This window comes from Muscardinus avellanarius (assembly GCF_963383645.1).
Source record: "Muscardinus avellanarius genome assembly, chromosome: 1".
NCBI lineage: Eukaryota > Metazoa > Chordata > Mammalia > Rodentia > Gliridae > Muscardinus > Muscardinus avellanarius.
Window position 1 is genome coordinate 184,011,711 of NC_137786.1, and position 144,179 is coordinate 184,155,889.

The following is a 144,179-nucleotide window of genomic DNA, read 5'->3' on the forward strand; positions in this document are numbered from 1 at the left end:
GCCCCCCAGTTCTGCAGGCAGGGCCCAGCCGCCTCCTGCCCCCACCTGGCCATTGAGCCCTGATGCCGGTAATGAGCATCTCCCGCTCAGAGGAGGCCGCCTGGCAGCCTGGCCTTGTTCTCATTGTCCCGCTCCAGCCCAAATGCACCAGGCCCAGGCCTCCATCGCGATCAATGGGCCGAGGATGTGCTGACGCGGCACTTTCATCCTTTCTCAAGGCCGGTGTTTGAACTTCTCCGAGCAAGCGGCCTTCCCAAACGGGCTTGTCTTCTAAGAAGGCAGCCAATCTCCTTTCCCTTGCTTCCTAAGCAGGCTGATCCTGAGAGTTATTGAGGCACAAAAAAGGAGACGTTCAAAGGCAAATCTAAATTACCGTCCTCTTCAAACTGGGGAAAGTCTTATTAAGTCGCCTGCGTGTGAATCCCGGCCTATTTCTGTCTGCGGACCTTTCTTCCTTTGTGCCACATAAATGGACACATCTTATTGATTTTCTTTCAACCTGGATCACCTCCATGGCTGTGAATATGGGCGGACAGGCGCCGATCCTTCCTTCCCCGTGGGGCTGAGGAAGAATAGGGTGCCCGGCTCTGCACCCTCCTCACCACCTGCCCCGTGTCTCTTCCCACAGGACTCCATGGAGCTGCCCTCAAGCCAGCACTTTCCTCAGGGAGCCTGGGGAGGCCACTGTAGCCTGTGAGGAGGTTTCAGGGCCAGTGGAGCCCTGGGGCTTTAAGGCAGCCTGTAGCTTCCTGGGGCTGCAGCTGCAGAAGCTGAGAAACAGCACCTCGCCTCCCCCTGGCCTCTCACCTGTGTCTACTGCCATCTCATTCTATGCGACTCTCCTGCTCCCCGACCCTCACCAGCCTTTTGGTATACTCCTGGGAGAAATATACCACAGGCACTCCTACCTCGGGGACTTAAGTATTTGTTTCTAGACCCAGAAAACTCTTCCCCCAGACATCCTCTGGCCCATTCTCTCTCCTCCAAGTCTCCACTCAAATGTCAGCTTCTCCAGCCACCCCCATTTAAAATCACATCCCATGTCCCTGGACTCCCTAATCTTGCCCACCTTACTCTTTTGAACAGCGCTTATCACAGCTGACATACTGTGTCTTTTCCTTGCGCGTGCTGGTCGTGTCTCCTTCCCTTGCTAAAAGCTCAACTCCATGTCAGCAGGGATTTGTGCCCCTTTGGTCATCAAAGTGTCACCAGTACTTACTGAGTGTTCAAAATATAGAGGTGCTCATCAATAAGCGATTGTCCACTGCATGGACCTCCAAGGCAGGCCACCTTCTGCGGTCCTGACACCAGCCTCCAGAGGGCGCCACACAGGATGCCCAGACTGGACCTCAGACTCCCAGAAAAAAAGTCCAGACCCTTTCCTGTGCTTTGGCCTGGACACTCACTTTCCCCTCATTGTTGCTAGAACAGATGGCTTCTATGCCCAAGGCAATGTATCTGATCCTACCAGCTCCTTCCTGCCAAGGACGGACCCATTGTGATGGAGTTTTACACCATCAGACCCAGCTGGCCAAGATGATATCATATAAATGTTCTGATCCCTCAGCTGCCCTCCACAAGCCACTCTTAAGGATGGCTCCAGGGCTGCCACCTGCATCTATTATTATACCCTTAGGCAGGACAAGTAGGTACCAGAGTTACTGTATAAACTACCAGTTGGACAATGGGAACCTTGCTCCCCCAGTGACTCTTTCCATCTCCTGACCTCAGTTTCCCCACCTGAAACATGGAAGGGGTGACCCACACTTTCCTTTGTAGGTCTGACAGCTGCCGACCTTTTCATGTTTCTGTCTCTCACTGGGTTGAGTCATCTTTGATGGACAGGACCATGTCTGATTTTTCTCCTTAACCAGCCCAAGGCTGGTTCTCCATGGGTGTTTGTTGACTGAATGGATGAATGAATAAAAAAACGAACCCACAAGTGAGCAACCCATAAAAGAATGGCCTTTAGCCGGAGCACCAGTGTGCTGGTCCCAGCCGAGAAAGCCCATGCATCTGCCTGCTAGAGAGAAGCAGACAGACAGATGGAAGCCGGGCTTGAGAATTCTTTGGGGGAAAGGAGCTCATTTCCAAACGGGAGGCTATAGGCTGTGGGAAGACAAAAAAAAATTCTCAAAATTAAGCCAAAGGAGGGGTTTGGGGAGCGATGGGGCTCCGAGGGATTTATTAATGCACGCCTCCGAGTGATTCTTCCTGCTGCAATCCAGCCACTGGGTTAGCACCGACTTCCAAATTATATTTAATTGGACAATTATTCAAACTGAAAAACCTGCACAGGAAACGAAGGCGGTCCTTAATAAACACCTTGTCTCCTCACCCCCAAACAGGAAAGTCGTTTACTGACCCAAGAGGCACAATTTTGTCTTTGGTAAATTTATTTTGAAGTAATTGCCGACTCCAGGAGTAACCATTCTTCAAAGAGAAACTTGGCTCTAGCCAGCAGAATAATAAATTGTTCCCTGACCCGTGTGAAGCCTAATCCCATTAGAAGGATGTGCGTTTAGAGGGTGGTGAACAGCGGGTGCAGGAGAGCCCTGCCTGCTTTTGACAGGTGGAAGTCTCCGGGGCAGACCAGGGCACCTCCACCTGGACCAGCCAGGCTTTCAAGACCTGCTGCAAGGTCTGCGGCAGGGATGGGAGGGAGGTCATCGCCTGGGCCACGGTTGGTCTTCATGTCCTGGAGAGAGAACCCGTGCTTCCTCTGCCACCGGGACAAGAGTGCAGGCCAGCCCCAGAGGACCTCTCCGCCTGGCCATCTCCCCGCCAAGACTGCTGCCTCCCCCGCCGGCACCAGGTTAGTCCTCATTTCCACCCTCCCAGTCCCTGCCTGGCTCCTGGGCTGACCACCTTCTCTCTGCTCCTGGTGAAGTTGTATAGAACTGGACAGCATGGGACAGGAGCGCCCTACACGCAGAAGGCACGCCCGCACAGCCAGCACCTTGTGGAGCCGCAGAGGGCCTTGGGGAACTAGCTTTAATGAATAGAAGTGTGTTTATAAATAGCATCTCCATATGCAAACGAGCACCCCCAACAGCCTGGAAACCGGCTGGTCTCTGATGGCTGCCTTTTTAAGCAAACGCAATTTATAAAAGTTGGGTCTTTTTTTCCCCCCCATTTTCAAGAGAAGAAATGAAGGGACTTCCTTTGATTGACAAAAGGGATTCCCACATGGTTTTCTTTAAGATCGAGTTACTGTTCTTCCAGGTACAATAGGACTCAGTGGAACCAGGCATGGTGGCGCACGCTTGTAACCCCAGCATTTGGGAGGCTGAGACAGGAGGATTGCAGTTCGAGGACAGCCTCAGCTACTTAGTGAGGCCTTTTGCAACTCAGTGAGACCGTTTCAAAATACAGAATAAAAAGTAGGGCTGGGGTAGTAGAATGCCCTTGGGTTTCATCCCCAGTACTGAAAAAAACCAATAGGACTCAATGTTTCCAAATCCATGTTTGGCTTCAATGGTCTGTACCAGGGCAGGGACCTTTGCTCCACGTGCACAGTACCAGCCTTGGGATGATGTGAGATAATTATACTTGACATGAATGAAGGAACTGGGCAGGCCAGGTGCCCTCTTCAGCTGCTCGCAGCCCGTCTTCAGAGCCCCCGCAGAGCTCAGTGGACACCAGGGTTGGGAAGCCTCTTGAGGTCTGAGCGTTTATCCTCAACCCTTTTCCCCCCATTGGAAAACTCGAAGCCCCGAGACTGTGTAACTTGCCCCACCTACCAAGCAGGTCAGAAGCAGAAGCAAGGCTAGAATCTGGGTCTCCAAGTTCCCAGGACAGGGCCAGCTCCCAGTATTGGCCTGGCCCTCTCTGAGTGGGAGCACATTCCAAAGGCTCCTGGTGGTGAGCAGGCCCTCAGAGAGCACCTTTGATTAGACACTCCCGTTTTTAGTCAGGAAAACTGAGACTCCAGAGTTGGGTCTTGCCCCGAGTCAGACTCTGCAGGGCTTGTTTCCCAGACTCCCAGGCATCGCCACGCAGGGTAGGAGCTAGGGCTAGGCTCCCTCACCATCTCTGGTCCTCTTAGAGGTCCCAGGTCTTGGGCCCTTTTATCTGGCACTTGCCTCTGCCCACATTTTTAGAGGACAGGGATCTGGTGGGGTGGGGAGGGTGCCTCTGCTGGGTGCTCATTCCTGGGCCATTTTACTGTCCCCATTCACCGCAGGCAGCTCCCAGACAACCTAAGGGGGCCTTTCCCACACCACTCCGAGTGTTCTTCTAAAACTCTCTTTGCTCTTGCCCTGGGCTCCTGGATCAACTCTCTGCATGTCTAGAGTCACATCCCACCCATTGGCTTCTTCCAGGACTCAGTGATGGTGGCCTCATGTGCTATGGGAGAAGAAATGCAATTGAACAACATCCCTACATGGTCCTGCTCCACCTAGAAACAAGCCAAAGACAACAGTCGGGAGAATCAGAGGCATTTCACTCAAGGATGGATGCAGGGAGACCACGTCCAGAGAGGGCTGTGTGGGGAAGGAGTTTAGCAGGCAGGGGTTCAAGTGGGTCCTGAAGTCAGACCCCTCTGTAACTCTTCCCCTTCCTTTAACCACTGCTATGACTTTGAAAGACACCCCCCCTTTCAGATCGTTTTCTTGTCTGGAAAATGGAATGATCAATAAAGCCGACACTGTCAAGTTGTAGGAAATGTACATGGTGGTGCACGCCTGTATCCCAGTACTTGGGAGGCTGAGACAGGAGGATCACAGGTTCAAAGACAGCTTCAGCAACATAGTGAGACTCTCAGCAACCTAGTGAGACTCTGCTTTGAAACAAAAAATTAAGAAAGGGATGGAGGTCTAGCTGAAAGGTAGAATGCCCCAGGCTCAACTCTAGTACTTAAAAAAAAAAAAAAAGTCAGGTGATAATGAGCGCTAGCATCTGTTCCCCCTTAATGTTTGCTGTATGCCAAGCACTATTCTAAGCACTATGTCCACACACTTATTTAATCTGCACTACAGGCCTATCAGGAAAGACTGGTTCCTCGTTTAACAAGAGGAAAACAAGACACAGAGAAGTTACGTTACTTGCTCAAGGTCACACAGGTAGGAGAGACCTTCTCCTAATAGATATCACAGGCCTAGCGCACATAAGCGCTTGGTAAGTATTACTATGGCTGTTATGAAGACCTGGCTTTCCCTGTACCAGCCCAAGGAGCAGAAGGAGGGCAGCCCCGGGTGATCCAGAGGGCAAGGTGCGTGTGTCTGGGGGAGTGTGATGGGCAGGGGCAGGAGTTGCCACCAGTGCGTCCAGTGGGAGTCTCGGGCCTGCCTCCATCAAACATGTGTGTCCAGTGTCCAGTGACTAACACAAGAACTAAGACATTTACTGGAGAAAGGACTTGAACTTAGACCCCGATCATTTCCTGTGGGCTCTGGGAGGCTGGCAGAAAGCAGAGACGTGACTCAGGTGAGTGCTCTCCTGGAGGGCCAGCCTTGAAAGTGCAGAGCCCCAAGGGGAACATGGGGCTGTGGCCCTGCACCCAGCCACCCTGGGAGCAGTGTGTGCGGTGCCCTGGGGGAGAAAACCATCACAGGTACATGGACACCTTGGGGGCCAAGCCGTTGGGCTGCGGGACCACTGGGCACCGTGTGGAAGGGGACCTCTCCTCTCACTTTGCAGTGGGCTGGCCATGGAGGTGGCAGCCTGGCACTGTGAGCTCTGAGGTGACTATTGCAGTGGCTACAGTAGGGTTCTGGCTTGGTCAGCTGTTCCTGTGAGCACAAAATCATGTATGAAACTGCCAGAAATCCCCAAAAAACACTTGGAAAAGGAAAGTCTGTGGAGACCTGAACTTCCAGGGAAGATCCAGGTGTTTTTAAGGCCCAAGACATGAGTCACATAAGAAACCTTGCTGGGTTCAGAGAGTATAACAGAAATCAAACACTCTGAAAAGGGGACGAGTCCCCATCTCTGGGATGAGCAAGTAGGAGCTGAGTCACCCTGCCAGGGGTGCTGCTGAGGGGCTTCCTGTCCAGGCCGGAGAGCTGGGAAATGAGCTTTCCTGCTTCATCTTTTCTTCCATTTTCATTGCTTTCTCTTCTCTTTCTCTCTCTCTCTCTCTCTCTCAGTCCTCACATACCCAGGTACACCACACTCCCATAAAATGCTCTTCTCTCCTGGACAATCATTATTCACACATGGTTTGGTGTCATGGTCCATACGTAGGAAAGAGAAGCAGTGACAATAGCTAACACTTGCATGGGGCTCTGTGAGCTCGCAATGTTGCAGGTTCTGACCTATTCAAACTCACAGGTAAGCCAGTGTTGTCCCCAATTAACAATTTAACAGACAGGCTGAGCAAAGCACTCAGCATCACTGCTAGGAAGTGGTGGCGCCGGGATCAGACCCAGGGGGCCGGCCCCAGGTCCCCACACTTAATCCCCATTCTAGGCTGCCTCCCCCCTACAGGATAACACACCTGTGGGTCCTTCACGGCTGAACTGAAAAGTCCAGAGTTCTGGGTGGAGCCCAGAAGGGGGCCACTCAGGGGGCCCAAAGCATCCTGCTGTCCTGGCTGGGTGGCCTCGTGTTGGACACGACCTTTGGCCTCTGCAGACATGTGTAGGAAGCCACTCAGAATGGGCTGAGCTGGGGGTCTTGATGAGGACAGTGAAGAAAGCCAGTGGCACAATGGGGCAGGGGAATGCACCAGGCTAGAGCAGTTGGGGCCAGCTCTCCAGAGGACTGGCTGAGGCATGGTGCATGCCTGGGGCAAAGGGGGAAAGAAGGAGAGAGACTGGGGCCTGTGCACCCAGAAGGTGTCCTCCCCATCACAGCTAGAGGGCTACGTTCATTCCTGGCTCCCAGCTCCTGCCTCCCCAAGGCTGGGTGGGCCTCGCGGCTAGCCTGTCTGTGCTGCTCCCCTCTCCACTCCATGGTCACTCCTCTCCAGGCTGATCATGCCTTGACCGTGGTCTCAGCCTTCTGGAAGCCTCTTGGCCCTGCCCATCTGCCTGGCCTCATCTGCTCCAGTTAGCTCCCACCACTCCCCATTCCCCCAGAGGGCAACCTAATTACAACTCTGGCTCCACCCTCAGCTCCGAATGCCCTTCTACTCCCTCCTCCACAGCAAATCATGCTCATCCTTCAAAGCCCCAATCCACAGCTCTGCCTCTCCCCTGCCTCAGACCCTCAGGTTGGATCTGACAGTCCCCAGGCAGCTCGAAGGAGTCAGGAGGGCTGTGTCCAGGCTGACGCAGGGGATCCTCCAGGGAGAAGTGAGCTTCATCACGCAGAAGGATCTTTCTGCAAGAGGCGGGACAGGGTGAGGCTGGAGGCAGGGGGATCAAGTGGACAATGAAGATGGGCAGCAGACAGACGACGGAGACATCTCCTGGGAAAGTGGCAGTGGGGATGGAGAGAAATGGCGCCTCCAGATGTAATTAGGAGGTAACCGTTAATTACAGTTTCTGAGCTCCAAGTGATAACTGTGTGCCGGCGTTTGCTCTTCATGCTTTAGATCCATTAACCCCAATTCCTTGCAGGAATCCTTCAAGAGAGGTTCTATCTGCCACATCCTGGAGAAAATCTGAAGGTACCCTCAAACTACTTACTAGGGGAGGATTTTCATCATGGACTATTTGCTCAGATATGCCCAGATTAAGAAGAACAATGGAGATCAGTGTGGTACCTTAGAGCTAGAAAGAGTGAGGAGCCATTATTACCCCCGGCCCAAAAAGGAGATGGGAAAGCTACCAGAATCCAGGGAGAAAGTCAGAGTGGTGTCACACAGAAGGTGAGACACAGTGATCCCATGGAGACCCTGCTGGGTGGGGAGCTGGGAAGAGCAACAGTGACAGGAGGGCTGTGGCTCCATCACCCTCTATGGCACAGGCAGGCTGGGGAAGGTTTGTCCTGAAAGGCCCAGCACCTGGTCACAGCCAGAGGGCTGGGGACAGACTGTGGGGCTACGTGTGGGAGGTCAAGGTGACACACGACCAGGCGGTGTTCTGGGTGGAGTCTGTTACAGCTTGGATCTGTGTTGAGAGCATGTCTCCAACACAGCAAGGTTCAGAGGTGGGCATGGTTGGAGGAGATGGGTCACTGGCAGTGTGACTTTGTAGACTAGATCTGTCCCTGGATGCTTAATGTCTGTCTGTCTGTCGTCTGTCTGTCTGTGTCTGTCTGTCTGTCTGTCTGTCTGTCTGTCTGTGTCTGTCTGTCTGTCTGTCTGTCTGTCTGTGTCTGTCTGTCTGTCTGTCTGTGTCTGTCTGTCTGTCTGTCTGTGTCTGTCTGTCTGTCTGTCTGTCTGCCTATGTCTGTCTGTCTGTCTGTCTGTCTGTCTGTGTCTGTCTGTCTGTCTGTCTGCCTATGTCTGTCTGTCTGTCTGTCTGTCTGTGTCTGTCTGTCTGTCTGTCTGTCTGTCTGTCTGTGTCTGTCTGTCTGTCTGTCTGCCTCTGTCTGTCTGTCTGTCTGTCTGTGTCTGTCTGTCTGTCTGTCTGTCTGTCTGTCTGTCTGCCTCTCTCTCCTTCCCAGCTACCATGAGTTGAGCAACTTTTCTCCATCATGCCCTGCTGCCATATTGTTTCTTCCTTGGAACAGACCAACCATGGGCTGCACCTCGGAAACCATCATGAGCCAAATGAATCTTTCCTCCTCTAACTTGGTCCTGTCAGGTATTTTGGTCACAACCACCAAGAGTTGACCAACATGAAATCCCAAAGAAAAGAAGGCAGAACATCGGGGAGAAAAATCTCTGTGTCTACCCTGAGGCTCACCTGGCCCTTGCTGGTTCTGTGACCCTGAGGGACTGTCTCCTCTTACTCCTGGTCTCTTTATTTCTAGAACAAAGGATTTCTCAGCTACATGAAAGGGCTTCCTTTTGTCTCACTCACCCCCACCCTAGCTCTCCTCTTTCTTGCTGCCACAACTCTGGGCCAGGCACATGACTCCTTGGATCCCCATCCTTTCTGGAGGGCAGCATATGGGGAATGTGAACTATTCACAGTCAGTAAGTGACAGGCAGGCCTACACTCTGGAGTCAGACCAACTGAGTTTGGCTGGCATAAAATTGCTATTTGTGTGTGTGTGTGTGTGTGGTACTGGGGTTCCTGGAAACCCTTCTATCTCCAGGCTACACTCCCAGACCTATTTTTATACTTTTTTATTTGGAAACAGGATCTCTTAAGCCAGCGTGGCTGCGTGATCCTCCTGTCTCCACCTCCCAAGCTCAGGGATTACAAGCGTGTGTCACCACGCCCAGCTAAAATTGAAAAATTTTATACATTCAGTTGTGCAAAAAAAAAAAATCATTGAGCTTTTTTTTTTTTAATTCATCTTGTTCTTGAGCTTGTGTGTTCATAGCGGACTGGGGAAGGAGTCAAGGATGTATTTTAACGTACCAATTAAAGATAGCTCAGCCTTTTCCAGTTGAGAACTGTCTCTTTCAGGTTAACTCAGCATGTTGTGCATAAACACGCAGTCTTTTAGGAGTCCAGCTCTCCTTAAGTACTCCTCTCTCCTTTTTTCAGTATGGCTAGCCTATCCCTGCCTCTCCCGGAGGCCAGGGAAAAGCATCGGGCCTGTCCGCTGCCCTTTGGCCTTCACTGACCTCAGACAGTGTCACCAGGTGGCTCCTGGTGACAGGAGCCACAGAGTCCTGGAGGCCCACCCAAGCCCTGGGCATGAAGTCTGTATCAGTCACGAATGAGCCACATTATGCTGCGATGGCAAATGCCCCCCACACCTCAGTGACATGCCACAAAGGTTGACTTCTTGCTGGCGTTTTATGTCAGCACCAGTCAGCTGAGGACTCCTGCATTTAATCACCATCTTCACTCCAGGCTCCAGGCGGATGAAGAAGCTCCAGCCTGGGGCATTGCTAGTGACCAGGGCAGAGAGGAGGAACTGCTATGGAGGGTTTTCTGACAACGGTTTAAAATGCTCCACCCCGGAAGTGGCACATTTATTTCTGCTCACCACGCTTTTGCTGAAGCTTATCGTGTGGCCTCACCGTGAAGCCAGAAGCCGTGCCAGGAAGAGGAGAGAAATCATAATTAGTACTTGACAAACAGCACTAATGTTCTGCGGCTTCCAGTACCTGACCTAATCCCAGACCCCTTTGAATCCACATCACTCTCCCCAGAAAGCCCTTGAGGCCTGGGCATGCTGTGCCTGAGTGGGAGGAGGCCGTTAGGCCCCTTTCCCACCACGTCTAAGCACTGCCTGGGGGTGCATCCTGCCCAAGTGCCGGGGAGCTTCATGAGGAGCCGGCCTGGCTCCCTCAGCAGTAGGGCCTGACCCCATCTAAACGACAGACTCCACCTCCCCTGTGCTTCGGCACCAGCAGTCAGGTCCATGCAGATGGAGCTTGCCTCCTTCCTGTCCTACTTCCTCTGCCTAGCTTCTGTCCTCCATGCTTCCTACGCTAAGACCCAAGCCCACCAGGCCCATGTGAAAGGAGGATCAGGAACTTAGAGGACCTTTCCTCTCTCGCCTAAGCCTGACGTGTGATGTGACTGTCCCACCGGGACACAGACATTCTGTTTGGGAGTCAGTCTGCACGTTGAGTCCACCTCTGCATTCTCGCTCAACCCTGAATACCCCTCAAACAGCGGGTGCCTCTGGCCAAGTGAACCGGATGAGCACCAGGGCACTTAAGAAACAGGAGAAAGCCGTGCAACATCCTTTAACACTATCGTCCCTTTATCCTGGGTTGGAATTCCACCAGGCATGTGGCCTTGAGCAAGCTGCCTGTCCCAGCATCCCAGGGCCTCCACTGACCCAGCCTGGGTCCAGGCCGGCTCACTGCCGGCCCTGGAGTGCCCTCAACCTGCCCAGCAGCTCTTTCTTGGAATTTATTTCCACCTGGTGTTCTCTGGCTAGTCACACTGCTGCTCCGGTCTACTTCTCCATGTGTGACCCTGGGCACGTTGGTTGACTTTGCCAAACCTCAATTTCTTCATCTGTAAATGGGGAGCAGTAACAGCCTCTGTCTCATAGGATTGTTATATTAAGTTGCTGGGGGTCTCACTAGGTTGCTGAGGCCGGCTCACTTTTAATGTCCCCACCCTGCGACCTGGGTCCTGACTCATGCCCACATCCATCTGAGCCTATGAGTGTCCAGGGCCTTGGCTCTACCTGCTCCTGGTGGGCACCCTGTGGCCAGCAGCCTGAGTCTCCCCTGAGCGGTGGGTGCTCTGAACATCTCTAGCTGTCCTGCTTGGGTGATGGATGACCCGGTGTTATCAGCATCACGGGAGGGAGTCACCAATTTCCCTGCCTGTCACTTCACCATAATTTCTAAAGCACGGGAAGCTGATTCCATCTCTCGACACCATTTGACTCCGTCTCTGTCCCTCGGGCTTCCTCAGGGGAGCCAGGCCCCAGCAGGGATGGCCCGGGAGTGTGATTCTTTTACAGATAAGGACATGCACTCACTGCTGGTCTCGTGGACGGGGGTCCTGGATGTCACACTGGGTCCACTGGGCCAGCCTCAGCATGCTGTCCTGAATCGCCTTGGGGTCTTGCTGCCACCATGAAAACCTCCACCGCCCTTGAGCTAAAGGGGTGACTGCCACCAGGCTCCCTGCCCTGGCTATGTCCGCAGCCCCTCTGGAAGAGGACAGGCATCCTAAGAGGTGCTCAGGGACCAAGGACTGAGAGCTGCCTGAACAGGCAGGAAGGAGAATAGCAGCATGGGCCTGCTGTGGCCTCTGTCCCAGCACTGTCCCTGTGTGCCCCAACACATGACCTACTGCTGTCAGAAGAGCCCAGGGCAACGGGCAAAGCTGGTGGACAGTGGTTGTATGACCCCCTTCTAGAACTGGGCATTGTATGGGGAAAACATGCTTTAGACACAGGCCTGCCCATTAGAGGGAGGGAAGATGCTGTGGCCGCAGGCTGGCAGAATCACAGCTCCACGCTCCACCCCAGGAAACTGAAATGGCCCAGGCCTCTCCTCCTCAGAAGACTGGACCAAGTGACCACGCTCTGGGGTTTCAGCCCTGAGCGCAGATGTAGAACTTGTCTGGGTTCCTCTGCCTGTGGTGCTGCCCAGAGGTGGCAGGTCCAAGGCACAGGGTGGGTGTTAGACTCCCAGCAACCCTAGGTCCTTCATGGCCTCAGAACAGGTGCTCCTTGGGCCTTTTATCTGGGGAGGCCAGGGGCTCAGGGCTGGCAGAATGCGGAGGGAAGTAGGGGAGTCGGTGGGAAGATTTCATCTTAACCTAAGAAACAACTTCTAACTACCACAGCATCCAATTTAAAAGAAAACCTAACAAGAAGACATCCCATCAACTCTCTGATTGTTTGTGGGCTTTGAAGACTGCCTGTAAAACCTCCTCGGTAATTAAGTAGAATGACTCCATTTTGCCACATAAGTATGGTTATTGCTCCTGGGTGGCTGCAATTAATATAAAAGCAGATTAAGGAAGCCATCATCAAGGCCTAATGAGTTTTTAAATATTAATTAATATGTTAATAACCATTCTAGGTTCAGGGTGAGGTTTTTGTGCTATGAGAGATTATTTCAGCCAAGGACCCAGGAAGGCCAGCACCCTGCCCCGCACATGCACACCGCTCCCCTCCCGGCGGGGCTCCCGAGGGAGCACGAGCGAGCGGGATGAAATCAGAGCCCTGTTTTATTACCAGCTGTGTGGATGCCCGGTGTCCCTTGCTTTTAGCAGATGGACTGGAGCGTGTGAACATGGGGCTGGATCTCCAGGTCCTTGCTCGGGGATCTCTCCCCGAAATCTAAATGTGACCTCAGCACCTCCAGGTAGACCTAGAGGAAAAAGAGAACCCCCAGGCAAGGTTCTGGGGCTCCCTTCTCCCAGAAGAGATGACAGAACCTCCAGAGAACAAGGGCCATAGCAGCCTGAGCAGTGACAGAAAAAGCCCTGACATCTGAATCTCGCATCTTCTTTCTCCAAGTCCCCAGAGAGACACTGGCAGCCAGGGTGAAATCCTTCCCACAGGCTAATCCATGTCCCGAGTTCTCCTTCCCCATTGTGTTTTGGCTGCCTCGGGGAGAAGGGTCTTCCTCAGAGGAGGCTTGGGGGGCCAGGGTACCTCTTTATCCTAGCAGCCTGGATGGAATTCTTGTGGAGTCGTTTTCAAGGTTGATTGAACTAGTTCAGACTCTGATCTGTGCAGCTTTTCTTAAAACTCCAGAATAAAAGCTGCAGCCCCAAACCCAGGCCATTGGAACCAAATGTGACCTCCACAAGCAGTGACCCTCCTGCTACAGCAGCCAAGGGCTTCAGACCAGCGGCACGGCCCTGGGCCGGAGAGCAAAAAACAAGGTAGAGTCTCTGGACTCCACATCTGTGTGGCACTCAGCAATCAGTTTACCCTTCTGCAAAATGGGAATGACAGTATGGTCCTGGTTGCCTGTCAAGGTTGTACAGATGAACGGAGAGGAAGCCCTTTTGCAAACTGATGAGTGAGATGCCCCAAGGACCAGTGGTATTGGTGAGGAAAGTCCCAGCAAATCCATACAGAGCTCCTCCAGGAATCTCCCACCCTGCCTGCGCCTCCACCCTCACCCTCATCCCTCCCCACCCTTGGTCTCCCAGATAAGAAGGGCACCTGTAACTGGGTCTGAACTCACACGCTCATACCCAGAGTGAAGAGCCCAATTTCTTAGCAGACCAACACTCCAGAACACACAACTGTGAAAGCTTGCCCAAGGGCATGCCCCTGGGACAACCACGGTGCTCAGCGCCACCCAGGTCTGGCGTAGGTCCTGGCCTGGCATCCCTGGGAGGAGGCTAGGGCACTCGCTCCCAGCAATCTGCCCATGGGCATGAAGTCTAGAAGACTGTGAACATGGAGCGGTCACCTTCCATCCAGATGGTTCCAAACTTGCAGGAACAAAGGACTGAGCCCCTTCTCACGGAGCAGCAACTGAGGCCAGGAAAATCAAGGGGAGCCCTGCAGAGCAAACCCCACATCAATTAGGCCTGATTAGCAGGGAGGGGGCCAGGTGGGCTGCTGGCTGGGTGCCGGCCCCTCTGCAGCTGAAGTTTCCCCCATAATTGCAAGCCCAGCCAGGCAGGGCAAGGCATGTACTTCATGCTGAGAGGAGCCAGCCAGGCACAGCCTGAATGCTTCTTTCTGCTCTCTTCTTGCAGGAAAAGGAGCAAAGCTGCTGGGGCTCCTGGGAAAAGGGAAGTAGGAGGGGGATGGCATGCTTGAGCCCCCCGCCACACACACACACACACTAATTGCAGCTTCTGAGGCTTGAATGGGAGGCAGGTGCGAGGGGTGGGGCTTTTCCCACCAGCTTTCCCACGGAACCCCTTCCTGTCCCTTGCTGCTCCCTGCCTAGGAGTTAGTGCTCCAAACCCTGAGGATGCTGGGGAGAAGATCCCTGAGAGTTTGGGACCCCATACTGGGCAGACCACCTGCGTTCAGTGTGGGTTGGCTGATAACCTCAGAGATTAACCCCTCTACACGTGACTACTGTGCGTGGAAACGGGGCTGGTGTGCCTGAGGAAGCAAATTTGTAATTTTATTTAATTCATTTAAATAGCCACATGGGGTCAGTGGCTGCAGGACTGGACAGCAGAGCAGAGGAGGAAGTGAGGGAAATGCTGCCCGAATTTCCCCTGGGAGCCAGCTCTGTTGGCGGAGCTCCTGAGGAATGGTAAAACTGTCCTCTGACTCAGTCCTCTCCACCCTCCAAGACAGGGAGGAGGCAGGGGGAGGGGTGGGTGACACCAAGGTGCGCCAAAGTGATCCTGCACTGGGGAGGGAGGATGGAGGTTTTCCTGAGAGGTGCATGGATTCTAGACTTTAAGGGGACCTGTGTGCAAAGGGTAGACGGCCAACCGGGGAGGCAGATTTGGAGCAGGAGAGTCCTTGGGAGTCAATGCATCCTCTCCAGGGTCCAAAACTTTAGGTGACACAGCAGGGGGATTGTGCAGTGAACCTGCTGGCAAGAGTACTAAACTTTCCCTCTGCATTTTCCTGATGGCCCCAGCCCAGGTGTCTGGGAAGCCTGAGTTACCTCATCTCCACTGGCTCCAGGAATGACGGGCACCAGCTGTCAGGTGGCTGGACCAAGCCCCACTCTTCTGGGCACTGGTGGCTGTCAGCGAAGGTCCAAGGCCCTTGGTGGAACTGCGTGTGCCCAGCTCGACTCTCCATGCCAGGCAAGCATGGTGGAGCTGAGCCTGGCCCCAGGTCAGCCCGAGGCAGAGGAAGCTGCCAGAGAGGGTGGGGCTCACACCACTGGATTGCACTAAACAAAATAAAGGTAAGACCTCACCCCTGGAGTATGGGTTCAGACCCAGCTGCTCACATAATCTTGCCGCCCGCCTCCTTCTCCTCCTCCTCCTCTACCGCAGGGCTGTCATCAGACTCATTGGCTCCCAAGTTCTGAAATGAACTCTGCTCCAAGTAATTATAGCTCTTCAAGTTTCCCGTCCTCTGTTTAAAGAATTCGTCCTCTCGCCCTCAATGCCCCATCAGCTCCCTAATTAGCAGCGCGCTGCGCGATTACACATTCTCCGCAGTTCGCTGGGTCCGGCCCCCCTAATGAGTGTTTGTGGACAGCTGGGAGCCCGCCCGGCGGCCCCGCAAGCCAGGAGTCAGGGCCCAGGAGTGTGAGCTGTCAGCACCGTGATGGGGCTGGAGCTGGTCGCAGCCCCGCGGGCCTCCAGGAGGAAAGGCCTTGAAATATAAATGAAGATGAATATTCATATTTGGTTCAATAAGTGCCAACTATTAATATACATGTCTGTCGGGAAGAGGAGGCAGCGCGGAGCCAATTGTGCCGGGCATAATTGGGCTCCTAATTCACAATTAGCCTCGAGCTCTAGGCCTCTGCACAGCTAGAACCCAGGCTCAAGACTGTGGGTGGGGCAGGGGCTAGCCACAGGGAAGGCCCTGATCACCCCAGGGAGCTTCTGCCCTGGAGCCCTCCCCACATGGAGAAGGCTGGGGAAAGAAGCCTACAGTCCCTCTCCAAGAAGCCTGCAGGAATTATATAGCAAATTGCAGCCTTCGGGTGGAGCCTCCCAGGCACATCTGAGCCATGTGCACTGCTCCTGAAAGCTGGGGGCTCTACATGGAGTGTTAGCTCAGAGGAGCCCAGGCCCATTCTCTAACCAGACCCTACACTGGACAGTGTCTACAGATCCATGGGACCTGAAGCCAGAATGTGCTAGGTACTGGGCTCAGTCTGTCTGTTGGCCACTCTAAAGTCTAGTTCCTAAGGCCTAGCCCTGTGGCCAGAGACACCTGCTCCCTACTCCTGTCCCTACCTCAGGCTCTTGGCATTACTGAGCTTCTCTTCCTAGTTCTGGCTCAAAAGCACCTTTTTTTTGGTTCCCCAGACTCTGCCCACCTGCCCTCCATTGTGACACAGCTGCCACCAGGCCTCTCCAACCACTACAAATCCTGGGCTGCTGCAAGTGGCCACAATGCCAGGCTGAGCACCACCCTCTCCTGAAACAACAGGAAAACACACTAGAAGACACCAGGGTTTGGAATCTAGGGTATTCTCAGTCCAGGGTGAGGTTGTGCCTGAGCCCTGGGAATCAGCCAGGACCCCACTCTGCTCACACCTGAAGAAGCTATTGACCCTTTGGGCCAATAGCCCAATCCTGTCTCCAGCACTGGTGGGTGGTGCATGAGGTGACTGCTGGGCCAGCCCAGATCTGCTCCCACCTGGATCAAAGTCAGGGTCAGGGTCAGGGGCCAAGCTCTGCTCTGCCCTCCAGCCAAGATCCAACCAGTGAGGTTCCTAATGGCCAGGGGGGTGGGATAGGAAATGGGCACTCAGGATACTGGATGGGGGAGTCTGAAAGGTACCTCCAATGCATGTCCACAGGGTGAGAGAATAGATTTCAAGGCTTTCCAGATACGCTTTTGCCCAAGCAACAACCGGGAATAGACTGGAAGTGGGAGCTGACAAGGCCCTGGGAGAGGCCTCCACAGAAGGCCAGAGTGATCAGGGCTGAGGACACGGCATCCTCCTAGTGACTTGTGAGGTAGATGCTGTTATCATCTCAGTCTCACAGATGAGAGACTGAGGCACAGGGAGCAGACAAGGAGGAAGGCTGAGCACAGGGAAGGCACTTCACTGGCCTGATATCACTGGCCTGATATTCCAGGTCTGCAAAAGATGTGCCTTGGGGGGCTTGCAGGAAAGAAAGTGGCCTCTTGTCGCAGGCAGGAAGAGAAAGTTTCAGATGGTATTTTTTTCCTCTTCCTCTTTTTTCCTTTTTCTTTCCCTCATTTTATAAAAAATTTCATCCCAAAACCATTAGATGAGGTTAAGCAAGGTCAATGTTTGCACCAGAGCCCAGGGGAGGCTACAGTAGCCCAGAGCCTGAACTGGAAAAAAAAAGTTTTAGTCATATTTTTTGTTGCTGTGACCAGAATACCTGACAAGAATAAGTTAGAGAAGGAAGGATCTATTCAGACTCTTGGGTTCAGAGGCTCAGTTCATTGTCAGCCTGCTCCAAGGCCGAGACATCATGGTGACAGGGGATGGAAGAGGGAAGCCGCTCAACTTGTGGCAGCTGGAAACAGAGAGAGCAGGAGAGGAGGGGGTCAAGGAAAGGACAGATGCAGCCTTTAAGGCCAGGCCCCCGGTGGCCGTGCCCCACCTCTGAACGTTCTTGCACTAGGGACCATGCTTTCAACACATGAGCTTTTGGAGGGATATTTCAAACCCAAACCCTAACAAGGGGTATCCTTACCACAGCATGCCAGAGCAGAGGGGGTGAGGAGCAAGCCCATGTGGGAAGGCAGTGTAGCGCTGGAGGAGGCTGGTAACACATGGGCAGATGATCCAAAAAGTACATATTGAGGCTAATGGGATCCAGGCTTCTTACTAAACGACAAGGAATTACCAAAAGGGAACTATTAGGTTTTCATCACTGTGACAAAATATCTGAGAAAATCAAGTTATAGGAGGAAAGAAAGATTTATTTTGGCTCCTAGATTTAGAGGTTTCAGCCCATGGTCACTTGGATCCATTGATTCCGGGCCTGTGGTGTTGCAGATTATCATGGCAGGGAGGACTGATAACCTTGTGGCAGACAGAAGGCAGAAAAAAGAAAGGGACAGGGGCAAGACCTAGTCCCCAAGGATATGCCCCAAGGACCCACTGCCTTCAAGGGGGTCACACCTCCTACAGTATCCACCACGTCCTAACAATCCCTTCAGCTCAAAATCCCTCAATGGCGGAATCCACTGGTGAGGTCAGGGCTCTCCCGGCCTGTCCACTCACCTCTCAACAGTGTTGCACCAGGACCATGCCTTCAACTGAGCCTCTGGGGGACAGGCCAGATCCAAACCACAACAGGAAGGGAAAACACTAGCAGGAACTCTGGAGTAGAATTGGGCATCACTGTGAACTCGTGGCTTTTAATACACAGACCACCTCTGACTTATCATCTTTTGGCTTTATAGTGCTACATTTAGTAGAAATCTTATTTTGAGTTTTGATCTTTATTTCTGGCTGGTGATATGCAATACAGTACTCTCTGCAGCCAGGCTGGGCACTGCCCGGGGCCTGCAGCTCCTAGTCAGCCCAGAGATCAGTGGGGTGAACAACCAGCAGTATTACTACATTAGGTTACTACATTAGGTTACTACATTAGGTGTGTTGAATGCATCTTCAGTCTATGATATTTTCAACCTAGGAAACTTATGAATTTATCAGTATGTAACCCCATCAAAAGTTGAGAAGCACTTATACATGTAGACTAGATAGGTGGATGATAGATAGGTGACGGAAAAAAATACAATGATCCCCAGATTGATGGATCTATATTGACGTTTTCTTTCTTTCTTCTTTCTTTCTTTCGTTCCTTCTTTCTTTCTTTCCTTCTTTCTTTCTTTCTTTTCTCCCTCCCTCCCTCCCTCCCTCCCTCCCTCCCTCCCTCCTTTCTTTCTTTCTTTCTTCCTTCCTTTCTTTCTTTCTTTCTTTCTGCAGGCCTGGGAGTGGAACCAAGGGGCATTTGATCTCCAAGTTACACCCCCTGCCCTCTTTATTTGAAACCAGGTCTCACTGAGTTGCAGAGGGCCTCACTAAGTAGCTGAGGCTGCCCAAGAACCGCAATCCTCCAGTCTCAGCCTCCCAAATGCTGGGATTACAAGTGTGCGCCACCATGCCCGGCTTTATATTGACATTTTCTTAGCATAGCCTACTTACTGAGAGGACCTGGGAGCAGCAATACCCCAACAGCAAAAAGCATACCTTGCACCCTCATCTTGGTTTCTAATTATACTCATCCATTAATATAAACCAGGGCTTCTCAGAGAAATGGCTGATCCCAGGGCTGGGGCAGGAAGGTCGATGAGTCCAGTATACCTTATTGTCCCCAGAGCAAGCATGTACACCAAGGACGATGGGAGCATATCAAAGGGACACAGATGCCAGCCTGAAGGGGTTCCCACTGGCCAAGTCTGGCGCATTTGAACATCAAAATAAATAATGATAGCAGTAGTTTATAACCTACTAAAAAAAGGAAAGCATGAATCCACACTGACATGAATGAATAAATTGAAAATTTAATGAGGAATGGAATATTTACATAGACTCCAAGACCTCCTCACATAGTTATTAATTACCAAGGAAGAAAAGTAATTTTACAGTGGAGAAGCCTGGCAGACAGGACCTTAGTCATATGATCAAAACTGCACTAATGGCCTGGGATGTAGCTCAGAGGTAGAGTGCTGGCCTAGCATGTACTGGCCAAGTCCCTAGTCATATACCTGCCTGAATGCAGCCTGAACCGACTCTTGAGAAACATTAGACAAACCCAAAATGAGGGTCATTCTACCAAATAACTGGCTTGTCAAAAAGATCAGGGAAGATAAAGGAACCATCCCATTTTGAAGGAGAATAAAGAAACATGACAGACATGTAATAAAACAACAGCAAAGCAGGATCCTTTTTTGGGGGGGGGGGTTACTGGGGCTTGAACCCAGGGGTATTCTACCTCTGAGTTACACTCTAGTCCTATTTTATTTTTTATTTTCAAACAGGGTCTCACTAAGTTGCTGAGGCCGGCCTTGATCCTCCTTTCTCAGCCTCCCAAGTACTGAGATTACCGCCATGTCCGGCTCACAGGATCCTTTTGCTGTAAGGGATATTGTTGGAACTGGTGAAACTTGAGTAAAGTCTAAAGACTAAATGGCAGTTACATACCAATACTAATTAGTGGATTTTGCTGGCTGCATTGAACGAGGATGTAGTGAAGGACCTATACTGAAGCATAGGGTGGGTTGGGGAGCATCTTGTAGCCATCTTACTTTCAGATGACTCAGAGGGAGAAAATAGTTATATGTACTGAACTTCCCTGTAAAGCGGTGGTTATTTCAAAGTAAATTTTAGAAGGATAGGGTTGGGCAGGGGGCCAGCCTGGGACTGAGCTGTCAGCTGGCTGCATCTCATGGAGCAGGGGTTCCTCTTCCAGACTCACTCCTGGAGCTGTGTTTGCGGGAGCGTACATGTCCCTGCTCTACTGAAGTCTCTGTGTTCCTGATGCTGCCAGCCTGAGTTTCTCCCAGCTTCTGCCCGCACTCCACATCATGTGGCTCTGTCTTTAGGTCAGCAACAGCATGGCAAACCCTCTCATGCTTTCAGTCCTCCTGCCTTTCTTTCTGCAGCCAACCAGAGAAGGTGCTCTGCTTTTAAAGCACTCACTGGAAGGGCTCAAGCCAAGGATCTCTGTATCTGCAGGTTAGCTGATGGAGGATGGGGGTTTCAGTACATCTACAAAATCCCTCCACAGCAGTACCCAGGTTACTGTTTCACTGAATAAGTAAGGGTCATCTGTAGAACGGGGTGGGAGGATCTGTAGACTTCTGCTTATTAGTTCACCCACACGTGGCTGAGCCCAACATCTGTGGATGGGAAAATGTAGGCCTCCCCAGGGGCCAGGGAAGGAAAGTTACTGACACATTGTCTTATCCACCGCAGAACATCCTGGATCACCTGGAGAGCCACTCATCTGTCCACCAGGCAGTGCACCTGGGCAGGACTTGAGGGAAGAGGAAGGCACCGCCCTTCTTCCCAGCATGGTGTCGGAGCCCAGCAGGCCCTAAAGACTCTCCTGAGCCTACTGCTCGGCTCCCTGTCCTGTCACTACAAGCACTTCTCCAGCCTTCTTTTCACCTCACCATGGGTCCCTCCTGGGAAGCCACCAGTTCATGCCTGACCAGACCCCTCCCTGCTCCCAGATGCCCCAAGACAGTCACCCACTCTGGGTGGGAAGTTGAGGCCAGGCCCTTCCTCCGGGCCTTGCCATCTTCCCAGCATCCTCTTCGCTCTGCCTTCCCCGCCCTCTTTCCGGCTCTCACCCCCGTGTCTCCTCCAGTAGCGCTATGGGGCCCTTCTCTCCTATCCCTATCCCAAGTCCTCCAATCCTTCAAGGCCTGGATGTCGGCTCTTTTCCTTCAGGGAGTCGCTCCAGACTTCCCGGGTCCATAGGCCTGGTCTCCTTTCTGCTCCGGGGCTGGGTGGAACTCCTCTTTCAGGTGGCAGGACCCCTGGCCGTGGTCGCACCATGGAGATAGGGAGTGTTTCAAGGGGAGGAGCGAGTGGGCAATGCGAAGTGCCGATGTGCCCCACATCACTGTGGGACACGTCATCCCGCATGGCCAGCGGGAGCAGGTGTCCGTGCCAGCACCCACGTGCACCATCCCCCCTCTCAGGTGCCTGCTGTGGCCACTCACTGACTCCTCTACACTCAGGGACACTCCCCCAGGATGGTTGGGCCTTGGGCTGCTCCGTCGCCCTGTGGGTGGCATCCTTTGGAGCAGGTATGTCCTTCCTTGGGGCTAGGGAGCTGGACTTGGTTTGAGTGGAGCAGTCACTGGCTTTGACGGTTCTTGGCAGCAGGGCTTTGACAGCGAGGGCCAGGCCGAGAGGCTGAGGGGCTCAGAACAAGGTCACACCTCGGCGACTGAAAGCCAGTCTGGTTTCTTCCATCAAGTTTTTCACTAGAAAAATAGTGTGCCCATTTCTCTGTAATACACCTCTGGGCTTTTTTATTATGACTTCATTTCCCCTTGTAATATTGGAACGTCTCTATAATTGTAAAAGTGTAATAGAATCTAATAGAATTTCATTTGGCGCCCGGAATGCTCCGTGCCATGGCCGCTCATTCGGAGTGAAATAATGATGTCTAATGCCCACACACGGCTCCCCGTGACCTTATTCAATCTTGGGGCTGATCGGGAAATATATTGATTCAATTATACACTGATGACAAATGAAGTCAAAGAAAGAGGAAAAAAAGGTCAGCATATATTTGAAAATGTAAATCTTAGCAATGTCTTTGGGGTTCGCCAAAAAAAAAAAAAAAGTCATTTCAAAATGCCATTTGTGGCTAATAGTGTGGAGTTCCAGACTCCATCAGGGACTCCATCAGGGAGATGGGTCAGATGGCCAAGAATGCATTAATGGGGTATCGCTTCCCTAGAACTGGGATCAGGCCTAAATCCAACCCAAGACGCTCCTGCCCGTATGACCTTGCCCCAAAGCTGTTCCCACCGACTGCTTCTTCTTCCTTCTTCCCTTCTTCTTCCTGGGAGAGGTAAGGAGACAGGGTGGCATAAACTGCTGACCACATGCGGATAGAGCAGGAGTGCTCCAGTGAGCCTGGGCTCCAGGGTGGCTGGGGCATCCTCAGTAGAAGCCCAGCAGGTTACTTGCTAGGTGAGACTAGGTAAAAGGTCACCCTTAGAAGCCAGGTATAGGAGACCAAGGAGCAGCCAGAGAGAAAGAAGGAAAACCAGGAAAGCTGGATGACAAAGTCATAGGAGGAAAGATTTTGTTGAAGAAGGAAAAGGCCAGCCACTTAAAATAATAATAATAATAATAAATAAATTTTTAAAAAGTGATTGGACTGAGAAAGTAGCTCAGTGGTAGAGCACTTGCCTAGATAGAGTGTGTGAGGCCCTGCGTTTGATCCTGAGCACGCATATGTGTATTTGTATGTGTATATCAAGAAAGGGAAAGAAATCTCTTACATACCGTACATAAATCTTGAAGTTGTGTGTGTGGGGGGGTGTTATTGAGGGTTGGCCCAGAGGGCTTTTTGTGTGTGTGTGGTACTGCGGATAGAAGCTAAGGGCATTCTACATCAGCCCTATTTTTTTTTTATTATTCTTTATTTTGAATAAAGTCTCACTGAGTTGCAAAGGGCCTCAATAAGTAGCTGAGGCTGTCCTCGAACCCCGATCCTCCTATCTCAGCCTCCCAACCCAGGGACCTTCTACTACTGGGCTATACTCCAGCTCTTTTTATTTTTTTTATTTTGAAACAGGGCCTTGCTAAGTTGCTGAGGGTCTCACAGAGTTGCTGAGCCTGGCCTTGAACCCATAGTCCTTCTGTCTCAGCTTCCCAAGTACTGGCATTATAGGCCTGTGCCCCCTTACTTGGCTGGATTTATTTTATTTTTTTCCAAATTCAAAATTGCCTGAAACCACCACTCAAATCAAGACCTAGAATATATCAGTACCCTAACAGCCTTCCCCAGGAATACTCCTCCTTAAGCCCCCACCTCTCTCAAGGTAACCACATCTGACTTCTACCCCCTAGAAAAGTTTTGTTCAATTTTGAACTTACAAGGACTCACATTTTGGCATCTGCGTGGTGTCGGTGAGACTCATTCCTGCCGTTGCGTGCAGCAGCCATCCCACCTTTGCGCCACGGTGAGCGGGACTGTGCACATTGAAATCAGAGATCTTAATGCTCAGTGTGGGAAACTAGTATTGCTTTGTGACCTTTAAACGCTTTTATCAAAACATGAAAACTCTTAGTTATAAATGACCCGGGCATGGTGGAGCATGCTTGTAATCCCACTATTTGGGAGCCTAAGACAAGAGGATCACAGGTTCGTGGCCAGCCTCAGCAATTTAGTGAGACTCTCATCAACCTAGCAAGACCCTGTTTCAAAATAAAAATAAAATAGGACTAGGGATATAGTTCAGAGATAGAATTCCCCTGGGTTTAATCTGCAGTACCACAAAAATAATCTCTGTGTGTGTGTGTGTGTGTGTGTGTGTGTGTGTGTGTGTGGTTACTGGGGATCAAACCAAGGATGCTCTATCACCGAGCCACATCCCTTTTCAATTTTTTTTTTTTAATTTTGAGACAAGCTCTCCTTAAGTTACTGTGCACTGGTCTCAAACATGTGATCCTCCTGCCTCAGCCTCAACCAGCCCCTGAGATTACAGGTGTGCACCACTGTGCCTGGCTGTATAATGAAATTTAAAAATTGTATAATTCACACTCCTTTACTACATTGCAATTTAAGACATCAGAAACAAAAGGAATGTACACATTTATTTCCTTGTACTAAACTTATGGAGCCATTTGCACATACTTGCTGGGCAGCATCTTTCTGTGCCTGGCAAAATGTCATGGTGCTTGCATTTGCAATGATGGTGGGAAACATCTCCAGAAGTGGCTTAGTGGGAAGTCTTTGTGAGTGTCACATTCTCAAGGACATCCTTTGTGCTGCAACTTCATCTAGTCACTAAGTGCCTTCGGTGCACATCTACAGTCGAACGGCAGCCACATCAACATTCCCAGGGCCTGCCGGGCGTGGTGGCGCACGCTTGTAATCCCCGCGCTTGGGAGGCAGAGACAGGAGGGTCGCATAGGTTTGAAGCCAGCAGCACCAGCTTAAGAGACCCTGTTTCAAAAAAAACCCACATTGGATGTGAATTCTGCTTCCAGCATTACTGGTTTTCATTTCTTCATGACCCTTTTTATCTCTGTAACAAAGTCCTTCTTTTGATTAATGACTTTTGTGAAATGTCCCATGAGTTTCTAACTCGGAGACCAGGAGGCAACACAACTATACTCTTTGCTGTCTGTGTGTGAAATGAACAGATGCCTAGTGTCCAGCCACCAACAGACTTCGAAAGAGGAGAAATGATTGGTAACAGCTCATGATGAACAACTCAGCTGCTATTTACATAGTAACCTATAGACTGAAGAGCTAGTGGGGAAGTTTGTGCTTTATACCATTACTTACATTTAATACACACCGTGGTGACTGAAACTTGAACACTCTGCTGGGAGGCTGGTATCATCATCACCACCACCACCACCACCACCACCACCATCATCATCATCATCATCATCATTTGTGGTACTGGGGATTGACCCAGGGGCATTCTATCTCAGAGCTATACCCCCAGCCCTACTTTATTTTTTATTTTGGAATAGGGTCTCCCTAAGTTGCTGAGGGCCTTGCCAAGTTGCTGAAGTTGGCCTTGAAGCTGCAATCCTCTTGCCTTAACCTCCCAAGTATGGAAATTACAGGTGTGCACCTTCATGCCTGTTGAGACTGGTATTATTTAACTAAACCATGGTAACTAAGATTTGTGCCTATTGGAGGCACAGGGAGGTTCTCAGACTGCTGTATAGTATTCCATTGTATGAATTCACGATTTCTTTATCCCTTCTGTTGAGGGATATTGGGGCTGTTTCCAGCTTGGCTCTGCTATGAACAGTCTTGCACCTGTCTATGCCAACACAGGCATTCATTTCTTCTGGCTGAAGAGCTCTCCACTTGGGTTTACTAGTTAATTGACTCCAGGCATACCTTTACCCTCACAGAGCAGAGGGTGTGTCTGAGCCACACATATGAAGAGAGAGGATTCATAAGTATGATGGGACTAAGATGTGAAGACAGGCCACAGGGATCACCTGGTTTGGCCCTCCTCCGCCAGACCCATTTCGTAAATAGGAAGCATATTCTAGACCAAGGGAGACTTGCATAAGATCCCACACAAAGTCAGACCTTGGGCCCCTGAGCCAAGAGTGCCCTCAATGGCTGCTGCTTCCAGCTATGGGGCTGGAGCTAACCTCATTCTTGGGACCCTGGGGCTTACCCTCTTTCTCCCCAAGAGCAAGTACCTCCCTCACCAGGTGAGGGTAGAGGCCAAATCAGGTGTGCAGGCGATGGAACCCACTCCTCTCCTGGACACCCCGGAAGCTTTCAGCAGAAGTTCAGCTCAGCCCGGCTGCCCCCATTTAGTTCTCATAATTAGCTGACAGCTCATTAGCAGCTCATTAGAAGCCCTGGAAATGCAGTGACAGTAACAAATTCAGTGCAGCCAGGCAGTGTGGGGGTGTCCCCAGGGGCCTGACCCAGGGCGGGGTTTGGGGTGCGTGTGTGTGTGTGTGTGTGTGTGTGTGTGTGTGTGTGTATGTGTGTGTGTGTGCTGGGAATGAGCTCACCCCCTATGCCCACTCCAGATATTCAGTCTTAATCCTAATCCAATTCCTTGGACCCCATGCAAATGTCCTGTCCCCACCCCACCTGCCTGCTGCCACTTCTAACCAGGCTTCTGGAAAGGGGTCCTATAGCCTCTCGAGAGCTTGAGAGCCCAGACTGGCTGTTGTCATGTGCCCGGCCACGCCTGTAAGGTCCTTCCACCCAGTTATTCCTGGCCCCCTAACACTCCTGCCTATTCATCCCTCCAGCTTTGGTCTCAGCTCCTCCGTCCATCTGTCTGCCTCTGTCTACCATGCATCTATCATCCAACTGGTACCCACTTTTTGTCTGTGAGGCTAAGTCTGCAGTAGCTACAAGATCAGTTGGACAAAGCCTATCTGCAAAGAGCTTGTGGCACAATAGGGAAGCAGGCGATTCCCATTCCCTGTGACAGTTTGGGATGCATTCGATGGTGCAGATGCAGCCAATGAGGAAGCCCAGCGAGGCCATCAGGGTGGCCATGGCTGCTTCCGGGAGAAGATGGTGTCTTGCAGGGGATGCAGAGCTTGCTTCTCTTTCTGCATGACCTTCTTGCTGCAGCCAGACTCTCTGCTCCCCACAGCCAAGCCCCTCAACTCACAGGCTTGGTCCGACAGAAGGTCCCAGACCCGGGACAGATTGGGAAGGGAGCCAGCTCCAGGGAGTGGCTTCCCTCAAGACAGAAGAGGAAGTGGGGGTCCAGTGGGAGGTGCTGAGTCCTGGCAGGGAGGCCAGGTGGCCCAAGCCCCAGCAGGCAGGTAACCAAGAGCAAGTGGTTAATCTCCCTGGACCCTTTGCACTCTGTGCATTGCCCAGAAGCCTGCAAGGTGAGGCTTGCCACTGTCTGCAGTCTGTGTGAAGGAACAGGGGCTCCTGATATGGCCACCAAAGGTCAGGGTTCTGTGGGGGAAGCCTGGACCCAGTCCCGAGCTCCCAGCCCTGCCTCAGGGCAGCCATACATCTGCCACAGGGATCGATGGGAAGTCATTATCATTGCCACATGTTAATGACACCAATTAATTCCCCATCTGTGGGTCCAAGGCAGCCTTCAGCACTCAAGGTGAAAGGGAGGGGACTGGCTCAGGGTGAGTTTTCCCTGGGGACAACAGGGATGACAGTTACAGTCCTGTGTGCATGGCTGTGAGAGTGAGCCCTGCATTTGAGGTGTGCTCTGTGTGTGTGTGTGTGTGCATGCATATGTATTCATTATCCTGCATGCATGTGTGTGCAAAGTGTCATGTATGCTTACACATGCACATTCTGTGTATGCCTACATTGTGTGTATGTTTATGTGTACAAAACAAATTTTGTACATATGTGAACAAAGTACTGTATGTGTGGCCTAGCTGCGTACAAAGTATGTGTATAAATTATTCCTCTGTCAGGTTTGTTCACAATGTAGGGTTTAAATCTGTGTGCACTGTGTGTGCTGAGGTGAACCCAATGTCTGTGAATCCTGAGGACACAAAGTATTTGTACCTCGCCTGGGCATACACTCTATGTCCACGTGCATCATTATACAGGTTCGTACAAGCCTAAGTTGACGTGTTCACTAATACATTGTGTCCTAATCATGAGGTATGGCGGTGTGGAACCAGGCTCTCCTTTCAGCCTCTTTCAGGACTGGAATTCTGCCCTGAGCTCAGATTCTAAAGATAGACCTCCTTGAAATGCAACATGAGCCTTCATCTGGGTTTCAAAGGATGAATAGGAGTTCACAAAACAAATGGTGTCGTGGAGAAGGGAAGGAAATTCCAGGCTAACGATGCTGCTCCAGCAAAATAACAAATAATACTTCCAGGGCACTTTAACACCCAGGCAATGTTCTAAGTGTGTCACAGATTCATGTAATCTTCAGAGATTAGCAGGTGCCAACAAGTTGACGGGTACTATCATGATTCCCATTCTACAGGTGCACAAACTGAGCTGTAGCTTGACCAAAGACACATAATCTGGAAAGGGCTGCAATCAGGTTTGGAGAGACAGACACATCCAGGCACACCTTCATGCAGACAGTGGAACACACACACATGTTTGCACCCACGCCAGGGCTGTCTTCAGGTGTCCTCGCCTACCCAGAGGGACCTAGACCAGGCCCCTAGCTCAAGGCTAAGTCCTGTGGGGCAGTGGGGAGGTGGGCAGTGAGCACGAGATGCGGGGTTCCTGGGGCATCTCCAGCTTGCAAAAGTCCTCTAAAGCCAAGGTACAGAGGCGGCGTCCTCCCTGCCCATCACATCCAGATGAGTGGACCCATCTGTAGACCTCAGCTCAGTGGGGGAAGAATGCTATCCATGTGCCTCCACCAAGCCTGGGAAATGGGAGACCCCAAATCCCTGCCCAGACCTCGTGTGACCCTTGCCTCCTCCAGGGCAGAAGTTCAGAACAAAGAAGCTTAAAGCGGCTACCTGGCCTACACCACGCTGCCTCTTGCCCAGGGAGGCTCCCTGAGGGCCAGGCTGTCCCTGGCCTGTGCCCTCAAGGTCACGCTGTGCCCTGGCTGCCCCCTCACCCCCAGGAGGCCCAGGACTGGCAGGCGGCCCGGCCTGTCGGTGCCAGAACGCCTGGCCCGCTGCCTCCCCCGGGCTCTGGCTCGTCTTAATTAACAGAACGCCATTGTGAATACTAAAGGAGAAATTAGCACATGCCAGTCATTTCCGGGTGTTTATAGATTTCTCAATCCATCTTTAATTAACCCCTCTAGTTCTGAAGCCCTGCCCAAGCAGCCAGGTTTCTGCCTCCTGTTGGATGGGAGCCTGGCCCTGCCCTCAAGGGCCAGTCTGGTCAGTCTTGTTTCTCTGTTTACAAGTGGCTTCTCATTCACCTTTAGGGTCAGAGAAAATTCCCACGCCCCCAGTCAGAAACCCAGCCAGCCCAAGAGATGAGAGGTACCGCCTCGCCTCTCTTCAGCGCCGCCTCCAGGGATTGATGGCAAGAAGCTGGTCACCCAAGGAGGAGTGTGCAGGGGAGCTGGCATACAGCTGTCATCACAGCCGCGGTCCTCACCAGCTGCCTCTGCTACTGGGCAGCCACAGACCAACAGAGACACGGTTTTATATGGGCCCATATGGGAAAATGGTCTTTCCGCACTGTTTTGGCAAAACTGTAGGTTATTAAATGCAATTACAATATAGCATTTAAATAAAATTACATTCACTGAGACAGAAAGAAAAGACAAGAGATGCATGTTTTGAGGTTGCCAAAATATTATCTTTTGGTAGTGAACTCTTGGATGATTTTGTTAAACTTTCTTTTAGTTTTTTAGTTTTTTGCTTTTGAGTTTTTACTCGTGTGTGTGTGCGCATGCGTGCACGCACGTGTGTATATGCTTATTTATTCATTTATAATAAAAAAAAATCTGGGTGAGGTGTGCTAATTAGCTCCAGAATCAGGGGGAGGGGCTGAGGGGAACTTCAGACAGACCTAAGGGGGGGGGGTGACACTGCACTTTAATTTGTGTGGAAAGCAAGATTATTTGCCGTAAGGGAAGGTAAAGGACCCTGAGGAGAGAGGGAGCCAAAGAGAGAGAGCTGGGCTGGAGTTTAGGACCTGAGCTCTCTTCACGGTGATTTCTTTCTCTCTCTTTCTTTTTCTTTTTCTTTTTTTTCTTTTTTTTTTTTTTTGCGGTACTGGGATGGAACCCAGGGGCACTCTACCTCTGAGCTGCACCCCCAGCCCTATATTTTATTCTTTATTTTGAAACAGGGTCTCACTGAATTGCAAAGGGCCTCACTAAGTAGCTGAGGCTGTGCGCAGACAGTGATCTTCCTTGTCTCAGCCTCCCAAATGCTGGGATTACAAGTGAGCGCCACCATGCCTCGGTCTTCTTTCTTTTTCTTCTTTCCTTCTTTCCTTTCTTTCCTTCTCTCTTTTGTTTTCTTTCTTTCTTTTTCTTTTCTTTTCTTTTCCTTTCTTTTCTTTTCTTTCTTTCTTCTTTCTCTAAGGATTGAGGCCCAGGAAATTTCCAAGCTATATCCCAGCCCAGCCCTTTTTAGTTTTTTATTTTGAAATAGGATCTCTAGGTTGCTGAGAGTCTTGGTAGGTTAGTGAGGTTGGTCTCAAACCTGAGATCCTCCTGTCTTAGCCTCCCAAGTAGTAGGATTACAGGTACGTGCCACCATGCCTGTCTGACTTTGATTTCTTAACTTGTAAAACTCAGAATCCCCAGTGCTTGGGAGCACCTGGGAGACTGGAGCCCGGCAAGGCCTCAGGACCTGGGAAGCCACAGCCATGGGCTGGACATATGAGGACACATGAGGGTCCAGCTTCCAGTGTCTCATTGGCCTTAGAGACCAGAGATGCTGGGCCTCTAACCCCAGCAGCCAGCGGAAGCTGCAGTGGCTCACTCCCTTCATGGGCTCCTATTTCCTTCATTGAGAACCCAATTGGGAAGCAGGTGTCTGTTCTCTGCACTTCTGATGTAGACCAGTTAGTTTCAAATGCAGCCAGCCCCTTCCAGTGCTCCAGCTGCAGCTGTGGGCAGGGAGAACAGAAGAAACTCCCCCTGCTGGGCACAACTGTGCACACCTGTAATCCCTGCAACTCTGGAGGCTGAGGCAGGAGGATCTTAAATTCAAGGCCAGCCTGGGCAATTTAGCAAGAGCCTGCCTCAAAATGAAAAGAAAAGGGTTTGGGCATAGTTCAGTGGTAGAGCGCCCCTGGGTCCAATTCCTAGTGCTACAAAGAGAAGATGGAGGCAGAGAAGCCAGGGACGCTGCTCTGACCCAGGAGGCCGGAGGCACTGACATCTCCATGACGAGGGTCCTGCCCCGAGGCCTTGGCAGAACATGGCTCAGTAAATACCTCGATTGTACCGTGGCCCCCTGAATGTGGGGCAGAGCATCTCCGTGGCGTGGCTCTAAACCACTGTAGGAACTTGTTACTCAGGCCAGCTGCACAGGGAGGTTTGCCGGGTGAGTGATCCCAGCAGCTGCAGAGTCGGACCCTCCCTCCCCCAGGCCCTGCAGGGTGGATGCACACTGGGGAGCAAGCATCTGCACCCGCTGGCCTGGCAGGGGCCCCTCATACCCGCAGCCTTGGCTGGGACAACTGGGTTCCAGGCCACACGTTTGGTTGGTTCTTCATCCTCCCAGGGAGACTGACTGTGGGGCCACAAGGCCTCAGGAGACTTAAGATCAGACCCCCATGTGTCCCGTCCACAGCACTCCAGTGGCCAGAGCAAGTCACAAGCTAGCCCCGACAAACACAGAGGCTGTGGTGGGGACCAGTTCTGGATGGGAGGGGTGGCAAAGTCACACACCGTGGTGGGGGTGGAAACCCCAGGGAGAGAGCTTCCCAGGTGGCTCTGGGATCCACTGACCTCCATACCTCCCAGGAAGCCCTGGGCTAAAGGCAGCGTGGGAGCTCAAGGAAGAGGGCAGGAGTGGTGTGAGGCCAGGTTGGGTCCAGGCTGGGAAGAATCTACTGCAAGAAAGGTAGAACAACAGTGGGAGGAGGCCTGGACGCAGGGAGCTCAGCAGCATCACCAGCTGACGCTGGCTGTGCTGCCCTGGGACAGACACAGACAAATGCAGGCTCTCTTCACAGGGGGACTAGTCCTAGTGGCTGAGGCCTGGACTGCAGGTGGAGGGGCTCGAGCCCCAGAAGACCAGCACTGGCCTTGAGAGAGAGAGATCCGACTGAGCTGGAGAGATCTGAGCTGGGACCTTGGGGGCTGCGGTTCTCAAAGTGCAGCCTGTGGCTGCAGCTCTGGGGGCCAGGAGGCTTCCCCTGCCTCGCCTCTCCTGTCTGAGGCTGCAGGCTTTCCCGCGCTCTTAGCCACGGTTGCATGCCAGTTCTTCCCTGTCTTCCTTCATCTCAGGCCTCCTTACCTGCAGCCAGCTCTGTGAGCAGTGGAGGGGTTGTCAGCTGAGGCCCTGCTGCTTCCAGACTGTCCAGCAGACTAGGGGAGTGGAGAGCTCTGGTTGGCCTCTGGGCCCTCGGCTGACTTTCAGGTGCTCTCTCCGCCTCTGGGCTTCCTCACCTGACCTCGGGTCCTCCTGAGCCCACCCAGGAGCCAATCAAAGCCCATCACCCCCTCCCCTGTTCTACCCCCAAGCCTCTTGTTGCCAGACACTTGGAGTTGGAGGTGGGGAGATTGATAGAGGTGGGGATTGTGTTCCTCTGCTCAGCGACCATGGACAAAAATGTCATGAATTAGATGGCTTAAATAACAGACATTAAATTTCTCAGCTCTGGAGGCTGGACATTGAGTTTGAAGGTCCACAAGGGTTGGTTTCTGGAGAGGACTCTTGTACCTATTTGCATCAGGCGGCCTTGTACCCACAAGCATAGGAGCAAGTCTGCATTTTCTTCTTATAAGAAAATGACACCATGGCCTCACCTTAGGATCTCAACCTTAATCACGTCTGTAAAGGTCCTACCTCCAGATATAGTTCATTGGGGGTTGGGGATTCAACATAGGAATTTTAGGAAGGACACAAATATTCAGTCCAAAGCAGGGATCTTGACACCTTGCAAATGGAGGATTTCCACCATCTCTTGATTTCTTTCCCAGAACAGCGACACATTCCACCCCATCCCTCCCCACCCCATCCCAGTCCTTCCTCCCTCCACCAGGCTTTAGTCCTATCAGGCATCTCAGGGATATTTGGCAAGCAAGCATGCTTCCATTCCTAGGAGAAAGTTTTAAAAGTAACATTTTCTCCATCGTGGAACATGGAGAGGTTTACTGATGTCTTCCCAGAGGCTGTGGAAGATGGCAATCCAGAACCCTCCAGAGCCTGGCAGCCCTCGTGCTATAGACCTCCCAGTAAATGTACATTTGCAGAGTTTAAGGAGACGCTGTCCTGAGTGGCTGTGGTTAAATTAGCTTCTATTCTGCTTTTTAACTACGGACTATTATCAATTCAGCTTCATCATTACCGGTATCAGTTGACACTGTAATGTGTAGTACAGTTATTTGCACAACGGGGCCTCAGGGTATTATTTTCCAGCTATAAGCATCAGAGGCAGGCACTCCTGTCTGGTCATGCCTGAAGCAGGGACACCCCACGGCTGCCTCCAAGATGTACCTACAAAAATGCCTCTTATTATCTCCTTTTGGACTCTGCGTTTTGAAAGATTTTCCCACTGTAAAACCTCAGCCATGGGCATGGCCTGCTTCGCCTCACCACAGGCAGATATGTCTTTACATTATGCTCCTTATAGTAGGAAATGGCCTGAAGGTCCTTTTACTTTGGGGTCTGGATAGGAAGCAGACCTGCTGCATCTCAAGATTATTGGGGAGCTTCAGAGACCCAGGGGTGGGGACAGAAAAACCTGAGTGATGTCTGAGGGTAACTCCCCCCATATCCCATAGGCACTCAATTCCTTATATCCCCCCACCTCGCAGAACTCCCTTACCACCCACATCCACTTCACTCCACAAGGCCAGTCCTCTTAAGAGACGCCCTGTGGTGAGGGACAGAAGGACCTGAGAGCACAGGACACTGCGACACACCTTGTTGGGTGGACACCTCGGATTCAGGCCTGGCTCTCATGCTTTGGACACATGGCTCATCAGAACCCACAGAGTAGCCTGGGAAGCAGAAGCCTTGGAAGTGAAAGTGAGGGACAAGGACATCAGAAGCAACACTTGGGCTTGAGGGTCACATCTGAGCCTCTGCTGCCATGGAAGAGATGCCAGTGAACAAGGACATGTGTGAGCTCTCCTGGGGATGCTCAGGATGTTTGGATGGAGCTCAGAATCTTCCCTGAAAAGACTCTGATTCCTGCTGGTAATGTAGGCGGAAGGCTCAGGGCCACTTGATCCAGGCATAGACATAATGCCTGAGGACAGAGAGGCAGGATGCCCAGGACACACCGACACAGGCGACAGCCATACTTATGCCAGAGATCCTGGGCAGGTCTGAGTCTGCCAGGCCTCTCTTCTGTTCCTTACTGCCCCTCCAGCAGCAGCCAGGCCACTAATGTGTTCTCTGGCAAGCAGGCCTGTGATTCGGACTGTACCTTCTTCCCTTTCCATATATCTTAGAGCATAATTAGCAAGACAGACACTTAAGGAAAATGAGTCTGTCTTCCCTGGTAATCTCGGGGCTCTATGACTCAGATCCAACCCAGGGGCATCAACATACTCTGTCACTTCCAGAGGCATCCTGCTGCAAAAGGACTCTTTAGTGGCCACTGGGAGTCAGCCACAAGGACATTGATAGAAAAAAGAAAGCATGCTTCAGGGATTAAAGCCTGTCCTAGCAAACCCAAGCCAGGCTGCCCCGAATCCTCATTAACAGGAACACAGGGCTGCAGGTTGGAGGCGTAGCATCCTGAACGCTGGGGTTCAGCCACACTTGGAAAGAGAGCCAAGCCAGGTGCGGTGGTGCACGCCTATAATCCCAGTACCTGGGAGTCTGAGAAAGGGGGAGCCCAGGTTCAAGGTCAGCCTCTGCAACTTAGTGAAACCCCCTGCTTAAAAATAAAAATAAAATCATTCTGCGGGTATAGCTCAGGTATAGAATGTCCCTGAGTTCAACCCCCAATACCTCAAAAAATAAAAATAAAAAATAAAACAGATGAACTGCACTAGAGGGTCTAGAGAATGTCTGAGGAGCCCAAGAGCAGCGGAGATGTTTGGACTGGAGGCCGCTCAGGGCTGTGGGGATCACCTTCAACCTGGAAGGGCCATTACACAGCAGCAGGGGCGGCCTTCATGTGGTTCTGGAGGACCCAGGGAGGAAATGTCAGGTAATATGAAGAACTTTTCTGGTGCCTGTGTGTTTCCAGAGTGTAATTCATCTTCCCTGGGAGGCAAGGAACCCCCGTTCCCAGAGGCATGTCATGGAGGTGGCAGTTCACTGGGGGAGGCTGTGGTGGGAGGGGGAGGCTGAATGAATGGTTCAATCAGTCCATGATCCTGCAAATTGGGGTTTGGGAAAAGTATGTGGCCCACTCTCTTCTGATTTATTGCTGAGGGGAGGCTATGGAATTGTCATTTAGCTACTGTGGGCTTGTTACCTGTCACTATTCTGAGTGGATTCATCAATGTTGAATGTTGGCCACGTCTCCCAGAGGTGTTTCTCCAAGTGGCATTCTGTGCCCTCCCCCACCCCACGCTCCTCTTTGTTCTTGCCAAAGAAGAATCACTGCCTTGCCCCGGGCTCTGTGACGCCACGCGGCATACAGAAGCCCCGCAAAAGGTTTCACTCTGGACTCTGGGTCTCTCCTCACACCCTCGCCCCAGCCCTCTTTTCTTCTCTCCTTTCTGTCCACCTCGATCCACTGCAGGCTTTAAATCCATCTAGGGCAGCCAGCTCCACTTTGAGGTCTGACAGCATCTCAAGCTGGTCTCTGATAGGAACCACATCAGAGTCTTCATTTCACTGCCAACCACCGACTCCGTTTCTCCAGCATGTAACACCACCATCTATCTGGTCACTGAAGCCAAAAGTCATTCCTCTCTCACCCTGATTTCCTTCACCCCTCACATCCAGTCCATCATTGGATCCCATCGATTCCATCCCTAATACACACATCTTTCATATTGACCCATTTCTCTCTATCTTCTCTGCCACCCCTCATTCCATGTCCCCTAACCAATCTCCCTGCTCTCCTTCTTGCTCTTCTTTGAGTCATTCCTCACACAGAAGACACATAGCCAGATGTCATTCCCCAGCTGAGAACCTGTCAACAGCTTCCCAGTGCATTAGAATAGACGTGGCCCCAAGGTCATGGTCCTGCCTCTTCCCCAACCCCATCTTCCTGGCCTTTCGGCCAAGTCCTGGAATCCATCGACTCCATTCCCCCTTCCTCCTGCCTAGGACATTCTTCCCATGGTTGACTTCTCTTCAGTTTTCAAGTTTCCTCAGAAAGGCTCTCCAGGTGGAGTCCTGCCCTGCTATTCTCCATCGTAGCACTCTATTAGTTTTCTTAGTTCTAATTGCAATACACTTATTTTACATACTTGGATATAGATACCATCCTCTGCCCCTGTTCCAAGACTATGAGCTCTTTATGAGCAGCCACCCTGTAGGTCGTTCTTACGTCATTTTATGTCCAGCGCCTGGCACATGGTGGATGGTGAATAGCTGTTTCCTGAATGAGCAACAATCTCGCAATCTAGTTCTACTTGGAGAACATCATTTGTGTTGCTCTGAGGTCTTCACCCTGGGCTCCCAGGGTCCCGCTAACATGTCTGGGATGGCACCGGGCACCAGGGAGGCAAGGTATCTGACTGCATTGGTGGCACTGTAGTAACCCTTTTTATTTTCCCAAGGTTCCACGCTGCCAATCGTGTGCTGTTGCTCAAAGTAAGGCCCGCGGGCAGGAGCCCACACACACACACACTCCTGCTGGGGGCGGCTCCCAGTAATTTAGGTAAATGTGGAGAACTGACATAGCGGGAACAGAGTCGAGTTGATTATGCCTGTGACTGAGGCAGGCAGACACAAAGATGCAGGATGGCCGCTGAACATGGCCTTCCTTTGAAGAACAAAAGCAAAGAAAATTGGCTCACCGATGAGAATTAAGTGATAACAATACCCTGAACAGAAATCAAAATCAGTTCAAGGCCAGTTCACTCTGAAAAATACAGAAATCTGAAGAGTAAAACTGAACTGTGTGAGACCTTTGAATAGCAGGGATTTGCTTTCAACGCTTCTGTGAAGTGATTGCGGTGCTTTCAGTTGAAGCGGAGGCAAAGCCCAGGGAGATGTCCTGTCTTCAGGCTGCCTGTGCTTCTGTCCCAGGCACCACGGGTCCCCCAAACCTCTCCATGACCCTTCAGCAGCCCAGGACGAAGGGCCTCTTGGTTGTTATTTCTTTGGCTCCCAAAGCCAAGGTTGGCATTTAAGACCTTAACACACCTTTCGTGTTCATTTCAGATTTCAGACTGAATTTCTAGGGCCTAGGTTCCAACTCCCTGCACCTCCCCCTCCAGCCCTACAACCACCCAGGCGCAGCATGTTTCAGGAGGATCCCTTTCAGTTTGGTTCTTATTGCTTTCCTATAATTTAGTAGGAACCTGGCAACCAGAGACAAACTGTCCTGGGTCAAGAACAATGCAGAGCTGACGAGGGAAGGAGCTGGGTCACTGGGGTGCAGTAGATGATAGATGGGGAGGGAGAGCATTCAAGGAAGAGATGATTTATAAAGGGGTTGAAAGAGTTTAGGGAAACCTTCTCAAGAAAACACGGTACCCCAGGACAACAGTGCCTGGTCTTGGCCTCTTAAAGCGGTAAGAGGTGCCGGAAGGAGCTTGGTTCTTAAGAGGAGGGTGTGGCAAACACCCAAAGCCTGGTGAGGAGTCACTGGGACCAGCATCTGGACCTTGCTCTCTCACCCTCAACCTCGGGTCTGTGCCTCCATCAACAGAATCCTAACCAATCCAGGAGCCAGGGAAGCCTGATAATGCAGTCCCTGAAGATGAGCCTCTGGGCAGGGGAGGCAGAGCGGATCTGGAGGGGCAGATGGATAATATCCAGCCCAGGGTCATTTCCCAGAGGCCACAGCTTCTTGGTCTCCAGCCAAGTGCAGCCATTATAGGACACAACTTCCCTGGCCAATTTCAAAGCCCTGCTTACTGCTGGGAATGCATGTTTGAACAAAGCCTTTATTCTCTATTCCAACAGCAGGGCTGGAATTTAAAAAGCTTCATTTTCAAGACTGGCTGCTTTTGATCTGTCTAACCTGGAACTTACATTTCAGAGTCAAATAGAATTATTTAAACAAAGCATTTCTGTGATAAGCACAAAATGTTTTTATTTCTTCTCCTCCCTCTCCCTGCCCTGCCCGCACCCTGTAACATTCCTACTCAAAACGGGAGGATGGTTCCATGGCCAACTCTTCAAATCCCAGTCTCTGCTTCCGTCTGCCCAGTTTTCTACCCTGCTTCCTCAGGCTGACTTGAGTTTTGCTTGTGTATAGACCATGGAGGGAGTGGATTCTGCTTCCGACTGGCCTGGAGGACATACTACCCAGGACAGTGTTTCCCTCCCTGGCGTCTGCTGCCGGCTGCCAGCTGCCAGCTGCCCTTTAGTTAGTACCGTTCATTCCCCCCTCGCTCTCACCATCCCCAGCCATTTTCCTTTCTTCTCTGATACCACCTTCTGTTCTCCTCTGCTAAACTTGTCCCCAGCTCCAAGACTGCGTTCCTTTTTTTTAATATTCCTCCTGCCTTGACTGATCTGCTGTTCGAGCTGGAGTGTTGATTGGTGTTTGCATGCTTTGACCATAACAAGTGCTCTGCACCGTAGAGACAAAGCGTGTCCCTCTGGGCCACAGCGAAGCCCAGCTCTCCACGCCATGAAGCACAGGTGTCGAGATTGACACTGATGTCCTGAAGGAGGCCTCAGTCCCCCAAAGCCAATCTGTAACAGAAGAGCTACCAAGGAAGTGAATGGAGAAAGTGAGGCCGGACATCAGAGGTCTATCAGCTGGAAAACAAAGCTCAGATATGGCCTTGTTGAAGTGTGTTCCATACAAATAAACAGAAATAATATGGAACCTCTTACTAGAAAGGGTGAGATAAATTTCTCTCTGAGTGCGTCTTATGATAGGGAGGAGGGCTGATCTTGCCTGGTGTGGGGTGGAAAAAGGTATAGCTACTTTAAAATGGCATGACTTCACCTTGAGCGAGTGGGTTAGCTCTGAAGCTTTGCTCAAGATTACTGAACAGATCACTAATCTGGGACCAAGAGAAATGTGGATAGTACTTGACATAACCATAGATTCTTTAATCTCCAAAGATAATATCACTGCAAAAGTTTAAGAATTTTGAATATTCCCTTTGCAGGCCCAGGGCCTGGGCAAGACCAAAGCCACTGCCTTGGATGGCTTTCTGCAAGGTGACCAGCAGCATCAGGCCCTGGTCCCTGCTTCCCTGCCACGGGCCACAGAACTGCAGCTCTCCTCCGTTTTTAAAATAAAATGCAATTATAGTAAACATGTTTGGCTGATGAAGATACTAAGACAATTCCCTTGATGAAGATACTAAGAAAAAGCCCTTCAGCCAGGGTAACATGTGCCAATGTTATCTTTGACAGGTTCAGAATCACTACAGGGTCTTTTCAGTAAATTGCAAGAGGCACATGCAATTTCTTTAGCCACTAAGCGGACTTATACACCACTAGTACTTGCTTAGCTGGCCAAGGATGGATCACTTTGAAGTCCTAACTGACAATCCCGTGGAGGTTTCGAATGAAATTAGGATATTACATTATAAAGAGAAAAAAATGCAAATCATTTCTTTAAAATTTGTTTGGGAAAGCCTGGCATGGTGGTTCATACTTGTAATCCCAGTACTTGAAATTACAGGTTTGTGGCCAGCCTCAGCAGCTTAGTGAGGCCCTTCTCAATTTAGTGAGACCCTGTTTCTAGATTAAAAAAAAATGAAATAGGAGCCAGGCATGGTGGCACACGCTTGTAATCCCCGTGCTTGGGAGGCGAAGACAGTAGGATCGCGCAGGTTCGAAGCCAGCCGCGCTGGCTTAAGAGACCCTGTTTCCAAATAAAAAAGTATAAAAAATAGATCTGGGAGTGTAGCGTGGAGATAGAAGGGTTTCCAAGAACCCCAGTACCATACACACAAACAAATGAAATAGGGCTGTGGGTATAGTTCAGAGGTAGAATGCCCCTGGGTTCAATCCCAATGCCCCCAAAAATAAAATAATCAAATTTGTTTGGGAAGCCAAGAGAAGCATTTTTCACCCATTTATTCAAGCATTTAACCTCTGATAGTAAAATTATTTGCCTAGGTGGAAAGGAGATACCTATAATACTAAGAAGATGTATTTTTCCTCTATCCAGCCTCATATCCTTCCCCAAGATGTGTGCCTGAACATTGCAGCAGTGAGCCAACCATCATGTAAGGGCTTCAAGGAACTTTTCGTGTTTACCTCTGGTTGACATAAAAATTAACATGCATAGATAACATTTGGATTTTATTGATTCAATCAATACATTGGGAATTTAGCAGCAAGTCAATGGAAAACAATTACAAAATTTCCTATTTTCCTATGTTTAAAATAAGTTATCCTAAGTAATCTATGGTAACCTAACTGCCTATGGCAAGTTTATTAGTCATTTTCTAACAAAGTCTTCTAGTGCAAAGTGCACATAATTATTCGGAACCTCCATTACCATATTTGGCCTCCTGTCTTTCCCCTATAAATATTTGTACCTAAATATAAGAATCTGAAGTAAAACTGAGCAAGCGTTCTCATAGCCGTGCTCTGAGGGCATGGCCCCCCAGCCCTCGCACACGTCCTGAGTTGATTTCAGCCTCAGCCTGCCATCAGGCTTGTTGGTGGCTGTCCTTTAATGCCCCGTGCAGTCTATGCTGCTTTGGAGATAACTAGCTTCAATTTAACCTGGTGCAGACACGTGGCAGGGCTCAGCGGAGCTAAAAGGCTAAAAGCTTGGTAGAGTATTGTCCTTTTCCTTCCCATCCCCTCCCTTCAGCACTAGAAAGAGCAGTTTGTTTCTGTGCTGTTCAGCACTGGAGGAAACCTTAGAGTTTTTTCTTGGTTCGAAATAGGGTAGTGGACTTAGCAGTGGACTTGGATGCTACAGCTCCTGGGCTTGACGTCATGGGGTTTTTCTCTAGTTCTCCCTTGAATTCACCTGACTGGACTTTGCACGTGTCACAGTCATCTCCATCTGCCTTCTTACTGGTTGTAGGTGATTGTGATTTCTTCTCATAGACAACAGACTACAAATAAAAGAAAAGGCCTGGATTAATATTCAGACACAGAAAAGTGAACATCCATTCAAAGACTCCAGGGACTACGCTACTGTCCAGAATACGCTGGAACATTCTCCACACTCGGGACACAAACTATTCACACTGTAAAAGTATCATTCGACTTCTCCCACCCCCCAAAAAAGCTCATTTGAAGCAAGCTGATTTATTTAATGTGTGGTGTGGAGCAAACAGGGCTCGATTTCAAAACTTCTGCTACACAAGATGACATGTAAATCCCAGTAACATTTGTGCAGTAAAGTCCACTTGGACAAAAGTGCACTCTGCTCATTCAGTCTTTCCCGATTTCCAGAGAGGCTTAGACTTCCGTAGGGGAGCCCTGACAAGTCCCTAGTGACGGCTCTCTCTCACCTGGAACAAAGTTGCTGCATCCCTCTCGTTCTCTCTGTCCTCCATTCTTCCAGAGACCGACTCCTATTCCTACTCATGCCACTCGGGAGGAGTCTCCATTCCTCACCGGTATGGATGCAGGGGAGATAATATTCGAGTGACGTTTACTTCAAGGAGTGCTTATGAGTCTGAACTGAAGGGTGGCATGAGTTTCAAAGCATGAAGCCAGCAGAGGTATTTAACAGGTGACTCTTCCCACAGTAGAGGAAACAGTCTCGAATCCTGCTGTCGTGAAGGAAGCAGGCTCCACTTTGAACTTAGGTTCACTTTTTTTTTTTTTTTTTCAGGTCTGGGAATGAAACCCAGAGGCATTCAACCTCCAAGCTACACACCCTGCCCAATTTTTTTTTTCTTTATTTTGAAACAGGGTCTCACTGAGTTGCAAAGGACCTCAGTAAGTAGCTGAGGCTGTCCATGAACCACGATCCTCCGGTCTCAGCCTCCTGAATGCTGGGATTAAAAGCGTGCACTACCACGCCTGGCTTTAGGTTCACTTTTAAAGTGATTGTTTTTCATTAAATGAAGTTGAACACAGAGTTCTGAAAGTGCAGAAAATGTCCTAGGAGACCCACAAGGCATGGGAGTATAGACACAGCTAGCTCACACCTCCACAGAACCCTCTGAGAAATGGCTCATGAGTTTAATATTCTGGTTAACTGAAAGTCAGTGGACACTTGGATTAATAATTAGGCTAATGATTTTCAAAGAATGTGAAAAGATTACACAGAACACAGAACAAAATAGCCTGGTGTTTTTTTGATCACTCATGACCATGGTTGATACACAGGGGTGGACAGCAAAACTTCAGGTCATCAACATTATTTGATAGCTATATGTCAAGAAGAGAAGATCTACCTGATGTCTGTTTATTGTAAACAGTCTTCAAATGTGTGCCTCTTCAGAATATCACTCACGTCTGATTTTATAGTGGTGCATGCTAATTCTTGAGCAGGCAATACTGAAAAGGCATTTTTTCCCTTGGAAAATTAATATGTATACATTTTATGTATACATTTTTTTTGGTAGTACTGGGGTTCCTGGAAGTCCTTCTACCTCCGGGCTACACTCCCAGACCTACTTTATACTTTTTTTAAATTTGGAAACAGGGTCTCCTAAGCCAGCGCACGCGGCTGGCTTCGAACCTGCGCAATCCTCCTGTCTCTGCCTCCCAAGCGCGGGGATTACAAGCGTGCGCCACCACGCCCGGTCCTTATGTATACATTTGGATACATAGAGGAATTTTACTCTACATTCCCCCCCACAAGGAAACTCTTGAGTTGCTCCTGTGTATTTTTTTTTAATTGGTGCATTGTAGTCATATATCACTGTGTATTCTTTTAAAAAGTAGAAAATGTTTAAGATTCTTTAGCATTCACTAATATAGGTTGAAACTTCCTGCTGAAACTCTGTTTGTCAGTAGGCTGAGGATACAACACCCTGATGTTCTGGTATCTGGCTAAGGACAACTTGCTTCCTTTTGCATGGTAAGTTCTGGTCACTAAGACATGAAACCTATTTCAAAATTTTAATTCATAAAGTGTAATTAACTTCACATACAAATACCATTAAAAGGCAATATAAGTGTAAACCTCTTTTGACATTTCTACTCACATTCTGAGTTATTATCCAAATAGTTGAGAAAAAATGCTTTTCAACATGTCTACTACAACTAGGGTTCTACAAAATGGGAATAGAGCCTCCGCCATTTTCCTTTTAATGAGCTCATTTAGATCTAGCTTTGTGTTTCCATTCTTCTTCACTATTCCATTTGTTAATGTACTCCAGTCCTTAAAGTAAACTAACAGGTGCTAGTCAACAGAAAGAAATTCTCAGAGTCTCTATGGGCAGTGATGTAGTCCCCCAAAGCAAAACTGTATAGGCTCTGATATTTTATCCTTGAATATAATATCTTAATATAATTATCAGAATTTTCTGGAAAAGTGAAAAGAAAAAGGAGTATAGAAATATGATTTCTTTCTCACTATGTAGCAAGATGAAAAATTAAATTCTTCCACCACATTTATTATCTGTAAGTATACTGATTTAAAATTATGTAGTACATGCCCATGACTTAAAATTCACAATGTTCTAAATCTCCTCCTTGTCCTTTTATAATCTCTGTTCTGTCCCAGCCAAAAACAACCAACATTGTCAACTTACAATATATACTTCTAGAGAGATTCTATGCATCTTCAAACAAGTATGCACAACCAAATGGAACTGGTTCTTTGTCATTTCCATTGGCTGCAGGTCAAAGAGTCTAATAATAGCAACATCATAAGGTTCAATTTAATCCAAGATTTCTTTTTCCCTTTTTACATAATAGTAGCCCACTATAAACACTCTTTAATACTGTGTGTGTGTGTGTGTTTGTGTGTGTGTGTGTCTGTCTTACTGGCGATTGAGCCCAGGGGCATTCTACCTCTGAGCTGCACCCTCAACCCTATTTTATTCTTTATTTTGAAACAGGGTCTCACTAAGTTGCAGAGGGTCTCACTAAGTTCCTGAGGCTAGCCGCAAACCTCCAATTGTCCTGTCTCAGCCTGCGCTACCACACTTGGCATACCTTGATCTTTTTAAACTAATGATTATCTTGAAAATTGTCCCATGTCAATTCATAGAGTATTCATCCTTTTTTCTGGCTGGGCAGTAGTTCTTTTGTTTAGATGCACCTGATTGACTTAGCCGGTCCCTTCACAATGAACATCAGGTTGCTTCCAATCTTTTACTAGCACAAATAAGGCTGCTGTGAATAGTCTTGAACTTGTGCCACTTTGCACATGCATCACTACATCTACTAGGATATATATTTTAGAAGTCTAATTCTTGGGTCAAAAGGCATATATGGATTGGCCAGGTATGGTAGCTTATACCTGTAATCCTAGTGCTTTGGAGACTGAGACAGGAGGATTGCAGGTTCCAGGCCAGTCTCAGAAACTTAGTGAGTCTCTGTTTCAAAATAATAATAATAAAATAGGGCTAGGGATGTGGCCCAGGGGTAGAATGCCCATGGGTTCTATCCCCAGTACCAAAAACAAAGGTACATAGATTTATAATTTTGAAAAATACCATACAGTTGTACCAACTAATACTCTCACTCTCAGCATATAAAATTGCCTGTTTTCTTATTTCTTTGTCAACTTGGTGTTCAATATATATTAGAATAGATATAAATAATTATATTTTTAATTAAGCCTCAAAACTGTCCTAAACTAGCTACATCAAAACAACACACATTATGTGTTTCTTCACTCCCTGGGAAGATTAGATATGCTTACCTTTACAAAAATATTTACTACAAATGCTTAGAAGTTTCTATGTACATGGGTTTAGCATGTAAAAGTGTGTGTGTGTAAGCCGGGTGTGGTGGCACACCCTTGTAATCCCAGCACTTGGGAGGCTGAGACAGGAGGATCGCACAGTTTCGAAGCCAGCCTCAGTTACTTAGTGAGGCTCTCAGCAACTTAGTGAGACCCTGATTCCAAATAAAGTATAAAATAGGTCTGAAAGTGTAACCTGGAAGTAGAAAAGCCCCTGGGTTCCACCTACAGTACCACACACACATGAAAAGTGTGTGTGTGTGTGTGTGTGTGTGTGTGTGTGTGTGTGTGTGTGTGTGTGAATTCCTCTGCTCATTTGCAGTTGCATTCAGTTTAGGATGCCATTGTTTAGGAAGCAGAATAATTTTTCTAAATAGTTTTTCTAATGAGTCTGAGACCCCATTCAAGTACCCTTTGGTGACACCATTCTCCGATGCTAGCAGAGCAGAGCACAGACACAGAATGGCCACCATGGTGCCTCCCAGGTCAAGCTGGAGTTTTCTTCACAAACAGCCAAGTCTCTCATCTCCTTGGAGCATAAATGCCCAAGGCCAATTCCTGCTTCCAGGCTTTTTGCAGGACTGAACAGATCTTACTTTTTCAGGGATTTTTCTTTCTCACTAGGGTAGAGGCGATCTGAGCTTGGGGTCTCTTCTTTTCTTTTCTCCTAGCTGGTGGGATTCCTCAGGGGTCTGTGTGGCCACTGATGCAATCTTCCAGTTTTGAAAGTAATAGGATAGAGAAATGAAAAGCAAAATTGCTAAGGCTATGAGACCTTACAGGTCATGAAAGACAAATAGAAGGAGAGGCGCTCCTATCAGACTGTACTAAGGGAGAGAAAGATGACAAAGGAATTTCAGTATTCGCTTCCAGGTGAAAGATGCTAAATAGTCATCAGGAGACCGCTGGCCATCTATTGTCAGGCCATGAGAAGATCTAAAAATCACTGCAGACTCTGTTTGAAGACACTGCATCTCAAGCACCATTGCCCAGAAAGCAAGACAACCTCACTGTCCTCAGAAAGCATCACAGACATCAAGGGAAAGGTTCTTCAGCCTTACATTAAATCATAATGGATTCATCCCTGAAACACTGTGACCTGCCTGAAAAGTTACAAAGAGACTAAAGAAGATTCACAGGCAGGCTACTAATATGATTATGGGGGGAGGACTTTCTTTATAAGAGAGTTCTTCAGTCTAAAATGACAAAGAAAAAAAAAGACTATAACACACATACACACAAAAAATGCACATAACCCAAATCTATCAAACGAAGCAGGGGTAGGTTCAGCACTGTGCAGCTAGAGATCAGCTCTGAGTGCTATGGTCAATCGGGATGGTCACTCCAGAACAGCCTTCCAGCTGTTATCCATCTTTGACAAACTCTTACCATGTGGGACAGGTGAAGAAGAGCCAGTCCTACTGAAGACAGAATGATAGAAAAGATGGCCTTACAAGGTTCCCTCCGGTTTCACTTTTTTGTAATTCAGTACCCTTGGCCTGATTTCTTTGGCTCATATTATTAATCTTGAATAGGGGTTCCATGTGTGCAAGAGAAGATATGTAACAAGAAATTGGGCTAAATATACATAATTCATTACTCTCTTGCGCAACTTTAACCTGATGAACTTATCTGGTGATAATGGATGCAAAACCGGTAAGCTCTAGGCATATCCTTGCAGGTTAATACCAGTGCACGATTACTAGAAACTGTTACCATTTCTCTGAATTTTGAGTAAAATACATGCTATTTAAGTAAAGTGGTTTATCACCATAGCAACCATTTCTAGAGTCACACATTCAAATTATAGGCCTGCACAAAGTCCAAATGACAAAATTCTAGTACAAGTTTTCTGCTATAGTTTTGCTTGCAGTGGTCACCCACCGTATCTCATGTTCCTGTGGGTTTCAAGAGAAAAACAGAAGTGGAAGAGAAGCCAGGGGGAGAGAAATCACCTTCCCAATGAAAATCTAGGTCTTGTATGGAGTTAACGAAAATAAAATCTAACTTTCAAATTAAAGAAAGATGTAAATCTTTCTTTTCTTTTTAACTAGGACATAACTTATATACAGTAGAATGAATATAAAAAATCTCAAGTATACAGTTTGAGGAGTGTTTAAATATACTTTTATTGTACATTGTAATTATACATCATAATGAGGTTTAGAAGTTTTGACAAATACATAAACCTGTATAACCAGCATCATAATCAAGAAAATCTCCTTGTGTTATACCCCACTCAGTCTTCTTATTCTGGGGCCATAACTGTTCTGATTTCTCTAAAGATAACCTAATTTGTCTCTTCTAAAATTTCACACAAAAATATTTCACAAATATTTCTCACAAATATAACATGTCATCTTTTGTATTTGACTTCTTTTGCTTAACATTTTAGTTGAAATATGTATAGGTTCTTAGGCTATTATAAAATCTTTGAGATTCATTTATGTATTGGCAATTTTTTCTTGCCAAGTAGTACTCCACTATATGGATATACCACAATTTGTTTATTCATTCTTCTGTTATTGAGTATTTGAGTTGCTTCTAATTTTAAGCTGTTTACATATAAAGCTACTATAAATAGATCCTCCATAATCTATAAATTTATAAATCTTTCTGTAAATTTAGAATTTCTGGGTAAATGGCAATGAATATTTGACTTTATTTTTTATAATATTGGGAATGGAACCCAGGAGCATTCTACCTTCAAGATACACCCCCAGTCCTATTTTATTCTTTTATTTTGAAACAGGGTCTCACTAAGTTGTGGAGGGCCTCACTAAGTTGCTGAGGCTGGCCACAAACCTGCTATCCTCCTGTCTCAGCTTCCCAACTACCAGATGACAAGTGTGTGTCACCACAACTGGCTAATATTTAACTTTATAAGTAACTTCCAACTTGTATTTTGAAAGGACTATACCATTTTTCATTCCTCCCAGAAATGTAGGAAATTTTCACTTGTTCCATATTCTTGCCACCATTTGGACTTGCCATAATTTTAGCTATTCTAGGAAGTATGTAGTAATAATTCATTGTGCCCTTAATTTATGTTTTCCTGATGACCAATCATGGGGAGCATCTTTTAATATGCTTATTGACCATTTGTATATCTTCCTATCTGAAGTGACTTTTCAGGATTTATGACTATCTTAAAAATCAAGTTACCTTATTATTGACTGGTAGGGACTGTCTTTATATTCTGGATACAAATCCTTTGTCAGATATATTTATTGCAAATATTTTCTCTCTGAATCTTGCTCATTTTTTTCATATGTTTTTGGTGAGCAAATATGTTTTATTTTTATGAAGCCTTCATGAAGTTTTAAAGGGTATTTTCCGTGTTCAAAGAAATTTTTAACTACCACTCGATGGAAAATGGTCTCCTGCTGGGTGTGGTGGTGCACGCTTGTAATCCCCGCACTTGGGAGGCGGAGACAGGAGGATGGCGTAAGTTTGAAGCTAGCCTCTTTGGCTTAAGAGACCCTGTTTCCAGCCGGGCATGGTAGTGCACGCTTGTAATCCCTGTGCTTGGGAGGCTGAAACAGGAGGATTGCACAGTTTTGAAGCCAGCCTCAGCTACTTAGTGAGGCTCTCAGCAACTTAGTGAGACCCTGTTTCCAAATAAAATACAAAATGGCTCTGGGAGTATAGACCGGAGGTAGAAAGCCTCTGGGTTCCACCCCCATTACCATCGAGAGAGAGAGAGAGAGAGAGAGAGAGAGAGAGAGAGAGAGAGAGACCTCCTGTTTCCAAATAAAAATACAAAAGTAGGTCTGGGAATGTAGCCTGGAGGTAGAAGGGTTTCCAGGAACCCCAAGTCCACCAAAAAAAAAAAAAAAAAAGTAAAAAAAAGAAAATGGTCTCCTGTGTTTCTCCTAGAAGTTTTATAGTTTAGTTTTTAGATTTATGTTTACCTATCTCAAGTTAATTTTGTGTGCAGTTTTACAAAGAGATCCACATGTATTTTTCCCATATAGATATCTTATTGTTCTAGCACTAGTTATTGAGAAGACCATCTTTTCTCCATTAAAATCTTTTGAAGTTGCCGGGCATGGTGGCGCACGCTTGTAATCCCTGTGCTTGGGAGGCTGAGACAGGAGGCTCGCACAGGTTCGAAGCCAGCCTCAGGTACTTAGTGAGGCTCTCAGCAACTTAGTGAGACCCTGTTTCCAAATAAAATATAAAATAGGTCTGGGAGTATAGCCCAGAGGTAGAAAGCCTCTGGGTTCCACCTCCAGTACCACCAAAAAATAAAATAAAATAAAATAAAATAAAATAAAATAAAAATAAAAAATCTTTTGAAGTCTCAGTCAAAAATCAACTGATAGAGAAAGGGGGAGTAGGGAGAGAACCAAGTACTGTGTGAATGTATGGCACTATCATTATAAACTGCATTATGATGTGAGACTATAATGCACCAATAAAGTATTAAAAATCAAATAATCATACATGTTTGGGTCTATTTCTAGACTCTCAATTTTGTTCCATTTATCTGTTTATCTTTACACAAATACACTATATTTACTATTGTATCCATATATAGTAAATATTGAAATCAGGACAGGTAAGTCCTAAAACTATACTTTTCAGGTTAGTTTGGTTGTTATAGGTCTTACATATTTCCAAATAAATTTTAGAATCATCTTATTAACTTCTTTCTCCTTCTTTCTTAGGTGTTACTAGAGATTGAATCTAGGGGTGTTCTACCACTGATTTATACCCCTATCTTTCCTTCCTTCCTTCCTTCCTTCTTTCCTCCCTCCCTTCCTTCCTTCTTTTGAAACAGGGTTTCACTAAATTACTGTAAGCTGGCCTAAAACCTACGATTCTCTTGTCTCCACCTTCCAACTACTGGGATTAGAGGTGTGTATCATTTCACCTGGATCATCTTGTCAATTTCAACCAGAAAAGCAAGTATTATAGATTTCACTTGACAATGTATAAATTATAAATCAGTTTGGGTAAAATTGACATCTTAATAGCACCTACTATTCCAATCCATGAAAATAGTATATCTTTCAATATATTTCAGTTTTCTTCAGTTTTTCTCAACAACATTTTATAGGTTTGGGTATAAATATTTTGCATCTATTTTGTGATGACATTACAAATGGTATTTAAATTTTTGTTTTCCAGTTGTTTGTTGTTAGTATATAAAAATATCATTGATTTTATACATATCTTGCATCCTACAACATCCTTATTCACTTTTTGTAGATTCCTTGGTATTTTATACATATGTTATACATATGCCATCATGTTATCTTTAAAGAAAGTTTTATTCTTCCTTATAATCTATATAATTTTATTTCTTTATTTGCCTTGTTGCATTGGCTAGAACTATTAGTACAATGTTCAAAAGAATAGCCAAAGAAGTTCTCAGCAACAAAAACCATGCAGGAGGAATCACAATACCTGACTTTAACTATACTACAAACCCATGGTAATAAAAACAGCATGGCACTGGCACAAGAACAGATATATAGACCAATGGAGCAGAATAGAAGACTCAGAAACAAGTCCACACACTTAGAGCCAATTGATTTTTGACAAAGGGGCCAAAAACATACATTGGAAAAAAGATAACCTGCTCAACAAATGGTATTGGTAAAACTGGTTAACCATATGCACAAAAATGGAAATAAATCCCACTTTCTCACTGTGCAGAAGAGTCAATTCAAGATGGTCAAAGACTTGGAAATTAGATCAGAGACCTTAAGGCTACTTGAAGAGGGCATTGGTCCAACACTGCAACACATAGGCACAGATAAAAACTTTCCCAACAAGACCGCAAAGATACAACTAACAAAAGGCGAATCCATACATGGGATTGCATGAAACTGAAGAGCTTCTGTACAGCATAGGAAACTGTCAAGAACCTCAACCAAGAGCCAACAGAATGGGAGAAGATTTTGCCAGCTACTCCTTTGATAGGGGACTAATATCTAGAATATACAGAGAACTGTATGTTCTATGCATGCGTATCTATGTTCATAGCCACACAATTAACCATTGCCAAACTATGGAACCAGCCAAGATGTCCATCAACAGATGAATGGATTACAAAACTGTGGGATATGTACACAATGGAATTTTACTCAGCCATATAGAAAAACACAATTACATCATTTACAGGGAAATGGATGGAACTGGAGGACATTATGCTAAGTGAGATTAGTCAGTCACAAAAAAGAAGAAATTGGATGTTTTCCCTAATATGCAAAAGCTAGGAAGAAATGGGAAACAGGAGGAACTCTAGATGAAGAAGGAGATTCTATAGATGAGCAAATGAGGCAACTTAACTGAGTAGATGGGGGAGGGGAAGAGGGAAACTCTCTAAAGCACATGATGTACTTAAACATATCAAAGTCAATCACTAAACCAAGCATGGAAAGGAGGGATGGGGAGGAAAAGGGGTGGGGACTGGGTAAGGACTAATTGGGTGATGTGTGCATGTATGTCTCCACCATCTTGTATCCCATTAAGATGTATGACTACAATGCACCAATAAAAAATTTAAAAAATAAAAAACAAAGCAAGAAGGCAAAATAACCCTGTTGAACCAGAATTCAACAAACAGAGAACATACCTTTCAACATTTAAGGCAAAATAGAGATAATTTAAATAAAATAAAACTGAGAAAATTTATTACCATCATACATGCAGAACAAGAAATGCAAAGGAATGCATCAGGCTGAAGGGAAATGACACCAGATGGAGAGGGAAAGAAGAGCATCACAGATGGTATATATCTGGATAGATGGTAGAGACAAATTCTTCTCTTAATTTTTTGAAAAATATATGACAGTTTAAAGCAACCATTATAACATTTTGTAGGTTAATTTAAAATTTATGTAGAGTTTATTATTATATAGGTATAATACATATAACAACTATAGCATAAAGGCAGGGTAAGAGATGAAGGGACCCAAATTAATACATTTGGAACCGAAACATCATTTGTTATAACCCAACCCAATTAATTATCTCCCCACTAAGGAAGGTTATGCAGAGTATAGTCAAAGAGCTATACGCCCTAAGGGGAGCTGGGCAAAAGGATTCACTAACATCCCTTCAACTATGGGAGTCTGGCTAAGCTGGTGGTGAAACCCTCACTTTGTACTGGAAGCTCCTGTGTGTCAACAGAATTAGTGACAAAAGGTTCCTTCAGAACAAAAGCTTTGTTGTTCACGAGAGCCTCTGAATCTGAACCAGCAACGAGCATTACAAACAGCATTAGATCAAACAACAGGTCGTGATTCATATTTGTACCTGTATTAGTCACTAGTACAGCAGTTACTCAACTGTGTTTGGAAGATTCCCAAGATCAGACCTGGGTGAGATACTTCACCAGGAGGACTCACAAGATCATCATTTATTACAGTGAAAAGATGCAAAACACAGCCAGTGAAAAGAAAAGGCACTTGGGGCCAAGTCTGGGTGAACCACGCACAAGCTTCCAAGTGTTCTCTCCCAGCCACTCAGGATGCACTTAATTTTCCTACCATTGAGTTGTAACAATATGTGTGAAATGTTGTCTACCAGGGAAGCTTGTTAAATACTCAACATCCAGAGTTCTTATTAAGAGTTAGTCATGTAGGCAGCCACTGCCTAGTGCATATCAAAAGCCACACACCCAGAAGGAAAGCAGGCATTCACTGCCTAAACCATATTGTTTGCACAAGTAGTTTAGACACAATGGTAGCAACTGCCTGAAATCCAAGTTCCTAGATGCCAGCCAAGAGCTAACTTTCAAATAGGCCTTTTAAAAAATAACAGTTTGGACTGGGGATGCAACTCAGTGGTAGAATGCTTGACTAGTATGTTTGAGGCTCTGGGTTCAATCTCAAAACTGGAAAAAGAAGGAAAAAAGGTTAATATTTAGGTCCACTGTGTTAACTCTTTTCTGCACAACGACATGACTAACAACTGTAAAAAAAAATCAGTATAATAACAATATTTTTCTCAGTAAGCCCCAGGACTTGGCCTTTCTAGGCTAAACTTTAGATTTTTGATTGAGTTCATGCCTATTCCAAAAATATAATTCAGGGACGTGTGGCTCTCTGCAGGCACATTGTTCTCATTGGGGGCGGCAGACATTCGAGGGAGCAAGCTCAATCATGCAAACACTTTGAAGGTCTCTGCAGACATCACACCCCTTAACATTCTATCAGCCGAGTAAGTCACACAACCAGACCAACACCAGTGGGGTGAGAGAAGAGCTTTCCTTTGTTTAGAAGAAGGGACCCCAAAGACAGAAGGAAAGGGCACAAATGTACAAATCCTGTTCAAGAGGGATTAAAGAACTGAGGCTAACCTGATCTATCCAGCACCCTAGGACGTTCACAAAATTCAGGGGGCAAATGAGGTTAAAAACACAACTTGTTCACCTTTGAAAATAATATTTCTTAGTATGTTTATTACTTTATTCCCACATCTATACCCAAAGGAGACTGATGCAGTCCAGGAGAGGGTATATAATTTTAGTAATATCTATGCAAATTTTTAAAAAAATTTTAAGGTGTATTTTTTATTGGTGCACTATAGTCTCACATCATAGTGTGGATCATGTTGACAATGGCATATATTCACACAGTACTTGGTGCCCCCCTCCCTGCTTCTGCTTTTCCCTCCATCCCAATACTGAGTGTCCAGGTTAACAATGTTATATTCACATATATAAACTTATTCGAATGTAGCTTTTCCATTAATTAACCTCAGCCTTCTTCTTCTCCTACCTTTCCTTTCTGGCTTTGCTAAGGTTTCCTCTCCATTACCTGGAATCCCTCTGGTATCCCCAATGCTCCCTAGCTTGAACATATTAGAGAAAACACATGTCCCTCCTCTTTTTGTGTTTGGCTGATCTCACTTAACATAATGTTCTCCATTTCTTTCCATCTTCTTGAGAATGACATGATTTTGTTCTTCTTTATAGCTGAGTAAAATTCCATCATGTGTATTTCCCATAATTTTGCAATCCATTCATCTGTTGATGGAGACCTAGGTTGGTTCCATATTTTGGCTATTGTGAATTGTGCTGCTATGAACATGGGTATGCATATGTTACTGTAGTTCTCTGATTTCAACCCCTTTGAAAAGATACCTAGGAGTCGTATGGCCAGATAATATGGTGGATCCAGTTCCGGTTTTCTAAATAATCTTCACACTTGATCTCCATAGCAGTTGAAATAGTTTGCACAGTGTAAAAGAGTTCTTATTTCCCCACATCCTCGCCAGCATTTGCTATTTGACTTCTTTATGTTTGCCACTCTGACTGGAGTTAGATGGAATCTCAGCATAGTTTTGATTTGCATCTCCCTGATGGCTAGTGATGTTGAACATCTTTTCATGTATCTATTGGCCATTTGTATCTCTTCTTTTGTGAAGTGTCTATTCAATTCAGTTGCCCATTTCTTAATTGGGTTGTTTGTTTTGCTAGTGTAGAGTCGTTTGAGCTCTTTGTATATTCTGGATATTAGCCCCCTATCAGAGTGGTAGCTGGTAAAGATCTTCTCCCATTCTGTAGGCTTTCTCTTTAGGGTCTTGATGGTTTCCTTTGATGAGCAGAAACTTCTTAGTTTGATGCCATTATACTTGCTAATTCTTGTTTTAATTTCCTGCACTTTGGAGGTCTTGTTGAGGAAGTTACTACCTTTGCCTATATGTTGGAGTGTTGAGTCTATACTATCCTCTAATACCTTCATAGTCCCTGGTCTGATTTCCAGGTCTTTGATCCATCCTGAGTTGATTCCTGTGCATGGTGAGAGGTAAAGATTTTGTTCCATCTTTCTATGAATGGATAGCCAGTTCTCCCAGCACCTTTTGTTGAAAAGGCTGTCTTTTCTCCAGCGTATGAGTTTGGCCCCTTTGTCAAAGATCAATTGACTATAAGTGTGTGGGTTTGTTTCTGTATCTTCTATTCTGTTCCATTGGTCTATGTGCCTGTTATTGTGCCAGTACCATGCTGTTTTAACTACTATTGCTCTGTAGTATAATTTGAAGTCAGGGATTGTGATGACTCCTTCAAGATTCTTATTGCTGAGAATTGCTTTGGTTATTCTGGGTCATGTATATTCTTTTATTACATAATAATAAAGAAAATAGCTAACATTACTAAAGTACTTACCATGTGCCAAGAATGTTACATGTCTGATTTTATTTAGCTAGCACTTAGTTGATGACATTATCAATCCTATTTCACAAATGAGAAAATAGAGGCCTAGAAACTTGCCTGTAAATCAAACTTGTAAATGACAAAGCCAAGATTTGATTCCAGGCAGCTAAGATCCAGAGCCTGTGCTTTTAATCATGGTGATATTTTAAGTTCTGTACTTGGGCACATATGCCATATTGTAAAGTTCCAATATTGAAATATAAAAGTATACCAAAATTGTGAGGCCATCAGATTTTCGCATTATAACTGATTCTTGTGGACTCAAAAGGCTAACATTTAGTTTTTTAGGAAAAGCTAATTTTTATCCTACTCAACTAAAATACCAAGAAAGCTTGAGTTTTTCCTCATTAAAACACTGCCAACATATCATAGTTCAATTGTTTGATTTACATGTTAAATTTAAATATTTCTTATCTTTGAAAAAATGCTGTATGAATACATTTATCAAAATAAATTTTCAAAGTTTCTAAGCCACTTTGCCTCTCTACTTCTTAGCCTAAAGTATCTGCTACATGTACTATCTTCTACCATATTATAAAGGTCATGTTTTCAATGACACAAAAAAAATCACAAAAGAAAATAATCACAGAACCTTCCAATTTCATTAAACAAGTTCATTCAAGACTGCATTCAGTAAATAATTTGACAATGAAGAGGTTTTTCCATTATGAAGCAAAAATTCTGTCATGCAAACATCATTCTATCTCATCCGGAAATTTTAGACCCTCCCTCTATGGTCATGGGGAGGTGCACTTTAATTGCAGATATTTATTTCTCTTTGGTTGTCTTCAGAGCTTATGAATAATGCAAATATGGTGCTGTATACTGGGAATCACTAAGGGGCTGATGTTGTAAGGCACACTACTGCAATGAGCGTGGTCTGCCAGAGTCTCATCCCGAGATGAGCAAATGCTGCCGGAGAAGTGGAAGTCAGTCTCTCTCATAGAGGCAGTTAAACCCATTTTAGGGAAGCTACAGCATTGCTCACAACAACACAAAACCTTATCTCTATGTCTTCAGTATGTAAGAAACAAGATACACATGAATTCCTTTGGTTTTTGCTCATCTGGGGAAGTCTTTATCTCTCCCTTCATTTATAAAAGACAGCTTTGCCAGGTATAGTATACTTGGTTGGCAATTCTGTTGTTCTTTTCCTTCAGCACTTTGAATATATCATCCTACTTTCTCTTGGCCTCAGGGGTTTTCCCAAGAAATCTGCTATTCATCATAGTATATGAAATTTATTTCTTCTCTCTTGGTGCTGTTGCTCTTAGAATTTGTCCTTGCCTTTGCTTGAACCAGGGGCATTCTGGCTCTGAGATACACCTTCAGTCCTATTTTATTTTATTTTGAAACAGAGTCTCACTAAGTTGTGGAGGGCTTTGCCAAGGTGCTGAAGCTGGCTGTCAACCTGTGATCCTCCTGTGCCTGCCTCCCAGGATTACAGGTATGCGCCACAACGCCTAGCTCTTGTCTTTAATTTTTGGTAGTTTGATTATTATGTGTCATGGGGAACCCTCCTTTGGGTTGTATTTCATTGGAGACATCTGCACTTTCTGTACTTGGACATTGACTTCTTTCTTAGACAAGGGGAATTTTCATCCAATATTTCTTTTTTAAGTAAAATATTTAATTTAATGACAAAAGATTTTTGTTTTCTCTTACATGGAATGAGGAATCCATTGTTATTTGGCACAGTGAAATGACATGAATTTTATTTTTTTATTTTTTATTGGTGCATTGTAGTCATACATCATAATGGGATAAAAGACTTATGGAGACATACATATGCACATCATCCAATTAGCCCATAACCAGTCCCCTCCCTATCCCTCCTTCCCATGCTTGGCTTAGTGATTGACTTTGATTTGTTTAAGTACATCATGTGCTTTAGAGAGTTTCCTTCTTCCCCCTCCCATCCCCTCAGTTAGGTCACCTTATTTGCTCCTCTAGGATCTCCTTCTTCATCTAGAGTTCATCCTGATACCCATTTCTCCCTAGCTTTCTCATATCAGGGAAAGCATCCAATTTCTTCTCTTTCGTGACTGACTAGTCTCAGAAGTATTTCTTCAAATATGCTTTCTGGCCCTATTTCCCCTTCACTTTCTTTAATTTCTTATTGTGCAAGGTTAGGTCCCATAATTCCTGCAAGTTTCTTCACTTTTTCTCCTCCTTGGATAATTTCAAGTGTTCAGCTGTCAAGCTCATTGATGCTTCAGCTTGTAATTTTTCAGTTCAACCACTGTATTAATAATCCATAGGAAGGGACTTCCGGGAAGATGGTGACAGAGAAAAGTGGCATTTATGAATCCTGCTAACAATTGATCTCTATTGCCACAAAATCACTGCCTTTCATAGCCAGAAAACACCATTAACAGAGAAATAAAAACTGTAAATACAAGGGACAGAGAAAAAGAGGGCTGGAAGAACAACCAGACACCAGAAAGAAACCAGTCCTCAGTGCCGCGGCCAGAGCCATGGCACAAAGCCGCGCCAGCGCCATCTTCCCTCGAAGCACCAGGCTTCAGAGAAAAGGGGAACTCAGAACGGAACTCAAAACCAGAGAGGAGATACGCCGGCCTCATGGCCGAGGACGAAGCAGCAGCGCCATACTGCCGGCAGCAGTGGCGAGTTCACCAGACGGCTCCAGATCAGCACACTCAACAACCCAGCAGGCTCCAGAGAGGAGGGGTAGACAGCAAGCTGAGGTGAGCACCTGCAGACCAGCCGGGTGTAATTCAGCAGTTCTTTCGGTGCAAGGAGCGTCTAAAGCTCCCAGGGGCCAGGCTCAGCAGACCCTGCAGGGACTCAGAGCAGAGCTCAAAACCAAAGAAGAAATACACCAGCCTCACAGCCGAGGGTGTGGCAGCAGCACCATATTGCCAGTGGTGGCAGCAGCAAGTTCACCAAGTTCGCAACAGCTACACATCAATGCACTCAACAACCGTGAGTCAAATTGCAGCCCCTAGAGGAGAAATCCCAACACTGCACCCCCAGGGACTTGCGCAGCTTTGATAATCTCCCTGGGTCGGAGATTTTTGCAGTCCAACCCAGTGGGGGAGTGGCAGTGGCAGAGATATCACACCATAGTCGCAGTCCCTGCGGGAGAACGCCGAGCCAGGCATCTCCCATAGTCCCAAGCAGCCTCGATTGACTCCCTGGGTCTGAGACTTTGCGATACAACCCAGTAAAGGAGTAGTGGTGACTGAGATGCCACAGACTCGAGATCCAGAGCACCTTAAGTGAAGACATAGTGACCTAGGGAGGAACCCAGAGAGAGCACAAACTTCTAAAATCATGGGAAAAAGGAATAACAATGGAGCAATGGATGCCCACAACCCCACAACATCAGAACCTGATAAAACAGAAATTCAGAGATCTCTAGAAGATCAAATCAGGAAAATATCTGTAGAAATAATAGAGGACCTTCGAAAAGAATTCAGAGAATCTAAAAGAGATAAAGGATGCAATCATTGAAGCAAAGGCCTCAATTCAAAGTATAAACAACTGATTAGACTATATGGAGAATAGAATCTCACTCCTAGAAGATGATCACTCCAAAAATGAATGCATAGTTTCTAATTTAGAAAAAAATTTCTGACAGCAGGAATTTGACATTGAAGAAATATGGGCCCATTTTAAGAGAGCTAACCTAAGAATAATTTGAATAGAGGAGGAAAAAGAAGGTGAAACCAAAGGGATCAATAATATCTTAAAGGAAGTAATAGCAGAAAATTTTCCAAACATAGAGCAAGAGATCGATACACAAGTCCAGGAAACTTATAGAACTCCCTTTAGACAGGATCGGAGAAGAGGATCCCCATGCCACATAATTGTCAAAATGACCTATGTGGAAGCCAAGCAGAGAATCTTAAAGGCAACAAAAACAAAGGGCCAAGTGACATTCAGAGGCAAACTAATTAGAATCACTCCAGACTTCCCAAACCAAGTCATGAAAGCCAGAAGGGCATGGAGTTAACATATTCCAAACTCCGAAAGAAAACAACTTCCAGCCAAAAGTTTCCTACCCAGCAAAACTTTCTATCAAATTAGATGGGGAAATAAGAAGCTTCCATGACAAACAGGAACTGAAGGAATTTATGTCTTCAAAACCAGCATTAGAGAAAATACTTAAGGAGATTAACTGCAAAGAAGAAATAGGTAATACACGCCAGAACCAAAGAAACAAGATTTCCTGTCCAGCAGACAAGTAAGCAAGAAGAATAAACAGTATCTCAAACAGAAATAAAATCTTAACATGTTAGGAATTAAAAATTATCTCTCTATAATCACACTGAATGTAAACGGCCTCAACTCCCCAATAAAAAGACATAAAGTGGCAAAGTGGATTAAAACCAGAATCCATCCATCTGCTGCTTACAAGAAACACACCTTACAAGTAAAGATAGGAACAAACTCAAGGTAAAGGGCTGAAGCAAGGTAATCCATGCTAATGGAACTCGAAGACAAGTAGGAGTAGCAATTATGATATCAGACAAGTTAGACTTCAAACCCAAACATATTAGAAGAGACAAAGAAGGTCATACTTTACTGGTAAAAAGAATAATCCAGCCAGAAGAAATAACAATAATCAACATCTATGCCCCAAACATAGGTGCATCTACTTTCATAAATCAAACTCTTTGTGACATGAAGTCACACATAAATCCCAATACAATAATACTGGGAGACTTCAACACACCTCTCACAACACTAGAACGATCTTCCAGACAAAGGGTCAGTAAAGATGCCTCAGAACTAAAGAACACCATTAACCAAATGGACCTGTTGGACACATATAGAATATTTCACCCAACTACAATGGAGTTTACATTTTTCTCAGTTGCTCACGGAACCTTCTCCAAAATAGATCACATCCTGGGACACAAAATGAGCACTAGCAAATTTAAAAAATGTTACATACTTCCCTGTGTCATTTCAGACCACAATGGAATGAAACTAGAAATCAACTATAAGAAGACCCAGAGAAACAACATAAACATGTGGAGACTGAACACCACACTTCTGAATGAAGAATGGGTCATAGAAGATGTAAGAGGTGAAATCAAGAAATTTCTAGAAACATATGAAAATAAAGATACAACATATCAAAACCTCTGGGACACTTTGAAGGCAGTATTAAGAGGAAAATTTATAGCACTGAGTGCTCACATAAGAAAAACAGAAAATCTTCAAATAAATAACCTAACCTAATGATACACCTCAAAGCAGGAACAATTGAACCCCAAACCCAGCAGAAGACAGGAAATTATTAAAATTAGAGCAGAAATTAATGAAATAGAGAATAAAAAACAATACAGAAAATCTACAAAACCAAAAGCTGGTTTCTTGAAAAAATTAACAAAATTGATAAACCACTAGCCAACCTAACTAAAAAAAAAGAGAGAATCAACCCAAATTATGAAGATAAGAGATGGAAAAAGGAGACATTACTACTGACAGTGTAGAAATCCAGAGGATTATCAGAAACTACTTTGAAAAACTATACTCCAACAAAATGGAAAATCTGGAGGAAATCAACAACTTCCTAGATAAATACAACCTTCCTAAACTGAGTCAAGAAGATATAGAACACTTAAACCAACCAATAACAATTAAAGAGATTGAAACAGCATTAAAGAGTTTACCATCAAAGAAAAGCCCAGGACCAGATGGTTTCCCAAGTGAATTCTTATAAAACCTTTATAGAAGAGTTAACCCAATACTCCTCAAACTATTTCGTGAAATAGAAAAAACCGGGACTCTCCCAAATTCATTCTATGAAGCCAACATCACACTAATGCCCAAACCAAATAAAGACAGTTCAAGGAAGAAAAACTACGGGCCTATATCTCTGATGAACTTGGATGCAAAACTATTAAACAAAATACTAGCGAGACACATTGAAAACCACATCAAGAAAATTATAAAGCATGACCGGGTAGGGTTCATCCCAGGGATGCAAGGCTGGTTCAACATACAAAAATCAATCCATGTAATTCACCATATAAACAGAATCAAAGACAAAAATCACATGATCATTTCAATAGACGCTTAAAAATCATTCGATAAAATTCAACATCCATTTATAATAAAAACACTGCAGAGGATTGGAATAGAAGGAACATATCGCAACATTATTAAGGCAATCTACAATAAGCCCACTGCCAACATCATATTAAATGGGGAAAAACTTCAAGAATTCCCCCTAAAAACAGGAACGAGACAAGGATGTCCATCATCAACACTTCTCTTCAATATAGTACTAGAGACTCTAGCCAGAACAATAAGGCAAGAAAAGGAAATCAAAGGAGTACAAATAGGAAAAGAAGAACTTAAGCTTTCACTATTTGCAGATGACATGATACTATATTTAGAAAACCCAACAAACTCAACCAAAAGGCTTATAGAACTGATCAACAAATTCAGCAAGGTATCTGGATACAAAATCAATCTTAAAAAATCAGAATCTTTCCCGTACACCAACCATAAATCCACTGAAAAAGAAATTCAGAAAACACTTCCACTCAGGATCTCCCACAAAAAAATACTTAGGAATAAACTTAACCAAGGAGGTGAAAGATCTCTACAAAGAAAATTATAAAACACTGAAAAAAGAAATTGAAGAAAATCTTAGAAGATGGAAGGATCTTCCATGTTCATGGATTGGCAGAATAAATATCATTAAAATGGCCATCCTAGCCGGGCGTGGTGACGCACTCTTATAATCCCTGTGCTTGGGAGGCAGAGACAGGAGGATTGTGCAGGTTCGAAGCCAGCCGTGCTGGCTTAAGAGACCCTGTTTCCAAATTAAAAAGTATAAAAAATAGGTCTGGGAGTGTAGCCTGGAGGTAGAAGGGCTTTTGGAACCCCAGTACCAAAAAAAAAAAAAAAAGGCCATTCTCCCATTAATCTACCAAGATCATTCCTCACAGACATAGAAAAATCAGTCCTTAAATTTATCTGGAAAAAAAAAAAGCCCAGAATAGCCAAGGTAGTTCTCAGCAACAAAAACCATGCAGGAGGAATCACAATACCTGACTTTAAACTATACTACAAAGCCATTGTAATAAAAACAGCATGGTACTGGCAAAAAACCAGATACATAGACCAATGAAGCAGAATAGAAGACCCAGAAACAAGTCCACACACTTTAAACCAATTGATTTTTGACAAAGGGGCCAAAAACATACACTGAAAAAAAGATAGCCTCTTCAACAAATGGTGTTGGCAAAACTGGTTAACCATATGTAGAAAACTGGAAATTAATCCCACTTCCTCACCCTGTACAAAAGTCAATTCAAGATGGATCAAAGACTTGGAAATAAAACCAGAGACCTTGAAACTCCTTAAAGAGGGCATAGGTCCAACACTGCAACACATAGGCACAGATAAACACTTTCTCAACAAGACCCCAAAGGCACAACAAATTAAAAGGAGAATCAATACATGGGATTGCATGAAACTGAAGAGCTTCTGTTCAGCAAAGGAAACTATCAAGAACCTCAATCGAGAGCCAACAGAATGGGAGAAGATTCTTGCCACCTACCCCTCTGATAGAGGACTAATATCTAGAATATATAGAGAACTCAAGAAACTCAACACTAAGTAAACAAAGCATCCAATAACAAAATGGGCAAACAAACTAAATTGACACTTCACAAAAGAAGACATTCAAATGGCCAATAAATGCATGAAAAAATGCTCAACATCACTGGCAATCAGAGAGATGCAAATCAAAACTACCCTGAGATTTCACCTAACTCCAACTAGAATGGCAATCATTCAAAACACAAACAACAACAGATGCTGGCAAGGATGTGGAGAAGTGGGAACTCTAAAACATTGTTGGTGAGACTGCAAATTAGTGCAACCACTTTGGAAAACAGTATAGAGAATCCTCAGAAGAATGGGAACAAATCTACCATTTGATCCAGCAATAGCACTTCTGGGTATCTACCCAAAAGAAAAGAAACCAAACTACCAAACTAATGCATGTGTATCTATGTTCATAGCTGCACAATTCACCATAGCCAAACTATGGAACCAGCCAAGATGTCCATCAACAGATGGATGGATCACAAAACTGTGGGATATGTACACAATGGAATTTTACTCAGCCATTTAAAAAAAACTCAATTACATCATTTTCAGGGAAATGGATGGAACTGGAGGACATTATGCTAAGTGAGATTAGTCAGTCACAAAAAATAAGAAATCAGATGCTTTCCCTAATATGTGAGAGTTAGGGAGAAATGGGTCATAGGAGAAACTCTAGATGAAAAAGGAAATCCTATAGAGAAACAAACAAGGCAACCTAAAGGAGGAGAAAGGAGGAGGGAAGAGGAAAATCTCTAAAACACACAATGTACTTAAACATACTGAAGTCAACCACTAAGTCAAGCAAGGGAAGGAGGGACGGGGAGGGAATGGGGTGGGAATTGGGTAGGGGTTAAAGCAGTGATGTGTACATGTATGTACACACAAGTTCTTTACCCCAATATGATGTATGAATATAATGCACCAATGAAAAAAAATGTTAAAGAAAAAAAATAATCCTCCAGATTATTTTTTCTTTTTTTTTTTTTTTGCAGTACTAGGGATTGAACCAAATGGCATTCTACCTCCAAGTTATATTTTATTTATTTATTTAATTTTATTTTTGGTACTAGGACTGAAACCAGGGGCATTCTATCTCTAAGCTATAGCCCCAGCCCTATTTATTTATTTATTTGTTTGTTTGTTTGTTTGTTTATTTAGTTTTGAAATGGTCTCACTAGGTTGCTAAAGGTCTCGCTAACTTGCTGAGGCTGGTCTCAAAGCTGCAATCCTCCTGCCTCAGCCTCTCAAGTTCTAGTATTATAGATGTGTGCCACCATGCCCAGCCTATTTTTTTTATTTTGAAACAGGGTCTCGTTAAGTTGTGGAGGGTCTCACCAGTTGCTGAGACTGGCCTCAAATCCAAGATCCTCCTGTCTCAGCCTCCCAGATACTAGAATTATAGGTGTGTACCACAATGTCCAGCTAATCTGGAGGATTCTTAAAAATTGTTTCTCTTTCTTTTCCAAACTTCTCATTTTGTTTTTATATTTTTTCAATTTTCATTTAATGTTTTATTTGTATATTCTCGGAGCCTACTTAAGCTTGCTGTTGTTATTGCTGTTGTTTTGTGTGTGTGGAGGGGGTACTGGGAATTGAACCCAGAAGCATTCTACCTCTGAGCTATACCCTCAGCCTTATTCTATTTATTTACTTTTAATTTTTTGAAGCAGGGTCTCACTAAGTTGTTGAGGGCCTCACTAAATTGCAGAGGCTATCCTCAAACCAACATCCTCCTATCTCAGCCTCCCAAGCACTGAGATTACAGGCATGTGTCACCACTACACCTGGCTCTCACTGAAATTTTTAAGAGTATATTCTTTTGTGTGTGTGTGTGGTACTTGGGTTCCTGGAAACCCTTCTACCTCAGGGTTACACGTTTTAATTTGGTACAGGGTCTCTTAAACCAGCGAGGCTGGCTTCGAACCAGTGCGATCCTCCTGTCTCCACCTCCCAAGCGCAGGGATTACAAGCGTGCGCCACCACACCTGGCAAGAGTATATTCTGAATTCTTTTTCTGATATTTCATGGGCCTTCCTTTCATAGGGGTCCACTGTTGAAATTTTGGAGATTCTCTTGGAGGTATGATTGTCTGGGTCTTTGTAATCCTGTGTCCTTATATTGGTTCTACTCATTTACAGGGCAACTGCCTCCTCTGCCTTCTGCAGGTACTTTGGAAGTGCTAGACCTTCACTGTTTAGACCAGCCTCTGTTTTGGGCCAGACCAGCTAGCAAAGCCTCAGGCCCAAGGAGCTTGCTTTCAGGCTCTCTAGGTCTCTGGGCTGCTGGCTCTGGCTCTGCATTCAGACGTGGCAGCAGGCGTTGTTCTCCTATCGGGAAAGACCACTGGTTGTGCAGTAAGTATAATCAGGATGAGCTTCTGGGTGGGCACTACAATGGTTGCTAATCCAGCTGGGCCACAGAGTGTGCTTCTAGGCACTGTGGTGTTCTTGTTCCTTCCTGGACAGATCTGTGAGTCCTAGAAGTGCTGTTTAAATTCACAAGTACGGTCAAACCAGTGCTAATTAAAAACAGTGGTTGTAATTAGCAGCTTTAGCAGTGTCCCTTCCTGGATGAGGTCTGGAGGTGTCTTTGCAGACACAGAAAGCTCTACTTAGTCTCCCAGCAGTGGCAAAACTAGTCTCTGGTGGTTATTTGCAGCTTTAGTCTCAGTCCACTCTGGGCAGGATCTAGAGGTGATATTTGTGGCCACAGGAAATATTGTTTAGACTCCCAGGAGGGCTGCTAGTTTTAGAAATTCGCCAGGGGTCTTCTCCCTCCCTGGGTAGCCTTGGATTACAGAGTAAGGCTATACGTGGAGGTTGGCCACTTAGGATTCAAGCACCTCCACCCCTTCTGGGAAACCAGAATGGTTTTGCCAGTGGGTTACCCTGTGACCTGGCATCTTTGACCGAGTACCACCACTGGCAGGTACACTGTGATTTTGCTAAGAATGGTGCACTGGTCTCTGTGGACTTTTGCCTATTTCTTTGTTTCTATCTGGCCCAGGGCGGTCTAGCTGTTCAATTTCCCTCTAAGTTCCCATGAGTTGAGAACAGAGTGGGCTTCCTAAAAAGTGTTCCAGGAAGCTGTGTTGGCTTTCCTTGTTCTTTGCCCCTGTGGACGCTGGGGGCCCCAGGGTTTCTTCTCTGTGAGGCGCTGTGCCTCCTTGGGAGGAGGTGAGGGTGGTCCAAATGAGACTATTTTTCTTACTCTATCAATGTAGATTTGTATTCAGTTCTATGAACACACAGGTGGCAGTCTTATTCTCATGCTTTGGGGCTTTCTGGGGTAGCCGCTCCCTGATCTGTCAGTGTGGAGTGGGAAGCAGAGGCTGACCTTGGTGACAAGGTCACCTTGATGTCACCTTGATGTCACCTTGGTGACATTCCTCATTTCAGAGGTTTTATTTATATATTTATTTTGTGGTACTGGGGGTGGAACCCAGGGGCTTTTCTACCTCCAGGCTATAATTCCAGACCTATTTTATACTTTATTGGAAACAGGGTCTCACTAAGTTGCTGAGAGCCTCACTCAGTAGCTGAGGCTGGCTTCAAACCTGTGCGATCCTCCTGTCTCAGTCTCCCAAGTGCAGGGATTACAAGTGTGCACCACCACACCTGGCTTATTTCAGGGGTTTTATACTCCAGTACTTATTGTTAATAAAGATTTGAAAGAACAGAAGTAATTTCCTAACATAAACCTGACTTTGCTACAATTAACAAAATAAAAAAGTTGTTTATAAAAATTCATATAAAACAATATGTTTATATGCATGAGAAGTCTGTTTCTTTTAAGGGGCAACATTTTTTTAGAAAAATTTCCTAACAATGAAAGTATTCCTCCTAAGACAGCACAGTCAAAATTTAGGGATGGAAGAATTCCTTAGGAAACATTGAAGGCAAACTCCTGCGACCTTGCAGCAATTCCTGCCACAGCCTTGATAATAAGCAGCATTCTAATTTGCTTGAATATCTTCCAGGAAGATGGCGACCGAGAAAAGCGGGGCTTAAGAGCCCCACTAACAACCAATCTCCATTACCACAAAATCAGCGCCTTTGATAGCCAGAAAACACCATCACCAGAGAAACAAAAAAATCACCAGGCTCCAGAGAGAAAGTGGACTGAGAACAGAGCTCAGAGCCACAGAGGAGATACACCGCCCTCACACCCGAGGACGCGGCAGCAGCGCCATATTGCCGGCGGCGGCAGCGAGTTCACCGGATGGCTACAGCAAGTGAGGTGAGCCGCTGCAGAACAGCCAGGCGGGATTTTTCAGTGCAGGGAGCATCTAAAGCTCCCACACGCTGCAGGGACTCAGAGTGGAACTCAAAACCAAGAAGAAATAAGCCAGCCTCATGGCCGAGGGCGTAGCAGCGGCGCCATATTGCCACCGGCGGCGGCAGCAGCGAATTCACCGAGTCCAGTACAGCTACATCTGCGAACTCAAGAACAGTGAGTCAAATTGCAGGCCCTAGAGGAAAATCCCAGTACTGTACTCCCTGGGACTTGACCCAGTGGGGGAGTGGCGGTGGCAGAGATATCACACCATAGGAGAACGTGCAACCTGGCACCCGCCATAGTTTAAAGCAGCCTCTATTGACTCCCTGGGTCGGAGACTCTGTGATACAACCCAGTAAAGGAGTAGTGGGGTCTGAGAAACTACTGACTCGAGATCCAGAGCACCTTAAGTGAAGTCATAGTGACCCAAGGGAAGAACCCAGAGAAGGCAAAAACTTCTGAAATCATGGGAAAGAGGAATAACACTGGAGCAATGAATGCCCACAACCCCACAACATCAGAACCCGATAAAACAGAAAATCAGAGATTTCTAGAAGATCAAATCAGGAAAATAACTGTAGAAATAATAGAGGTGCTTCGAAAAGAACTCAGAGAGAGCCCAAAAGAGATAAAGGATGCAATTAATGAAGTAAAGGCCTCAATTCAAAGCACGAACAACCGATTAGACCACATGGAGAACAGAATCTCGCTCTTAGAAGATGATCATTCCAAAAATGAACGCATAGTTTCTAATCTAGAAAAAAATATCCGACAGCAGGAATCTGACATTGAAGAAATATGGGCCCATTGTAAGAGAGCTAACCTAAGAATAATTGGAATAGAGGAGGGAAAAGAAAGTGAAACCAAAGGGATCAACAATCTCTTCAAGGAAGTAATAGCAGAAAATTTCCAAACATAGAGCAAGAGGTTGATACACAGATTCAGGAAACTTATAGAACTCCCTTTAGACAGGATCGGAGAAGAGGATCCCCACGCCACATAATTGTCAAAATGACCTATGTGGAAGCCAAGCAGAGAATCTTAAAGGCAACAAAAACAAAGGGCCAAGTGACATTCAGAGGCAAACTAATTAGAATCACTCCAGACTTCCCAAACCAGGTCATGAGAGCCAGAAGGACTTGGAGTAACATATTCCAAACTCTGAAAGAAAACAACTTCCAGCCAAAAATTTCCTACCCAGCAAAACTTTCTATCAAATTAGATGGGGAAATAAGAAGCTTCCATGACAAACAGAAACTGAAGGAATTTATGTCTTCAAAACCAGCGCTAGAGAAAATACTCAAAGAGATTAACTACAAAGAAGAATTATGTAACACACACCAGAAGCAGAGAAACAAGGTTTTCCATTCAACAGACAACTAAGATTGGTTATCTGTGGAGATTCATTATTTATGTTGGTCTTTTACCTATCTCTAAATTGTACTGTTTGCCTTTATTGTTGTTAATTTTTAGGATTTCTATTTGGAATATTAATATACCTTCAGATATAGCATTTGGAAATATTTTATCCCATTCTATTAGTAACTGTTAACTCTGTTTACATTGTCTTTGGATATACAATATTTTTTTATTTTTTAGGGAGTTTGTATACTCTTCTGTTGCCTGTGCCATTGAAATCATATCCAAGAAATCACTGCCAATTTCAATGTTGTGAGGTTTTATGACCCAAATTTTCTTCTAAAAGTTTATAGTCTTAAGATTTATATTTAGGTCTTTTATCTATTTTGAGTTAATATTTGTATATGGGATTAGGTAAGGGCCCAATTTTATTCTTCTCCATGTAATTATTATTTTTCAACAATATTTAGTTAAAAGATTATTATTTCCACCACCAAATGATTGTGGAAACCTTGTCAAAAATAACTTGACAATATAAGGAAGAATTTAGCTCTAGGCTTTTATTTAACCCCAATGGTTTATATATCTGCCTTTAGAACAGTACTACACTGTTTCAATTATTGTAGCTTTATATGGTTTGAAATCAGAAAATATATATCTTCTAGCTTTGTTCTTTTTCAAGATTGTTTTGGGTATCTAGAATCCATATTCCATATTAGGATAGATTTTTTTCTGAAAAATAAATATATAAATATATGATAGTTTCACCTAAAAAAATAGAAAAAAAATATTCTCTGATAAGAAAGAAAGTAAAAAGAAATATTGAAATGTTATCTTTAAGTCATCAAAAGCTTGGTATCAGACAAATGAAACTGTTATGTGAGATTATCATTTTTAATTTTGGATAAATTGCTATAATACTAGATGTCAACCACTAAGCCAAGCATGGGAAGGAGGGATGGGGAGAGAATGGGGTGGGGATCGGGTGGGGGCTGACTGGGTCAGGTGTGCATGTATGTCTACAAAAGTTTGTATCCCACTATGATGTATGGATACAGTGCACCAATAAAAAATTTTAAAAAAATAAAAAATAATAAAATAAAATAAAATAAAACTAATTTGCTTGAATACTTTCAGTGATTGGAAAGGGGGGGTGCTGCCCATGACTCAGCCTTTTCCATTGCTGGTAAGCCCTGGTTATAAAAAAGTTCTTCCTGTTGAAGAAATCTACATTCTTGAAATTCTACATTCTTGTTTTCAACCTAGATTCATATATATATATATATATATATATATATATATATACACACAACTATATATAGTATATATAATTAGATATTATTATAATATTAAATTATAATATATAATTTGTGTGTATATATATTTGTGTGTATATATATGTATGTATATATATCATATCATATCATATCAATCATATCATATATATATTTGTTACTCGGGGATTGAACCAGAGGCATTCTACTTCCAAGCTACATCCCAGTCCTTTTATTTTTTTGTTTTGAAACAGGGTCATGTCATTTTGCTAAAGGTCTTCCTATATTGCTGAGGCTGGTCTAGAACTTGCAATCCCCCATCTCAGTCTCCAAGTACTGGGATTACATGTGTGCACTGCCATACCCGACTATGTTCTTAAATTTTCAACCTGCTGGTTATAGTTTTAGTATCTGTTCTTCGGTTCACTAGTTGAAGTAGAACAGCATATATCACATCAATTTGTAATTTGCAGGAGCTCTGGAGTGGGGAGGAAAGGTGTGACTAAGCAATGGAAAAGGAGATAGAAAACATTTGATTCCCGAGGATATTTCATGTCAGACCCAGTGACAAACATAGATTAATCCAAGACTACAAAAAGTATGCATATGCATGTGTATATGAATATGTATATGTGTGGATACATGTATGTGTACATGTATACAAATATGAGTATATATAGTATATGAGTGTGTGTATGTTTGTGTGTGTGTCTCTATATCTATATGTTGCCAAGTCAGCCAACAGAAAAGTCTTCAAATTATGTTCAAGAAATACAAGATTTTAGAATATTATTTTTAAGGAGAATATAAGGTATACACATCTGCTAAGCAATGCAGAAGCTATTAGCAGACTAGACAGGAAGAAGAGAATTCAAGAAGCTTATGTTTATATTATAGCAAAAACATAATCATTTTACATATCTAAATCAATATATTAGGCCCATTATCTAGAAATTAACTAGCCAGTAGATGAAGAAGGTACAACCAGTAAATCAAATAGATCACTCTGCCGGGCCCTTCTGAAAGTTCCTGGCAGGGAAGGAGGCAGGCCGGCAGTGCTGCGCTTCCCGCACCTGGCTCAGCCTATACCCCATCCGGCTCTCTGCACGCTGCTGTCTCCAGGTGCAGGGAATGTGCAGCTTGCAGGAGCAGCTCCTCGCCAGCAGCCTGGGCTATTCTGGGGGACTATAGCCGCCACTGGAGGACACATATTTTAAACAAGAGCTAAAATGCATTCTTTAAACTTCAAGACAAAAGAATACAGAAAAACTTTCCACAGACGCAGAAAACAAAAAAGAAAAAAAGGAGGGGGGGTGGCTTGGGCAAACTTCATCAAGCTATCCCATTAACAGAACACAATCTAGAATTAATCAAAGTGGTGATGACATTCTATTTATCAAAAAGAATAAAACTATTCAGATTTAATAAGGTAAAATGACAAATCTATATCAAGAGTTTTGGTTGTCATAAAATTAGATATAAATAACAACAATTATCTTTAGGTAATATATAAACCAATTTCAAATTCTGTAGCCTGGTAAAGGACAAAACTTATTAATTTAGACCCATGGGCCAGATCTGGCATACCATCTGTTTTTGTTTTAAAAAAAAAAAAAAAAAGGAAGCTTAGCTGGAACACGGTCATGCTCATTCATTTGTGTCTATGGCAGTTTTCATGCTATACCATCAGAGCTGAGTAGTTATGACAGAGACTATTATGGTCCACAAAGCCTCAAACATTTACTGTGGGTAGAGTATCCCTCATCTGAAATGCTTGGATTTTCAGATTAGGGAAGTTCAGCCTATATTTGTTCCTTTACAGAAACAGCTTGCAGACCCCTGCTAGACATAATCACTGATCTTAAAATAAACATGTAGACCACATTGCTAAATCACGATTGCCTGCAAGGCAGAAAGAACTTTACTTTGCATAACGCATATCCTTTGTTTCAAACAACAAATACGACAAAGCTGCAAAACACGTTCCCAGTATTGTGAGGGTCTTTTACAGTTTGGAGAAGAAATGAGACAATTGTTCTTCCTACTTGATATGCTGGTTTTTCCTACCTGTTTTTCCTCCTTTTCATCTGAAGTGTTATCAACATCATGGACACTTCTCCCAAATTGAGAATTTTCCAACTTTTCTTGAAAGGACCAATCATTCTTCTCTCTGTTAGTTTCCTCATCACTTTCGGGGTTATTTTTCCATTCTTTCATCAATTCTAATACATTGGTTGGTCTCGCTGAAGAAAGTGTATTGCCCTAATATTAACAATAAATGTTGGTGTTATAGTTAATGTAATTGAAAATAGTCGTGTCATTTAGCAATAAATATAGTCTCCCAAATTCAGTGATAGTCACATGGAAAACTTATAATGCTGAATAAATAGCAAAACTTCTGGTTCCAATGGAGCACATTCTTGTCCTGCTGTGGTTCACATCTCTTTCATAATATCACAATATTCAAAATTTAGAGGTAAAATATTCAGTCTTGAAAGAACAATGCAACATGCTTGTGTAAAGGACACTACACACAGCAATCACCTGTAAGCCAAAGACCCCTTATAGCACTCTCTTAGACACTGATAGGAGGGCGAAAAGAAAGAAGGATGTTGCCCAAAGGCTAGTAGGTCCAATGCTATGGGTAAATCTATATGTCAAGACATCTAGGTAGAAAAAAATCTAAATTCAGTTGATTAGTTGAGTACTATATCTAAGAATATAGATATTTAATTTGAAAGCACTTGTCTGGAATATTTAGATATAATGTGGTCATTTGACTATAATTTCTTAGTGCACTGTTTTATCCCAGATATGACTATAGCAGACCAAAATTGACCATATTATAGTAACTATATTTTCAAGAATATAATATCCCACTTGATGTGCCCCAAAACACATGAGTGCAAGTTCAAAGGACTCCTGCTGACCAAGTATGTCTTAAACGTTCTAGATCCTAACTCAGATTGCTAGGGGAAATTTGGACAAGAAGTTTAGGTCAAATTTTGATTAAAATGAGAAGTTCAAGTATAGGCACAGCTAAGGGACAATTCTAAATTAATCTAGTATGTAGGTAAATTGTTAAGCATCAATGGCACAGAAAACTATAAGACAGGGCACAATTAGTACAGCCATCAAAATACACTGCTGAGGATTTATTGATTTTAATATACTCATGGTTAAAGACAAAAACATGAAGTATAAAATGGTAATAACAAATGAGGACCATTGTACGATTAATTCCCTGTGGCTCTTCTATTTCACTCCTTTAAGAATTCTTATACGCTATTGTTGGGATTGCATATTAGTACAGCCACTATGGAGATAGGTATGGAGATTAAAAGACTGGGACTTGAGCAACCTTACAACCCAGCCATACCATTTCTGGGGGGCTTCTCAAAAGCATTAAAATCAGATTACTATAGAGACATTCATTTCTATGATTGTAGCAGCACAATTCACAAAACCCAAACTATGGAAGCAGCCTAGGTGTCTATCAACAGACAAAAAGACTATGAGATTATGGTATATACATGCAATGGAATTCTACTCAGCCATAAAAAATAACACAAAATCATGTCATTTGCAGGAAAATGGATGGAACTCAATATTATATTTAGTGAGATTAGCCAGTCATAGAAAGTGAAAGGCCATATGTTTTCATTCATATGTGGAAACTAGGAAATAAAGATCCCAGATAAATGAGGGAGACACTAGTGGAATGGATGGGAGCCAGAGAAAGAGAAAAGAGAGGAAAGGAGAGATCTGATGATGGTAACTATTCAAATAGCCTTTTGCTCATACATGAAGTTACTTGTATCAATGTAAAGACTATCCAAGGAGAGGGAGGGGTGGAGGAACCCAAAGGAAACACAAGGTATGTATGTATCACTCTGAACCTCACTGTGATATATAATGACAAAGCACTGATTAAAAATATCATTGTTCTTCCTACCTTTGCAGCCTCTGAGTGCACCTTACACTGGTCGCACTTACTGGTCCTCTACTTCTTACTTCAGAATGTCTTTGCCAATCCTTTTCTGCTAACCAATAACTTACAGCTCCTTCAAGGATCAATCCCTGTCAGGTATACCAGAACTCCCAAATATGTAGTCAGCTTAAACCTGAGTGAAGTGTAAAATGGAGGCTCAAAGACAACAACCGTTAAGAGGGCTGAAGTCATCTGGGATGGCAGATAGTCTCAGAGCTCTTGCTGGAATGTGTGCTGATCTCCAGGGCTCTGCTTGATCCCTGTAATCCACTGACCTTCTATGACAACTTCTTTGTTTCACCTTGACCTTTAGCCTTGCCATAAACTCATGGTGTCCAAACTCTTTTTATGGAAGTGCACGTAACTCTGCCTCAACTTGATTCTTTCACTAACAGAGAGAGAACCTGACATAGCTGGGTCTGTAATGCCAGTCAGTCCTCAAGGACCTGCCCTTCTAAGCTCTCCTCAGGTGAAATCTTTAAACACTGTAATAGTCACTAATGCTGCTTACCCAACATTTCTTCCATCTGGGCACATGGTAGAATTTCCCTTCTCTACTTTTGGGACATGATCATGTAACTTACTTTGGCCATCAAAACTTGATGTTTCGCTTCTGGGTGGAAACTTGAAGAGACAGTGTAGAATCCATCATGTTCCCATTTCTACCTTGGTAACTACAGAAGCAAAGAGATGGAGCCTTCCTCAGCCTGGGTCCCTGGGTGACGACGAGCGAAACAGAGCCTCTCTCCTCCTCCCAGCCAATTAGCAATGGAAGGTACTAAGAGGGCTGAGAGTTGGGGGTCATTTGTTACCACATTACAATCTAGCATTATAGATGCAAAGTAAATGCTTACATTCTGTAAGCCACCTCCAAAAAGCCTTAAAAAGAGTGAGTTAAACCTAAAACCATCATGCCCAACAAAATTGTAATTACAACAGAACTCATATGCAATCAGTATGATGTGACAGCCCGTTTATTTAGGCAGTCCTTGCTTTGCAAAACCCTGATATGCATAATTCTAGTTGCCATGATTTAGTTAGATGTCACAGTTCAAATTTCAGTCACCATGGCACATTAACTGCTATTACATAAAGTTCAAACCTCACTATTTGTTCTTCAGTGCACACAGCAGACAGATGCATATAATCATCAGTAACCAATCACATCCATTCTTTCAAAGTTCTTTGGTTATTAAACAATGGGTATATGCTGTTCACTCACTCACAGACATCTAAGTATGCAGTTGTGTGCCTACTTATCTCCCAGAGAACCACCCAATAAAGATGAAAATATGGCCAAAAAAAAAGAAGAAAAGAAAAAAAAGCCAGGAATGATGAAACACACTTGTAATCCCAGTGCTTGGGAGTCTGAGACAGGAGGATTGCAGGTTCAAAGACAGCCTCAGCTACTTAGTGAGGCTCTCAGCAACTTAGTGAGATCCTATTTCCAAATAAAAAATAAATAAAATAGGGCTGGGAGTGTAGCCTGGAGATAGAAGGCCTCTGGGTTCTAGGTTCCATCACCAGTACTAAAAAAATAAATAAATAAGTAAAAGTAAAAATGATAATGCTGGAAATGAAATCTGAATCACATGTAAGTATAATAAAAGAAGAAACAGCCGGTGGTGGAAACACTGACCCTGTCACCATTCACGAGTCCAGATATGCAGCCAAAGGAACTGGGTGGAGGCAAACTTGTTGGCATGAGTGAGGAAAGGGGTTGTGCCGAAAAGTAGGAAGATGCTCCAGAGGAGAGACCTGCGAGAGCCTCTGTGTGTTTAAAGAACTTTCAGAGATCCTTCACTGAAAGCACAAAGGATGAAATACTGGAAACGGATCCAAGCTTAGGAAGCAGTATAACAATATGTCAAGGCATTTTAAAAAATACGCCTTCGCATATGTTAAATAAGAAGGCAAACACTATTTAATCCTGGTAACTTTTTTTTTTTTTTTTTTATAAAAGGCGACCTAATTGAGGGTGATGGGAGGGGAGGAAAGGGAAATTTCCTAATGTACATGATGTACAGTCACAAACATATCAAAGTCAATCACTAAATCAAAGATGAGAAGGAGGGAGGGGAAGGGATTGGGGTTAATGGGGTGATGTGTGCACGTGTGCCTCCACCATCTTGTACCCCATTAAGATGTATGACTACAATGCACCAGTAAAAAAGATACTATAATTCTTAGTATTACTGGTATTCTAAATTACACTAAATTAGAACAGTTTTACTAATATTTCATTTCTCTCTATATAGAGATTTTTAGTGTGTTGATAAAAATCTTTGGGCATGGATTTTCCCCACTGATTATTAAGATCATTTTGCACCATTTCATCCTGATCTCACCTTTTACCATCTTGCATCACCATGCAAAGCAAAGATCACCTCTTGCATGTTGAATCTGCATCTCTGGCAGCCTGTATGTGTACATACACCTGAGAGGTTGATGGCTGACACTCTAAGTGGCTATTTATGCACTCAAAGAAATTACCCTACTTCTCATTTCAAAGAGATTGTAAAGAAAAGGGATTTGGAATAGATAATTATGTTCACAAAACACTCTATTTGGAAGTTTTTTTTTTTTAACTCTCTGCTCCCCATATTCACACATGATATGAAGCCTGGACTCTAGATTCCTTGGTGTCGAGTTCAGGCTTTCTTCATGGTCTAAAGTCCGCTAATCTACCATCTACTTCTTGCTTGTTAGCCTCTGGAGAAGCTGCATGAAATACTGTACTAGCCAATAACAAATGAACCTTGGCTATGCATTATCAATGTACCAGTTCAATAGAAATTACAAATGACCATCCATACAGTTTTACACAGTGGCTGTACTAATTTACATTCCCATGAACAGTGTACAAGGGTTCTTTTTCCTTCACATCTTTGCTAACAATTGTTAATTTTTTTTTTTTTTTTTTTTTTTTTTGTGGTACTGGGGTTCCTGGAAGCCCTTCTACCTCCGGGCTACACTCCCAGACCTTTTTTACATTTTTATTTGGAAACAGGGTCTCCTAAACTAGCATGTGCGGCTGGCTTTGAATCTGCTCGATCCTCCTGCCTCTGCCTCCCAAGCGCGGGAATTACAAGTGTGCGCGCCACCATGCCCGGCTTAATTTTTTTAAACTGGGCGTGGTGGTACATGCTTGGAATTCCAGTATTTGGGAGGCTGAGACAGGAGGATTGTGGTTCGAGGCCAGCCTCAGCTACTTAGTAAGGCCCTCTGCAACTCAGTGAGACCCTGTTTCAAAATAAAGAATAAAAATAGGGCTGGGGGTATAGCTCGAAGGTAGAATGCTAGAATGCTCCTGAGTTCCATCCCCAAACCATTAAAAAAAAAAATTATAATGGCCATTCTGACTGTAGTGAGATAGAATCTCGATGTAATTTTGATTTGCATTTCACCAATGGCTAAAGATATAAAACCTGACTTTTTAAGTAGAGTGCCCATCAGTGTTTTGTAAATAGTATACATTAATAAGTATTTTAAATGAATGAATAATCTGTATGAGCTGGAATAAGATGGTATGAAATAAAATAGCTAAAGCTAGAGGGAACATTCTGGATCTCAGTTTATAGTCACTTTATATTTTTATTTTATTTCTCAAAGGAAAAATAATATTTATTTGATCTCCAGATGGGGGAAGGGTCCTATATGTTTAATAAGAAAAAATATCACACAGAAAAAGATCAATTTATTGAATTACTTTAAAAATGAGACCCATAATTAAAATTCAAAGGCAAATTCACACAACTGGAAATACAACTGCTGCAATCTTATAGAAAGAAAAATAATCAAGGTTACTAATAAAGAATTTGAAGTAAAAACAGGATATCTATTTCACATAATATTATAGCAGTGTATTGTTTTATGGTGTTTGTTTATATGCTTGTTGACTTTATTTTTAAACTCTAGTACCCTAAGATAGTGACAGAGTTAGAAGAAGAAAAAATGGAGATGTTTTTGACAATTTGGAACAAAGTGATATAGTCACTTTATATTTTTAAACAGAATATTTTGTAATGTAACTAAAAATAATTTTTTCAACAAAAAGGAACTTTGTAAAAAGAAAACAAAGAATGCTCAACTTCACAAAATTTGTAAAACACAAATCTAAACAACAAGGTGCTACTTTTCACCTAAGAGTTGGATGTAAATTTCAGTGGGTTTTTTGTTCTGTGTGTGTTTGTGTGTGTGTATGTGGGGGGGGGCCCTCTGGGAGACGGAACTCAGGAGCTACTTCCTTCCAGCTACACCCCCAGCCCTATATTTTATTCTTTATTTTGAAACAAGGTCTCACTGAGTTGCAGAGGGCCTCACTAAGTAGCCAAGGCTGTCCGCGAACTGTGATTCTCCTGTCTCAGATTCCCCAGTACTGGGATTTCAAGTGTGCACCACCATGCCTGACAAATTTAAGTTTGATAATACCCTGTGTCTGTGAGGGTGTGCGGAAACAAGCAGTCTTTTTTACTGGTTTCTGATAAGAGAAAATTAGCAATAACCTATCAAAATGCATAATCTATATTCTCTCTGACCAGTAATTTCCTTTTCAGAATTCATCTTATAAATATCCTGAAATAGTATATAAACGTATTTATAAGAACATGTGTTGTACCCAATAGGAATACTGCATTCCTGATAGGGATGATCTGAAATCATTTATATGTATCATATTCATAGGGAGCTATTTACAAAATAATAGTTTATCCATAGTTTGAGACAAAATGTTGTTTAAATAAGGCTATCTTCCCAATATATACAAGTTGATACAATGGCTATTTTTAGTGAAAGAGAATGAGGGTAGAAAGTTATTTTTCTGTTTGTTTATCATTTAAATAATTTGTCATCTGGTAGTAGCAGCACATGCTTGTAATCCCAGTACTTGGAGACTGAGACAAGAGGATCGCAAGTTCACAGCTGGCCTCAGCAACTTTGTAAGTCCCCGAGCAACTTAGTGAGAACCTGTCTCAAAATAAAAAATAAAATAGGACTGGAAGTATAGCTCAGAGGTAGAATGCCCCTGGGTTCAATCCCTAGTACCACAAAAGTCGCCGGGCATGGTGGCGCACGCTTGTAATCCCCGCGCTTGGGAGCCTGAGCCAGGAGGATCACGCAGATTCGAAGCCAGCCTCTCTGGTTTAAGAGACCCTGTTTCCAAATAAAAATATTTAAAAAAAAAAATAGGTCTCGGAGTGTAGCCCGGAGGTAGAAGGGCTTCCAGGAACCCCAGTACCACTCCCAGAAAAAAAAAAAAGTTTTAAATTTTGGTTTTTAACATAAGTATCTGATTCCTTTGGAGCTGATTTTTTAATAATATGAGATAGAAATCCATTTTTATTTCTTCTGTGTAGATAACCATTTATTACTCCTACTTCATTTGTTGAAAAGAAGCTTTTCCTTTTCCCATTGATATTCCTAATGACCACCATTATCAAGATATACATGGATATGTTTCTGTACTTTTTATTGTCAATTTGCATATAACTATAACATTAACACTGCTAATAAATGTAACTTTAGAAGTCATAGTATCTAATACAGCAAGACTTTAAGAGATGTCTTGACTATTTTTGACCTTTTGCTCTTCCATATTTTATGTTCCAAAAAGCTTGTGGAATTTTGATTAGGTTTATATTGAATATATATATATATTCAATACATATATATGGGAAAATTTGATTTATGACATTAAGTCTTCTGATCTATGGTTATGGCAAATCATTCTCCCCATCTTTATATAAACCTTTGTGAAGTTACTTCTATATACAATTTTCCTCCTTTTACTCTAACTCCAACACCAATTTCTATTTTTATCCATTCTTTTCTAGCCAGATCACATATTACCGCCACCTTTTTACAAACACCTAGAGGAAATAATAGCTTTCTCCTTGGAAATTTAGCAGTAAAACTACAACATATACATTCGTGTGAATTTATCATCCTCTGCCTGTAGTTTTGTTTAAACCCTTTACTAAGCTGTGGGTAATCTGTGCACAGGGGCTGTGCCACACTGACCCTTGCCCCCCACAGCACATAGTAGTTAATCAATAAGTATCTGCTGCATTTTAATATATATCAATAATTTAATATTTAATAAACCCCCTGGTGTACCGGATCATAAGCTTCTAATATAATTTTTTTTGTTCCATGTGTAGTAATGGGGATTGACCCCAGGGGTATTCTATCTTCTTCTAGCCCTATTTTTTTGTTTGTTTGTTTGTTTTGTGTGGGTCTGGGGATGGAACCCAGGGGCATTCGACCTCCGAGCTACACCCTCTGCCCTATTTTTTATTATTTATTTTGAAACTGGGTCTCGCTGAGTTGCAAAGGACCTCACTAAGTAGCTGAGGCTGTCTGCAAACAGCAATCCTCTGGTCTCAGCCTCCCAAATGCTGGGATTACAAGCGTGCGCCACCACGCCCGGCTTTATTTTGTATTTTGAAACAGGGTCTACTAAGTTGTAGAGGGCTTCAGTAAGTTTCCTGAGGCTGTCTGTGATCTTCCTGGCTCAGCCCCCCAAGTACTGGGATGACAGGCATGCCACTACACCTGGATAACATAATTTCTATAAAATGCTTCATTAGCTGGGCATGGTAGTACACACCTGTAATCCCAGTACTTAGGAAGCTGAGACAAATGGATCACAAGTTCAAGGCCAATCTCAGCAACTTAGTGAGACCCTGTTTTCAAATAAAAATAAAGTAGGGCTAGGGATATAGCTCAGAAGTAGAACACCCCTGGGTTAAATCCTCAGTACCCCCCCCCCCAAAAAGTGAGAATATGATTCAACAGCATATTCTTATGCATATGAGATAATTCAGAATTTAATAATAATAACATATATTAAAATAAAAGCAAGAGTCTTAACACATTTAGGATGAAAATATACAGGAGGGGAAAATAGCAACCTATAACTAGCTAGGCATCAGAAAATTTCCATCCTCTTATTTAGGTGCATATGTCAAAGCTAAATGTCAATAACGGATGACCCAAACCTCAATAACAACTTGTCGATTAATGAACGAGGTTAAGAAAGGCTGTCCTGGAACACGGCCCTTCGCTCTGATTACAAGTGCCTTTGCAAAGTGTGACTGTGGAGCAAATTGAAGCTGCAGCTTGTGGTAAATTATTACAGGGAAGGGGTCGTGTATAGTCATCTTTGTGCCCTCATAGCACCTGCCGGATTAAAGCCAAAAGACACCTGTTAAAATCAATACAGACGTTTAAATGGGCTTTCCTCTTTAAAATAAGCCACCTTGCAAGACTGATGCACTGTACCAATAACTTCTCTCATTTCACAGAGCACATACTGCTCCTCCCTGTGGAATGAGGCTGAAGCTCTCTAGGCTGGGATTACGGCCCTCATCGTTCTCTCCCCTCCGAGTCCATGTCCACTCCTTTCCTCAGGCTCCTGTCTGCCAGTCACATTGAACTTGCTGACGTCACACGCACTGCCTCTGTAACAGGTCATTGGGCAACTTCTTACACCATTATAATTTTCTTCCTTACATTGTATTTTATACATAGCTTTTTTCCCTTACTAGAATTGTAAATTCTTTATGGCAGAGATCAGATGTGAGTGACTTACTTATGTATGAATAATACGAATTGAGCTCAAAACTGGGAACTATCTCTTGACAAGTCATAGCAGAAAAATAATTTTCTTAATTTATACCAGTGGTGTTTAAATATCAGTGGGCACAAGAAATTCCTTGGAAACTTGTCTTAAAATATAAATTCTTGGTGTTGCCTGTCACCAGGGGACCAGAAGACCTATCAAGAGGCTACTGTAATTAGCTAACAAGAAGCATTTATCTCCTGAGTTGCCGCTGATAGTGAGAAGAAAAAAGGAAAGAAACAAGGATAAGAGCACAGAGGCCCATTCCTGGCCGTGGAACCTTCAGCAAACTCTTCCTCTGCAGGGCAGTTGTCTCTTGGCTGTGTTTCCTTACATCTAACGTTTAATTTTTTAAATCGGTTGACAATGTGTGTTTATTTGAAATTCCATTCACTAACGTGTACATAGAGAAATAATTATTTTCTCATACTTTTCAGATATGGACCATGTTTCAAAATGCGCAATATGTGGGCTAAACCACTGATACTTTTTGTCCAATAAAGTCTTTGTAAAAACATGTTCTTAGGTGACAGGAATTGCAAAAGACTGGCTCTGGGTATGAAGCAGCAAGGCACCCAGAGCTCCACGCTTTCTTTAGATTATTTCAAACAGAAGATATGAGTTATAGAAGTAAGACTTCAAGTGGTTAAGAAGAAAAGAGTTTTGCCTTTCAGAAGTTTGTAAAATGCCAGTATTCTAAATTTCAAATACTGAACTCCTTAGGATAGTCCAATATAGTACACAATATCTGTCACTTTTCTATCCATTTGGCAACGACTCTATAGAGACAAATGTTACAGAGGATCAAAAATGGAGACTTCTGGAAAAATGACCAAAGCCAGAAATAAAGTTGTACTAATTAGAAAACAAATAATTAAATGGCCAAACCCGAATGTTGTGTGATGCTGAAAAGAGATAAATTCCTAAGGCACACCATCTGTTTTACAATTTTTTTATTTTCCTGTAGTACCAAATCTACTCAGTACATTTTTGCAGTGATCTATCTAGCTGCAAACTCATTTGCACAATTACTTTAGGCCAGAAATAATTACTGCACAGAATCCTATGAGAGATCAACATATTCACAGAGGGCACATATAATCCATTCCCGAGTGAAGACTATTTTTTTAGCACTTGAAGATAAAAATGTTATTCAAAGAAATGATTAAAAATTGCCAAGGGAAAATTAAAGAATTCAAAACAGCAATACCACTATATACTTATAGTATCTAAACTTACCTGGGCCTCTTCTAAATGTTGTAGTGTTTAAAGGCATGTGATTGAGGCTTTCTCTATCTGTATTTCCTTCCAATTTATCTCTTCATCTTAATGGCCTTACAAGGCACCTACACATTCATGATTCTCAAATTCTTCAGTTCTAGACTCACATCTTGATTGTCTATTTGCTCTCTCCACTTGGATGTCATAAGCCATTTCAAACTTACCATATCTAATACAGAGCTCTTGATTCTCCACCTTGCCCTGGGGTGAGGGGGAACGATTCTTTTACAGTCCTCCTTATTTTAGTAAATGATACCACTGCCCAATCAGTTTTTAAAGCAAAATCTAAATGTCATTTTTATTTTTCCTTACCACTATTGCTCATTGACTCAATCACCAAATTTTGTCATTTGCACTTCGAAAATATTTATCTCATGTACGTTTCTTTCCATCTTTATTGCTGCCACCCTATCCAAGCCACTGGCATCTTAGAATACTACTACCTCACTATCTGCCCAATTCCCTATTTCTAAGACAATGCCCACTCAATAGCCAGATATTTAAAAAATATAATTATATGCTAATTTACATTTCAAATGTAATTATATCTTGTACCCCCAGTAGTTAATACGGTGTCTAGCAAAGAGTAGGTCTACATTTTTGTAGATTAATATTGCTTAGTAATATTCCCATGTGTCTCTAGTAATCTTCAATCTCAGCTCTCAGACTCTTAAGATATCACAGACCTCTTCATCTGTAGAATCATTCACTCATTCAGCAATTATCTGTTGAATATTATGTCAACTGGAATTTGAGGCATATTTTACAGTGTCTTGAAGATGACAGAAGTTGGTTTCCTGATCATGTACAACAGTTTGGAGGTGGGCAGTCAAAGGCTGGCACTGACTCTCTCAAAAAGCTAAAATTACAGCTACCACATGATCCATCCAGCTATACCACTCCTCGATATTTATCCAAAAGGATTAAAATACTTTAGCAATACATTAATACCCATCTTGGTTGCAGCACAATTCACAATAGCTATATTAAAGAATCAGTCTAGGTGCCTATCAACAGATTAATGGATAAAGAAAATGTGGTATATATACACAATGGAATTTTATTCAGCAATAAAGAAAAATGAAATTAATGTAATTTGCAGGAAATTGGATGGAACTAGAGAATATAATTTTGCGCACGCTTGTAATCCCAGCATTTGGGAGGCTGAGACCAGAGGATCGCAGTTCGCGGACAGCCTCAGCTTCTTAGTGAGGCCCTCTGCAACTCAGTGAGACCTTGTTTCAAAGTAAAGAATAAAAAAATAGGACGGGGGTGTAGCTCAGAGGTCAAATCCCCCTGGGTTCCATCCCCAGACCCTCAAAAAAAAAAAAGAAAGAAAGAAAGAAAAAAACTTTGAGCAATATAAGTCAGATTCAGAGAGAAGAGCACTGGATGTTATCTCTCATATGTAGAAGAGAGGAAAAAATGAGGGGGACTTCATGAAAACAGAAGGGTAATTATTAGGGTATAGGGAAGGGACGAATAATAGAGGAGGAAAGAAACAAAGGAAACTGGGGAGTAAATTTGATCAAACAATGAAGCTAGCCGGGCGTGGTGGCGCACGCTTGTAATCCCAGCATTCGGGAGGCTGAGACTGGAGGATCGCGGTTTGCAGACAGCCTCAGCTACTACTTAGTGAGGCCCTCTGCAACTCAGTGAGACCCTGTTTCAAAATAAAAAATAAAAAATAGGGCAGGAGCTGTAGCTCGGAGGTCAAATGCCCCTAGGTTCCATCCCCAGACACACAAAACAAACAAAAAACAATGAGACTTACTGTTCCATATAATTGATATGCATCAATAAAAAATAAAAATAAAATGACTACCCAAATTCCAGCCATCATATCTGCATTCCAAAATCCAGGAAAGAGGAAGGACACAGGAATGCCACACCTTCTCCATGTAAGAGGAAGCCACACCCAGTTCCATTCACATCTCATTGACCATCATGATGACTGGCAAAGGAGTCTGAGTAATAAAGACTTTGGGCTGGATAGCAAGGTTTCCAGCTAAAAGTCAGAATCCTTGTTACCTTAGAAGAAAAGAAGAACAAATACTAAGAGGTAAGCAGCCTTTTCTAAAGGTTCTGCTTTGAGCAGATAATAGTCTGGGAGCAGGGATACAGAGGTCAATAAGACACAGGTTCTATGCTCAAGGTATTTAGTCTAATGGTAGAAAACAATGTATAAATAAGCAATTACTTAATATATAAAACCAAGACAGGTATAGTAGCACACGCCTGTAATTCCAGTACTTCTCGGGAGGCTGAGACAGGAGAATTGCATGTTCAAGGACAGCCTCAGCAATATAGTGAGACTCTCGGCAACCTAGGAAGACCCTGTTTCAAAACAAAAAATGAAAAGAGCTGGGGGTGTAGCTTAGAGGTAGAATGCTCCTGAGTTGAGTCTCTAGTAATACACACACACACACACACACACACACACACACACACACACACACACAGAGATTTAGAATCAGATAACAGTTACTGTTTGGAGTCCTGGAGATCAGTAACAGATACTGTTTGGCTTCCCTGAGTCTCCAAAGATTCTCTTTATCCAAAATAATTGAAAGAGAAGTGAATGATTCCAGGGCCTATACAACAATAAACTATGTAGACTTCTTCAGTATGTCCAGGTTTTAATAAGACATTGCTAAGCTCTGTTCTACTGGACATGATACCTTCATTTAAAAAAGCAAAGTTTATTTAAACTTCTATAAATATATATAAACAACTGCAGTAACAGTTGTGAGGGTTTGAAAATGCCCATTTCAGAAATGTGTCAAGACTCAATAATCATTTTAAACTTGTCATAAGATGAAACTAATTGACTGTTTTGAGAAGACTATCTACAAATCCACAAAACCAAATGAAAAGATATAGGCAATGTTAGCATATCAGAAAGAGAGGGGGAAAAAGTTATTACTCTAACTTACTGTTATCCACTGGTTATCTAGTAGCTCCTTAGCTGTGATTCTGTGAGCAGGATCTACTTTCATAAGTTGTTTCAAAACATTTTTAGCTGCAAGCAAGGGGAAAATCCTGAAAAATCTTATATCTCTTAACTACAATTAATGTCGTACATTTTCTAATTTACTTAAGACTAGTTCTGCATAACATAAAAGATTCCAAGTATCATCAGTATAAATGCCTAGTAAATAACTAAAGGCTAATGTGAAGTTTTAGTGCATGGATTACCTAGTTTAATGGTCTATAGAAAAAAGTAGTTAGAGGACCAGCACATTTCCTCTTTAATTATTACTGTGTTTTTCTGAGTTTGGGGTTTTATTTTTTATTCATAGAAAGTTTGACTGAACAATCACAGTGAAGAACTCACTATTTCTACAAGTAAATAGCATTTATTTCCCAATGTAAATTTTATGACTAACCAGATTTAAAATGGTTTTATTACTGGCCAACTTTCTCATAGTGATTACATTTGCTTTATAAACACATCTATACTTACCAGAATCACTTATGGAATCCCAGACTGGATCTTCAAAACGCAGTTCTCCTTTTCTTATTAACTCAAAAAGTTTATCTTCTTTGCTTGCCAAAAAAGGTGGTTCTCCACATAATCTAAACAAAGGTAATCATTTAGTCTAAGTGTTTGAAAATGTTTCAAAACAAGGCTATTAAAAATTAAGTTTTAGCTAGGTGTTGTGGCACATTCTTGTAATCCCAGTACTTAGGAAGTTAAGACAGGAGGATCATAGGTTTGAGACCAGCCTCAGAAGCCTAATAAGACCCTGTTTCAAAACAAAGATTAAAAAGGACTGGGAGTACAGCATGGAGGTAGAATGCCTCTGGGTTCAAACCCCAGGGCAAGACTTGGAAGTAGTGGTGCTTCTTATTTAAATAAAGAACAAGAGGAGAAGGGACCCAATGGATCTAAAAATAGAAGCAATGGGTTTTTTTTCCAAAATCAATGCAAGGCTCTTATCTCAATGTTAAGAAAAATGATATGATAGAGTAAGTATGAAAGTATGCACTGAAACTTCTAGATTTGAAAATGACCCAAAGCTCTTTCAGGTGGGGAAACACTGAGCTTAAACGGGGTTAAAAAACAAGAAGCGTGTGAGTGTAAGTACACAATAATAGTGGCAGCTAATAGTGGAGAAATACCTGTGTGAATAAGGTAACAATGGCTTAAGATGCATAATGGAAACTGGACTTGTGGAAACATACAATGACTTATTGAAATCGAATGAGAGTTTTCAGAGCCTAATGGCCATGTAAGAGTTTTATTCATGGTAAAAAAAAAACATACTATAAACAATGTTAACAATAATAATTAATAAACTAAGAATAACACTGGGCATTGCTATAGGCTCTGAGCCAAAGCCAACACCCATTATCATGGCTGTAACTCTATAACAGTGGTATACAAAACGAAGGTCTGGCTGTGGAAATCTGATGCTGATCTGACCCTTCAGTCTTAAAGAGTGAAAACTGAGTACACATAACAACCAACATCAGTGTAGAGCCAAGAGCAATGTGTATAAAGGTCAACACAGGCCTGTGTGTACGTTCTAGAACACAAGAACTATTCTTTAGCATCCCTTAAATAGGATGTGGCAAGTCTATGACACTATTGCTTCAATGTCTGATGTCGGCCAAAACTACAAAAATAAATATGCTGAAAGGCTGAGTTTAATTCTTCAAAGTACATTCTCAGCAAGTGTTAGTCATCATCACTGATGTTAACTCCAACACTTGTGGGCACCTGGTAGACAACCAGATGAACCCAATGACAGCCAGACAGAGGTTGTAGTCAGACTCATCATGGAGACAACTCTGTACATCTGTTCCTCAATTCTCAGGATATTTTTCCACTTTGCTATTAAAGATTAAAGTGGCATAATTCCATTACATTTTTCAAATGTCAGTCTATTCTTAATATAATTATCTCCAAGTCTTTGAACAGTTATATTTTTACTATCCTTCTTTATCTTTTTCAGGTTATCTAAAAGTCTAACTTATGAACACTTTCTGAATAAGTCAAAATTACATAAATATTTTTATGATGATGATATTCCCAGGGAATAAACTTATTGTCATTCTATTAGTTTATAAAGCTAGGCTAGACAATAGAGTTCTTTATTTATCAGTAGGTTCTTGTTAAGAGATCAGTATTTATTAAATTGTTATGTGAACTCCTATTTTAATACTTTTATTTCTCCAGTTAATTCTGGCCCTCCTCTCTCTCATCTTACTCTCCTTGCTGTCATTTAGTTGTGAAATGTAATCTAAAAGGCCATAGAAAAAAATCAGCCAGTAAAACGGCTTTGTGCACAATTACTGTGTATTATAACAAGTACCAGCCAGCAAAGCCCAGCTCATTGAGCCTGTTACCAACCAGTGATGTGCACATCCACCAATTTCTTAGCTGCCCCTGCATAGCCTGACTAGCATGCAACGATAGCTTGAGGGCTACATTTTTAAATTCTACTTTTTTCTTTTGCAATTTTATTTACGCAAAATGTATCTAATGGTTGGTCAATCAGCAGCACATAGAATTTTATGACAGCAATTTTCTTGCACATCCAGAAAAGGGAATCTAAGACATGAAAAATGCCCCTTAAAGTTGTCCTCTTATTTTCTTTTACATTCATAGGGATCAAAATGGCAGAGAATAGTAACTATAAAGAGTATTTATTTATGTTAATTTCGCCTAGAGAAAGTAGGTTATCATTGTACAATTAAGTAGAAATGAACCCGAGGTAACTGATAAACAAGAAAACAGCCCCCCTGGAGAAGGTAATGTGTTTGTGCTGTTGGTAAAGGAATTATCTACACCACCACCGAGCTCAGGCTGATTAATGAATAGGCCCTGCTTAGCTAAAAAAGAGCCTACTGGAAAGAAAAGAAGATGCTGTTATGAAGATATGCAGCCACATCTGGAGCTGAAAAATTAAAATAGTATCTTTAAGAAAGATTTTCAAGATAGGAAATCCATGCACTTTTCTTAATACCAAATCCAAACTAAGAAGGCAACCAACATGCTGGGGACGTAGCTCAGTGCCAGAGGCCCCGGGTTCAGTTCCCAGCACGGGGGACAAAAATGCAGCCAACCCACGTGAACTGACAGGTACTGTACTGTTTGATTATACAGGTTACATGTGACTGGCCTAGGAAAACTTATGACTATAAAAGGCTAATTTGAAATAGTTACAGTTTAATTGAAAGCTGTGGCTCAGAACTTTTGCCCTAGGATTCTAATCAGAACGAAACAATGATCAAAAGCTTTGTGAAAGTATGTATACTGCATGCTATCTAAGCAATGATGTGTGTTGACCAACTGAGTTATAGCGACAATCACATCGTCCAATTTCTACTGCCTGTGCATCCTATTTCACAGAGCTGTGGAAATGTAACTACTGTGATGTCAATATTTAGGAACAATCTGGAAGAGGTAGTATACAGTAACATCTTCAATATGACCATAAAACCAATGTTGCATCAACATGAAAATGTTCACATTCACCAAGAGGCAGAACAATGGTCACCAACTTCTCAGAACACCTCTTAGACAATTCACTTAATTCAATTTAACAAGATGTTGAGCAGTGAATCTGTGCTGCTATTGTATCAGATACCAGGGAGACAAAGACAAATAATCTGACATCTGTCTTTCATGGAATTTAGAGCAAAAAACCAGATATATGATATATATTTTTATAATATAATCTAGTTTTAAAATGCATTATTGTTCACATCAAAGTAAATAATTAACTATCAAATCTACACATGCACAAACCTTCCTGATGTTTTAGTGTTTTTTATTTCAATGTACTATTTTTTTTTTCATTTGTATGCTATCTTAAACCCTCTGTGGAATGCAGGAAGGCAGATACATAGTAAATGTAGTGTAATAACTCTGCTGGAGTCCAACAGGAGTTAGAGAAATAGATGGCTTTACTGTGTGAGCTGAACCCACCCAGAAGAAAGGTTTGTAGAGAAGAATGTACACATGAACACAGAGACCTCCCCAAAGGCACAGTGTGTTTGAGCAAGAAGAGGGGTCTAGAGTTACCGCAGAATAGGTGAGTGTCTGGAAACACACACCCAGGCCAAGATTGGAAAAGCCTGTTAGAGCCAGGTCATGGAAGATTTGCTAAGCCAGGCCATGCTGGGATGCTCTGAATATATATATATATATATATATATATATATATATATATATATACACACATATATATGTATATATATATAGGTATATATATATATATATACAGTGTGTGTGTGTATGTGTATATGTGTATATGTATCAAAGGTTTTTAAATCAAGAAAGTAGTATGATTTAGATAGACAACCCTGACAGCTGTGTAAAAGATGACCTGGGGAGGGTGACAAGAGGCTGGGAGAACAGTCATAAAGACCCTGCCATATCCTAGAAAAGGAATTATGAAGAGAAATGGTACAGGTGCAGAGAAATCAAAGAATATGTAAGGACTCTTCAAAGGAAAAATACACAGGACTTGGGGTTTGACTGAATCTTGAGAGTGGGAAAGAACTCTCTAGAGAGAATGAATAAGAAACATGGAGGTTTCGGCAGCACCGAGAACTGGGAAGCGGAGCTCACTCCCCAGATCCTCAGCGGACCTCACAGGAGCTCTCTGTTTGAAGAAAGCGATCGCGAAAGTGTTAAGGGCAGTTCTTCATGTAGCTCAGATCATACAGTGTATTGTTGCATTTAGAGATCAATGAAAAGCAAAGCCGAGAGTTATAAATTTACAGTATTAAAAAAATACCTAAGGGATGAGCCTGACAACTAATAAGAGAGCCTTTAGAATGACTTCCCAATTGGTTTTTAAATCACTTTAAAAAAAATAGACTTCTTAGCTTTAATTTAAAACCTATGTCATTCTACTGTTAGAGACTATCCACTCACTCTGCACTGTACATTTCGCAGGCTACTTACAAAATGTACATTATGACACCTATGCTCCAAATGTCACACTGCTGGCTATAGTCGTGGGCGTTGATGACTTCAGGTGCTGCCAAACAAGCAGAAATAAAATGCTATTAATAATACAATAAATGACTTTTAAATGCTTAAACACAAAGCATGAAAAATGTGATGTGTTGTAATTTATTCCCCCACAGGGAAAGAAAGAACCAACAGCAGATGTTAAATGAATAATGTACAGGCCGTAACAGTCCTGCCACTGTCGCCGTACTTCTATCACTTAGCATCTAATGGAGCAGTAGCACACACTGTATAACTAAGGGTGCCATTCTCCATTCCCGTGAAATTGTTAAGAAATGATTTTGCAAGATTGTGTAGTTATAGTGGAAGACAACAGTATCTCAGCCCTTTCCCCAAAATAGAATTGAATACATGCCTTAAGTACATGTAATTTAAAGCAAGCCCAATATGCAGAAATCTGAATCCACATAAAAACTAAATGGTTATAAATCACTTAAGTAAAAAGAATAATCATAATAACATCACAGCACTCCAATGACAGAATAGAAATTATCTCACACATTTTCTAAATGAGAAAACCAAGGCAAAGAACAAGAGCTCCTACAAGATTAAAGCAAAAAGCCAATTAGTCACAGGATAGGAGGAGGTTCCAGGTACTTGTGACTGGCCTAGCTCTGTGCCCCTTCCTTTTTAAGGGGGCTCACAATAGGCTTTCTTGAAATAACCTGTCATAGGAGACCAGTCTTTTAACTTTAAGGGAACACATTTGTTAGAGATTATATTTTTTTGCAATGTGTGTGTGTGTGTGTGTGTGTGTGTGTGTGTGTGTGTGTGTGTGTTGCTAGGGATTGGACTCAGGGACATTCTACATCAAAGCTACATCCCCAGTCCTATTTAATCTTACTTTTAAATTTTGAAACAGAGTCTCACTAAGTTGCTGAGGGCCTTGGTAAATTGCGAGGCTGGCCTTGAACCTGCCATCCTCTTGTCTCAGCTTCCCAAGTACTAGGATTACAGGTGTGCACTACCACACCTGGCAACAACTGACCTTTTAAAAAATCACATATGGGGGGTATTCATTTCAAGTCACCCCCCATGCCATTTTGGCATGGGGCTATATTTCTATTTTCTGTATTTCTATCTAATAAACTTCTTTAAATCTTCAAAAAAAATTACATATGACATTGCAGGGAAATGTCCATTTGACAACTATGGATCAGATATCTTTCTTGAAAGAAAATAGAAAAGGTAGGCAGTTCCAAGCATAAAAATAAAGTATATTTATATATTTCAACAAACTTTAAAATTTACAAAGTACTTTTGCATAAATTGTTATTAATATAAATCAAGTTAAGAATCCTGAGATGGGTATGTAGCCATTAGACTTCTTTTGTCAATTAAAAAAAAACTAAGGCTGAAGTATAAGTGATTTGCCTAAAGTCATACCGATGCCTCCCACAGGAGAGCTACATGTTTATCCTAGAAGACAGCTTCAATCTTCCATACTACATGCACACACACACACACACACACACACACACACACACACCCCTTTTATAATAACTATTAAAAACAAAATTTCTTTTTTTTATTTTTAATTTTTTATTGGTGCAGTGTATTCATACATCATAATGGGATAAAAAAAACCAAACTTTTGTAGACATACATGCACACATTGCCCAATTAGCCCCTACCCAATCCCCACCCGGTTCCCTCCCCATCCCTCCTTCCCATGCTTGGCTTAGTGGTTGACATCTAGTATTATAGCAATTTATCCAAAATTAACAATGATAATCTCACATAACAGTTTCATTTGTCTGATACCAAGCTTTTGATGACTTAAAGATAACATTTCAATTTTTCTTTTTGCTTTCTTTCTTACCAGAGAATATTTTTTTATTTTTTTTGTGAAACTATCATACATTTATTTATTTATTTTTCAGAAAAAATCTATCCTGATATGGAATATGGACTCTAGATAACAAAACGATCTCGAAAAAGAACAAAGCTAGAAGATGTATATTTTCTGATTTCAAACCATATAAAGCTTCAATAATTGAAAGTGTAGTACTGTTCTAAAGGCAGATATATAAACCATTGGAGTTACATAAAAGCCTATAGATGAATTCTTCCATATATTGTCAAGTTATTTTTGAGAAGTTAAAAACGAAATTTCATTCTCTCTTTTTTCCTCTGTCCCCTGTTAACAGAAGGAAAAAGCAACCAAAAAAAAAAAAAGTGAAAAGATAAACAGAAGAACGAGGAAAGGCTAAACTATAATTAAGGAACTGAGTAGTGTCCTTCCTAATGATTACAAATTTGCTACTTAATTTAATCTTTTCCTTTAAGCAACTGCTGCAGTGGGATCCTTTCACAGTCCTTCAAATGGTCAAACATTACTTCATTGAGGTGCGCGTCATTCTGTGGCCGCGTCTGTCACGAGGGCGGACCCTGTGATGGGAGCCCGCGAGGGCCGGCCACACCGATCCATCCATCGCGCTGCAGGGCGAGGGGCCTGGCCTCCGCGTCTCCAGTGTTCTCAATTACCAGGGGCATTTCTACTAGCGTTGTCATCCCAGCCCTGGGGAGGCAGAGCCAGGATCGCGGTGCCAAGGAGCCATTTAGAAAGTCAGCAAAGCTCCACAAACCATCTGTCTTCTCTCGCGTTCTCTCACTTGTTATCAGTGTAGACAACTAATAAGCAGGCATAAAACTCAGGGTGCTCGGATATATTTTCCCCATGTAACTACAGAACAGATGTCTTTTGCCAACAGGAAGATATTAACAGAATCTAAAGTAGCCTTTTTCCAAATAAGATAAAACAATTTAAAAACTTTATGCATTAAGTAGGAAAAAAAGCAATGAACTAGGTATACTCCTCAGCAATAAAAATGAAAAAACTACCAATACAGCAACATGCATAAAGTCTCAAAATCATTACGTAAACAGACAAAAGAGGACACACTGTAGACAAGAGACAGACAAAAGAGGATACACTGTACACCTCGATTTACATAAAATGCTGGAGGAGCAAAGCTGAGTTGTGCTGATAGAAATCATCAAAGGTTTCCATGTCCCGGGCAGAGAGCTCTGATGAAAGGGACACAGAGGAATTTTCTGGGGTAATAAAAATGTTCTATATCTTCAATGAAATCATAATTACATGAATGTATGAAGCTGTCAAAACTTATTGAACTTTACATTTTAAATGTGTGCATTTTTTCAGGTGTGGTGGTACATACCTGCAATCCCAGTACTTGGAGGCTGAGACAGGAGGATTGCAGATTCAAGGCCAGCCTCACCAACTTAGTGAGACTCTCAGCAACCTAGGAAGACTGTGTTTGAAAACAAAATAAAAAGAGCTGGTGATGTAGCCTGGAGGTAGAATTCTCTGGGTTCAATCCTCAGTACCACATAGGCACACAAAAATTGTGCATTTTATTGTCTATAAGTTATATTTCTATAAAATAATTAAAAATCCACTCAAAGTACAAAAGAACTTTCACAGTCCTGTCTTGGTAGATAACTTTAATAACTCTCAAAGATCAATGGAGTCACCAAGCACACATAAATTAGTAATGTGGAAAATTTGAATCACAAAGGCATTACATTTGATTTAACACATACAAATGCAGAAAAAAAATTTTTTTTTTTTGGTACTAGGGATGGAACCCAGGGGCATTCAACCTCCAAGCTATACCCCCTGCCCTATTTTTTATTCTTTATTTTTATTTTGAAACAGGGTCTCACTAAGTAGCTGAGGCAGACCGGTCTGTGAACCTCAGTGCTCCTGTTTCAGCCTCCTGAATGCTGGGATTACAAGCGTGCACCGCCACGGTCGGCCTAAGAGAAATCATCAGTGTGTTATTACATGAGATAAATTGAGCACTAAGTACCAGCACTATTTTCAGAATATTACACATATTTCCTCCTTTAATTCTCATGTCATCCAGATGAAAAAAGATACTATCACCATAAGTACTTCACATCTTCTCCCTTTTTGTATTTTGTCCTCAGCCTTTTTTTAATATGGTATTTTATTTTTTCTCTTACTTAATGTTTGCACCACTAGAATGTTAAACCCTATGAAGTCAAAACATTTTTATGTGTTGTTCACTGTTATATTTCCAATACCAAGAAAAGTATCTAGCACAAAGTAGGTCCTCAAAAAATGTTTGACAAATGCGTGGCGTGACCCCTCACGTGCAGAACTACAAACTGTCATGAGGCCGGGCGTGGTGGCGCACGCTTGTAATCCCCGCGCTTGGGAGCGGAGACAGGAGGATGGCGCAGGTTCGAAGCCAGCCGCGCGCGCTGGCTTAGGAGACCCTGTTTCCAAATGTAAAAAAAGTATAAAATAGATCTGGGAGTGTGGCCCGGAGGTAGAAGGGTTTCCAGGAACCCCAGTACCACCAAAAAAAAAAAAAAAAAACAAAACAACTGTCATACAGAGCTAGAATCCTGAGTTAGCCTTACTGCGCACACTACACTTCCTGCCTTCTGAGGAAATACGAAGACTAGGGAGCCATAACCAAGACACACAGGGGAATCTGAAAATTATAAGTGAATGTTATATGCATATCTATGCCGATAAGTCTTACTATCTTGATGAAATGAACATTCTTCAAAATTATTCAAGAAGATGTAGAAAACTCAAATAACCTAGCATAAATTGAAAATATAATAGAAACATTCCCCAAAGGGTAACAGGACCAAAATATTTTAAGGGGAATTTTCAAACTATTAATTAATGAATAATATTTACTCTTTAAATTATTTATGGGTATAAAAATTATTTTAAAAACTATTAAATGAGATAGCAGACTTCTAACATCAAAAAAGAGAAGGGCAGTATAAAAGGCAAAGTTATAGTCAAATCTCCTACATAAAATGGTGGCAAATTAAATACAGCATATATTAAACCAGCCTGGGTTTGATCCAAAAGTTCAAGGATGGTTCAACACTTAAATACTTATTAACATAATTACTTCATTCCTAATTTTTTGTTGTTGTACTGGGGGGTGGAACCCAGGGGCTTTCTACCCCCGGGCTATACTCAGACCAATTTTATATTTTATTTGGAAACAGAGTCTCACTAAGTTGCTGAGAGCCTCACTAAGTAGCTGAGGCTGGCTTCGAACCTCTGCGATCCTCCTGTCTCAGCCTCCCAAGCGCGGGGGTTACAAGTGTGCACCACCACGCCCGGCTTCATTCATAAATTTAAAGGGAAAAAAGTATAGTCATCATAACAGGTACAAGAGACATTTCAAAGGAGATGATTTTATGAATGACTAAGATTTCATTATTAGGATGAAATGAGACATTAACTTTACATCCACTAGAATGGCTATAATTGAAAAGATAGTTAACATCAAGAGCTGGCAAGGTTGTAGTCGGGCATGGTAGCACACATCTGTAATTCCAGCTACTTGGGAGGCTGAAGCAGGAGGATTACATGTTGTAGCCCAGCCAGGCAACCTAGTGAGACCTAGGCTGGTTTTCAAATAAAATAAAATAATTTATTTATTTAATTTATTTATTTAGTGGTACTGGGGGTGGAACCCAGAGGCTTTCTACCTCTGGGCTATACTTCCAGACCTATTTTATATTTTATTAGAAACAGGGTCTCACTAAGTTGCTGAGAGCCTCACTAAGTAGCTGAGGCTGGCTTCGAACCTGTGCGATCCTCCTGTCTCAGCATCCCAAGCACGGGGATTACAAGCGTGCACCACCACATCTGGCTAAATTATATATTTAATTTTAAATAAAAAAAATTTAAAGGTTAGAGGTATAGCTCATTGGTAGAATGCTTGCCTAGCATGTCTGTATTAGGGGGGAAAAGTTGGCAAACGTGAAGAAACTGGCAAGGATAAACTAGAAAAAACTAGAACCCCAACACATTGCTGGTGGGAAGATAAAAGCCACTCCAGAAAATAAGTTTGGTAGGTTTTTTTTTAAAATTAAACATAGACTTAAAATGACTCAGAAATTTTACTCTTAAGTAGCTTCCCAAGAAAACTGAAACCACATGTCTTCACAAAGACTTGTACAGGAATTTTCACAGCAATGTTATTTATAATAGCCCCAACTGGAAACAATCCACTTGTCCATCAGCTAGTGTGGCATGCTATGGATAACTGTTTAGGAATAGAAAGGAACAGACTAGGAGTCAATGCTACAACACAGTGGTACCTCAAAAACACGATGTTAAGAGTAAATAAGCCAGACATAAAAGACTACACATTTATATGAAATGCGTAGACTACTGCATTTATATGAAATATCCAAAAACAGAAAATTTAGAGACAAAAATAAAAAAGAAAGAAAGAAAACCCCACAAATCCAGAAAGATCAGTGGCTACTTGGGGCTTGGATAGGAATAAGATTGAGTATGAATGGGCATAAGGAAATTTTTGAGATAGAACTATTTTCAGACTAGATTGTAATGATGGTTTACAACCCTGTGAATATATGAGAAATCAATGTAAGTTTAATAAAGCTGTTAAAATCACATGTAGAAAATAGTAATGTGTTGCTTCACATAATATATTTAATCAACAGTTTATGAAAAAGCAGTGACAATAAAATTGGATAAAATACAAATAAGCATAGCATGCATGACTTAATCATGCCATGGTTCAACAAAAACAGTAAGTTTGAGTTATGATTACTTAAAAAGTAACTCAAAGACGAGCCTAGGGAAACAACAAAAATTACAAAATTCTTTGAAAGTAAAAAGTATGACAAAAATGCTAGAATAACTGAAATTATTTGACCTAAGAAAAAAACAGGAGCGTGATCAAGGGCCATTAAGTCATGATGGAAAATCAAGTTGTTCAAGTTGTAATTCCTACTAGTCATTCTATTTTTTTAACATAGGAAAAGATACCCTTCCAAGTCTACTAACTTACCCATATAGATAGGAGTCCCACATGTGGCTTGTAGCATGCCTTCACTCCTGCCATGTTTCTTCACTGCTAAGCCAAAATCAGTCACCTAGGAGAAGGAATGCAGGAGCAGTCACCTGTTGTCCTGCCTAGAGCCCACTCACTCTGAGGACAGGACTTTCACCACATTGTAACTGGGGGTGAAGACTTTCCTTGTATTACTAATGAGGCCCTTGTTTCCCCCTTCCCACCTAACTCTCTGTGTGGAAGAGAAACTTGATGGAAGCTTTGGTTTCTTAAATATGAAGAGAACACCCATGATCTTGACTGACCATGCCTTCTAATAAAACTTACCAAGTCAATACAGGAAGTTGCACCTTGAAAGAAGCATTTAACCTTTTACACATTTTTTTTAAAGTCTTGTAATTGGTGACATTTATTTTTTAATTTTTTATTGGTGCACTGTATTCATACATCATAGTGGGATAGAAACTTGTGTAGACATACATGCACACATCGCCCAGTTAGCCCCTACCCAATCCCCACACCATTCCCTCCCTCTCCATCCCTCCTTCCCATGCTTGGCTTAGTGGTTGACATCTAATATTATAGCAATTTATCCAAAATTAACAATGATAATCTCACATAACAGATTTATTTGTCTGATATCAAACTTTTGATCACTTAGAGATAACATTTCAGTATTTTTTTTTTTTTGCTTTCTTTCTTACCAGAGGATTTTTTTTCTTTTGTTTTTTAAGGTAAAACTATCGTACATTTATTTTTTTTCAGAAAAAAATCTATCCTAACATGAAATATGAACTCTAAATACCCAAAATAATCTCGAAAAAGAACAAAGCTAGAAGATGTACATTTTCTGATTTCAAACCTTATAGAGCTACAATAACTGAAACAGTGTAGTACTGCTATAAAGGTAGATATATAAGCCAGTGGAGTAAAATAAAAAGCCTAGAAATAAATTCTTCCATATATGGTCAAGTTATTTTTGACAAAGTTTCTAAAAACATTTGGTGAAGGAAATAATAATCTTTTCACTAAATAGTGTTGAAAAATAATAATTACATGAAAAAGAATAAAATTGGACACTTACCTAACACCATATACAAATATTAACTCAAACTAGATAAAAGACCTAAATGTAAATCTTAAGACTATAAACTTTTAGAAGAAAACCTGGGTCATAAAACTTTACAACATTGGAATTAGCAGTGATTTCTTGGATGATTTCAAAGGCACAGGCAACAAAAAAATAAACTTCCTAAAAAATAAAAAAATATTGTATATCCACAGACAATGTAAACAGAGTTAAAAGTTACTGATAGAATGGGATAAAATATTTCCAAATGCTATATCTGAAGGTATAATTTGATAGATAGTTTTGCTGGGTAGGAAATTTTTGGCTGGAAGTTGTTTTCTTTCAGAGTTTGGAATATGTTACTCCAAGCCCTTCTGGCTCTCATGACTTGGTTTGGGAAGTCTGGAGTGATTCTAATTGGTTTGCCTCTGAATGTCACTTGGCCTTTTGTTTTTGTTGCCTTTAAGATTCTCTGCTTGGCTTCCACATTAGTCATTTTGACAATTATGTGGCGTGGGGATCCTCTTCTCCAGTCCTGTTTAAAGGGGGTTCTATAAGTTTCCTGGACCTGTGTATCAACCTCTTGCTCTATGTTTGGAAAATTTTCTGCTATTATTTCCTTGAAGAGATTGTTGATCCCTTTGGTTTCACCTTCTTTTCCCTCCTCTATTCCAATTATTCTTAGGTTAGCTCTCTTAAAATGGGCCCATATTTCTTTAATGTCAGATTACTGCTGTCTGATTTTTTTTCTAAATTATAAATTATACATTCGTTTTTGGAGAGATCTTCTTCTAGGAGCGAGATTCTATTCTTCATGTGGTCTAATCAATTGTTTATACTTTGAATTGAGGCCTTTACCTCAATGATTGCTTCCTTTATTTCTTTTAGACTCTCTCTAAATTCTTTTTGAAAGTCCTGTATTATTTCTACAGTTATATTCCTGATTTGATCTTCTAGAGATCTCTGAATTTCTGTGTTATCAGGTTCTGATGTTGTGGGGTTGTGGGCATCCATTGCTCCATTCTTGTTCCTCTTTCCCATGATTTCAGAATTTTGTGTCCTCCCTGGGTCACTACGACTTCACTTAGGGTGCTCTGTATCTCGAGTCTGTTGTAATCTCAGCCGCCACTACTCCTTTACTGGGTTGTATCACAAAGTCTCATATCCAGGAAGTTAATCAAGGCTGTGCGAGACTGTGGGGGTGCCAGGCTGGGCGTTTTCCCACAGGGAGCTGTGACTAGGGTGTGGTATCTCTGCCACTGCTACTCCTTCACTGGTTTGGACTTCAAAATATCCGACCCAAGGAGATTATCAAAGCTACACAAGTCCCTGGGAGTGTAGTACGGAGATTTCTCCTTTAGGGGCCGCAATTACACTCACGGTTATTGTGCGCGCAGATCTGGAGCTGTGGTGGGGCGCAGTGAACTCGCTGTCGCTGCTAGCAATATGGCGCTGCTGTTACGCTCTTGGCCATGAGGCTGGCGTATTTCTTTTCTGGTTTTGAGCTCTGTTCTGAGTCCCTGGAAGATGTGATGAGCTTGGCCACTGGGAGTTTTAGGCATTCTTTGCGCTGAAAGAACTGCTGAATTACACCCGAATGATCCGCAGCTGCTCACTTCAGCTCCTTGTTTACCTTTCCTCTCTGGATCCTGGTGCTGTGAGGGAAGATGGCTCTGGCGCGGCTCTGCTGCCGCACTGTGGGCTTGATTTCTGGTCTCTGATTGTTCTTCTAGTCTTTTTTTTCTCTGTCCCTTGTGTTTACATTTTTTTATTTCTCTGCTGATGGTGTTTTCTGGCTATGAAAAGTGCTGATTTTGTGGCAACAGAGATCGTGTTTTAACAGGACTCGTAAACGCTGCTTTTCTTGGTCACCATCTTCCCAGAAGTCCAGATAAAGTTTTCTTTTTTAAGTTCCTTCATTACAAAATACATTCTAGCCTTAGCATAGCTACTATCTATTTTTCTGATACTCAAGTTATGTTCAGTTTAAAGCACTGTTATAAATGCAAGTGATTACCATTACTGGCACTTACAGAAACTTTCTCTTTTTAATAAGTATTTGTAATTGGTAAATACTGTCTTTTCTCACTATTATTCCTTTGTGACTCTGGAGTATACTACCTAAAACAATTACCACATTATTAAAAAACATAAGAAGCAAATTAACAAGAAAAAACCCACAACACCACAGTGTAACAACTAATACACCGGAGACCAAGTGCTACAACTGCAGTCTTTCTGCTCCACTTTAAATCTTGGCAATTAAACATTTTCTTATTAAATATTGAGTATATGTCCTTGTGTTATCTCCAATATTGTCTCCCCTTAAGCTGAAAGCAAAACCAAAAGCACATCTATTGCTCATACAACCAAATATAAGGTGCTGGTCTACACTGAATGCAGGCTTTCAGAACGTTATGGAGCAAGAAAATGTTTTTAGCTAACCTGTGTTATCACTATTTTTCTAAATAGATGAATCAATTTCTCCCAGAGTTTTAAGAAATATTCCACTTGAAGTATTATGATAAATATCTTCTCTATAAAAACTATATAAATATTAAATATACAAAGGTTTTACACTCTATTTTCATTCTTTGGAGAAGCATGGGTTTCTTCATTTGCCAAATATTAATTGAGCACATTCCATGTGTCAGGTACTACTCCAGGATATCTAACAGTGAACAGCACAGACACAGGCCTGCCCTCATGGATCTTGCAGGGGACTCACTCAGGAGCACTTACCTGGATAAACCAGCAATGCTGCTGAGACCATTCACATCACAAAGGAACTTAGCTTCTGCAACAGCAACTTACTCACAGACAACATTTTATTCGAAAATTAAAATACTCACATATTTTGAAAGCAACCACTATTAAACTGCTGAGTAATAAATAATGTATCCTATCATTTATATGACATTAAGGAACACTTAATTTGAATAAAATCTTTAAGAATAAACACTTAGCACACTAATTGTGCTTAAGACATAAATATTAATACCCAGGAAAATTTTCAATGAGAAATACAGACTGTGGCATTAATTTAGTATCAAAAGCACAGCCAAGGTATGTTTTTCTCTAAATCTGTAACACATTTACATCAAATTACCAGGCATCATTTTGAAATTAATTAGAATTCAGAGCATCTGTTTGCTTGCTATTAACTAATGATTTAGAACTATCCAAGTGAATATGTACCTTTAAAAAATATACTCAACAGCTCTACTTAACTTGCAAAATTATTTTTGTCAATTATGATCTCTTTTGTGAAAGTTTTATTTTTTGCACAAACTGCTTATTCTCTGGCTGTTCAAAAGCCACTGCAATGTACCTAAAAATATGGACTTTGCTGCTTTGCTATAAAATTCTTTATAGGCAAATATTTACCACCATTTCTAATGTCTTACCTTTATGTTTAAGTTCATTTCATTGTTATCATCAATAAAGCTGCTTTTAACCATTATATTTTCCAGTTTTAGGTCTCTGTGCACTATATCTACCAAGAAAATGAACAACAAATCAAATCAAATGTACAATGCGAAAACAATTAGTGGGGATACCATGGGATAAATATATTTAACAGGTTAATATCACATGCTGAAAAATTTGAGGGGGCCAAGTGTAATTCTTCCCTGTTCTATTCTCTTATTTTCAAGCCTTCTTCCTGGCATTTCTAACATTATGGAGACATTTTCTTTGCCTCCCTCAACTTCACCCATTCCCCTGTTGCCCCAGCTGGCTCTCCAGGTCAGGTGGACTGGTAAGAGTGGAGGATGCTGGCCAAAGCCAGGCATTCCCAAAAGCAGGGAGACAATCTCAGTCAGAAGCCCAGCAAAGTTCCCCATATACTTAGGTCTTCAAATAGGGGATTATTTCTTTACTTCTATGCATATGTTACTGTCAACATAAACGTTTCAACACACTGTAACTTGGCTATGTGTATACAAACTATATTTATTTCTGTATATTTTCCTATAATATCATCATACATTTTTCTACTCTGTATGTTAAAATAAAAAACAAACAAAAACCCTTGAAACACAAAATTTTTAGTTGAACATATTAGGGCTTCAGGTAGTATTTTTATGTACATGCAATCAATCGTGTACCAAACACTTCCTCCGCAAATAACTGATTTAGTTCCTATTCAGAGCAATCATAACTTTAAAAAGCTAAGGGTATAATTTCTGGAAAAATGTAGTTGAATGAGCCTCGGACTGACAACTATACCTAATCATTTGTAGTTCCTTTACACAATTTCTCCACTCTGTTTCTGGACTTTTTATTGCTTGTATTGCTCTGCTTGTCTCTTCTTACATAAACATCATAATATTTTAGTTAATTTATTGATATGATATGTTTTTATCCTGGGCAAGGTAATTCTTTCTGCCCTCTCAACTGTTTTTCCTTATTATACTGGTTATTTGCACCCATTTTAGAATAATCCTCTCCAGTTCCATGAAAAATGCTATCAAGATTTTGTCTGGAATTATATTAAAGTTACAACTTAATATGGGAGGACTGGCATGATCATAATATTGAGTATAAAATTTGTTTCCCTCTGCCTGGAAAGCCATCCCTTTTTTGTCTGATTATATTCCTCTGATTAAATATTGTTTCCTCTGCATTTTTTTCTGACTTTCAAAATCATAAGACACTTAACACTCCTGTTTTCCTTGCATGGTATATGGTCTCCAATAAAGAATTGTCATATTGGATTATAATTTATTTTCCATTCTCACTAGCCTAAATTCCATGAGATGGAATGGTAGAATGCGTATCTTTTAATCTCTGTAACTAAAACCAATAACAGTGTGGTAGATACTCCAGAACTATCTGCTGAAGGAAACACTGGGTTCTAGTCTGCACACCAAATGATGTCACTGTGCCTTTCTGGAACAATTTTTTTCTCATCTGTAAAATGAGACCATTCTAAAGTCATTGTAAGCCAAACTAACCTTGAAGAAAAAAAATAGGGACATAGGGTAAAGCAGTAGCAGTAACTCCAAAGAATAGTAAAGCCATTAGAATAATTAGAGCAAGCCAGGTCTACTGGCACACACCTGTAATCTAAGTAGTTGAGAGGCTAATTCAGGAGCATCACAGGTTGAAAGCCAGTTTCAGCAACTTAGCAAGGTATTCAGCAACTTGGCAAGACTCTATTTCAAAATAAGAAATAAACTACGACTGGGGTGTAGCTCGGAGGTAGCATGCCCCTGGGTTCAATGCCCAGTACACACACACACACACACACACACACACACACACACACACACACACGAATAAGTAGAATAATTTTAAAATGTAGTCTTTAAAGTACTGTGAAAGTACTCTGTAAAATACCATAATGGTGGATAAGTGTCATTATACATTTGTTAAACCCATAGAATGTACAACACCAACAGTGAACTCTAATGTAAATGACTGACTTGGTTAACAGTGATGTTGTCAATGTAGGGTCATCAGTTGAAATCAATGTATCTCTGTGGTCTGGGATTTTGGTAGGAAAGAAGGCTGTGCGTATGTGGGAACAGTGGCCATAAGAAAAATCTGTGCCTTTTGGTAAATTTTGGTATGAATCTAAAACTGCTCTAAAAATAAAGTCTAAAAATACAAAAAAGTTTGGGATATACATATTTAATATCAATATGCAAGTTGTTTTAAGGAAATTTCACCTTTATAATTGGCTTTTCTACTTTTTTTTTTTTTTTTTTTTGGTGGTACTGGGGGTGGAACCCGGGGCTTTTCTACCTCTGGGCTATATTCCCAGACCTATTTTATACTTTATTTAGAAACAGGGTCTCACTAAGTTGCTGAGAGCCTCACTAAGTAGCTGAGGCTGGCTTTGAACCTGTGCAATCCTCCTGTCTCACCCTCCCAAGCGCTGGGATAACAAGCATGAGCCACCACGCCCGGTTGCTTTTCTACTTTTGATTTGATAATACTAGGTGCTCTTTCAAACTGCTAAATAGAAATTTTCAATGGGTTCAGCTCAATGGTAGAATGCTTGCCTAGCATGCATGAGGCCCTAGGTTCAATCCCCAGCATTGTAAAAAAAAAGTGAAATGTTTGTCACTGCTTCCTCACCCATGTACAATGTATCATATTCCTGCCTTGTTTCCCATTAAAATACATCTTTAAATAAAATGTAAAGAGAAAATATAAAATAAATAACACATAAATCTCCAATACTACCAAGTTGTATTTGTGTGACTATGAATCCTGAGTACAGTTACCCTCAAACAAAAGCAGTCTCCACATTTGTGGAGTCAGTGAGTTGGAGGATCTTCTTCTTACCCTTGTTGTGAAGATACGCTATAGCTGATGCAAGACTCTGAATGACCCATCTTGTCTCATTCTCTGAGAAATGCCCTTTTCTATCCAGAATTCCTTTAAGTTCTCCATCCTCACAAAGCTCCATCACAAGGTACATTTGCTGACATTATACATTTAAGAGAAAGAGAGTGAAAGAGAGTAAATTATAAAGCTGAATAGCTTTAAAGTCTTGTATAGTGCATATACAATCATAATCTTAATTATCATTAATTTATTCATTCAAAATATGATTATCTATTATGTACTGGATACTAAAGGAACAAAGAAGCAGGAGTCATAGTATTTGCCCTCAGGAGGCTTAGTGTATAGTTACAAGTACAATACCATGCCCAAATGGGACGGGGTTACAATCCAGGGCTTACCTCTGACTAAAGAGCACACACTGAGAGACACTGAAGCCAGGTCTGGAGGTGGGGACAGGCAGAGCATGTGGTATGAACTCTAAAGCCTAAAACGACACCAGTTCTTTAAAGTACAGCAAATATCTCAGCATTAATGGCATTGAGAGCATGGTAGGGTGGGGGAGAGTGCAGTGGTGAGGCATGGAGATAGAAAGGACAGGTTAGTGCCAGTTTGTAAAAAGTCTTGGACATCATGCTAAAGTATATGGATTTTTTTCCACACATGCAACAAGCCAATAAAGACTGTGGGGTGGACTGCTGGGGTTTAAACCCAGGGGCTATCTCTGAGCTATACCTTCTTGATACGTTGCTGAGGGCCTAAGTTGTTGAGGCCAACCTCAAACCTAGATCCTGCTGTCTCAGCCTGCTAAATACTAGGATTATAGGCATGCGCCATCATTATTGGCAATCAGTAAAGATTTTTTTTTTTTTTTGGTGGTACTGGGGGTGGAACCCAGGGGCTTTTCTACCTCCGGGCAATCCTCCCAGACCTACTTTCTATTTTATTTGGAATCAGCGTCTCACTAAGTTGCTGAGAGCCTCACTAAGAAACCGAGGCTGGCTTTGAACCTGTGTGATCCTCCTGTTTCAGATTTCCAAGTACTGGGATTACAAGCATGTGTCACCACACCCAGTTCAATAAAGATTTATAAGTTAGCGTCTTGCAGAGGGAAATTACATGGTATGATCAGTTTCGTATTTCTAAATGAACATTCTAAGATGAAGGGACACCAGGGCTGAGCAAAATTTTTCTATGACGGCCAAACCTGTGAGTGAACAGCATGGGCTTTGTGGGCCATCCAGTCTTTTCCATGACCACTCGCCTCTGCTGCCGGAGCATGAAAGCAGCCATAACCAATACAACGCTTTATTCGTGGACTTGGAAACTTGAGTTCCATAGAACTTGCACATGTTATGAAATATTACTCTTTTGTATCTTTTCAACAATTTGAAAATGTAGAAAACTTAGCTTATAAGCCATACAAAAAATGTGATGCAGACCAGATTTAGCTCAATGGCTGTTGTGTGCTGACTTCTGTTAATAGATAGTAGATGTGAGGCACAGAAGGGGGAAGGAAAAGATGTGAAAAATACCTAGAAGGAAGAAACAGTGGGACTCGGTGGCTAATTGGGTACGAGTGGTAAGAAGCTTGGATAAAATGCCTCTTCCATATTTGCTGTTTCTTTTGAGGCATATTAAGATCTCTTTGGGTATTCCAACAGTCATCTATTGAGTCCAACTATTCACAGTTAACTAAAATGCAAGTCTTTTTCCTGTGAATTGCCACCACACACACACTATTCTCCATGTCTTCTATCTAACCTCTGCTGCTAGATTTTTGTTGTTCTTAAGATTTGGGGGTCTGATTCTGCTCTTATAACCACCACTAATGCAACTTCTGTGTTCAATCAGTAACATTAAAGCAAGACGAGAAGGTTAATACCCTTTCTTCTTATAGCCACAATCCTGATTCACTGAACTTCAGGCTGCTTTAGAATTTCAAAAGTATCTGCAAAGTCTGATACATAAATAGGCTTTTGAACTGGCCCATACTCTTTTCATTGATAGCACTGTGGGATCACTGGTACATCAAATGGTAAGGAACTATTTGAAAGGAAAAGTTGTATTCATAGTAGTTATAAAGTTAATGATGTCAGTGTTTAAAATGTAAGTTGATCAAAGTTATATCAATGAAAATTATAAAATAAATCTTTTTACTATTATTAGAAACAAGTGCATAGATCTGAAGAACACTTAGATTCACAAGAAACTATAGCATAGCCAGACTGGATGATTTATGCTAAAGCAACCAACTAGGCAGCAATTTCTTTAAAATGGCTTCAGTAGAAAGTCGAGGCATCTCTGTGTGGCTAATTGGGTATGGGCTTATAGGACAGAGGGGGCAGGCAAATCAAGGGCAAGCAAGACACAAAAAGAAAAGTGCGGATGATGGTTTCCTTTGCCTTCCAACTCTTCTAGATTTGAACTCTTGCTTGTGCCTATGATGGAGTAACAAAGGCTAGATTTACCATTCTGCATCAAACAACTTAAGAACAGTAATTTTCAGGCATTAGATCTCCAGCAGCATAAGGTAGTGACCTCTGGGAGAAACATATGAAGCAAGCCCCATGGTTATCTTAGTTTCCTGTCTGGAGTAAGATTCCAGAATTCAGGGTAGAGATGGGGCATCTAAGCAGAGCCCAGCAGCCTCCATGAATCGAAGGAATGGAGCTGACATGCCAGCAAGACAACTAAAGTCCACAGGAAAGCTATCAAAGAAGGAGAAAGCCACTCCTAGAGAAAGCTCCAGATATTTTCATCCTCAAGTCTTCAGCAGAGTACTAATCAGCACATGGTTCTTCCCAAAGCTGCAGGGTTCTTTGGAAAAACAAGCAAAACATGTAGTCAAGCAAAGGGAACTTGAGCTCACACAAGGCCAGCAACAGTTGGTGTTCCCATCGGCCACAGTGAAAAAAAATCTCATAATTCATGGGACATTGGGTGGATATGTGTACTTAGAAGGGTTGTACCTGGACAGTAGGGGAAAATTCATACTGGGCTAAAGGCTGCTTTGGTGGCACCTAACAAAGATTAAAGTAAGCTTCAAAAATGTTAAATGGCTTCCAAGTGACTTAACTGTGTCCTAGAATAAAGCTCAAGAATAGTTTAAAGAATATAAAAATACCCAGCATCCAAAAAGATAAAATTCAAACATACACTTTGTAATACTTGGGAAGTTGAAACAAGAAGATCACAGGCTCAAAGACAGCCTCAGCAACTTAGCAAGACTCTCAGCAATGTAGCAAGAGACTGTTTCAAAACAAAAACCTAAAGTAAAAAGGGCTAAGGGCGCAGATCAGAGGTAGAATCTCCCTGGGTTCAATTGCTAGTTCCCCTCCCCAAAAAGTTACAATGTCTGGCATTCAATAAAAAATGAATATGTATACGAATCCAGAAAATATAACCCATAACAAAAGGGGAAAATGAGTGATTTAAAACTGATGTATAAATGACATAGATGATAAAACTATTAGAAAATGGGATATTAAATAGTTACTATGACTATACTCAACAAGGAAGAAAGACTATGTTAAGTAGACAAATATATAAATTTGCCCTGGAAGAGATTAATACAATGTTATAGAAAAAGAGATTATTAAATCTGAAGACATAGCAATAGAAATTGTATAAAATAATGAAAGTAATGAAAATAAAATTAATGGCGTTCCAGCATACTGTAGACAATAGGGAGCAATCTAACATATGCCCATGGAATCTCCAAACTGAGGAAAGGGAAGACAAAAAATTTTTAAGGAAATAATGGCTGAAACTTTCCTAAACTTGATGGAAACCATAAACTCACAGATCCAAGAAGCTCCATGAGCCGAAAGCACAAGAATCATAAAGAGAACTATATTAGGACCCATCATAATCAAATTGCTTAAAACTGATCACAGCCAGACGTGGTGGTGCATGCTTGTAATTCCAGTATTTGGGAGGCTGAGACAGGAGGATTGCGGTTCACGGACAGCCTCAGCTACTACTTAATAAGGCTATTTGTAACTCAATGAGACCCTGTTTCAAAAATGAAGAATAAAAAATAGGGCTGAAGGAGTACTCAGAGGTAGAATGTCCCTGGTTTCAATCCCCAGTACCGCAAAACAAACAACAATAAAAACTGATGATAAAGAACAAAACTATTGCCAGGTGTGGTGGTGTATGCCTGTATTACACCAGTACTTGGGATGCTGGGACAGAAGGATCAGAGGTTTGAGAACAGCCTCAGCAACTTAGTGAGATTCTTGGGTATGTAGCAAGACCTTGTTTCAAAATTTAAGAAAAACTATTCAAAGAAAGACTATTGGGGATAAAAGAAATCACAACTAGGGGTAGGTATCTAGCTCAGCAACAGAGTGCTTGCTTAGCATGGGAGAGGCCCGAGGTTCAATTCCAGTACCAACAAAAGAAAGAAATTGCAATTCTAAGACTGAAAAGAGTAGAGAAGTCTTTTAATGTCGTGCCATATACCACTCCCATAAAGATAGACTGTGGTCTTTAAATGTTATCAATCACTCTTAACAAATCAGACATAACACATGATGCAAATTGAATTTAAAGACTAGCAAAGGAGGAGGAGAAGGGAGAATAGTAGAGAACAATGAGACGAATGCTTTATATCATTGTCCCACTTAATCCTTCAACAAACAAATGAAGTCAACAATATTAAATCCATTTTGCAGAAGAGGAAATGAGGTACAGATAAGTTGAATAACTTGCTTATACTCATGGCTAATAAGTGGTGGAGGAAGGATTCAAATACACAGGTAACCTGATGAAAGCCCACATGCCTAACCACTACATTCTACTGCTTCCAAGCAGAAAAACGCCTACGCCCATAGCACTAAACCGTCTAGAGATAAGTGGAGGATAATTCAGGCTTTCGAATATAACTCTAAATGAAAATTCTGGGCATTTAAAAAGAAGAATGGTAACATCTAGGAAAGAATGAAGATTACACACATTGGAAAGGCACAGATGATGAAATATTTTCTACATAATGCCAAATATACCATGTCAGTTTGGTTATAAAGCTAACCTTGCAAAATTATGGCAGTATTCCACGAGATTCTAATGTAGAGACTAAAAACCAAAGCAAAAGGAATGCCATCTGTAAGAAGTGCTAATCCCTATCTGGTTGTGTATGAAGTTGCAATTTTAAACATTTGTTTCCAACATGCCACCCAGAACATATTACTAAAGACATCAATCTAATCATCAGACACCTAATTATACAATCAATAACAGAAGTCCTCCAGAATGTTCTCATCAATCTCCAGTGACAGACAGTGCCAAGGACATAAGCAACTGTGCCCCAAAGGGATTACTTCAGAAGGGAATGATATTCATTTTTTAATAATAACTTTCTAAATGTAGCACCTGATGGAGCTTTACCTTAGGCGTCTCGAATACTTGCTCCAGATGTATGATGTGCTCATGTTTTACGCTCTTTAGGATGTTCACCTCCCGTTCAAGTAACTTCACAGCAGAGCTTCCAGCCTTAATCAATGAAAAAACAGATTCCCAGATGAATTTCCTTCTTACATTCCTCCATACAAAAGTTATTTTGTATTTTTTCCTACACTTCTTTTGTGTTTCGTTTTTTTTGTTGTTGTTTTTGTTTTTGTTTTTGGATTGGTGCATTATAGTAGTATACCTCGATGAAGTTCAGGGAAGAGGCAGACACACACACACACACACACACACACACACAGCACCTGTTGTGCCATCCCCCAGGGTCCACCCCACTCCCTCTCCTTCCCCATCTTCCGGTGCTGAACACAATGACTGGCTTGGATACGTTTGTGTATGTGCAGCATATCCGTTGAGTGTTTCCATCTTCAAGTCTTCCTGTCCCCGCCCCCTCCCTCAGTGAGCGCTCCTCCTTCACTCCACTAATGTTTCTCTTGCTTTGGGGTCCCTCCTGTGTTCCAATTTCTCCCTAGCTATTGCATATGACAGGAAACATCTGACCTTTCACTTTATGGGACAGACTAATCTCACTTAGCATCATATTTTCCATTTCCATCCACTTCCCTATATTTCTTGAGAAGTTTTTTTTTTTTCAAATGCAGTTTATCCCATGATCAGATTAAATAATGCTTGCCACTTCTTTTTTTCTTAAATTTCAAAGTATATTTAATTTAATCTATCTTTCACTGTTTCTGTAAATTAGCTACAACATGACATCTGTCCCCCACAAAATTATTCCAATTTAATATGTTTTTTTATATTTTCCTGAAAATCATATTAACCCCTTGAGGTTAGCCAGGTAAAAACAAAATTCTTTTTTGGAGACTTTTTTTATGGTATTGAGGTTCCTGGAAACCCTTCTACCTCTGGGCTACACGCCCAACCTATTTTATACTTTTCTTTTCTTTTTCTTTTTTTTTTTTTTTGAAACAGGGTCTCTTAAGCCAGTGCAGCTGGCTTTAAACCTGCGTGATCCTCCTGTCTCTGCCTCCCAAGGGCAGGGATTACAAGTGTGAGCTACCACACCTGGCATCTGGAGACATTTTTGTTTTTTTATTTTATTTCATTGTTGTTTTGTTTTGACACTCTGGGCATTGTGGAACATGCCTGTAATCCTCCCTACTTGGGAGACTGAGGTGGGAGGACTGTAAATTTAATGATAGACTGGACAACTTAGTAAAAACCCTGTCTCACTATCAGATAAAAGGGGGGTGGTAGCCAGGCGTAGTGGCGCACGCTTGTAATCCCCGCGCTTGGGAGGCGGAGACAGGAGGATCACACAGGTTCGAAGCCAGCCTCGCTGGCTTAAGAGACCCTGTTTCCAAATAAAAATATAAAAAAAAAATAGGTCTAGGAGTGAAGCCCGGAAGTAGTAGGGCTTCCAGGAACCCCAGTACCACCAAAAAAAGAAGGGGGGGTGGTAGCTCAGCAGGAGAGTGACCCAGTGAGATGAGCACATTCGTGCATACAGACACACACACACACACACACATAGGCAAGGGGATTTAGCACTCAACCCTGTACTATGTTTCTTCCTGGTCCTCAGGTTAACTGAGAGCAAGACAAAGAGAGAGACAAGAGCTTGGCTTCAGACCAGCATAACCTCAACTTCACCTCCTGACATCTAATCCTTAGGAGGCCTGGCAGCAAAAGGTAAAAATAGGAGCACGGCAGGAAGCACGAGGACTCCATTCAGGGTATAGGTAACTAACTGGCTACCGGGTCATCAAGTCTAGAGAGGCCTTTGCCACCACCACCCAAACCATCAACACTACTGATACTGAAACAGCTATTATTTCAAGATAAGCACTGTTCTCCTTTAAACCTCTTATTTTCATATAAAAACACCCCCGAAAGGGATAATAAAGGACATACTCCTCTACCCACCATGTGATCATAAAGCAAGACTTAGCTAGTTGAAATTTTACCTAGAGTCATTCCTGCTTCTAATTATCTTTGCTCTTCAACCTTTACCATCTTAGGATGACTAAGATACTGATCACCCTGCTATGGTCTACCCACATAGAATGAAAGTACATTTTAAGATTAACCTAGAGGGAAATGAATTCATAGGAATGAATTGTTGTCAGACTCAGTACTGAAAGTTACCACAATTTCTCCTAACTTTATCTCAATCTTGTTCCTAACTCCCTCCCCAAATGGCTTGATCTCTAAGTAATGCAATAATATATTGTCCAATTCATATGTAGCTATAGAATTCTCTTGTATTACCTTAGTTTCCTATAAACTCTCAACATCAATATGTTTATGAAAGATTAATTCCTAAAGTTGCAAATAGGTATCTTTTCTATGTAACCCTAACATTGACAGCAAAAGAGCAAAGGAAGTAAGAACTCAAGTATCCCTGTGAGATGCCACCTAGAGCTCCAAGGATTCTAAAGATTTCTAGAAAGGCTCTTAATTGCTTTATTAAGATTGATATGTAGCCAGGCATGGTGATGCACACTTTTAATTCTTGAATTCATAGACTGATATAGGAGGATCCCAGGTTCAAGGCCAGCCTTAGCATCTTAATGAAGCCCTTCACAATTAGTGAGACTCTGTTTAAAAATAAAAATAAATAAAATAGGGCCACGGGTATAGCTCAGAAGTAGAATTCCCCTCAGTTCAATATCTAGTAACACACACACACACACACACACACACACACACACACACAAACACATACATGGATTGATATATTACCTTATTTTACCTTATTATACTTTAAGAGGAAATTTTCTATAATATTTAATGATTTAACTTTATTAACATAATATTTATAATCATAAATTGAAGGAGAACACACCATAATGTTCTTTTGGGGGTAGCAAGGTTTCCAGGCACAGAAATATTTTAAAGTTGATAAGATGATCAGGTATAAAGTATGAGGTCGTAAACTCTACCTAAAAGAGAAGCCCAGTTGGATATAAGCCAAGAGTATATTAGATAGTTGGGAGAAAGAGTTTCAAACTGAAAGAGCAAGTAGAATGAGTAAACAAAGACTTTGCAAACAGAGAGAAAATGGGAAGTCAAATGCAAGGAGAGGACAGGAGTGTCAGGAATGACTTCTAGCTGAGACTAGCCCACAGCCTGACGACCGACTCCTAACGAGCACCAGCACGTACCTTCAACTCATTCTGATGAAATTTGCCTATTTGGTTATACTGGTTATGTTAATCCTTCCACTTGCTTCTTCCAGACGGTACTTGCCTACTTGAGTTCAAGAACTAGGTACTCCCAGGGAGGCTCGGGAAATGCCCACACTTCTTGGGCAGCTCAGCCCAGGCACTCGCCCTCAGGGGCAGCCTCAGCTGTGTTAGTGTGAAAAGCCATTTGCCCACACCTACGCACTACAGCCACTGTGCCTCAGTGTGATCAGAAGCCTTACCTTTTCTTTATTCACTTTTTTAATTGCCCACTTAGTTTCTGTTTCCTTGTCTGTAGCTTCAATGACCATCCCAAAGCTCCCTTGTCCCAGTATTCTTCCAAAGGTATAGATTTCCTGGAGACAAAATGAAGAGTTCTTTGTCTTTCTCTGCCACTCAGCAGGTATTATACATGAGCACATAACACTGTCAAATAGCCCTGCCCCAGGGAAGAGAGACTCGGGTAAAATCAAACCACAGACACTATATATTTGCTTCAATATTAATAAAAACTTCTTAAGTAACCAAAAATAAGTCTTGATGAATTTTATTAAATGTCCCCTTTGGAGGAAAACCATAAAAGTCTAATGGTGAAATGCAAACAAGCTCAAAAGTATAAAAACAATTCTCTTTCAAACAATAATATTAATGAAATATATTCATAAGACAAAAGAGAAATAGAATATTAATTCATTCAGATCTGTAGGTGTTTTCATGTATGATACAAATTATTGTACATTCAGACAAAAATTATTCCAAAACTCTGAAAGCTATACTACAAAATCAACACATTTACTCCTTGAACAATTACTTTCTCATTTAACAAGTAATGTTTTTCTTTGTCTTCATTATCTCTATTAGATATTGCTTTCAGAGTTTTATTCATTTAGTTTTAGAAAATTCAATATGTGACAGAAATGTTAATATAAAACAGCACTGAGAAGAAAATAACAAATACCCATCATCCCACCATCCAGACCAAGGACCCTTCTGTTTATTATTAGTTTTATGTTTACCATTGGTTTTATATCTGGCTGATGATTTTTATTTTCTTCACTTTTCTATCTTTATCTTCCTAATTTTTCCTAATGAACACATTTTTTTTCTTTCTGAAATCTCTTATAGCTAAATTTAAAACTCAATAGTAGAGTGCTTGCTACCATGGAGGAGGCTCTGGGTTCAAATGTAGCACCAAAAGACAAAAAAGAAAAACAAGAAAGTATAGGCCTTTTATTTAAAGGGAGGAGGTTTAAACTTATTATATTTTACCACATTGAATTTCACTATGATATAAATTGTAACGCACTAATAAAATAATAAAAATTAATTAATTAAAAAGTTTTCCAAATAATTTCTCAGAAAGTTTTCCTGATCATTTGAGATAAATTGCCAAATACCGCCTTTAACTTATTTGTTTTTTGGTGGTTCTAGGATTCCTGGAAGCCCTTCTACATCCGGGCTAGACTCCCAGACCTATATTTATACTTTTTAAAATTTGGAAACAGGGTCTCTTAAGCCAGTGAGGCTGGCTTCGAACCTGCACGATCCTCCTGTCTCCACCTCCCACGCATGGGGATTACAAGTGTGCACCACCATGCCTGGCTAACTTTTTTTTTTTTAGTGGTACTGAGGATGGAACCCAAGAGCATTCTACCTCTGAACTATACCACCAGCCCTAATTTTTATTTTTTATTTTGAAACAAGGTCTCACTCAGTTGCAGAGGGCCTAAGTAGCCAAGGCTGGCCATGAATCAGCAATTCTCCTCTCTAAGCCTCCCAAGTATTGAGATTACAGGTATGTGCCATCCACCTGGCTCTAAAACAACTTTCAAAAATTACTTAATGTTAATGCAATTTCTTCTTTTAATTGTTCTTATAATAGTTTCTTTAACCTACTCTTCAAGGATGCATATTGATTTTTTAATGGCTCTAACATTTAATTCACATTCTTATATAATAATCGGAATCTTGAAAAATAACACCAAGGAGGTGAACAGCTGAGCCAAGTAAAATCATTTATTCTCTACATCTTCAAGGAGTCTACATAAAGACTCCTTTAGGAACAGCCAAGATTCTTATACCAAAATGTTCTTCTGTCTAATAAAAATGCCCTCCACTTTAATTAAAGTCTATTTGGTCTTCCATGAACAGAAAATTGTCTACATTTTCGTTAGTAAAAACTTTGACATCCTTGAAAATGGTAAATTTCCCCCTTTACTTCCTTTCCTTAGATGCAGGCTTTTAAATCATCTCTGCCATTAATTATTGGCTCAAAAGAAACCTAAAAGTTCCCAGTCACTTCAGCTTGCCCCTTACAGACCTCCACAGAAGCTCCATCCTCCACCCTTATGTGAGGGACTTTTCCTTCTGTAATGTTGCCCCGACTCCACTGTTGTTGAGATGTTTTTCTCTCTGCGTTTGTTCTTGAGGACTAGGATCACAAAGGAATTTTGGAAAAAAAAAAAAAAAACTTTAAGATACAAGCTTCTTGGTGATGAAGAACTCTAATTTAGATAATGTGAAAAATCTTTAATATGTGCTATAATATTTACTGGGAGCCAAATAGTGTACTGTCCTTTTTGAATTCTAAGTCCTATGAAATTCACTGGCTTGTTAGGCTAAAGAAGATCTTAAGAAGACGCTCAATCCACTCTTCTCCATTCAGGCAAGTCTACATGATAATCTGCAGAGCATATACCTCAGAAGGCACCTGAAGATTCTTTAAATTGTACCAGAGAAGACAACTTCACAGCTTGCGCATAATATGCTCTGAATAAGAATAGTAGAGTGCCAACTCTCTCAAAGACAACTCTAGCAGTAACTGCACCATAATACAACTCACAAATAGTAATTGAGGGAGAAATAGTGAGAAAGGTTCAAACATTGAGTAAGAACCTGACTTTTAACTTACTGTCCTCTGCCTCTAAAATTGTGCTATTTCAACTACAATCTTTCATACTGTCTCTATTTTATATGGATGAATAAAGCCAAATTAGTTTAATTTGGTATCTACAGATTATTTGTAACTAATACAGACTGATTTTGTAAAGTACATTTGATATTCCACCCAGATAACCAAAAATTATTTGAAACGACAAAGCAAGTACACTTTTAAGCACAATAAATCTTATTTTCTAGCAGTTGAAAAAAATGCTCAAAATTTGCATTAATTCAATTTAATTCAACTTGAGAAGCCACTCCATTTCTGTATAACTCATTTTTTAAGAGCTAGAAAAACACTGCTAATTGTTCTGGATCCTGAAAAATAATTAATTTCAGTAGCAGTAGAAAATATAAAACATCTAAACAACTTTGTTTGCTTCTTTCACAGCTAAGAAAGCAATGGATTAGCTAACATGGGCTCATAGGACATGAAAGGAGCATCGAATGGGATTAGAAAATGGGAGTCCAGCTGGGCATGATGGTGCACGCTTGCGATCCCAGCATTTGGGAGGCTGAGGTAGGATCACGATACTCAGAGAGCCTCAGCTACTTAGTGAGGGCCTTTACCCACTCAGTGAGACCCTGTCAAAGTAAAGAATACAAAAAGGGTTGAGGGTGTAGCTCAGAGGTAGAGTGCCCCTGGGTGTCATCCCCAATACTGGAAAAAGAAGAAGAAGAAGAAGAAGAAGAAGAAGAAGAAGAGAGGAGGAGGAGGAGGAGGAGGAGGAGGAGGAGGAGGAGGAGGAGGAGGAGGAGGAGGAGGAGGAGGAGGAGGAGGAGGAGGAGGAGGAGGAGGAGGAGAAAATGGGAAGTCCACTTGTGTTGAGATGTAGAATCTCCAATATTTACCGACTCTTTTATGGAAGTTTCTCTGCTGATATTTCTTTCTTTTTTTCTCTCTGGTAACGTCAGAAGTTCTGTACTACCCAAACTTGATGTCTGTGACATCTCTACCACCAAAATTGGAGAGATATCTGATTTGCAAGAACATACACAAAGTTCATTTTTCTGAGAAGTCGATGAGCCATTGAGGCATTTCGTGCATTTTTTATTCAAGCCACTGTCAGCCATTTGCTTAACTCTGCAACAAAAATAACTTGAAAGGTGTTTCCACTTCTTGAGGAAGAGAACCAGATTAAATAATATGGCAGGTTGATGAAGAGGACCGCAATTTCCAGTTGTGAGGTCCTCAGGCTAATGACGCCCTAGACTTACATTCCCATGTGATAGCTGCAAAAAGAAAAAGAAAATCACTGTTTAGAAGTTCTACTACTCTCCTTGAAGTTACAAAAAAAAAAAAAACCTAGCAACTTGCATCAAAAACATCCCACAAAGACATGAAAAGTTAATTTTTACAACAAAATTAGGCCCCAAAACTGCTGAATAACATAGTCTAAAACAGTGTTTTATCAGATTGTAGCAAGGGGGTTATGAAATTAGTTTGGTAGACTGATATTAATTTTTAGGTGAAGTAGAATAGAACAGATAATAGAGTATTTGCATAAGTCCTTGTAAGTTTTGTAAAACTTTTAATTATGCAAATATATGTTAGAGAGGAGCTGTGTATACTTGGTTAAGGTATAAAATGGTTTTCTTAATGTTGAATTGTGGTAGGAAAATAGTCTAACAATACTGGTGTAAAACATTACTATAGTTTCAAAATGTAAGGACTTGGTCTATTTATTATCAGAGAAAATTCTTATTTTATACCTCATAAGGGAACAGATAATTTGATGTTGTAAAATTACCTAATTCTAAAAGTTCAGAATTCTGCCAAACTAAGTTCATTGTATAATGACTGGGGGCAAGTTAAAAAGATCTAAACTGAGAAGGGAGGGGGAAATGTGCTCTATAACAAAATTGAGAAACTTCTGGAAGTAATTAGGAACACGTTATTATGCCTTTATGTCGTGCTATTTTGGTTATGTTTTAAATGTATATTTTGAGTGAGGTGTGGTGATGCATGCCTATAATCTCAGTACTTGGGAGGCTGAAACAGGAGGATTGCAGGCTCAAGGATAGCCTTAGCAATGGAGCAAGATGCTCAGCAACCTAGCAAGACCCTGCTTCAAAACAAAAAATAAAACTATGGCTGGGTGTATAGCTCAGAAGTAGAATGTCCCTGGCTTCAATCCCCAATCACACAAAAAAGTGTATTTTGTAGTCAAGATTGAAAAGATTTGAGATATATGGAATATACCTTTGTCCTCTGGAATGGAATAAACATTATAAGAAAAAGAAATTAAATTTTTCATTTTATTACAGTAATCTAGTTTTAGTCTTAGTTGCCTAAGCCTGTTCTTTTAAATCAGAAGTGAACTCTAACTTTTATCAAATCCTATCTAATCAGTCACATTTTTCTTATTGGATCTTTTGATATGTCATAGTATATGAAAAATTAAAGTATTCTTGCATTTATACTATGAACTATATGTGATCATGATGAGTGATTCTTATATGATATTGGAAAAATGGTATATTCATGTTTTGGCAAGTTTATTTTTAGGCTACTTTGGTCTTTAATTTTCTTTTTCAACAATCTTTTTCAGGTTTTGATATGGAATGCTGGCTAGTTTCATAAAATAAGTTGAATGAAAAATATTTCAATGCTTGGTAACAATCTATGTAGTATAGGCATCTACAGGAAAATCTTCCAGGCCCATAGAATTTTATGAAAGATATTCCTAGTATATTATCCAATATTGACTCTCCCAAATGTTTTACCAGCAGAATCCTGATTTCATTTGGGGCAGCACACAGTGGGCTCGTTAGCATCTCACATCTCTTGGCCACCCTTACTGATTAGGGATAGCCATGGGACTTATAGTCCAGAAACATACTTAAAAGAAAATAGAATTAAAAAAGGAAAAGATTAAAATATACTAAGTGAGCAATGAAACAAAAGAGACAAAATTTTTATCAAATAACAAAATTTAAGGTGAACAGAAAGGACAAAAATGCAGGCTTTGCTGAATTTTGCCTATAAAGTCCCAAAGACATTGACCCCTCACTACCTCTTAGATTTCCTACCTTTCCTCTCTTTCTCTGTCTCTCCCTCTCTCCTTCTCTCCCCTGTCTCTGGACAGCCCTATCAGGAGTTCTGCCTTCTGCTCCCTCTGTCTAGGGTGCTTTTCTCCCAAACATCTACCTGCTCCCTGGCTTTGTTGTGGTTGCTGCCTTTCCCCTATCTGTGTCCTCTACAACAAAAGGCCTGTTCACTCCATCTCCTCACCCCACTTTCTCTTTATGACAGTTATCATTTTGCATGAGATGCTTTATAGCAGAGTTCTTTCCACTTTTAGTGAACAGATGATTCCCACATAAACTCTCAGAGCAATGCGAAGCCATTTAGTTCATTTATTCAGCTTTATTCTCTAAAAGGGGGAGGGGCCCTAATGGCCAATTTCATCTGTGAATAAGTGCAAAATTCCTAAATGCTGTACTTGCATTTAGTCCAGATAATGTGTACAGTGTATTCTAAGATTATTTAGACAGAAAATAATAGACGAATTAGCCCAGTAAATATGACCTTTAACCAAAGTATTGGGAAAAGTTTCTTCTGTTGTTCAAACTCATAATGGCAAGCATGAGCAAGGTGCCTAAAATGTGCCCTCCAGACAGGCAGAGGGAGCAAAGAAAGAACACATATCACTAGCACACACACACACACACACACACACACACACACACACACACACCCTCTTACAAATGCTTAGGACTGTTTTTAAAGTCTAGGTAGCAAAACAAAGACAGCTCAGAATATACCTATATACACTTGGCAAAATGATTTAACTTTAGGCATAGCAGAAAATACTTGCCTTTCAGGTTAAATATAAAGCCTCTAGCCATCAGTGACTCAGAGAAGTGGAGTAGATCTGCAAATAATGTTTAGGAAAAATAGTGTTCTCTCTCCACAGGTGTGGAAAAGTCCTATATCAGATATGTAGGCATCATTCTATGTATGCAGTAAGAATATTGATTTTATAGTACTTTTTATATGAAACTATAAGAAGGTTTATTTAAACTGTACCTGAGTTTCTTCACTATAAACAGTACTCCTAAAAGCATGTTTACCATATTCTTCAAGTTTTACAAAAAATAAATATATTTTTACACAATTTTCACCAGAATTTTTAAATATTAAAGTTCTCATGTCTCTGCTATGGAATATAAAATTTCTATGTAAATTTTGGATATTAGCTCTTAATCATATATGTGGTTGCAATTATTTTTACCCAGTTTTGCTCTTTCATTTTGTTGATTGTTTCCTTTATTGTACAGAATTTTTTTAGTTTGACATAGTCCCATTTATTTTTATTTTGGTAGCCTGAATTTTTGGCGTTGCATCAAAAAAAAAAAATTGCTAAGGCTAGTCAAGAAGTATTTCCCCAGCCGGGAGTGGTGGCACATGCTTGTAATCCCAGCATTCGGGAGGCTGAGACCAGAAGATCACGGTTCGCCGACAGCCTCAGCTACTTAGTGAGGCCCTCAGCAACTTAGTGAGAACCTGTATCAAAATAAAGAATAAAAAATAGGGAAGGGGGTGTAGCTCAGAGGTCGAATGCCCCTGGGTTCCATCTCCAGACCGGCAAAAAAAAAAAAAAAAAAAAAAAGTATTTCCCCTATGTTTTCTTCTACAAGCTTTATGGTATATTTACATCTTTTATTCATTTTGAGTTGGTTTTTGTACATGGTATAAAAGTCAAATTGTATTCTTTCGCACATGGAAATCCCATTTTTTTACACCGTATACGAAAGAGACTACCCATTCCCCACTTGGTCCTCTCACTGCCCTTGTGAAAATGAGTTGACCATATTTATTTGTTTTTATTTCTGGGCTCTCTATTCTGTTCCATTAGTCTGTGTCTATTATTATGCCAGTACTACACTGTTTTGATTACTATAGCTTTCTAATACAATTGAAAATCAGGCAGTGTGATGCTTCTGACTCTGCTTCTCTCTCGGTATTGTTTTTGGCTATTTGGTTGTTGTTTGGCTACTTGGCTATTGTCATTCCATAAGAAATTAGGAATGTTTATCTATTTCTGTGAAGAAGGCCATTGTAATTCTGACATGGATTGTGTGAAATGTGAATATTGCTTTGAGTAGCATGGACAATCTTTAATTAACTGATTTCAACCCCTTTGAAAGATACCCAGGAGTGGTATAGCCAGATAATATGGTGGATACATTCCCAGTTTTCTAAGGAATCTCCACACTGCTCTCCATAGTGGCTGAACTAGTTTGCACTCCCACCAACAGTATCCCCTCTCCCAACAATGAGTGTCCAGGTTGACCATGCTACATTCATACTTATATACATATTTGAATGTAGCTCCTCCATTAATCAACCTCAGCCTTCTTCCTCTCCTACCCTTCCATTCTAGCTTTGCTGAGGTTTCCCATCCATTATCTGGAGTGCCTCTGGTATCCCTAATACTGCCTACATTGGGCATATTAGAGAAAACACGTATCCCTTTTCTTTCTGTGCTTAGCTAATCTCACTTAACATAATGTTCTCCAGGTCTTTCCATCTACTTGTGAATGACATGATTTTTTCTCCTTTATAGCTGAGTAGAATTCCATTGTGTGCATTTCCCATCATTTTGCAATCCATTCATCTGTTGATGGAGATGCAGATTGTTTCCATATTTTGGCTATTATGAACTGTGCTGCTATAAACATGGGTATGCATATGTTACTGTAGTTCTCTGATTTTAACCCCTTTGAAAGATACCCAGGAGTGGTATAGCCGGATCATATGGTGGATCCATTCCCAGTTTTCTAAGGAATCTCCACACATAACTCCATAGTGGCTGAACTAGTTGGCACTCTCACCAACAGTATAAGAGTTCCTCTTTTCCCACATCCTCGCCAGCATTGGTTGTTATTTGACTTCTTTATGCTTGCCACTCTCAGTGTAGTTTTGATCTGTATCTGCCTGATGACTAATGACATGGAATATCTTTTTATATATCTATTGGCCATTTGTATCTCTTCTTTTGTGAAGTGTCTATTCAATTCAGTTGCCCATTTCTTGATTGGATTATTTGTTTTGCTAGTGTAGAGTCTTTTGAGCTCTTTGTATATTCTGGATATTAGCTCAGAGTGGTGGCTGGTAAAGATCTTCTGCCATTCTGCAGGCTTTCTCTTTAAGTCCTTGATGGTTTCCTCTGATGAGCAAAAACTTTTTAGTTTGATGCCATCCCACTTGTTAATTCTTGCTTTAATTTCCTGTACTTTGGAGGTCTTGTTGAGGAAGTTACTGCCTATGCCTATAGGTTGGAGTGTTCAACCTATGCCCTTTAATAGCTCACAGTCCCTGCTATGATTTCCAGGTCTTTGAGCCATCCCAAGTTGATTCCTGCACACTGTGAGAGACAAGGATTTAGTTCCATATTTCTACAAATGGATAGCCAGTTCTTCCAGCACCATTTGTTGAAAAGGATGTCTTTTCTCCAACGTATGAGTTTGGCCTCTTTGTCAAAGATCAATTGAATATAGGTGTGTGGGTTTATTTCTGTATCTTCTATTCTGTTCCATTGGTCTATGTGCCTGTTGTTGTGCCAATACCATGCTGTTTTAACTACTATTGCTATGTAGTATAATTTGAAGTCAGGGATTGTCATGCCTCCTGCCTTGTTCTTATTGTTGAGAATTGCTTTGGCTATTCTGGGTCTTTTCTTTCTCCACAAAATTCATAACTTATTTCTATGTCTATGAAGACATTGGTATTTTGATAGGAATTACATTGATTCTGTAGATCACTTTTGGCAGAATGGCCATTTTGATGATATTTATTCTGCCTATCCATGAGCAAGGGAGATCATTCCATCTTCCAAGGTCTTCTTCAATTTCTTTAATGTTTTATAGTTTTCATTGTAGAGATCTTTTACATCTTTGATTAGGTTTATTCCTAGCTATTTTATTGGTTTTGAGGTTATAGTGAGTGGAATTGTTTTCTTTATTCCTTTTATTGTGGATTTATTGTTGGCATATAGAAAAGCAACTGATTTCTTTAGATTGATTTTGTATTTTGAAACTTTGCTGAATTGTTTAATCAGCTCCAGTAGTCTTTTGGTTCAGTTCTTTCGGTCTTCTAGATAAGGATCATGTCATCTACAAATAAGGATAGTTTTAATTCCTCTCTTCTTATTTTAATTCCTTTCATTTCCTTCTCCTGTCTTATTGCTGTGGCAAGAGTCTTGAGAACAATATTGAAAAGCAGTGGTGATAGTGGGCATTTTTGTCTTGTTCCTGATTTTTTAGGAATTTTTTGCACTTTTTCCCCATTTAATATGATGTTGGCTTTGGGTTTATTTTTTATTGCTTCAGTGATGTTGAAATATGTTCCTTCTATTCCAGTTTTCTTCAGTGTGTTGTTGTTGTTGTTGTTGTTTTGTGGATCTGGGAATGGAACCCAGGGGCATTTGACCACCGAGCTACACCCCCTGCCCTATTTTTAATTTTTTATTTTGAAACAGGGTCTCACTAAGTTGCAGACGGCCTCACTAAGTAGCTAAGGCTGACCGCGAACCTGCAATCCTGCCTCAGCCTCCCCAATGCTGGGATTACAAGCATGCGCCACCACACCCGGCTTGCAGTTTTTTAAACATATTGGGTGTTAGATTTTGCCAAATGGTTTTCAGCATCTATTGATATGATCATGTGGTTTTTGTTCTCAGTTCTCTTTAAGGTGGTAAATAACATGTATTGCTATGCATATGTTGAACCAACCTTGCTTTTCTGGAATAAAACCAAGTTGGTCATGGTGTACAATTTTCTTGATATGTTTTTAAATGTATATAGATAGTATTTTGTTTAGAATTTTTGCATCTACATTCATCAAGGATATTGGTCTGTAATTTTCTTTTCTTGAGGTATCTTTATTTGGTTTTGGTATTAATGTGATATTGGCCTCATAGAAGTAGTTTGGGAGAATTCCATCTCTTCCAATTTCCCAGAACAAGTTGTGAAGTATTGGGATTAGTTCTTCACTGAAGGTTTTGTAGAATTCATCTGGAAACCTGTCAAGGCCTGGGCTTTTCTTTGATGGCATTTTTTTTTTTTTTTTTTGGTGGTACTGGGGTTCTTGGAAGCCCTTCTACCTCTGGGCTACACTCCCAGACCTATTTTTATACTTTTTTTATTTTTGGAAACAGGGTCTCTTAAGCTAGCGAGGCTGGCTTTGAACCAGCGTGATCATCCTGTCTCCACCTCCCAAGCGCGGGGATTACAAGCGTGCGCCACCACACCCAGCTGATAGCAAAATTTTTATAGCTGTTTCTTTTTCTTTGCTTGCTATTGGCTGGTTTAGGCTTGTTATGTCCTCTTGGTTCAATTTAGGTAGGTTACATGTACATAGAAATCTCTCGATTTCTTCTATGTTTTCCAGCCTATTGGAGTAAAAGTTTTCAAAATAGGTTCTGATAATCCTTTTAATTTCCCCACTGTCTGTGGTGATGTCTCCTCTTTTATTTCTGATTTTAATAATTTGAGTTGATTCTCTCTTTCTTTTGGTTACATTGACCAGGAGTTTGTCAATCTTATTAATCTTTTCAAAGAACCAGCTTTCCGTTTTGTTGATTCTTTGAATTGTTTTTTCATTCTCTATTTCATTTATTTCTGCTCTGATTTTAATAATTTTCTGCCTTCTGCTGGCTTTGGGATTAGACTGTTACAGTCTTTCTAGGTCCTTGAGATGTGTCATTAGGTTGTTTACTTGGCAACTCTCTGTTCTTCATATGTGGGCACTCAATGCTATAAACTTTCCTCTTAGTACCACCTTTAAAGTGTCCCATAGATTTTGGTAAATTGTGTCTCTACTTTTTCTTAATTCCAGGAATTTATTTCTCCCCTTATTTCTTATCTCAACCACCCATCATTCAATAGTGCATCATTCAATCATCATGTATTTAAATAGGTTCTTTTGGTCTTCCTATTGTTGATTTCTACTTTCATTCCATTGTGGTCTGAAAAGATTCAGGGAATTATATTACATCTTTTGAATATGCTGGTGCTTGCTTTGTAGCCCACAATGTGATCTATTATGGAGAAGGTTACTGAGAACAATGTGTATTCTGCTGTTCCTGGTTGAAATACTTTGTATATTAGGTCCATTTGGTTTATAGTTTTCTTTAGTTCTGAAAAGTCTTTATTCATCTTTTGCCTTGAAGATCAATCTAGTAGCATGAGAGGTGTGTTGAAGTCTCCCAATATTATTATATTTGGATCTATTTGAGATCTGATGTCCTGAAGGGTTTGTTTTACAAATATGGGTGCACCCACCTTTGGGGCACAAATATTTACTATCATTATATATTCTTGCTGAATTGTTCCTTTTAATAAAAGGAAGGCCCCTGCTTTGTCTCTTCCGATATGTTTTAGCTTACTGTCTGTTTTGTTGGATATCAGCATTGCTACCCCTGCCCATTTTGGGTCTCCATTAGCATAATATATCTTGTTTCATCCTTTCACCTTCAGAGTAGTAATGTCTTTGGCTGTAAGATGAGTCTCTTATAAGAAGCATATATTTAGATTATGTTTTTTAATCCACATTGGTAGTCTATGTCTTTTGATAGGTGAGTACAGTCCTTTGACATTCAGGGTTATTATTGAAATATGATTTTTGTTTCCTGTCATTTTGTGTTATTTCTTCTGTTTGTTATAATGTTATTTCTCTTTACTTAATTACCTTGCTGATCAACATCTCTTCTCTGGTTCTGAAATTTGCTTCTTGTTTTTTATTTATGGTTTATTTCTTTAAGTATTTTCTCTAGTGTTGGCTTTGTATTCATGAATTTTTTGAGATTATGCTTATCTGAAACTTTTGTTTCTCTGTCAATTCTGAACAACACTGCTGAATATAGCAGTTTTGGTTGAAAGTTTTTTTCTTCCAGGGTCTGGATCACATCATACCAGTCTCTCCTGGCATTCATGACTTGAGTTATATAGTCTGGGGTGATTTTTATTGTTTTGCCCCTGTATATCACCCGTCCTTTTATTCTAATTGCTTTTAAGATTCTTTCCTCAGCCTCTATATTGGTCATTTCGATTATTACATGGTGTGGGGAGGTCCTTCTTTGATCTTGTCTTAATGGTGATCTGTATGTCTCCTGTGCGTGTATGTCCAAGTCTCTTTCCATGTTTGGGAAATTTTCTGAAATTATTTCTCTGAAGAGATTACGAATACCCTTGTCCTGTACCTCTATCCATTTTTGTCTAATCTTCCAGAATTTCTTTCTATTGCTGTCTTCATTTCATTTATTAACTCATTTCATTCCAGACCTCTTTCTGATTCTTTCTTAGTGCCTACATTTCCTCTTTCATTCCCTGTACACTTGCTGTAAGGCTTTTCATTATATTGAAGATCAGGATTCAGAATTCTCCTTCTTGCATTTCTTGTGGGTCATTATTTGTGATTTTCATTATTTCTTCAATGTTCCTAATTCTCATATTTTCAGGGTTCTCAGGCTTGTTTTTCTGATGTCTTGGCATCTTATCTTTTATGGGTATCATGCCTTGCCTAATCTTATTAATAGGAATTTAGAGGTGTCAGCAAGTAAGCAGTGCTTTCTTCAATGGTGAGAGTTGGGTAATGGGGAAGGAGCTGGGGTAATGGATACAGGAATCAGGTTAAGTAGAGGATATGATTAGGTTGAGTCAGAATTTAAGTATAATAAGGTAGTATCTGACTGAGAATGCTAGAAGGTTAGATAGTAGGACTCTTATAGTTAGTAGAGTATTTAAGTATGGAGATATGAAACTCCTTGAATATAAAAAAAGGAGATACAGTAAAGGAACAAAGAAAAGTTTTGAGAGAAGAAAGAAGATAGGCTAGAGTGAGGAGGTTTGTAAAAGAAGTGGGGGAAGGAGCAAGCAAACACAAATAAAGTAACAAAACAAGTTAAAAAAACTAACAATTATAAATCAAAGACAAAAAAAACCAAAAGGAAAAAAAGAAATAAGAGAAAAAGTAAGGAAAAAATAAAGGACAAAAATAAATAAATTAAAAGAACTAGCAACAATGTGAGAAAAAAACAAAACAAAACAACAAAAAAGAAAACAACAATAACAACAACAATAAAACCAGTCCTACTAATTTACATATATAAGGCTGCCTGGGCTAGTATAATATGTGTATGTCTGATCACTGTGGTAGATTATGTAGTATATTCCAATGTCTCTTATTTGCTCTGTATCCTATTGTCAGCTTTTGAACCCACTCTCTTAGTGTTTGTGCCCCTCTCTTGCTTTTGACAGCTTTGTGATTAGGTGTCAGGGCGTTGGGTGTCACTGTTAATGAGTTCTGTTTATGTCCAGGGTTCTGTGGTTTTCCACCCTGTACTCTGCATGCCCTCGGGCCTCTACATTCTCTGCCCTGGGCTCAGGCCCTCTACTCTGTGCCTGCACTTCCCTACCTGCACTGGTGGAGGGCATCCAGTGCAGTCTTGGAGCAACCCTTGTGACCCTATGCAGGTACTGTGCCTTGAGCACCTTTCCTGTGTCTCTGGGGGTTCTAAATAAACTAGCCTGCCAGGTTCCATGGCTGCTCTGGGCAGTCTTCCACTGAGTACTGAGTAACACAAGTAGTTGCCTGGTTGACCTGCTGCTGCAGGGTCTCTGGAGGGTTCGCTGTACCACTGCAAGTTCTGCCCCTGGTGAGTGCACAGGCTTTTGGATCTTTTTATACATCCCTGAAGTATCCCTGTGCCAGTCACTTAAGATATTGGAGCTCTGTGGTGGCTTTCAAGTTCTTGGATTATTTTTCTGGATTTCTTGGGGCTGCTGCACTGGTGTCAGCTCCCAGAGCCAGGACTCCCGATTTGAGCCAGTGGCCCACAATAGTGCTCGCAGCTGGGCCGGGTCTGCAGCAGGTCAGTCGTGGGCTCTGCTTTTTGTAGTGGATCTCACAGTTCAGAGTACTGGTTTCCTTCTGCCATGGTTCTTAGTTCTGTTTTGTTTTGTGAGCTTTGTTTATTTTGTCAAGACACTGCCTTCTCAGTAGTTGAACTTTGTTTCAGCTACTGAGATGTGCTGCATCGCACAGTCACCTTTTTGAATCTCCCTATTAAATTTATTTATTAGCCCTATTTTCATAAAATCTAGGATTTTCTACATATAGGATATTATCTGCAATGATAATATTATTTCTTTCTGATTTGGATGTCTTTGTTTTAGTTTGTTTGTTTCATTTTCTTTTCTGACTGTTCTTGCTAGTATTTCTAATACTATGTTGAACAGAAATAGTGATGGTGGGCATCTCTGGCTTGTACCAGATCCTATTAAAAATTTTTCAGCTGTTTAGCATTGATTATGATGATAGCTATGGGGTTTTATGCCTTACTTATGTTGAAAACCTTTGCTACTATACCTAAGATGTTAAGAGATTTTATTAAGAAAGAATGCTAAACTTTTGTCAAACATTTTTTTGTGCATTGAAATGATCACATGGTTCTTCTCTTTCATTCCATCATTCCATTGATACACTTATGTGTAATCAATGATTGATTTGCAAAAATTAAACCAGCCTTGCATGCCAACAGAAATTCTACCTGGTCATGAAATAATAATCTTTTGATGTACTGTTGAATTTAGGGTGCCAATATTTTATTGCAGATTTTGTATTCTCTGATATTCATCAGTTATACTGGCCTATAGTTTTCTCTATTTAATTTTTAATTGGTGCATTGTAATGGCATGTGAGAGATTCATGATAACATTTTCATATATGCACATAATATTTGGTCTGTTTTCTTCTCCAGGCTTCCCCTTTCCCTTCCCATATTCCTCTCCCAATCTCATTCCACTACTCTACTGGTCTCTCTCCTAATTGTCATGAGGACCCTTTTCTTTCATTTTTTTCTTTTTAACATATGAGAAAAAACATGAAGCTCTTGAATTTCTGATTCTGGCTTATCTCGCTTATCATAATCTTCTCCAGTTCCATCCATTTCCCTGAAAGTGGCATAATTTTGCTCTTTGGTATGGCTAAGTAAAATTCTGTTGTGCATATATACTACCTTTTCTTTATCCATTCATCTCTTGATAGACATGTAGGTTGATTCTATAATTTGGCTGTTATAAACATGGGTAACACTATAGTATTCTACCTGTTTCATTATAGTATTCTGACTTTAATGCTTTTGGAAAGATACAATGAAGTAGTATAGCTGAATCATATGGTAGTTCCATTCCTAGTCTTTTGGGGATCTACCATATTCATCTTCATAGTGATTATATTACTTTATAACCTATCAATGGCATATAAGTGTTCCACTTTCCCTACATCCTCACAAGCACTTATTGTTATTTATATTCTTGATTATTTATATTCTAACTGGAAGGAGATAAAATCCCATTATATTTTCATTTCCCTGATTGCTAAGGATGTTGAATATTTTGTATATTTTTGGCCATTTATATTTCTATTTTTAATAATGTCTTTTTTAGTTCAATTACTCACATACTGATTGAGTCATTTTTTGGTGTTAAGTTTTTTAAGTTCATATATTTTGGATATTAATCCTCTGTCAGGGGAATAGCTAGCAAATATTTTCTCACATTCTGTAGGCTCTCTCTTCACACTCTTGTTTCCTTTGTAATGCAGAAGCTTTTTAATTTGATGATATGTATACAATTATTGAACCTTGGATTTATTTCTTAAGTTTTATATATACTTATAGTTTTCTTGTGGTAACTTTGTCTGGCTTAGGTATCAAGGTGATTCTGGCCTTGTAAAATGGGTTTGGAAAGCCAGACATGGTGATACACGCTTGTAATCCCAGCATTTGGGAGGCTGAGGCAAGAGGATCATATTCACTGACAATCTCAGCTACTTAGTGCAGCCCTTTGTAACTCAGTGAGACCCTGTTTCAAAATAAAGAATAATGCCGGGTGTGGTGGCACACACTTGTAATCCCAGCACTTGGGAGGCTGAGACAGGAGGATCACACAGGTTTGCAGCCAGCCTCAGCTACTTAGTGAGGCTCTCAGCAACTTAGTGAGACCCTGTTTCCAAATAAAATACAAAAAATAGGTCTGGGAGTATAGCCCAGAGGTAGAAAGCCTCTGGGTTCCACCCCATAACACCAAAAAAAAAAAAAAAAAAGAAGAAGGGAAGGAAGGAAAGAAGGAAGGAAGGAAGGAAAAAGAAAGAAATAAGAATAAAAAAATAGGGCTGGGGTGGAGCCCCTGGGTTCCATCCCCAGCACCGCTCTATTTTTTGAGGAAAAGTTTAAAAAGTATTGATAATAATAATTCTTTAAGTATTTCGTAGAATTCAGTTCTGAAGTTGTTTGGTCCTGGGATTGTTTTTGTTGTTGGAAGTTTTTAAATTATTTCTTCAATCACTGTATTGTAACTTTTGGGTTTTTTTTATTTTTTATTTATTTATTTTCTTTTGGTGGTACTGGGGTTCCTGGAAGCCCTTCTACCTCCGGGCTACACTCCCAGACCTAGTTTATACTTTTTATTTGGAAACAGGGTCTCTTACACCAGTGTGGCTGGCTTCAAACCTGTGCGATCCTCCTGTCTCCGCCTCCCAAGCGCAAGGATTACAAGCGTGAGCCACCACGCCTGGCTTTAACTTAATTTTTAAAATGAGCAAAGGACCTGAAGAGATATTTCTCCAAAGGCAACAGAGAAATATCCAGAAAGTATGTATCCAGAAAATATATAAAAATGTGCTCAACATCACTAATGATAGGAAAATACAAATGAAAACCACAACAAGATATCACCCTATACACAAGAATAATTATTATTTTTAAAAGACAAGAAATAACAAATGTTGGTGAGGATATGGATAAAAGGGAATACCAGCACACCACTGGTGGTAACACAGACTACTACAGCTATTATGGAAAATAATATAGAATTTCTAAAGAATTTAAAAATTAAAAATTCCTCCTCTGAGTAAAAATGTATAATTCCTCCTCATAAGGAGATGAAATCACCATCTTAAAGATATCTGTTCAACTGTAGCATTATCCACAATAGCCAATATATGGAAATAATTATATTTAGCCAATATAAGAAATAACAAATGCCTATTAGCAAATGCATGGGTATATGAGTATAATTTAGCCTTTAAAAAGAGATCCTAGCCAGGCATGGTAGTGCATGCCTGTAATCGCAGTACATGGGAAGCTGAGACAGGAAATGACAGGCTGACCCCAGCCTCAGCAACTTAGTGAGGCCTTCTGCAATTTAGTACCTTTGTTATAAAAGGGGGGTTGGGGTGTAGCTTGGAGGTAAAAAACATCCTGGATTCAACCCCCAGCACCACAAAACGAACAAAATTTGAGATCCTATCATTTGCTACAACATGGATGAATCTAGAGGACATTACACTAAGTGAAATAAGCCAAACACAGGAGGATAGAAATTGCATAATCTCTCCTCTATATGATTTTTTAAAAAGAGAGAGAGAGCTTAAAAATACAGAGATAGGTTAGGTGGCGCACGTTTGTAATCCCAGCATTTGTGAGGCTGAGACAGGAGGATTGAAGTTTGAGGACAGCCTCAGATACTTAGTGAGGCCCTTTGCAACTCAGTGAGACCCTGTTTCAAAATAAAAGAATAAAAAATGGGGCTGGGGGTGTAGCTCGGAGGTAGAATGCCCCTGGGTTCCATCCCCAATACCACACACACACACACACACACACACACACACACACACACACACACAGATAAAGAATGAAATGGTAGTTATCATAGTTGCAAGGGAGAGAAAATGAAGAAATGAAAGTCAATGGATACAAAATAACAGACACGTAGTGTAAACAAGTCTAGAGATCTAAGCTACAACATGAGGACTAAAATTAATAAAACTATTATATTAGGAAATTTTGTTAAATAAATAGATGATAAAAATTTCAATCTGATTTACTTTCTCTATATATTCTATGTTGTAAACTGCAAATATATACAACAAAATTTATTAAGAAAATTAATGAATTTTTCATTTTAAGATGGATTTGGGATCTAAAAGCAGTTACTCTTTTATTAGCTTTGTTCAGACAGTACTTCCTTTATTTTGCATCAATTCCTGATTGATCATCATTATCATATCACTGACACTAACATAAACTTCCGAGCCTTTCTTGCTCCACTTTGCCGATTTATCCATTGCCTTAGAGGTATGTGGTAACTATATTCAGAAAGCACTGGAGTTGCTATTACTCACTGAGGAGTTTCATTTCTGCTCTCTAGCCTCCCAACCACTACATTAGCTAAAGTAATGTTCTACATTCTTACCATCACAATTCTAAAACAGTAGGTTGAATAGCTGCATGTAAAATTTCTTGACAAGAATTAGATTTCAAATTTAACTTCTTTTTGGCTGGCTGAATTCTAATTATTTTAGCTTAAACAAAAGCAAAATAGAACAAATGTTTATGCACATTTCTTTCTTTCTCATTTATGAATGGATTCGAGAGATTTTTTGCTAAAATAAATCTACTATCTAACAGGCCAAAGAATGTCATTTGTATTTTAGAGGCATAAAATTAATCAAGTATTGCACACTTATCTTTATGTAAACACAAAGATTAATAGCTTTTCCCCTATAGAATCATGAAACTATGTTTAAACAGAGCTTTAGACACTTCTGATATAATAATGTTTCTTTGTATCCCTAAAGGATGGCCATACATAGGTATTAGACAAATGTAAGCAAATAAAGGAAGTTTAAATTATGTCAGTATTTAACTAATGCATAAGCTTTCTTTTGTATAAAGATTTTCATTTTATTTTCAGAACTAAGCCAAGTCAGTAGAACAATTCTGATACTGAAAATCTCTGAGCTTTTATTTAATCATAAAAAGGTCTCTTACATATTGGCCCTCGAAAATACACTTACAGCAATTTCCTATAGAAAATGAACACAAGAATGGTTTTATGAGATATAACTAGCTACAATTTTCTTCCCCAAAAGCAATTTTTTAGTTTTCTTTAAAAAGACTGTGTCTACAAGGAACCTAAACAGTCAATCAATTCAGTCAAAAATGTGTTCTATTCAAGTGAAGAAAAAAAAAAAAAACTTATGGATTGACATTATGCAGACCAAGCTGAATGACTAAATATTTACTTTTTAACTACATGTTTTCATAACATGTTTGCAAAGCTTAAAGAGGGACCAAATGAGCTTTCTAGGTCATAGTCTTATATTCTAAAGAAAACAGGCATTCATTTATTATTTCCATTAAGGGCATGATTAGGGAAATAAGTCTGTATTGTCTTATAAAATGATTTAGAGTATATTTAAAATTACATTATCTCAGAGATTTAAAAATATCTGTTATTAACTTTTTTCTCTATTTTAGTTTGCATAATGTTCCTCACTGATAAAGCTGGTATATAAAGGAGCACTCTTAAATGTGGTCCATATACGAACAGCTTAGTGTAAGAACAGAAAGAAACATTGCTAAGAAAGCTTGGCTCAGAGAGGATGGATGAAACCAGAACACCGCCCCCCCAGTTCTTTCTTGTTGTCCAGTGTCGTTTCTCCATCTACAACCAGGAAGCTTTATACCAGGAAAGGCCACTGCGTGCACCTGCTAGTCACTCAGTGAAAAACTGAATGTAGATCTTTGCGGGGAAGAGCAAAAATCAAAAATAACTTAGGTAAGAAAATAGGAAGGTATTTGGGAAATTTATCAAAGAAAGGAGGAGATGGGATGAGGGAGGGATGTTTACATGGGAGGTCGGGGCTCTTTTCATGGATCTGAAGATTAGGCAGAAGGAATTAGATGTCTATGTGGTTCAAAGGGAGTATATGCCAACTTGAATCTAATACAAAAGGCTTCCTAACATTCACAGGTGCCAACTATGACAGGAATGACTGTCTCAGCCCTAGAAGTGCTCAAGCATAGGCAGAAAGGCCAGCTGTCAGAGAAGCCGTAGAGAGGATTTAAGTATAGCGCAGGACATCTTGAAGTTCCTCTACCCCTGAAAGTCTGTGAAAATGACTCACTCCAACAGTCATCTGAGTAGTAGCAGACATTTAAAAGCACTGACATGGCAAGTGACCACACCTATGGTGGACACACACACACACACACATGCACACACACACACACACATGCACACACACACACACACACACACACACACACACACACACACTTTTGTGAGGATTTAACCCAAAGGCATCCTACCTCTGAGCTACACTTCCAGCCCTATTTTATTTTTTATTTTGAAATAAGGTCTCACTTGAAGCTGAGGGTCTCACTAGTTGCTGAGGCTGGCCTCAAACCTGTGATCCTCCTGTCTCAGTCTCCCAAGTACTAGTATTACAGGCATATGCCACCACATCTAGCATGAGGTTTCAGTATTATAAAGGGGATCACTTCCTACAACAGACCTGACTAATTCCTGCCCTAAAATTTCCCTCAGCTCACCTGAATTTCACCGGTAAGAGAACAGCTTCATCCAAAGTTACTCTGGCAGTGAGGTGGTGGTGAAAGAGAGGAAAGGAATGAAGTAAAGATAAGAAAAGATAAGACATTCTGAGAGGAACTGCCCCTGGCCAGAAAAGAAAGGGTAAAGAGAAGAAGATACGGTAAAGAAGATGAAATAAAGACTTCCCTCTTGTGAAATCAAAGGATAGTGGGCTTAAAAGTGAGGCAATGGGCCCACTGCAGCCAAGGCAGACAGCTGCCTATACAACAGTACACAGGCACACGAACCTGCAGTCGATTCCAGAAAAGAAACGGCAGACGTGTTCAGCTGTGCTCTATCCAAGGAGTCCAAGCTAAAACACTCACCCTACACCAAGCCTGACTCCCAGCAGGTTAAATTCCACCTGCTTCCGAAGACTTTCTTTCAGAGTAAGTTTTGTAACTACACTGTCATCTTTGTGTTCTAGTCAAGACTCTTGGTTTTCAAGAGTCTAGAAGAATATGAATATACAGCTACTTATTTTGGTGATAGACTATACTGTCAAACCCAAGGGTTTCCACTATGGTTTCCTAGTCCTCAACCAATACAGGCATTGGTCAGAATCCTGATTAGTTAGATCCTCATTTCCAATTAAAAAAATAACTATTTTTGCAGAGTATAACCACCAATAACTATGCATAGTTCTTTTCATAACAAAACATGTAAAACATAACCAGATCTGAAAAATTCATGTGAGACACAGGGTAACCTTCCCAGGCTTCCTAGTCATATCATCTCTAGTAAGGATGCATCTTTTCAAAAGAGCCTGTTTCCTTCCATCAGAGTGATGAGCCATTTATCCACAGCACACAAACTATAGACTTTTAAGATTCAATGTGGTTTGGCTACTAATGCCAACAAAATAGGAAAGAGAGGGGAAGAGCCTGGCTGCAGTACCAGCCCTACCCAAAAAGACAGAAAAGGCACTTCTTGGCCTTGGTTCTACAAGCCTAGCCAGGAAGCATGTTCAAAGGGCTCTCAGGAGTAAGTAAACAACACCAGAGGCCCAAATAGTAGAAGAGGCCAGCAGAGAATCTAGCTGTCTGACAGTATGCACTTAGCAGACATTTTAATACCTATTATATACCAAGGACTGGACTGAGTGCTAAAGATAAAGAGATTATCCAGACATGAGCTTTACTAATACATGAACCTTACTACAATGATGATGATGATGATGAGGAGGAGGAGGAGGAGGAGGAGGAGGAGGAGGAGGACGTACCAGGCACAAAAGTGACACAGAAGAGGGAGTGACAGGGGAGTAACACGATCTAATAGGAGACATACCTTTTAGAATGTGAGAGAGTATGCTCTGAAGTCCACCTCTGTCACTTACTAGCTCAGTTCCTCCATATATACAGCAGAGGTAATCATAGCAATCACCTCATGCAATTGTTGTTTGGAATAACTAGATATACTCGTAAAGCATTTGGTACTTTGCTGGAGGACATTATTGCCTTAAAAATTATTATTACTCACTTGCTAAGAGAAAGACCACAGAAGGTTTCATGGGACAAGTGATACTTAAACTAAGTCGTAAAGATGGGTATAGTTCACCTGGTGAACAAGTCAAGGGAAGGCTCTCAAAACAGAGACACCATTACATACAAGGGCCAGGACTTGGGGTTCAGAGGAGTGGGGAAAGGTGGCTTTCTTCTCAAGGCAAGAACAAAAGTTGAAAAAAAGCTAGGTCTTGATTAAAATGAGAAGCACTTCTGACAAAGATTAAACAGTGTCCTCACTGGAAACCAAACAGTGGTTTATCAGGCACAGAAGACAAGTGAGATAGAGTGGATTGTGAGGCTCTTATTCTGAGTGAGCAGCTGAAAAGAAAGGTCCATGCCCAACTCAGTACTATTAAGTCACAGCCCTGAGTGAACACAGTGCCCACTCAAGTGCTACCACTCACTCTCCAAGACAGTGTGTCAAGCCTAGCTGTGTCTGCTCAAAATCCAAACTGAACATTCACAAATGTGAAGAACAGGCTCCAGCCAGGATAACTAATCCAAATCTTGCTGCCATATGAATATATTATAATTTACTCACAAATTCACTAATGCCGGGGTTTCAATGCCATAAAATAGATAGGTGGCTTATTCCCAATTTGTACCAAAATAACAGAAAATAAAAGAAAGCTTCTTACTCTTTCACAACAAAATATTGCTTTTTATTTTGTGTACACACACACACACACACACACACACACACACACACACACCTCTATTTCAAATTCAGCACCATTCCCAATAAAGCTACATCAATCCTAAGAAATAGAACAGCAATTTTCTACCATTTGAGAATCTAAAGACCCCAAATTTCTGAACAATTTATGAGCATTAAAATCCCAGAAATCATCTAAAACAATGAAATGCATATCTCTTGCAAAGGTAAAAAGAACCCAAGCTTTCTTGTTAGACCACAACTCAAATTACTCATGGTCAATTAACCTGTTTGGTCTCTGCTTCCTTATGCACAACATATATAGACAGTGCCTCTGTATCTGCAAGACAGAATTGTTATGGGGAGAGATGTGATGTATGTAAAGTTCTGATATGTTTTAAGCTCTTGACAAATGGAGGCTTTTATTATTATTGCACAGTGCTGCCAAAACCCAATGGATGGTAGTAACATCAGAAAATTATTTTATCAGTCATAATCTCTCAATGTAGTGCTCCAAATATTGTTCTACATGGATTCTAAGATACAAATTGTCATCTAATTAGCTTATAGCCAGTTTAGAATACAACCTTCTGAGCATTGCTCTAGATGTATGCTGCTGAGTTGTAGAGGGAATGGCTTGATGAACCACCCACAAGCAACTTGTTTTATGCAAATTCTGAGTGCTGCAAGGCACCCAAACATCACATTTGTAAGAGTCTTAATTTTTAAATATGGAAATTCTTAATATCAAGGAGAACATTTCAGCTTAGCCAAGACCACAGACTATTAAATACAAAATATTTAAATATTCTATATTATACCTTAATAACTGACTGAGAAGGAATAATATGTAAATGATTAGGTTTTCAGAAAAAAAGAGGTATGTGTATCTGCAGATTTGTTTGATGAGTTTTTGAAACCTCGCAATGGTACGTAAAAGCAATGTGATTAAAATCGATAGAGCACATCATTTGCTGATACTGTTGCCCAAGAACAGGCAATAAGCCTTAGGCATGTTATTAATAGATTATATGATTTCACTGACAGGTTCAAGATTTTTAAAGCAACTGAGAATAGAAAGGATTTTTTTTATCCAAGGCATTTTTCTCTTCAATTAAGAGAAAATAATTATGTCCTTTTTTTATTGTGAAGATTTAAAATGTCTTCTGTAACATTTCAAAAATAATAATAATATTAAACTTTTCTTTATTCCCTAAAATAAAAATAGATAGCAGGATGTGGTGACAAGCACCCATAGTCCCAGCTACTCAAGATGCTGAGGCAGGAAGACTGCTTGAACCCAGGAGTTCAAGGCCAGACTGGGCAACATAGTAAGGCCCTTTCTCAAAAACAATGAAAAATTGATTATCCTGATTCACTTTAAAAGCCACTTTTGTTGCTGGGCATGGTGGCACACGCTTGTAATCCCCGTGCTTGGGAGGCGGAGACAGAAGGATCGCGCAGGTTCGAAGCCAGCCATGCTGGCTTAAGAGACCCTGTTTCCACATTTAAAAAGTATAAAAATAGGTACTGGGAGTGTAGCCCAGAGGTAGAAGGGTTTCCAGGAACCCCTGTACCACCAAAAAAAAAAGCCACTTTTGTTTAACAGTACAGTATCCAACCACATATTTATTCAACAAATACCAGAATAGTTGAGGAAATGGTGATTGTAAGTCTATTGTGTCTTAAAAGTCCATGCATAAGAATATGAAAGCCCAAAAATATAATTTTTTAAACTTCTGTAAAAATTATCATTGACTATTTTTGTGTACTAATAATTAAATGTAAACATTTTTATTTTATTTTAGTACTAGAGCTTGAACCTAAGGAAATTCTACTTTTGGGCTACCTTCACTTTTTTCTCTTTGGAAACAGAATCTCATTAAATTGCTGAGGCTGACCTTGAACCTGTGATCTTCCTGTCTCAGCCTTCCAAGTACTGGTGTGTGCCACCAGACTAGGAAATAACAAATGTTTAAACATGCCTTCAAATTAAAAAAAAAATGCTATGTTTCAAAGTATACTTTTAGCCAGGTATAGTGGCACATATCTATAATCCTAGCTATTGACCTGTAATCACAACTACTTGAGAGGCAGAGGCAGAAGGAGTCCAAGTTAGAGACTAGCTTTGGAAACATAGTAACACTCTGTCTTAGAAAAACAAAGAAAAGTATACTTTTGTGTGTGTATGGTACAGGTAGGTATTTAATACAGGAGTGCTCTACATCTGAGCTATACCCCTAGCCCAATTTTATTTATTTATTTATTTATTTATTTATTTATTTATTTATTTATTTATTGGTGGTACTGGGGGTGGAACCCAGAGGCTTTTCTACCTCCAGGCTATACTCCCAGACCTATTTTTATACTTTATTTGGAAACAGGATCTCACTAAGTTGCTGAGAGCCTCACTAAGTAGCTGAGGTTGGTTTCGAACCTGTGTGATCCTCCTGCTCAGCCTCCCAAGTGCTGGGACTACAAGCGTGCGCTGCCACACCTGACTAATTTTTTTTAAAAAACAGGGTCTTGTTAAGTTGCTGAGGCTGGTCTCAAACCTGTGATCCTTCTGTCTTGGCCTCCCAAGTACTGGGATTACAAGTGTGCACCACCACACCTGGCTTACTCTTTAACCATGTAGCAAACGTAATCCTGGAGACATAAATTTGTTTGATTAAAAAGTGGCCAAAGATTGAGATTCAAAATGGCAACTGCCAGATGCAGCACATCTCAGTAGCTAGAACAAATAAAGTTCAACTACCAAGAAGGCAGTGTCTTGACAAACAAAATAAACAAAGCAGTGAAGATATGAACCAAATCACAGTGGGAACAACAGCAGAAAGAATCCAGTACTCTGAATGCAAGATCCACTGCAAAAAGCCCAAGTGCACAGCTGACCTGGTGCAGTTGCTGGTGCCATATTGGGCAGCCGCCCAAACCATGAGTGCTAACTTTGGCCAACACCAGCACTGTAGCCAAAAAAAATCCTGAAAAATAATCCAAGAACTTAAAGTGCAGAAAGTAGCAGCAGAGCTCCAACATCTTAAGCAACCGGCACCATGCTTCAGGGATGAAGAAAAAGATCCAAAAGCCCATGCACTCATCAGAGAAGGCACCCACAGGGGTGCACTGTGCCCTCCAGAAACCCAGCTCACAGGACAGCCAGGTAACCACTTGCATTACTCAATACTCGGTGGAGGCAGAGGACTGCCCAGAGCAGCCATGGGACACCAGCGGGCTAAGACTTGGCAGCCCATCCTGGAGTTAGTCCAGTGAGAACCTCCAGAGACACAGGAAAGGCATAGTGTTCAAGGTGCAGTACCTGCACAGGGTCACAGGGGGTCACTCCAAGACTACAATGGATGCCATCAGCCTGTGCAGGTAGGGAGGCACAGGTGCAGAGAAGAGGGCCTGAGCCCAGGAGGGTGCATGGAGCACAGGGTGGGGAAATGCAGAACCCTGAACTTCAACGGAACTCATTAACAGTGATACCCGATGTCCTGACACCTAAACACAAAGCTATCAGAGGCAAGAAAGAGGTGCAAACATTCATAAAGTGGGTTCAAAAGCTGACAATAGGGTATGGAGCAAATGAGAGACATTGGAATATACTCCTGAATTTACCACACACTGAACATACAGATATTATACAGGCCCAGGCCCTGTATAAGTAAAATATTAGGATTGCTGGGGGTTTTGTTTGTTTGTTTGTTTGTTCTTCTCTCATACTGTCTCTAGTTCTTTTTTTATTTTTATCCTTTCTTTTTTTGTCTCTCTTATTTCTTTTTTTTTCTTTTGGTTGTTGTTTTTTTTTTTCCTTTGATTTATAATTGTTAGTTTTTGTAACTTGTTTTGTTACATTATTTGAGTTTGTTTGCTTCTTCCCCTCATTCTCCCATTCCTTTTACAAACTTCCTCACTCTAACCTATCTACTCTTTTCTCTCAAAACGTTTTTCCTTACTATATCTCCTTGTTTTATATTCAAGCTATTTCATTTCTCTATACCTAAATACTCTACTAATATATGAATCCTACTATCTAACCTTCTTTCATTCTCAACCAGATTATACTTTATTATACTTAAATCTTTACTCAACCTAATCATACCCTCTACACAACCCAACTCCAGTACCCATCACCCCAACTCCTCCCCCCATACCAAACCTTCACCATTGAAAAAAACACTGTTAACCAGTGCACAAACTTTCTGACACTTCTAAATTCCTATCACTAAGATTGGATCAGACAGAATACACACAGAATCACATATAAAAGAGAAGATGCCAAGACATCAAAAAAATAAACCTGAGAACCCTGAAAATATGAGAACTAGAAACCATGAAGAAATAATAAAAATCACAAATAATGACCTACAAGAAATGCAAGAAGGAGAATTCCAAATCCTGCTCTTCAATATGATAGATGCCCTCACAGCAAGTGAATAGGAAATGAAAGAGGAAATGGAGACTAAGAAAGAATCAGAGAGAGGTCTGTAATGAAATGAAAGAGTCAATAAATGAAATGAAGATAGCAACAGAAAGAAATTCTGGAAGATTAGACAAAAATGGAAAGTAGAATATCACTGTTAGAAGACAGTTCATTCAACAACAAAAGTAGAGTCAACGGCATACAGAAGTCATTACAGCAACAAAACCTAAACATCTAACAACTATGGGACAACATGAACATCCTAACTTATGGATAAAAGGCAAGGAAGAAGGGATAGAGGTACAGACGAAGGGTATTTGTAATCTATTCAGAGAATTAATTTCAGAGAATTTTCCAAACATGGAAGGAGACTTGGACATACATGCACAGGAGACATACAGATCACCATTAGGACAAAATCAAAAATAGGCTTCTCCACGCCATGTAATAATCAAAATGACCAACATAGAGGCTGAGAAAAGAATCTTAAAAGCAGTGAGAACAAAAGAACGGGTGATATACAGGGGCAAAACAATAAAAATCACCACAGACTTTACAACTCAAGTCTTGAATTCCAAAAGAGACTGGTATGATGTAATCCAGACCCTGGAAGAAAACAACTTCCAACCAAAACTGCTATATCCAGCAAGGATATCATGCAAAATTGATGGAGAAACAAATGTGTTTCAAGATAAGAAGAATCTCAAAAAATTCATGAATATAAAGCAAACACTAGAGAAAATAGTTTAAAAAATAAACCATAAAGAAAAAAATAAGCAAATTTCAGAACCAGAGAAGAGATGAAATTGATCAACAGGGACTTCCGAGAAGATGGCGACTGAGAAAAGCAGGGCTTAAGAGCCCTGCTAACAACCATCTCCATTACCACAAAATCAGTGCCTTTCATAGCCAGAAAACACCATCACAAGAGAAACAAAAAATCACCAGGCAACAGAGAGAAAGCGGACTGAGAACAGAGCTCAGAGCCACAGAGGAGATACACCGGCCTCACGCCCGAGGACGCGGCAGTAGCGCCATACTGCCGGCAGCAGCGGCAAATTCACCGGATGGCTACAGCAAGCTGAGGTGAGCTGCTGCGGAACAGCCAGGCAGGATTGTTCAGCGCAGGGAGCATCTAAAGCTCCCAGTGGCTGAGCTCAGCACACGCTGAAGGGACTCAGAGTGGAACTCAAAACCAAGAAGAAATACTCCAGCCTCACGGCCGAGAGTATAGCATTGGCACCATATTGCCACCGGCAGCAGCAGCAGAGAATTCATGGAGTCCAGTACAACTACATCTGCGTACTCAAGAACAGTGAGTCAAAATGCGGGCCACAGAGGAGAAATCCCAGTACTGTACTCACTGGGACTTGACCCAGTGGGGGAGGGGCGGTGGCAGAGATATCACACCATAGGAGAACGTGCAACCTGGCACCCCCCACAGTCTAAAGCAGCCTCTATCGACTCTCTGGGTCAGAGACTCTGTGATACAACCCAGTAAAGGAGTAGTGGGGTCTGAGAAACTACTGACTCGAGATCCAGAGCACCTTAAGTGATGTCATAGTGACCCAAGGGAAGAACCCAGAGAAGGCACAAACTTCTGAAATCATGGGAAAGAGGAATAACACTGGAGCAATGAATGCCCACAAACCCACAACATCAGAACCCGATAAAACAGAAAATCAGAGATTTCTAGAAGATCAAATCAGGAAAATAACTGTAGAAATAATAGAGGTGCTTCGAAAAGAACTCAGAGAGAGCCAAAAACAGATAAAGGATGCAATTAATGAAGTAAAGGCCTCAATTCAAAGCACAAACAACCGATTAGAACACATGGAGAACAGAATCTCGCTCTTAGAAGATGATCATTCCAAAAATGAACAAATAGTTTCTAATCTAGAAAAAAATATCCAACAGCAGGAATCTGACATTGAAGAAATATGGGCCCATTTAAAGAGAGCTAACCTAAGAATAATTGGAATAGAGGAGGGAAAAGAAAGTGAAACCAAAGGGATCAACAATCTCTTCAAGGAAGTAATAGCAGAAAATTTTCCAAACATAGAGCAAGAAGTTGATACACAGATCCAGGAAACTTATAAACTCATTTTAGACAGGATCAGAGAAGAGAATCCCCATGCCACATAATTGTCAAAATGACCAATGTGGAAGCCAAGCAGAGAATCTTAAAGGCAACAAAAACAAAGGGCCAAGTGACATTCAGAGGCAAACCAATTAGAATCACTCCAGACTTCCCAAACCAAGTCATGAGAGCCAGAAGGGCTTGGAGTAACATATTCCAAACTCTGAAAGAAAACAACTTCCAGCCAAAAATTTCCTACCCAGCAAAACTTTCTATCTAATTAGATGGAGAAATAAGAAACTTCCATGACAAACAGAAACTGAAGGAATTTATGTCTTCAAAACCAGCATTAGAGAAAATACTCAAAGAGATGAACTACAAAGAAGAAATAGGTAACACATACCAGAACCAGATAAACAAGATTTTCCATCCAACAGACAACTAAGATTGGTTATCTGTGGAGATTCATTATTTATGTTAGTCTTTTACCTATCTCTAAATTGTATTGTTTGCCTTTATTGTTGTTAATTTTTAGGATTTCTATTTGGAATATTAATATACCTACAGATATAGCATTTGGAAATATTTTATCCCATTCTATTAGTAACTGTTAACTCTGTTTACATTGTCTTTGGATATACAATTTTTTTTATTTTTTAGGGAGTTTGTATACTCTTCTGTTGCCTGTGCCATTGAAATCATATCCAAGAAATCACTGCCAATTTCAATGTTGTGAGGTTTTATGACCCAGATTTTCTTCTAAAAGTTTATAGTCTTAAGATTTATATTTAGGTCTTTTATCTATTTTGAGTTCATACTTGTATATGGGATTAGGTAAGGGTCCAATTTTATTCTTTTCCATGTAATTATTATGTTTCAACAATATTTAGTTAAAAGATTATTATTTCCACCACCAAATGTTCGTGGAAACCTTGTCAAAAATAACTTGACAATATAAGGAAGAATTTAGCTCTAGGCTTTTATTTAACTCCAAAGGTTTATGTATCTGCCTTTAGAACAGTACTACACTGTTTCAATTATTGTTGCTTTATATGGTTTGAAATCAGAAAATATATATCTTC

General features: G+C 41.6%; 1 protein-coding gene across 1 annotated transcript; it reads right to left on the reverse strand.

The window, feature by feature from the left end:
- Nucleotides 1-22,373: 22,373 nt before the first annotated feature.
- On the reverse strand, nucleotides 22,374-117,058 carry STK33 (serine/threonine kinase 33; the record flags this gene model as incomplete). Its single annotated transcript, XM_080690110.1, has 12 exons — nucleotides 22,374-22,520; nucleotides 71,385-71,579; nucleotides 85,147-85,232; nucleotides 85,677-85,789; nucleotides 90,135-90,210; nucleotides 97,055-97,139; nucleotides 101,534-101,622; nucleotides 104,424-104,562; nucleotides 109,818-109,922; nucleotides 113,287-113,400; nucleotides 115,365-115,475; nucleotides 116,837-117,058. 12 exons carry the CDS (start codon nucleotides 117,056-117,058, stop codon nucleotides 22,374-22,376), a joined length of 1,482 nt encoding a protein of 493 aa, XP_080546236.1.
- Nucleotides 117,059-144,179: the final 27,121 nt, after the last annotated feature.